Source organism: Budorcas taxicolor, chromosome 11 (genome assembly GCF_023091745.1).
Source record: "Budorcas taxicolor isolate Tak-1 chromosome 11, Takin1.1, whole genome shotgun sequence".
NCBI classification, from domain to species: domain Eukaryota; kingdom Metazoa; phylum Chordata; class Mammalia; order Artiodactyla; family Bovidae; genus Budorcas; species Budorcas taxicolor.
This window is the reverse complement of record NC_068920.1, coordinates 41,920,201-42,060,779: the sequence shown is the minus strand read 5'-3', so window position 1 is coordinate 42,060,779 and position 140,579 is coordinate 41,920,201. Positions and strand designations below refer to the sequence as shown.

The 140,579-nt window shown below is 53.0% G+C and overlaps 3 protein-coding genes across 8 annotated transcripts; 2 read left to right on the top strand and 1 right to left on the bottom strand.

Annotated features, from left to right (window-relative positions):
- Positions 1-61,105: 61,105 nt before the first annotated feature.
- On the bottom strand, positions 61,106-73,659 carry MRPL14 (mitochondrial ribosomal protein L14). Of its 4 annotated transcripts, none has more exons than XM_052649384.1 (3): positions 73,527-73,659; positions 63,685-63,776; positions 61,106-61,588 (listed from the first exon to the last, which is right to left on the bottom strand). In XM_052649384.1, the coding sequence occupies exons 2-3, from the start codon at positions 63,753-63,755 to the stop codon at positions 61,222-61,224; spliced, it is 438 nt and encodes a 145-aa protein (XP_052505344.1). In that variant the 5' UTR covers positions 63,756-63,776; positions 73,527-73,659; the 3' UTR covers positions 61,106-61,221. The 4 variants fall into 4 exon arrangements, with proteins under 4 accessions (XP_052505344.1, XP_052505345.1, XP_052505347.1 ...); XM_052649385.1 differs by having other exon boundaries at positions 73,429-73,565; XM_052649387.1 differs by lacking the exon at positions 73,527-73,659 and adding an exon at positions 67,829-67,911.
- TMEM63B (transmembrane protein 63B) lies at positions 73,007-98,175 on the top strand. 3 transcript variants are annotated; one of them, XM_052649383.1, is made up of 25 exons: positions 73,007-73,265; positions 76,789-76,944; positions 79,366-79,548; positions 79,827-79,906; positions 80,197-80,235; positions 81,162-81,252; positions 82,916-82,953; positions 83,881-84,023; positions 84,122-84,173; positions 84,881-84,989; positions 85,568-85,638; positions 89,533-89,613; positions 90,079-90,202; positions 90,786-90,919; positions 91,000-91,137; positions 91,278-91,431; positions 92,702-92,808; positions 93,036-93,122; positions 93,296-93,361; positions 94,549-94,711; positions 95,323-95,428; positions 96,410-96,577; positions 96,792-96,907; positions 97,005-97,085; positions 97,362-98,175. In XM_052649383.1, the coding sequence occupies exons 3-25, from the start codon at positions 79,390-79,392 to the stop codon at positions 97,545-97,547; spliced, it is 2,493 nt and encodes an 830-aa protein (XP_052505343.1). In that variant the 5' UTR covers positions 73,007-73,265; positions 76,789-76,944; positions 79,366-79,389; the 3' UTR covers positions 97,548-98,175. The 3 variants fall into 3 exon arrangements, with proteins under 3 accessions (XP_052505343.1, XP_052505342.1, XP_052505340.1); XM_052649382.1 differs by lacking the exon at positions 76,789-76,944 and adding an exon at positions 73,816-73,869; XM_052649380.1 differs by lacking the exon at positions 76,789-76,944.
- Positions 98,176-107,263: 9,088 nt separating this feature from the next.
- Positions 107,264-119,407, top strand: CAPN11 (calpain 11). The gene is made up of 22 exons (XM_052648203.1): positions 107,264-107,340; positions 107,576-107,807; positions 108,171-108,240; positions 109,362-109,480; positions 110,255-110,388; positions 110,589-110,757; positions 113,176-113,259; positions 113,353-113,438; positions 113,618-113,692; positions 113,820-113,980; positions 114,188-114,357; positions 116,118-116,129; positions 116,415-116,626; positions 116,936-116,975; positions 117,078-117,146; positions 117,235-117,292; positions 117,409-117,473; positions 117,763-117,831; positions 118,377-118,455; positions 118,653-118,769; positions 119,211-119,269; positions 119,381-119,407. Exons 1-22 carry the CDS (start codon positions 107,264-107,266, stop codon positions 119,405-119,407), a joined length of 2,184 nt encoding a protein of 727 aa, XP_052504163.1.
- Positions 119,408-140,579: the final 21,172 nt, after the last annotated feature.

Below are 140,579 nucleotides of genomic sequence, written 5' to 3'. Positions count from 1 at the left end.
ATACACACTCATGCTTTGGGTGGTTGGGACCCAGCTGGGTAGGGAAGAGCCCTCTGGGAGGATGGTTTGGCTGGGAGCTGCCAAGGGGTGGGTGAGCAGGTGCCCGGGGCTGAGTGAGGAGCCCAGGATTGGGCTGGTGCTGGGGGCCGCTGTGCAGCTCCCAGGCCAGAACTGAGAGCGAAGTGGGCACAGCTCCTCCCCCTCCCAGGCTAGCCTCTGGCCAGGCCGGCCTCCATTCCCAGCATTGTCTTGGGCACCCCGGGCAGGGTTCCCAGGCTCAGCTGAACTGGGGGCCTGGCCAAATAGCCCTCCTCTCCCCTCCCATTCCCTTTTCTCTTGAGAGGAAGGGCTGTGTGGGGAAGTGGGGGAGACGGAGGCTTCCTGAACCACTGGTCTCCCATCCCCTAGCCCACACAGGCGGCCTGCAGATGAGCTCAGGTATGGCCCCAAAGGCCCAGACTCTACAAGGTTCCCATCCATCCCAGGGCAGCAGACTTGGAAGTCCAGCCCACCCCACCTGTCCCCTTGACCATGATATTCGTCTCCGCCCCCACCTCGGGTCCCATCTGCCTTCACAGGCTGGGCTTAGAATCCTACCCAACGCTGCCCTCCCCAAGCAAAGGGAACCACATGTGTTTAACTCCTAGAGACCCAAGGATTCACCTGGAGGGAGGGGAGGAGATGCAGGTATTAATGAGTTAACCTGAAGGGGCTCTTCCCTGCCCCTCTAGGAGGCTTCCCCACCCCTTCCAAGAAGCGTTCACCCAAGTGATAAAGCCTTCACTTTGTCTCTCCCTGATGGTTCTGGAGAGCAGGGCCACCATCACGGTAGATGCACCTGAGCCCCGGGAAGAGACCCAATGAGCCAGAAATCCCGCCACCGCCCAGGACCTCCGTGGCCTCCCTTAATAAAACTTGAGCAACAGTCCCCACTGGGCCCCGTGGAGTCACAGCAAGAAGACCACCATCCTGCCTGCACATGGCTGGTGTGCAGGAGGCTCCCTTCCCTGTCTTAGAGCTGAATCTGGTACAGGACAGCCCTCAGGCACCCTCCAACCAGATCTCCACCTGAGCCAAAGCCATTTTTCCAAAACACAAATTAGATTCCACCCAGCCCTTGCTGAAAGCCTTTCAGAGGTTTCCCAGTGGCCTCCAGATGACTCCTTCATGTAGCTCAACATGTGGGGTCTGGCCCCTGCCACTAGCGGCCCTCCCTCCACTGCCCCCTCAGGCCAGGATCTTCACCTGCTGAAAGGACCGCCCACCCCCAGCCCCGGCCCTGGCTCCAGAGCCAGGGTGCTCTCCTTTCCTCCAGCTCACTCATCACTCTACCCGTCTCTCCACCCTCCCCAGGTCTAGAGCTGAAGCCCTCCTCCCTGCTCTTGTAGCCCTGCAGCCCTCCTCCCCTGCAACGGATCAGTGCTGGGCTGTGCTGTTTGCTCCCCAGGCTGCCCGGCTAAACCAGGAGCTCCAAGAGGAGAGGGACAGAGTCTGTGCTACTCACCACTAAGTCCTCAACTCAGAGCATAGCCCTCGGCACAGAGGAGGTACTGCATACATGCAAATGACTGAAAGAGTAGGTGAATGAATGAATGAGAAGTCTTTAGGGCCTTTAACCTACCAGCCTTCAGGGCAGTGATGATGCACGCCTCTTCTGTTCTCCCCCCTCAAACCCAGCCCCCCACCCTCTGGGAGGGATCTCCTGCCTAGCCCCCTCCTCTACCCCAAGCCCCACACCCTTCGAGGTTCAGGTCCCAGCAGGAGCCCCACTCCAGGAAGTCCCCTGACTGCCTCCTCTCCTGCTCCAAGACCTCACCTGCTCCGAACTCCGAACTCCGTAAAGCCCTCTGCTTGGAGTGCTCTCGCATTTCCGACATGCCCTTTTCAGGAGGTTCACTATCACCCCCAGGGCTGCTGGGTTCTCCTGGAGAGGCAGGCCCTGGCAGACAGTACCAACAGGTGGCACGTGGGCTACGCTGAGAGGCAGGCCCTGGGCTGTGTCCCCTACAAAGGTGGGTGAGCCTGGCCAGAGCTGGGGACAGGGAGCAGGGCTCAGGGGGTCAGGGGCTTGATCTTTTCCTTCATCACTCCCAAACCCTACTCCAGGACCTAGAAAACAAACATCAGAGAAGGAAGCTCCCACACTCGGAGGGTATCAGCCACTTGGGGGCATCAGCCAAGCAGGTGGGATTCCGAAAGAGGAAAGAGCTAAGATTGGGGCATCAGAAACCAGACTCCCAGGCCTGGGGCAGAAACCCAGAGGAGCCAGAGAGGAGCCTGGCAGGAGAGTAAATGCAAATGGAGGCTTCCCCCCTGCTCCTTGGCTGTTGCTCAGCTCGGGGGGCTTCTAGGAAGACGAAGGGCATATTGTAAGGGCAGAGCCTGGTATGCACTCACCCCATGCCCCCAGCACTCTGCCTGCCCTCCCATGCCCCCATTCAAGTCACCAGTGTTCTCAGGAGGTGAGATGCTCACCTCCCACAGGCTAGGTGGGTGGAAGCAGGCCGGAAGTGCTGCAGGCCCAGTGCTGGTCTGGTCAGGGAGTGGCATGAGGGATCCTTGCACCAACACCTTCATCTGTTACGCACACACACTTACAGACCTGCCAAGCCCTGAAGACAAGGCAGAGGCCACCTGACAAGAGAGGACTTGAGGATGAGGCTCAAGAAGGCGGTTTGGTTCCCACGCACAGGCGCCCACGGGATGGGGACTTAGACTCCCCATGGTTCTGCCATCACCCCCTGGATAACTTTGGCTGAGCTTCCTCTTTCTACGTTTGTTTATTTATTTTAATGCGGGCCATTTTTAAAGCTTTCATTGAATTTGTTACTATATTGCTTCTGTTCTTTTAATAATATTTATTGTTTTTATTTATTTGACTGTGCCAGGCCTCAGTTGCAGCATGTGGGACCTAGTTCCCTGACCCAAGGATCGAACCCGGGTACCCTGCATTGAGAGCACAGAGTCTTAACCGCTGGACCACCAGGCAAGTCCCCTATTGCTTTTGTTTTATGTTTTGGGTTTTTTGACTCCAAGGTACGTGGGATCCTAGCTTCCCTACCAGGGATGGACTCCTCACCCCCTACACTGAAAGGTGAAGTTGTAACCCCTGGACCATCAGTCCCTCCTTTGTCTTTAAAGTTGAGGTGATCATCTCTGCTCAAACCGCCTCTCAGGGCAGCCATGATGATCAGACAAGGTAGACACACGAAGATGCTCAGCAGACTTCACAATCCACTAAAGGGTTCTCATTAACATTCTTATCAGTCTCATTGTTATCATCATCTGGAGAAGCTGACCCTACTGTATGGTTTAAGTACAGCAACTTCATCTCCCTGCAGGATGCCCTCCCTCAACAACCCTCTGTGACTCCCCATTGCCTAGAGGAGAAAGGCCACATTCTATGGTCTGGTCATTCATCTGGCTTAAGCCAACTTTCTATTATAAGTGAGTCCCTCTGGTCCTTTCAGAGTTCCACCGACGCAGTTTTTTGCTTTCCCACCTCCATACTTTGTGATGTCATTCCTCCCTCCTGGAATGCCCTTCCCTGTTGCTCCCTATCACATTTAGCTCCACCTTTTTTTTTTTTTTTTTGGCTGCACTGGGTCTTAGTTGTGGCACAAGGGATCTTTAGTTGCAGCATGTGGGATCTAGTTCTCTGACCAGGGATCAAACCCAGGGCCCCTGCATTGGGAGCTTGGAGTCTCAGCCATCAGACACCAAGGAAGTCCCTAGCTCCATCCTTCTAGACCAAACTGTGACACCAACTCTCTCATGAAGACTCTTCCTCAGCGAAGCCGGAAGTGATCTTTCTCCCTCCCTAGAAGGGCTCTGGTTTACACCAAATGCCACAGACAGTTCCTGGCGCAGAGCTGGTGCTCATGACATGAAAGCTGTAATGACTGCACCCTGAGTGGTAAACACTCTACATTCATTCATTTACTCCTCACTGCAGCTCATGGGTGTGGTACTGTCAGCACCCCCATTTTACAGAGGGAGAAATCAAGGTGTAAGGTGCTAAGTGCCTCGCCCAAGTGAGCATCAGACCAGGGTTTAAACTTGGCAGATCGACGTCAGGGCCCAGGCCTCTCAGCACCATGAGAGGAGAGCCACATCTGCCCGCTCATCTCTGTCACCCGCCTCTCCGACCCAGGACCTGGCTCAGAGCAGGTACTTAGTAAAAGTGTGATGGTTGCCATGCTCAAGCCTCCTGGACATGCTCACCTCCCCGTGCTGGGGGCCCCTCTAGTGTGAGGCCCACAGGCCGACTCAGAGGAGTTTCAGGGATTGTGGCCCAAAAGTCCCATTGGTCTATAGGTTGACTCTGTCCTTGGGGGTCACAGAGCTGGACCAGGATTAAAAGAGATGGGCTGTAGCCCTTCACCCAGTATCATGAGACTGACCAGTGGCATGTTTGCTGATCACTCTGGCTTCCGGTGGAGGTCGTGATGAATCTCCCCACTGTGGTACTGACAGGGTGTGGGGAGGTCGCAGAGCAGGGTAAGGAGGGAAGCAGGCAAAAACAGCGAAGTCCAAGTGTAACGGACTCTAGGGACCACCGAGCCCCACTGTTCACACCCATTTAACAGATGAGGACATCAAGGCTCAGGAGTCAGAATGAGGCCGGAAAGTGAGGAGCGTGGCAAAGGCTGGCAAAGGCATCAGCCTTCCTGGGCCTTTCCTCCTCAGCCTGTGTGTGGCCTGGCCCCCTCCCTCCCCGTGAAGAGCATGATGATTAATGCCCGGCACTCCAATCACCAAGAGGCCTGACCTTTCCGGTGATCCCAACAGGGGCAGCAGTGCCCGCGGTCCACCCTGCCGGTCCCTGTGCCCGGCCAGCGGCTGCCCCAACAAAAACCCTGGGAGAGTCACTGGGAGGAGGCCAGCCGCTAATTGTGGAAAATAAATCAGGGAAGTCTAAACCCCACAGCTGAAGAGGGGCCAGCTGCACGTAGCCTTGTCTCCTTCTGTGCTCTTGCTCACCAGCTCTAATTGTTAATCGGAAGCTGTGAGTTACATAAGTTCCGTGGATACCAAAGAAGGAGTTGAACAAGCTCTTGAAAAGAACCCATGGGCTGAGTGGTTTTCAAGATGAGAAGGGGGTCTGTCTCAGCAGAGCAGGAGGCCCGTGGGGGACAGCTGACCTTGAGGGTGTGACCAAGACAAAACTGTCCACTGGTGACAGCCCTCTGGACCTGCAGGCTCATCAGGGTTTTATAGCAGACGGGTGCTCAGGTTGCTAGTGCTTCACAATGTCACGCAGAAAGTCATACGGTGGAGGTCGTGATGAATCCCCTCACTGTGGTACTGACGGGGTGCCATTACATTGGTTTCTCGGTTTAATATCAAGACAGAACTTCCCTCTCCCATCTCTGATCCTGAACTAAAGGAGGGTAGGGCTGTGTCTCCCCTCAGACTGGGCTCCCTGAGGCAGGGCTGTGTCCCCTCAGACTGGGGCTCCCTGAGGGCAGGGCTGTGTCTCCCCTCAGACTGGGCTCCCTGAGGCAGGGCTGTGTCTCTCCTCAGACTGGGGCTCCCTGAGGCTGGGCTGTGTCCCCTCAGACTGGAGCTCCCTGAGGCAGGGCTGTGTCCCCTCAGACTGGGGCTCCCTGAGGGCAGGGTTGTGTCTCCCCTCAGGCTGGGGCTCCCTGAGGCAGGGCTGTGTCCCCTCAGACTGGGGCTCCCTGAGGGCAGGGCTGTGTCTTCCCTCAGACTGGGGCTCCCTGAGGCAGGGCTGTGTCCCCTCAGACTGGGGCTCCCTGAGGCAGGGCTGTGTCTCCCCTCAGACTGGGGCTCCCTGAGGCAGGGCTGTGTCTCCCCTCAGACTGGGGCTCCCTGAGGCAGGGCTGTGTCCCCTCAGACTAGAGCTCCCTGAGGCAGGGCTGTGTCCCCTCAGACTAGAGCTCCCTGAGGCAGGGCTGTGTCCCCTCAGACTGGGGCTCCCTGAGGCAGGGCTGTGTCTCCCCTCAGACTGGGGCTCCCTGGGGCAGGGCTGTGTCTCCCCTCAGACTGGGGCTCCCTGAGGCTGGGCTGTGTCCCCTCAGACTGGGGCTCCCTGAGGGCAGGGCTGTGTCTTCCCTCAGACTGGGGCTCCCTGAGGCTGGGTTGTGTCCCCTCAGACTGGAGCTCCCTGAGGCAGGGCTGTGTCTCTCCTCAGACTGGGGCTCCCTGAGGCAGGGCTGTGTCCCCTCAGACTGGGGCTCCCTGAGGCAGGGCTGTGTCTCCCCTCAGACTGGGGCTCCCTGAGGCAGGGCTGTGTCCCCTCAGACTGGGGCTCCCTGAGGCAGGGCTGTGTCTCCCCTCAGACTGGGGCTCCCTGAGGGCAGGGCTGTGTCCCCTCAGACTGGGGCTCCCTGAGGCTGGGCTGTGTCCCCTCAGACTGGGGCTCCCTGAGGCAGGGCTGTGTCTCCCCTCAGACTGGGGCTCCCTGAGGCAGGGCTGTGTCTCCCCTCAGACTGGGGCTCCCTGAGGCTGGGCTGTGTCCCCTCAGACTGGGGCTCCCTGAGGGCAGGGCTGTGTCTTCCCTCAGCCTGGGGCTCCCTGAGGCGGGGCTGTGAGCTGGGGCTGAGCTGCATCTTCCCCGTGTGACTAAGGTCTCCCTGCAAACAGGGACTCTGTTGTTTCTTTCTCTTTCTTGTTCTTTCTCTAAGGGCTCCTGAGGCCAGGACAGGGTCTCTCCCCTACTCCTACCAACCTGGGTTGAAGAACCAGAGACCTGGAGCCACCTGTCATGGTGGGACAATCTCAGGACACACCCTGGTGATGGGGTGGGGAAGGGTTAAGAAAGTTCGCAGGGCCACCTTTCTCATGGGCCGCCCTCCCCCTCCTGCCGGCTGCCAGGGCTTGCCTTGGCCTCTGATGGGTTCCAGCTGACTGCTGGGCCTCCTCCATCCTGCCCCTCAGGCTGCTGTGTCCTGTAATGACCCCACCATGGGTACCCTTAGCTACCCAGGCCGGGCGGACTGGCATCAAGATGGAGCGGCGTGGTGGGAGGGAGGAGCCCCCTGCCTTGAGGAGAAAGGAGAGTGCAGGAGGGCTGCAGGAGGGGGCTGGGGGGTGCGTGACTCCCTCTGTTGCCGGGAGACCCAGAGCAGGGTGATGGGGACCGCCCTGCCCACATAGGCCAGTTCTGCTGCTGCTAGCTCCCCGGGAGGAGAGGCCACCACAGTGCCTACAGCCTGGGCAGCACGCCCGTGACCCCCCAGGCCTGCCTCATCCATGAGTCATTCCCCGGAGCCTGTGTGAGCAGAGGCAGTCACCCTTCGCCACGGCCAGAGGACAGCAGGGAACACCCTGTGGGACTGGCCAGGTGCAGGTGTCCAGCGCAGGAATGGAAGCCTGGTCTAGATGAGGCTGAGTCTTGGGTCTTGAAGAAACCCAGTTCCCATCTCCTGCCCCACCCACGTTCCTTTCTGCGTTTCTCACTCATACCTTTGTCTCTTGCCCAGACCGCCTCTCAGCATCTTTGAGCCTTTGGGGGCTCATCTCAAATGTCACCTCTCCTAGGAAGACCTGCGCTCCTGGGTCTGTTCTTTGTATACCCTTGAGGCACCACACGCATCCTTTTATCTGCTGTCCATGTCTCTTCTTTGTCTAGACAAGTTACCATGAAGGATTCCATGCCTGTCCATATTCCCAGCACCCAGCAGAGTGCCTGGCACATAGTAGGTGCTCACAGAAGTGTTTCCAAAGATGGATCCAGCCAGGAGTTAAATAAATCACCTAAACCCTAACAACCAGTATCTGCTGATCCCTGCTGCTTCCAAAGTCCCACCAACCATCCCCAGGCTGATCTTCGGGAGTTCTCACCAGGTGCAATGACCTGGCGCCAAAACTGACCCTGCCCTGTATCACCCGTAAATGGTACATTGATGTGCCTAAGCGCTTTAGGTGCCCAAGCTAAACAGTGGTCTGTGGTAAAGAGGAGAGAAGGTATCTCCCCCTCCCGTTCCCCTAGAAGAGAATCTCCAAACAGCCCTGCTTGTGCCTAGCACCTCACAGAAGTTTAGGATTCCGTGTGCAGTGGAAATGGTGAACAGGCTCTCAATGTCCACTCCACCTTCTGCTAGGCACCTTCTGAGACAGAAAGAGTTGAAAACAACAGCAACAACAACAGTGGGGAAAAAAACTACATTTCTCAGTGCTTCCTGTTAGGATTCAGGATATAATCGTGACTCAGACAATCAGTCTCACTTGCGTGAAATTTGCAAGTCTGTGTTTCTGCAGCTCCTGATGCATTCTGGGATTCAGGGGCGGGGTGCAGTTTGTGTTGTTGGTGGTGCTGTTTTGCTTCTGTGCTGGCAGAGGGGGTCAAGAGCTCTAGTAGCTCTAGGGCATCCATCTCCTGTGTGGATCACAGCAGGTGCAGTGTGAAGCCGGCAACAGCAGCTGTTTCTGGACCATGGTACTGTCTGTGGTTCTGGATTTGGTGCTCTCATGATTACCAAAGAGGCAACAGCTCCCTTGGTGGCCCAGCTCTGCAATGTGGCTTTGAGAATTGCTCCTGAAGGCTCAACTCTGAATCTATGTCTTTGCCCTCCCAATAGTTCTATAGCTGTTTCGTTAACCCCTTCCATTTTGAGTTCACCAGAGTGGATTCTGTTCTCTGCAATGGAATCCTGATGGATAGCGCTTTGTATTCTGCTGCCAGCTCTCACTCCTGCTCTGTCTCTCAGACCCAGATATGCGTTTACCAGAGAGCTGGACCAGAGCATATCCAGTGACGATCACCCACACGGCTTAGAACTGCCCTTACTTGCCTCTCAACAGTGAAGCATTGTCACTTGGCCAAGATTGTCTCCCAACTGTCTCTTCCCTTCTATGAGTTTTTCTTCTTGGAGTTTCATTAGACCCTTGTGCATGTCTGCATCCCAGTCCAGGATGGTAAATCGATTTTCATTTCATCCATCAACTCTGCTCATTTAGTAGTGATTACCTGGACCCAGTGCATGAGGCTGCTTCTGGACTTAGAAGGAAAGAGCATTGTGATCAACTAGTGATGCCTGCTGTAGTACAGAAATAGACACTGGCAATGTGCGTGCTGTATAATTGCCACATATTTGGGAGAGAAGTGAATGACGGTGCCTTCCATTTAAGCCAGAGTGAGATCCGTCCAGTCACGAACTCCCCAGGAGGCTCTCTGGCTCCAAGACCACTTCACAGGTTCCTGATACTACCCACAAATTACCCCAACTCAGACTTTGATCACAGACGCATTTTACCATTTATTCCTAATGCTTCTGATTCCTATCTCAACTCGATCCCTCTCCAACTTACATCCCCAACTCTGCCCTCCAACATCCACATGAACCCTCATGCTTATCAGAGTTCTGACCTCAGGAAAGAGCTGGAGCTGAAATGGGCTTACTCCTTGAACTACAGTAAAGTCCACACCCTCCAGGAAGATCCTTGACCTCTAAGCTCCCCAAAAGCCCTCCCTCACTCGTCTCTGTGTCCAGTCAGTGCCAGGCCCTCAGGAAGTGTTCCATAAACCCATGGATCAATGAAAGAATATGAGGATTGCCCAGAATGACCTCACCAACCACTGGCTTCCCTCTTACCATCCTCCTCCTGCCCATTTCTGTACTCAGAAACTTTTGCTGATGTTGACCTATGGCCTCCCCAATCTCCAGGAAGTTCCTACACAACGGGGTGCCCCGCATCCCCTCTGAGTCACTGCTGAACCCACATCCAGTCTGCTGCAGAAGCCAGCTACTATGGGACAGAAAATTGTGCCCTTCAGAGGGCTCCCAGGTTCCCCTGTGAGGGAGGGGAGACACCCTGGGCACAGCAGAGGTCCAGGTGGGTAGTAAGTCATTTTCCAGGGAAGAAAACCAGCCCAGAGCCCACCCCACAGCATCCCCACTCTGGGCTCTTGCTCACCACTGAAGGGAACAGACGGTGTGGTTAATTGGGGTGTCATCGTGGGCTCCAGCCCTCTTTAAGGTCCGGGTGGGGGTAACAGAGTGATTTACTGGGTCATAAATGGCAGCTCACAGGGAGCCAGTGATGTCATACCCACAGCCCCTGGGGACTGAGGGAGCCATGGACACAGGCCACAGTCTGGAGCCTGACGGGAGACTCTTGCCTTTCCCTGATCACTGGGCTCTGATCCGAGGCAGCCAAGGGTAGGCAGAGCCCAGGACAGCTCCTGGTGGGGTTCCCATGCTCACAGCTAGAGAAAGTGAACACGACCTGGGAGCAGGGGAAGGAAAAGCAGGATGCAGGCAGAGGAGCAGAGACACCCAGAGGAGAGTGGGCAGGGCCTGCTGGAGTCTAAGAGACTCCCAGAGGTGCAGCTGAGGCCTGCCTCACCCAAACAGAGCACCAGAACCCCAGGCAGACAGTCCAGCTCCGGAACTCCCCAAGAGGAACATGAATGAAAAAACAAGTCCATCCCTTTCCCTAGAAAGCCCTGTGCCAGAGAGGCAGTGCTTAAAAGCCAGGCTGCCTGGTCAGCCCTGCCAATGTGACTCTGGGCAGCTTCCTTAAAAATTCCTCTGTGCCTCAACTTCCCCATCTGGAAGATGGGATAATATTTTTTCAGAACTCCACTAGTTAATAGACTCAGAACAGAGCTGACATGCAGTGCTGTGTGCTTGACCTGCTGCTGCGGCTGCTGCTAAGTCGCTTCCATCATGTCTGACTCTGTGCGACCCCATAGATGGCAGCCCACCAGGCTCCCCCGTCCCTGGGATTCTCCAGGCAAGAACACTGGAATGGGTTGCCATTTCCTTCTCCAATGCATGAAAGTGAAAAGTGAAAGGGAAGTCGCTCAGTCGTATCTGACTCTTTGCGACCCCATGGGGTGCAGCCTACCAGGCTCCTCCGTCCATGGGGTTTTCCAGGCAAGAGTACTGGAGTGGGGTGCCATCGCCTTCTCCGCTTGACCTAGGTTATTGTTTTTAATAACTCTTTGAGTGGGACCCAAGAGTCTATATTTATTCATTTATTTAGAGGATACTTTTTAATTTATTATCTATGTTTGGCTGTGCTGGGTCTTCACCGCTGTGCACGGACTTTCTCCAGTTGCACCGAGCGAGGGCTGCTCTCTCGTTGGAGTCCTCAGGCTTCTTGCTGCAGAGGCTTCTCTTGTTGTGGAGCATGGTCTCTAGGCATGCAGGCTCAGTAGGTGTGTGCCTGCTTAGTCACTCAGTTGTGTCCAACTCTTTACAACCCCATGGACTGTAGCCCGCCAGGCTCTTCTATCCATGGGATTCTCCAGGCAAGAATACTGGAGTGGGTTGCCATTTCCCACTTCAGGGGATCTTCCCGACCCAGGGAGTGAACCCACGTCTCTTGCATCTCCTGCACTGGCAGGTGGATTCTTATCCACTGCACCACCACGGAGTCCAGTCTGTATTTTTAAATACAATAGCTGCCCTTGACTTTGGACCTCCTACCACCCAGTGCAGCCCCCATCTCAGACAACAGGGACCCTTGCAGGAGGGAAATCAAGACAGAGCCGTGTCAGTGTGCACTGGTTATTTCCGGAGGCATGGAAAGAGCCTCTCTGTCTCTGAGCCCCCTTTTATACATTGGATCCTTCACTCTTTGTCTCCTGAAACCAGGGCCCAAACAGGCAGAGTCAGGCAACAGAGGGCAAGAAAACATCTCCAACAATGTCTTAGAGGGAGGATCCAAAGCATGGGGCAAGAGGAGCAGCAGGGTCCACAGGGCCAGCCCCTCTGTCCACTGCAGGGGGCAAGTGGAACACAGAGGGACTGACACCCTGGGCAGCGCCAGGGACCCCATCAGCTGGGGTGAAGGACCAGATTCCCTGAGACCAGCCCCTCTGTCTCCTGACTCTGACATCTCCCCCAAACACCCCCAGACCTGATGGGAGCGCCGCCCCAGGCTCCCTGTGCTGCGGGGGCAGCAGACACTGGTCCTCAGTAAGGAGTGGAGACAGATCAGCACACATCACATCACGCTTGGCACAACCCCCATTGGTGGGCACTGTGCCACCGTGTCAGCCAGCCATCTCCTTGCAGAACCCTCTTCGGTGGGGGCGGGCTCCCAGGGGGGATCTGCGTCCGCCGGGAATGGCCCAGGCCCCCAGAAGCTCCCTAATCCCCACCGCCTCACCCCCAGACCCTGCCCTTCCTGGGTCCAGTTTGTAATTCTTTTTTATTTGTGTGACTGTGTGCTTTCAGTCTCTCCTCCAGGCTCTGGGAGAGCAGGACTGAGTCTGTAGGGTTCACCTACAGAGCGCCTGGCACATTTGTCAAAAGAATGAATGAATGAATGATTTGAATGAAAGCTCTACCTTCCTGGCCACACCCTTGCTCCTAGCACAGAACCTATAGGGGTGCCCAGACTTGGCGGGATGGAGCCAACCTTGCCAGAGCTGGGAGCCCATAGTCCACCCCAGAGCGATCCCAGGGCCGTTAACCAAGGAAGACTTCCTAGTGGAGGTGAGAGGGAAGTCGGAGGGGAGCGGGGGGGCGGGGTTCTGGCTCACATCTGCTCTTCCTGTTCATCACCTATTTCCGGTGGGAAGTCCCAGAGGCCGGAGGTCATGTCTGGGTCTCAGGGCCATCCCCAGCACACCCCCCTGAAGCCGCACGTGGCCTGCCCTACAGTCGGCTGCCAGCTGTGACTCACAGCTCAGAAGCCTTCCTCTCGGTCAGAGATTGGGGAGCAGAGATTACAGTAACGTTACTAACTTCATGTCGTGGCTGTGACTGCAGTGCTTACGCTCAGAATGCCTCCCCCGACCCCGAGGGCAGAGCAGTGACCTCACCCTCCTGGGTCAACAGCAAGTGAAGACAATCCTTCCCAGAGGCAGGGGGATGACCTGGATGACCCTGGTCTGCCTGAGAAGTCCAGAGTCTTGTCCGTTCTCCTCAGAGTTGGTTACACACCCTCCCTCTCCCTGCTCCCCACAGCAGTCTGTTGGGGCCGGGGCTCGGCCGAGGTGGGCAGGAGCAGGAGAGGGGAAGTGCCAGAGGGTGCCCTGTGTTTGCCCTTCCTCACCCTCCAGGTCTAGGACACACACGCTGGAGAAAGTGGCGTCTGAGGATGTGGCTGCAGTGGCCAGCTCCTGGCGCCAGCAGAAATCCCCAAGCCCATCAGCAGACCCTGTTCAGACACGCCCTCTGACCATGGCACTGAGTAAATGCTGAGGAGACACCTGCGGACTGATGTCACAGCCTGCCTGCCCTCTCCTCCCAGACAAGCCCTCTTGGAGCCCAGACCATTCCAGTTCCTCCTGGCAGACCGTGAGAGGGCCCAGAGCAGGCACTCCTCTGGGGCAGGTTCTGTGGGAAAGGAATGCAGAGGAACTGAGCTCAGAACCCAGATGGGTGCTCTTAGGAAAGTTACCCAGCCTCTCTGGGCCTCAATTTCTCCAACTGTAAAATGGGACTAAGACGAGTTGCCTCCCGGATGGCATTGAGAGTGAGTGCCCCAGCCTGGCAATGGATGGACATAGGTCCATGGCAGCCAGTCTTGCTGCCCTTACCTACTCTGGGCAGGAAATGCCAGGCCTTAGAAAGAACCGAGGCTTCAGGGAAGGGAGCGAAGCAGAGCTGTTTGAGAAAGAGAGTTAGGAAGGCCTCAACCCACCCTCTGCCAGCTGCAGACTAAAGGTACCAAGGGCCTGGTGGCAGACTGTCTCCCAACCTCCATTCATCCCTCCTTCCCAGTTGTCAGCAAGACCCCCGTGGGAATGACTGTATGGTCCAGCTTCCCTTGGGCCACAGGGGGCCTGGAGGACTGACCTGTGGCCAGCGGGATAGAAGCCGTGTGTGTGATTTCCAGGAAGTTTCCCTTAAAGGGAAGGGGCAGGCCCTTCTTCACTCTTTTCTTCCTCCTTCCCTCTGGCTGGAGCTCCAGTGACTGGAGTGACCTTGGAAAAGGAAATGACACCCAGCAGATCAATAAGCTAGAAGCAGCCTGGATGCATGATAGCACATAGTTGGCAAGACCACCTTCAAGTACAGGAGCGCAAAAAAAAAAATGCACATCTCTCTTCTCAAACTTAACTTTGATAGGCCCCTCCACGGTGGAATCACCTCAGACTCATGTGTGCCGGAGGGAGGGGGGACAGATGGGGTGCCTGAGGAGAGAGGAGTCACCCGATGGTGTGACATCCCCTCAAGGAGCACTTCCTTCTGTGTGAGCAGCAAGGCCAGGAGGAGCCTTGATGGGAGGATTTATCTCCAAGAGGAGGTGAGGATGGATGGATGGATGGATGGATGGATGGATGGATGGATGGATAAAAACAGAAGGAAGGAAAGATCAGATAAGTGGGTACACTGAAGAGAGATATCCAGAAAGAGGGAAATACTCTGGGAAGATAAGATGCTTTGGGTTTCAGCCAGCCAGGCTAGGGTGGAGGGAGGCAGGATGGCCAGCCTGACCCACTGTTCATGTCTAACTCTATTTTTCCATCTGTGCTTCGGGAATGTCTCTTACTTCCTCACTACTCAAGGGCAACGAGCAATGACTTTTTAATTTTTTTTTAAGATGGCTGTGTCAGTGTGGCACTGCGCCAACACAGCCCAGAGCCTGTCGATGTCCTAGGATTCCCCACCTGGAAAGCGGGGATCACACTGGAGCCCACACATCTGGGTGTTGTAGGGATTCAAGGAGCCGACTCCGCGACGTGCCTCCCCAGCACCTGGCACAGTTCAGCTCACAGGAAATCCTAGGAGCTCATTTCAGCTGCTCATGAAACCCTACCCTGGGATGTGAGGGACAGAGCTGCCACTGGGTGACCTGTGGTGTGAGTCTAGAGAGAGACCTGGCTGGTCCCACAGCAACAGCCCCAGCCCTCAGGGACCTAAAAATCAAGGAACATTAATGCCCTGGGAGAGCCACCCTCCCACCGCATCAGGGCCCTGTGGACACAGGTGGGGATGGAGGTAGCAGGGAGACTCAGATGCCTGGGGACAGCCAGGGCATAGCCCGCGGTCCCACCGCAGTGAGATCAGACCCTCAGCAGGTCCACGTGTGGTCACAAGAAGCTGGTGAAACACCACACAGGGCACAGAGGCCACACGGAGGGTGAACACAGGCCTGAGGGAGGGGAAAGGCATTGGCCTGTCCTGCCTGGAGAGGAGTAAGCCGGGGGTCCACCTTGATGCCAGCCTCAGTGGGTCCACGAGCCGATTTCACAGGGATGCCTTTCCTTAAACTCCCCAGGAAAACCCCAGGGCTTACAATCTGAGTGAGACTGCTGTTCAGGGTAAGAAGGTACTATTTACCAGGGGAACTGGGGGCTATCATATCTCCTTGGAGCAGCAAACAAGAAAAAACGATCTTACAAAATAGTCACCGGGATTCCAGGTGGCCTAAGGGAGAACTCTGACTGTCCATGAGACAAGCCCTGATGTGGAGGGAGCTGCGGACAGTCAGGAATGAAAGGGTCCTGCAACTTAAGCAGAACCTCCAGCCAGCATCTGAGTCCCCAGGTCTCTGCTCCCACCTCTACAAAATCACACAAGGTGATGATTTGGGAATCACTGGGTTTAGGAATCATACAGGTGAGTTTAAAGCTCTGATGGCTCAGACAGTAAAGAATCTGCTTGCAATGCAGGAGACGCAGGTTCAATCCCTCGGTTGGGAAGATCCACTGGAAAATGGCATGCAACATACTCCAGTATTCTCGCCTGGAGAATTCCACGGACAGAGGAGACTAGTGGGCTACTGTCCATGGGGTTGAAAAGAGTTGGACATGATTGAGCTACTAACACTTTGGATAAAGTTACTTAATTGCTCCGTGCCTTTGTTTCTTCTTCAATTTAAAAATAAATAAATAAATAACCCAGAGCTGGATTCAGAGGGCCACTGGGAAGATTAATTCAGTGGGTGGCAGCTGAAACCAGGCACCCAGGACAAGCTCCATAATTATTCTCTGTGGGCCGCTGCTATTCTCCTGTCTGGGCAGAGATCAGACTGCAAGGGTCCCTTGGAGTTCTTTTCCAGTTTAGAATTCCTTGATTTCCACCACCCTGTGGTTCCTGATTTCTGACTCTGAGATCTGACGACCAAGAAAGACACGTCTGCACAGCTCTGCTCTAAGCAGCACCTAACAGTCCAGCCTGCAACCCACATCATTTTCCTGCCAGAAGTGGGCTTCACCCTGCCCATCATGTGTCCCCCAGCCCCGTGGCAGCCCCATGGCAGCCCTGTGGCCCTAGGTGGCCCTGCCAGCTGTCTTTGAGCCCTGCACCATGCCCTCACCTGGAGTCGGGGCAGCACGAGCCCCTCTGGCTGACTTCCTCACACCTATAGTCCCCTGACAATGTCACATGCTGTGGAAGTTGGCAGGCCCAGAGGGGCCACAGATGCCAACACAAACACCATTCCTATGGAGGCAGAAGAGCCCGTGGGGGTTATTTTTAACCTGTTGATCAGAGGCCACAGCTCTGGCCCTGGGAGGCCTGGAGCTGCCGGTTCTCAGGGGGAAGTAAATTGTCAGGCCTCCCCTCAATGACCCTCAAGGGCACTGGGTGGTGGAAACCCCAGCCCTCATCCCACTTGGACGGAGACAGGGAAAGGCAGACGCAGCTCAGGACATGCCCCATCTTGTGCACTGGTTTCAACTGGGGCTGAGCTGAGCCAGGAAGAGCAAAGGTACACTGCAAATCACAGGATGTGACCTGGAGACGGGCCTCTCCTTGTCCCCATCCTGCAGGTAACTGTGACCTGAGAAAGGAGGCCCAAGGTCACACTACTGGCCAGCACCAGCTCCCCGCCCCCGGTCCTCCCGAAATCTGACGTGGACATCTCAGTAACTCTCCATGGCTGCGTCTGGGGATCACCTTATCCTGCCCCCCGCCTGGTCTGTTCCACCTTGGTGGACCCAGGCCCTGACTCACCCTGCAAGGACTTCCCAGGTGCCCAAGCAGTGCCCCCTGGAGGACAGCCGCAGCAGTGGCCAGTGCAATGGGCAGCACCATGGTGGCTGGAGGCCCAGGAGAGGACGTGCGGGCCAGGGCGTGCCTGCGTGGGGGGAGCAGGACCAGAGCTTCTGCCAAGAGCCTGCTGCCGGCTGCTGCTGAGTCTGTGCTCGCCAGACAATGGACCCCACAGCCCAGCCTCCCGGCCTTGGCCCCTTGAGCTGGGCAGGCAGCTGCCGGCCGAAGCAGCCGCCTCCGCTGGCCCCTCACGTAGCCCACGTCCTGCCTGCTGGGTGGCCCTTATCACCGGGTACGTGCCAGGAGCCCACATGCCCACACTCTGCGGTGGGGAGAGGACTGGGAGCCCGGGACGGATGGAATCGGTAGGGAATAAGGCTTTCAGCTTTCTCCTGCCTCTGGAAACTCCCAAGGAGGGCCCCGAGCAGGCCTGGAGTTCCCCTTGGGGAATGTCCCACCCTCAGAGAGACCTTAGCCCCATCTTGCCAGGTCCCAGCTCTCAACCACTCTTCTTTTGGACTGAGGGCATTGGGGTGGAGAGGGAAAAGGGTGACCTCTTCCTATGATTACTCTGGGTCAGCTCACAAAAACCAGTAATACCTCAATATAATAAGTACTTTTATAGCATACCCATTGAGTAATGGGGCAACAGAAGCACAGAGAGATTGAGCAACTTATCCACAGCCACACAGCTAGCAGGTACAGAATCAGGATTCAAACCACGCAGGCTGAGGCAAGAACCGAACCCCATCCAGCAGAATACAATGGGAACAGGGACGAGACTGGGCAATGCTCAGCTTCCTACCCAGGGGAATGAAAGTTTGGGGACCTGACAGATACGGGCTCAAGGCCAGGAACTGCATGCTCTAAGCCAAGTGAAGATCCCCTCTAGGCCAATGTTTCCTCACCCATAAAATGGGCACAGTGATGAAGTACAGCGGCCTCACACAGAGAAGGAGTTCGCCCTCACCTAGCAGAGCTCAGAGTATCCTTCCACCAAGTGGTTAGAATGTCCTCTAGAACATCTGGCTGGCTGAAGTCTGCCATCCCAGCCTCCCTCGGGCAAAACCCACGTTCCCTGGCACTTGGATTCTGCTGCAAGCCACCAGCATGTCCAGCCAGGCAGCCCCAGTGGCATGGCTGGCTCAGCCCCAGCATCATCATTTAAACCACCATGGCCACGGGGTGCTCCGTCTTCCTTCTCCCCAGGAAGACTATGAGTACCTGCCGGCGGCCTGAGGGTAGAGGCCATGCCACCCCCATCAGATCAGAGGATCTGAAGGAAAAGTGCTTCCTCATCACAGACACCCCAGATTGGGACTCCCTGAGAGCAGAGGCTGAGCAAACCATGCCATCCCGCTACCAAGCTGGGGAACATGCATATTTGGGCCCTGTTCCATTTCCACCACCCACCCAAGAGATGTGTGACCCTGAGCAGCTTCTCTGGGCCCATGGTCAAGTGGAGATGACATTTCCTATCTGCATCCCAGGCAGGGATTCCCCGGTGGCTCAGCGGTAAGGAGTCTGCCTGCAAAGCAGGAGAGACAGGTTCCATCCCTGAGTCCGGAAGATCCCCTGAAGGAGAGCATGGCAACCCACCCCAGTATTCTTGCCTGGAGAATTCCATGGCCAGAGGAACCTGGTGGGCTACAGTCCATAGGATGGCAAAGAGTTGGACACGACTGAAGCAACTGAGCACACACACACACGCACTGCGTCCCGGGCTAGTGAAGATGAGATAAAGCCACGTGTGTCTGTGTGTGCGACAAGTTCCCTCCTCGTGATCTCTGCTGGTGGATTAGGATGACAGTGTGTGTGTGAGGCACGGAGGAGGCTGTCCTGACTGGGAGGACCTGGGGGACAGGCACAGACGTCAGAGGAGGGAATCAGAGGGATTTCCCCACGTAATGTGGGGCCTGAGGCTGCTCAGGCAGGGGAAGAAGGGCTGAGTCACCGGCCATGCCAGAGATGCTGGGAATCTGCTGCCTTCCCAGCCACTGAGAGTGAAATGACCACAGGAGACACCCAGAAGCCTCAAGGAATGAGGTGGTGGCCGGACAGGACAGGAAGGGAACAGCGGCTGACCCGAGTCCCCCAGGGAAACGGGAGGAAGCAGCCTGAGCAGGAGACGCAGCAGTCCTGACCTCACAGGCACCCCGGGGTGATGAGGACAGACAGGCCTGTCCTAGCGGAAGCTGAAGTCTGATGGGGAGAGAGAGGAAGTCTGCCTTCAGGGAACTCCTGATCTGATGGGGAAGCGGTAAGGACGTCTGCCTCCAGGAGTTACAGTGTGACGGGAGACTCAGCCTCTGCTCCCGGGGACCCGCAGCTCTGGGCATCTATAGGGAGCACCCTCTCCGTCCTCCTTCAGATCCTCTAATCTGAGCAACAAACATGGACCCTGCCCTCAGGGCGCTTTCTGCCTTAAGCACTCAGTCTTAAGCAAAGGTGTGCAGGCATAGGTGAATACCCGTGTGTGGAACGCCCTCAGAGACCACCAGCCTGATGCGGGGAGATAACTCCTCACAGTAGAGACAGAATCCTCCATCAGCCCAGGGCAGGGGACCTTCCCCAGAAGTCCTCCTGAGCGCCTGGACCGTAGAGAGTGGAGAGAAACAGAAGTACCACCACATCTGGTCTTGGGGTGGCTGGGCTCGCTGCCCTGAACAGCTGGGCCACATCTGGCTTCCAGACATCCACCTCTTGCTCAGTGATTCACTCCCGGCCCTCGTGTCTGCGGAGATGGGAGGACGTGGGCTTGGGGTGATACAAGCGCTCCAGCTCTCCCATGCGCATGCGCACGCCCAGTGCGCACAGAGGACCGCGGAGGCGGGGGAGGCGCGGGGGGCGCCCTTCGTTTCCCACCTCTGACTCTCTGGTCCCCTCGCACAGCCACTGCTGTCGGCGCGAAGGGGGTCTAGTCCACCCTTGAGTCACCGTGACTCAGGCTCCCCGCCTAGAACCCTCACACTCGGCCTCACCGGTTTCACGCACGCCCGGTGAGCCGGCTTGGAGTCAGCAGACAAGAGGCGCCCGGAGTTCCCGATGCCCCCCCTCCCCCAGGCCCTGACCCATCCTTCCTGGAGAAGAAAAGCTCCAGGAAAGCAGAGGATCGGCCTGGGGAGGAAAAGGAACACGCCAGGGAGGGAGTAAGTCGAGAGCAGACAGCCTTTCCCCGTCAAGTGGGACACTGATGATAGAGCTGATCCATCCCCCACCGCAGACCGAGGTTCCCAAAGGGCAGGGCTGTGTCTCCCCCTCAGACTTGGGTCTCTGAGGCAAGACGGTGTCTTTCCCATCAAAGTGGATCTGAACTGGATCTCATTTAACTCTATAACAGGTGACTCATGCACCATCTACATCATTGGGATTTTCAGACTTAGTTGGAGGATTGGAGGTGGGAGGGAGCAACTTCCCAACAAAGCTGGCTCCTGAGGGAGGCCAGTTATGCTCACTGGCAGGGGCTGCCGCAGAGAGCAGCGTGCTCTCCGCACACTTACTCTCTGGGTGGTCCCTCCCACTGTCTAGTCCCAGTCTCACGTGCTAAATCACCTGCTGGGCAGGGTGGACCTACAGGACAGGTGTGGGACCTGGAGTGGGAGAGAGCAGGCATTCTTTGACATCATACCCGGCCGTCCTCAGCCGGAGGAGAGATCTGCAGCTGAGCCTGGGGCAGGGCAGATGAGCCTGTAGGCATCTGTGTGAGGCATCTGGGGAGGCTGGACCAGGCAGGCTTTTGCTCCATGAGTCCAAATCAGCAAAGGAAGTGGGTCTCAACTCCTATGAGCTCGTCCTTATTCTGCAGACATCTCCCATATAGATTAGAGGGGAGGCCTGCTACCCCCATGGTCACTGCAGCCCTGCCCTGCAGCAGAGACTTTGGGGAGTGAAGGAAGCAGGAAACAGGCTGGACAGGCCCTGGGAATCCCACCTCACTCTCTTAATCACCATTCCACACCAAGAGCAGGGCTCTCCCCAGCCTTCTTCCATTTCCCCTTGTCACCTCTTCACCTCCCACACCTCTTTCAGGGAAATGAACCGTGAAACCATGCATCACTGGGGCTGGTGAGGCGACAGTGGAAGCAAAGACTTCCAGGTGCTATTGGAAAGTCTCTACTCCCCGTCTAGCACTGAGAATTGAGTCTCGCCATGGCTGAGAGCACCCTGAGCCAGCAACCCACTGTACAGAAGGGGAGACTGAGGCCTGTGGCTTTGCAGGGCAGAGTAGATCCAGCCCTAGAGTGAGCTGGCCATACCTGAGACTGCCAGTGTCAGGGCGCCCCCCAACCCCCACCCCTCAGTGGGACTGTGAGCTCTGTGAAGTCAGAGACTGTCACCAGCTTCCTGAAAGTGAGTGAGTGAGTATTGCTCAGTCATGCCAACTCTGTGACCCTTTGGACGATAGCCTGCCAGATAGCTCTGTCTGTGGGATTTTTCAGACAAGAATACAGGAGTACGTTGCCATTTCCTCCTCCAGGGGATCTGCCTGACCCAGGGATCAAACCCACATTCCCTGTGTCTCCTGCATTGCAGATGGTTTCTTTACCTGCTGAGCCACCAGGGAAGCCCCTAGCTTCCTGAAAGGAGCATGGTAAATGAGGGCAGGATGAATGCAGACCCTAGGCTGGTCCTGGGTGGTGGGGGATTCTTGCAGGAAGTCTCCAATCAGAGTTCCCCTCATCGTGTCTCCTATCCTAGTCCTAGAGAACGCATGGAAGCTCAGAAGAGTCTCCAGATCCTCTCCCCTCCACTTCGCTTTGCACTACCCCCTCAGTCTGATCAGGCTGACTACAGGGCCTCCCCAACTCTAGTCCCCTCCTGGGCCACAGGTCCCCCTGCTTGGTTCCTGGCAGCCCCAGACTCCTGGCACCTAGGGAAGGGAGGGTCTAGGATGCACAGGCAGGCCTGCATCTAGGCCAGATTGGGCCACCTGCAGAAGCCGCCAGAGCCTGGACCTGGAGCCCTGTCCCCCAAGCTGGCAGAAGGACAGACAGCAGCCTACGTGATGTCCTTTGCCTCTGGGTTCCAGCCAGTTGACTGGAGCCTGGTCCAGCTTGGCCAGTGTCCCCACCCCTCCCATCCTACCACCCCTCCCCATCATCCCTCTTTCAAATATAGTCCTTGCACCAGCCAGATGCCTGAGCACAGACTTGTCACCAAGAAATTCATGCTCTATCCTAGCAGTTTCTGCTCATCCTGCCCTCCCTCTCGCCTCTCCCCACAGAAGCCATCTCCTTCGGCCAGTGGGCTCACCACCCTCTCTGCAGAGCTCTGACCGACATGGAGAGTCAGCCCCTCCCCAGCCCAGGGAAGGGTCTCAGCAGAGGTAACAGGGAAGGGGGCCACCACGCAGCTTCCCCATAACCTCGCAGGTCTCTGTACTGCACCCACTCTCTGTCCCCATTGCCATCTCTCAAGGGAGCAAGTTCGTTAGGTCTGTTTCCCATTGTGTGGGTGAGGATGTGGTCTCTCTATCTGATGCCAAGACTTGCTGCAACCCGACCCTACAGCAGAAAGAGTTGTCATCAAGCCCAACCCTCAAGTTCATACTCTTGTAATCTAGAGAAAGGCTCTCCCAGAACCTGCCAGCTTCAAACCCTAGCCCTACACACCTTTTTGGTCAAGTAGCTTTGTCTCAAACATTTTTTTAATCATGGCAAAATACACTGAAGGTAAAGTTTACTGTCTTAGCCGCTTTTTAAGTGCACAGTTCACTGGCGTGAAGTAATTCACATTATTGTGTAACCACCACCGTCCTTCTCCAGAAGTCTTTTCATCTTCCCTCAAACTCTGTACCAATAAACAATAACTCCTCATTGTACCCTCCCCCCAGCCCCTGGCAATCCCCATTCCACTTTCTGTTTCTATGAATGTGGTACCTCATTAAAGCGGAGTCATGCAGTATTTATCCCTTTGTGACTGGCTGACTTCACTTAGCATAATGTCCTCAAGGTTTGTCTGCCTTGTAGCGTGTGTCAGAATTTCCTTCCGTTTTGAGACTGAATAGTATTCCGTGGTGTGTATAGACCACATTTTGTTTCTCCGTTTGGCTATCTTGTTGATGAACTCTTTTAGAAAATCAAAGTAACATATTCTCAGGGTAAACATCTGAGGAGTTCAGAAGCAGATAAAATGAAAAGTGAAAGTTCACCTTAGCCCTGCCTTGTTCTGCTTAGAATAAATCCTGAAATTTCCAAAACAGAGGGCAGATAGATTTATGTCTATCTTATTTTTACACAAAAAGTGACATACTCCTCACCGTATTTCTTAAATATGAAGTCGGAATTCTCTAGAGTCTGTTAAAACAGACTGCTCTACCTCAGCCCCAGGTTTCCAGCCCACATGTTCTGCGCTCCATCTCACCTTCCCTATTCCCCACCCTGAGATTCTGGGTCTCCAGCAGGCTTCTCAAGATTCAGTACTGCCCAAAGGTCTGCCCTTTGTGGACTAATACCGCCAGAGCTGTCCTGCCACTTACTTTTTCATTAGGGAATATCAGCCTATAACACTGTCAAAGTGAAAGTGAAAGTCGCTTAGTGGTGTCTGACTCTTTGTGACCTCATGGACTATACAGTCCATGGGATTCTCCAGGCCAAAATACTAGAGTGGGTAGTCCTTCCCTTCTCCAGAGGATCTTCCCAACCCAGGAATCAAACCCAGGTCTCCCACATTGTAGGCAGATTCTTTACCAGCTGAGCCACCAGGGAAGCTCAAGAATGCTAGAATGGGGAGCCTATCCCTTCTCCAGAGAATCTTCCCAACCCAGGAATCGAATTGGGGTCTCCTGCACTGCAGGCAGATTCTTTACCAGCTGAGTACCTCATTCTTTTTAGTCCCAGCACACACCTCTGGCATTTTGGATGCTCCAGAACATAGCTAATCAGTGCCTTACTGATGCACTTGACGTTGCTTCCAGTTTTTAAGATTCAGAAATAAAACTGTCATGAATACAGTTGTATGGATACTTTAAACACACTCAACATTTGTGACAGCATGGCTAATAAATCTGTAGATGTGGAGCCCCTGAGCAAGTGGTTTGTGAATTAATTCTTACCATGTAATTGCCAACCCCCTTCCCGGGTGCAGTTGCCCTCCCACCAGTTCTGAGGATGCCTGTGTCCACAAAGTAAGGGGTCTCCTGTTTCAGTGGTTGTCCCTCATAAGGAGGAAAAGAGACTCTTATCATCTGTTACTTTTGATTTCTTGTATTTTGACTGAGGGTAGGAATTTCCACCTGTTCATTAGCCTTTAGTATTCCCTTTCCCGTTCATGAACTTTGCCCATTTTTCTATTTGCTTCTCTTTTCCTTATTGATTAGTATGAACTTATCTGTCATATATATTGAAAATATTTTTTTTCTGGTTGGTTATTTGCCTGTAAGCTTTAAGCTGTTACTTGTTTATGTAACCAGTTTTTAAAGGTCTTGCCTTTTGTGAGCCTTCCTCGTGGCTCAGTGGTTAAGAATTCGCCTGCCAATCCAGGAGACTCAGGTTCGATCCCTTGCCAGGAGGATCCCACATGCCGTGGAGCCACTAAGCGTGTGCACTGCGACTACAGAACCTGTGCTCCAGAGTCCGGGAGCCACAACTACTGAGGCTGTGAGCGCAAGTACTAAAGCCTGAATGCCCTGGAGCCTGTGCTCCTCAATGAGAAGCTGCTGCGATGAGAAGCCAGTGCACCCCAGGGAGGAGTAGCCCCCACTCACTGCATCTAGAGAAAGCCTGCTCAGCAAGGAAGGCCCAGCACAGCCAAATAAACGAATAAAATAAGTAAAATTATTTTAAAAATCTTTCCTTTTGTGACTCCTATATTTTGTCCTCCTTTCCCCAGTTTAAGAATATATCAATACGCTTAGAAATTTTTGTTGATGTTTTCTTCTAGTAATTTTATGGTCTTCTTTTTACATTTAAATAATTGATTCATCTGAGGCTGATTTCAGAATAAGGAATGACGTGGAGAACTGGTTTTTTGTGTTTTTTTGGTGTTTTTTTTTCCCCTTAAACAGCTAGCCAGTTGTTCAAGTTGATTGAATCTTTTCTCCTCTGACCTAAAAAGTCACTTTATCATATATTCAATTTCCATTTGTCCACATTGTGTGTCTGGGTTCTGTTCTGTTCCTTTGATGTGACGCTCTGTGTGCCAGTACCCAGCTGTTTTATTACTGAAGACTTATACAACATTTCAGTAGCTCTATTTGCCCCCTTATAATGCCTCTCCTCCAGGATTTTCCAAGCTCTTTTTGCATGTTTATTTTTCCAGACGAATTTTAGTATAATTTGTCAAGTGCAGAAGATTTGTTATTTTTCACATCTTCTAACAGATGTGATTTTCTGATATCTCAGCCCACAGCAGAATAGAAACAAGTTGAGAAAAAAGAGATGGGATGGTGGTCGACCTGAGGCAGTGACGGTGGTGGAAGTGACAGCTAATAGGGAGCTGATGAAGTGCTGAAGAACTATGAAAAGACATAAGAACTATGAAAATAAAGACATCACGGAATGGCTCTTTAGTGTGGAGTCCAAGACCTTGGATTTTCACTGTGTTACAACCAGGACCATGATGGACACTTACTTGTAACCACAACTGTGAGTCATAAGGACTCACATGTTCTCTAACCTCTGATTAAGAAGGCAGGAAAGTGTGTAATATCCATCCAAAATATCTCTTTTTAAGGTCTCGGATATTAACGTCTGGAAAACTAATGTGAAACGGTTCATTCTTGGATGATGACAAAAGTATGACATATTACTGGTTTCTCTATAGTTTTCACAAAACCCAACCTCCAAATTCCAAGGAGTTCTGGAATTTGAATTCACTCTACCCGTTGGAAACACAGCTGAAGAAAATGTCCCCAGCCTTTCAGCCAGTCCGCACACAGTAATTTAAAAAAAAAAAGATTTAGCTCTACTGGGCACCTGCCTCCAACACGTGAGGCATGTTATATGCAACTACATTGCAGACCTCATCAGCCCCATTAGATAAGGCTGTGTTCCCATTAGACAGGAAATTTAGACTTAGAGAGATCAAATTTGGGCAAGGTCAAGTTATCATGTGACAAAGAACTCTCAGTCACCTTCAGCCCTTCAACTCACCCCCCACCCCCCAACAGGAGGTCCAGCAGGTGACCAGTGCAATTCAAGTTCCTCTTTGCAAGACCCTGCACCTGCCCGGCCCAGGGCCCACACAGCCCAAAGAGGCCCTATCCCATGCCTCTGAGTGGTGCGGAGGGTAGAATGAGGTGCCAACCTGGGCCATCTAGGGAAGGAAGGTGCAGCCTCCAGACCCACCAGGATCAGGGGCTCAGAAAGTGGGGAGGGTGCCCTGCAGACTCAGAAGACACCTCCAAGATGAGTACTGCCTGCCCTGGGCTGACACGGCCTCTCTGCACTTCCTGGCCATCCAGGACATCTGTGTTTACCACACCACACCTTCGCCGGTGGTGTGAACAGAGCTCAGTCCTGTCCTGGATGCCCCAGGGAGTGGGGGTTGTGCAGGGGACACATGGGGAGGAGGTGACAGGCACTCCCTTGGGAGTTCCCCGTCCCAGCAGAGATAAAGGTCAAAGAGCTCATTTGTGTTTCCTTGACAGTCATTTGTCTAGGGTCTCTACCAGCCTTATGGGGCCTGCCCTGGATTCAGGTACAGAGAGGTCTCAGGGTGAGAGTCTCCAAGAGGCTGAGCGCTCTCCCCGGGCACAGGTGGGACTATGTGTGCTTAGTGGTCCAGTCGTGTCGGCCTCATTGCAACCCCATGGACTGTAGCCCACCAGGCTCCTCTGTCCATGGGGATTCTCCAGGGAAGAATACTGGAGTGGCTTGCCATGCCCTCCTCCAGGGCATTTTCCCCACCCAGGGATCGAATCCAGGCCTCCCACACTGCAGGTCTGAGCCACCAGGGAAGCCCCGTGGGTCTATAGGGTTGTGAATCGAGTGCCCAAGGGACCAGAGTTTTCAGCCCTCTCTTGCCTCTCAGCCCAGGGCCCAGCGGACTGTAGAGCAGTGACCCAGAGGATGAGGAGGGCCAGAGCATCAACTCATTTCAGCACCCAGTCACCATGAAGCGCTACTGCGCGTGAAGGACGGTGCTATTGGGGTGCATGATGAAAAAGGGGCTGGGTAGAGGTGAGATTCGCTGGAAGGCAAACAGAGTGCATTGGAGGACCCGGAGCAGCGGGAACCCCACCCCAGAGCATCCCCAACCTAGGCGCGCAGAGGAGCGGCTTGCTCCGGAGCCCGGCGCGCGCGCTCGGGGCCGGCGCCGCACGCGCACGCGTACCCGCAGCCGCTCCCCCGCCCGCGCGGCGCCGGCTCCCGCGCGCGCGCACTTGAGGCCTCCCTTGTGCGTCTCCTCCATTCGCTACGTGCAGAATGGTCCGTCGGCAGCAGCTGCAGCGCCGAGTGGGAGGGGGAGGAGGAGGGGAGGGGGAGGCGGTGCCCAGGTCTGGAGGAGGGGCCGCGGCGGGCCGGGCGGGGGGAAGCTGGGGAGAGGGGCTGGCGGGGGGACCCTGGGTGGGCGCAGCCTTCCTTCCCTTCCCCCTTCCCCTCCCCCCGGTCTCCGTCGCTCCCTACTTCAAGGCCATTCCGGCCAGCCCTCTGTTTCCTGCTCAGACGTCCAGGAACCCAGCCGACCAAGAAGGGTTTTCTCCGTGTTGTCCCCTCCCCAAAACCCAGGACCCAAACCCAAGAAAGAATCAGTTTTGCTGTCCTCTCTCCCCTCTTCCCGTCCTGACCACATTCCCAGGCTTTTGTGTGAAATGACCCGACAGCAGACCCTTTCCCACTCCGCTTTGCATGATGCTGGAGTCCCTAAGAGGTGCTGTAACCTCAGTCTCCTCTCTCTTACCCCCCACCTGGAGGAAGGAGAAGGGACAGGATGGACGCTAGAGTCTAGTTCCCAGCATTTCCAGAAGGGGAAGCCCAGAATCTCACACGCGAACATAGGATGGCGGAAAAGTCTGGTGGCCCAGAACAGGCTGCTGCCCAGGAGCCTAACTAAGTCCATGTCAAAAGGAGCTAGTGTCTGGAGGGTCCCCCCTAGACTGGCATGAATTCACCCGCATTACGGATCTGTGTCCCATACACCTGTGTGTAAAGGGCTCCCCAGGAATGTAATGGTGAGAAGCCACCAAGGGGTGGATCGTGTTTCCCTGGAGGATCCCAAACAGACCAGCTCCCTTTGCTGCCAAGAACCCAGATGTGGCCCAGACGTGCACAGCAGCCCCTCCCACGGGGTGGGACACCAGCTATTCTGTGCAGCCCCTCCCAACTCTTCTCCCAGGGTCAAGGGAGGAAAGCCGGCGACCTCCGGTGCCCCTTCCCCATTCGGGCTGCTGGCAGGGTGGGGGTGGGGGGGGGGCAATTCCATTATCCTCTCTGTCCATTGAGGGGGCCACCTGGTTTCACGTCGGAGACAGCCACTTGGGTTTAATGTGTGGTCTAATCTCTAGCCCTCTGCCGGCAGGTTAAGTCTAGATCGCCAGGAAGGAAGGTGTTCTGGGTCAGTTTCAGTTTACACAAACCGACCCATGAGCCTGGGCTTTACACAGTGCCTGGATCCGGGGAAGCGGATCCGCTCCTTTTGGTCCGGCAGTCTTTTAGGAGGCGCCCTCTGCTGGCCACTGGGAAATGCAGGGAAGAACAAGAGTCGTGCAGAGGCGCTCTCGGATGGTCTGGAGAAGGGGGACACAAGTCAGAGAAACAAACGAAAACCAGGAGCCAGTGAACAGTAGTGACTGGGCTGGCCACAAATAAGGGAGGCATGCTGAAACCTTGCTGGAGGTGGGGAGTTTTGAGCCAGCTTTCGTTGAGCAGGGAAGGGCAACCAAGCTGGCAGATGGCTCAGGACACCCCAGGGGCACCCCTGCCTGTGTGCAGAGTCCTGTCCCTGCCCTGGGTGGCTCACACCCCTGCAGAGTCTGATGACTGCCGTGCCCTGCAAGGGGGCCTACCCTCACCGTCAGCCTCTCCTGGGGTTGTGGGCTGGGAGAAACAGCCAGAGCTGGAAGGCCCAGAGCTGGAAGGCCCGAACCTTCTAGTCACCACCTGGCTCCTCAGGGCTGGGAGAGAAAGTGACCCAAGAGAGGAGTCTACAGCTGACAGATCCACCCCACATACCCAGGTCCTTGGCATGGCAGGGCTCAAGGTAGGGTACGGGCCTGAGTCACAGCCTGTCTCAGGAAGGCCAGCTTGCCAAGAGGTGAGACCTGGGTCAACAGCCCATCACCCTGCCTCTGGCCACTGGGCATCCTCCCCAACACGTCTCACACGTGGGGCCAGGGAGGTGCTAGGGCGGTGCAGGCCATGGAAGCCGCTGGGGCCTGCGCCTCAGGGCCATGGAGGGCAGGAAGAGAGGCACGAAGGGGTTCTCACTGCACAGGAAGAGATGGGTTAGAGAGAGGATGGACCCCCCTGCCGCCCCCCAGGCATCCAGAGTCTCTCCCGGTGTGGTGGGTAAGCGAGCAGCAGGTGCCACCCAGAACTGGGAGCTTCTAGAACTGCCCCTCCAGCCCTCCAGGGAGGGTCGCCCCCAAGGCCTCAGCATCCTCACAGGACTTTACACAGGTCTGACCTCCGAAGGCAGCCCAGGGCTCCCAGCCTTCCAAGGCCCCACAAAGGCCCAATTCCCAGACCACTCCCCAGAAGTCAATGGCACTGTGACTTCCTCCCCGCCACACCCCGCCCAGCTCTACTCACTGATTCACTGGCTTCCACCTTATTGGCGAGGCTCCCTTCCTGAGCAGCCAGGGTAAGAGGACTCCCAGGGTGGGGACTGAGGCCCAGGAGGGACCAGAAAGCATGGCGCTTTAATTAGAGGTAATTGGTTAATTTACTCTGAAAGCTTGGGGGAGGGGAGGGGATAGAGTCTGTGGCCTAATAGGGCTCAGACTCAAACTGGTGAGTCTCTTTCCGGACCAGAGCTGACCAAAGCGAACCCACCCACCCAGGACATCCACTCTTCGCCCAGGTCAGAGCAAGGCCCATAGCAGACTGGGGTGGCCCTGCAGGAGAAAAAAAATAATAAAGCAGGTGCCCTGGGGTAGTGGGCAAGGCCTGCTGAAGTTAGGGAGATAGGAACTGAGGACTGGGGAGGTGCAGCGGGTTCTGGGATGGGAATCGATCCCTTTCTTCTCCTCTCCTTGTACATCCATCCCTCCCAAGATCATTGCCCCAACCCCGGCCAGGTTAGGGGCCTACCCTCCTCCTGTGGTCAGTGACCTCTCAGGCCTGCCCATCCTCAGGGGCCTGAAGGCTCACTTCACTCCCTCCAGCTTCAGAAAACCGTTCCAGTCACCAAGGAATGGGACGACAGAGGGAAGACCCCTGCCAGGCCCCAGGGGGCGTGCCGAGGCCCGACACTTCGCCTCCGGCGGCGCGGCGAGGACTCTGGCCGGCAGCCTCCCGCGTTCGGTCCGAAGCAGCTGACCTGCTGGCGGCGGGCCAGGTCGCGGCGGGGCCGGGAGGCAGCAACGTGCGGCGCGGCATGTCGCGGGCTCAGCGGCAGGGAAACGTGGGGGCGGGCCGGCGCGCCGCCCCCTACCCCCGCCCCACGCGGGCCCATTCATAAAACCCGCAGGCGCTGCCCAGACCTGGCAGCCTCCGTTCCTAATTGCAAATTCATTAAGGAGTTTGCATCTTATTTGCATGGAAATCATTTCCTGGCCCGAAACAGAGAAATTCCCCATTCCTTCGGCCCCCCCCCCTTCTGCCCTGCTGTAGGCATCCACTGTCTGGGAGAGGAAGGGGGCCCTAGCTCTGCCCCGCGCCCCCTCCCTGGCCGCAGCAACCCCGCCCCGCCTCCGCCATCTCCCTGGTGAGGAGTGGGGGAGGGGTGAGCAGAGCACCCACCTATCTGGGACCCATGCCTGTGCCCAGGTGAGCCGGCCCTGCCCCAGTGGGTCCAAGTGAGGGGAGGTGCCCGCCAAGTCATTTGCCCCCCGGCCTGGCCAGGCCCAGGGAAGGGAGGAGGCGGATGGCGGGCAGCCGCAGTAGCTGGTTGTACCTGGCAGGAGTAGGACTGGTAGGTGAGGCTGTTCGTGCCCAGCCTCACGTACTTGCCCAGCCACAGGCCATGCCCCCACCCCCACACTCCTCACCCCGCAGAACAAGCACCCAGTGACTGCAGAAACAGACACACAGTCAGGGAACACAAAGGCACCCACACTGGGCCAGCCACCATGGCTGCCACCCTGGGGGGCAGCCAAATGCCTTTGTAAGCCATTTGGTCCTTTCTGGCCCCAAGCCTGGGTTGGGGGACAGGTGGCTCTCTCAGTCAGGGGGGGCTCACTTCTGTACCCCAGATACAGCCTCTTGCCCCTCCTCGCCTCCATCTCCTATTCACACAGGTCCCCAGGTGCTGACCCTGCAGGAAGACCTGTCCAGGCAAGGATGACACAGGAGCCTCCAACCCAGGAGGGGCAGTGGAGGATGAAGCCCCTGAGGAAGGGGCACCTAAGCTGTGTATATCCTTCCTGTCCCAAGTGTGTGTGTGTGTGTGTGTGTGTGTGTTGGAAGGAGTGCTCCCAACTCCAGGAGTGGGGGGCGGGGGTGGACTTTTGAACTGTTGGAAACAGAATAGAACTACCTGAAGGACACGTATCAGATAACTACCTGGACACAATGTCCTGGTTCTATATGTTCTGGGACAGTATAAAAAGTAATCACAAAATTTTGTCAGCATCAGGGCATAAAATAAAAACCTGCTTCCTGTCCAGGTCATCAAAACTCCTCCCTGACATGGCCCTGCTCACGCTTCCCGTCTGCCCACACTCCCACCTGCTGTCACTGAAGTGTCCCTCTTCTGGTGCTGGGGCATGAAGGGGTGGGCAAGGATGTTCCGGAACACTGACCACACTTCCCTCCTGAGCTGGGTTGGACTGACTACCCTCCATTTCCTGGAGCCGTTGGATCTAAAGTGCCCTTGGAGTGTGGGGAGTGTGGGTAACAGAGGTATAGCAGGAAAATATTGGAACATTTATTTTTTCATCTCACCTTTTTCCATTTAGTATGAGTGTGTTGTACAAAGTGAAAAATATGAAAATATGCTTCTTATTACAGATGCATGCTCAGCAATTGTTTCATTGGTAGGTGGCATGATCAAAGAAACTTTAAAACTGATCTAAGCTTAAAGTGGAGGGTTGGAGGTGAGGGATGGTTGAGATCATGTCCATCTTAGTACCTGACCTGAGGTGCAGTCAGCTCAGAGTCCAGGAGGGTGCAGGGACAAGGTATTGGATGAACAAAGTTGGCCCCTAGAATTGACAGATGAGGAAACTGAAATAACTCTGAGGTGGGAAGTTTGCTCCAAGGAGTATGTGTGCAGGTGGTGAGAGCCTCGCATTGCTGCTGTGTCTGCAGCCTGCCCTTGCCCGATACCCAGCCTGCACCCAAACCCCACTTCCACCCACCCCAGTGAGCACAGGTTCCCTGCCCCCACCCCACCCACCCCACCAACCCGCACCCGGCACGCTGGCAGCAGGCCTCTCTGAGCTCCTCGCTGGTTCTTGATTAGCAGAGCAAGGCAGGGTTGGGTCGTCACCCACCACATCCTCTTCCAGCCTGGTGGGAAAACCGTTGCAGGTTTCCTGTCCCCTGACTAACTGGCTAAAGGAGAAAGAATTTAGGCTCCAGACAGGCCTCAAACTTTGTCCAGCTGGGTGACCTTGGGCCCAAGACATAATCAGTATAAGCCTCAGTTGCCCTGTAACATGGGACTAATCATGGTACTTACTATACCAGGTTGCTGTAAATATTGAGTGGCCTCCTGTGTGTATAGGATCTGGTACAGAGTAGGTGTTCAGTAAGATTCTTAAGCCTCCCCCCCCCCCCCGCCTTCCCCCTCCACCTCTGTCCCCCAACCCTTCCACCCCACCCCCACCCCTATGTGCAACAGGTGCCCTATAAAGAACCTGTTGAACTGTGATTTGCCATCAGCATGGGAAGGAGAATTCTGAAGGTAGACAAATGAATCTTTGCAGAGCACCTTCCTGCAGAAATTAACAGCGCCCCCGCCCCCATCAAAAGCATCAGGCACTCGCCAAGTTCACCCACTCCCAGAGAGGTCCCTGACTCTCCACCCAGCCCCTTTCCCTCTTTCTGCACTGCCTTCACTTCAAGCCTGAGCTGAGGGTGACACCTGGTGGCCATTCCTATATCTGCAGGACACAGTGACCCCCAACAAGAAAGGTGTTGAGGTTCGAGGGTGAGGGAGCCATTCTTTCCAGCACCTCCTCTGTAACCCCCAGCTCCCTCTCAGGGCCCAGGGAACCTCAAGGATATCCACTACCCTACTCTACCTGAGAGTAGCTGGAGTTCTGAGGGCCGCGCCTGCTTGATGGATAAGATGATGGAGGCCTTTGCCCAGACCCTGGCCCCAGGCAGGACAGTGGCTACCCTTCCCCCAAGTGCTGCTGGGGCCTTATAGGCATCATCTCCTTCTATTCTTATCACTGGGGCCTAGTATCACCAGGTACAGCAAGGTTAAGCCACTTGTTCTCAGTCACACAGCTCCTAAGGACCCGAATAATTAAGTGAGTGGGACACCCGGCAAGCCTCGGGCGGATGGAGGACAAGAGGAAGTGGCCCGCCCCGAGTTCCAACCCAGTCTTGCCCAACTGGTGAAGTTACCTCGCTCAAGGGCCTTTTGATGGCTCATCAGTCTCCTTGACAGTACCATGGGGCGTCAGGTAGAGTGGTGATTTTCAAACTGGCTGAATATGAGAGTCACCCTAGGAGGATTTTTTAAATACCAACGCTTGCTCCAGTCCTGGCTGATGAAATAAAAATCAGGAGGCGTGGGGCTGAGTATTTTTAAAAATCTTTCTAGATGATTCTACACTTGTGAATGCAGCCCCTGGGATTTCGCATCTCTCAACTTCACTGCCCTCTAAAGGTCATCAGCTCCCTCTTCCCTGAAGGACCAGCCCCTCCTCCCTGAGCATTCCCTGCACATCTTCCCTTCTCCACCCAGACCCCCAGGGCAAGCTGCCTCTCCATCCTTGGGGCCCCGGGGAGAAGACAGGCCACCAGCCCTTCCCAGAGGGGGCCCAGCAGGCTTGAGCCTCCTGAATCTCTGACCCCCGGCCTGGCCTCTGGGGTGGGGGGCAGGGAAGGCCACTGGGAGCTTAACCCCAACAGGATGAAGGCGCCATAATGAGGGTCAGGCGGTTGGCTCAGCCTGCGGAAATCCCCAGCTTAGTAGGGGTGGAGGGGCTTCAGCCTAGGAGGGGCATCAGGGCAGAAGTAAGGGGGCAGGGGAGCCCAGACACATGGAGACCCCAGGGCCCCTGACCCCAGCCACCTCCTGAGAGGGCCTACTAGAAGCTCAGCACAGTTTGCCCCCCTTTCAGGGCTGCTGACCCTCAGGGAGGGAGGGAAGGGCTGACCAGCCCCCAGCCACAGCCAGGATCATTCCCCCGAACCCAGCCTTTGGCAGAAGAAGGAGGGCACTGATGGGAAAACGGAAAAAGGCTACGTGAGCGTTCCCAGGGCAACGCCGACTTCTCTCCAGCCTGTAATCCTCAGGCCTTGAGTGAGGGATCACTTTCCTCTGCGGAATGTAACACCGAGGGGACAAAACAGGGCAGAGGGACCTGGGGTGGGCATGGGGGCGCCAGAGCCAGGGAGTCGACTCTGCTGGAGGTCATTTCCAGCCCCCAGAAGGCCCTCCAGGAGGTGGCAGCAGGAAGAGAGGAGGGACCGTCCCACCCCCAACTCAGCCCAGGGCACGGGCTCCTAGCAGACCCCCACCCAGAGCGCTCACACTGCTGGCCCCTTTGCTGACCACTCATTTGTAGGGGCGATAACAGGTTCTACGAGGTTAGAACCAGCTAAGGGCAGGACTTAGCAACTGAACAACAACAAAGACCACGTAGCATCAGAATCACACCTAAGAGCCCCAGCTTCCCTAGAGGTGGCCCAGATGGGCCGGCAAGGACTGACAACCTGACGGCTCCAGAGTCCCCACGCCCGCCACAGCCAGCACCCTCCTGCCCTGCAGGGTCATAGGCGGGGCAAGGCAAGCAGAGGGGAGGGGCATGCTAGTTACCATAAAGCTGTGATGGCTGGGACCAGGCGTGCTCACACTGAGATTCAACACAGATTCCTCCAGAAAGCCTTCCAGGCTGATCCACAGAGGACCGAAAGTCCCCCTCCCCACACCCAGCCATGACCTCCCAAAGGGTGTTCCACTCCCTAGCCTCACCCCTGGCCCAGCACGTAGGTCCTGCATCAGCCTTGGCTTTGCTCACTGGGAATTCTCCGTGACCCAGGAAACCCTGAGGGCAGGATCCTGTAGACAGAGTACTGTGCCCAGCACAGCACTAGGTGCTCAGAGGGTCTGGAGTGAGAGGCTCTTGGAAAGATGGGACAAGTCAGCTCAGGTCACAGAATCTGGAAAGAACCAACAATGGGAAGTGACCTCAAAACCCATCTGGTCCAGCCACTCCCCTACCCACCCACATAACCTCCCATCTGGGGGGTGACCTCCTGCCTCAACCCCTGCAGAATCAGGTATCTTCACTCATTCTTTCGTTCATTCATTCACCCAGTGGATTCGCCCCACCAGCTTCTACATCTCAGGGGCTGAGGCAACCCAATTCATTTTCAAGGGCACGAGCTAAATCCTTAACAAGAGGAGCCAGGAATCCATCAGCCATTCTTGCCGGCCCTGGCACAGCGCTAAGTAGAAATAGAAGATGCTGACCAGCTAACCCCAACACACACATCTCTGTTGCATGGCAGTGTTTACACCCAGCACATCCTGGGTTTCATTTCACACTCAACAACCATCCCAGGAGCTGCGGGCCTTCTTGATGAGTGGAAGCTGAGTCTGAGTGGAAGAATGACTTTGCCAGTGTGAATGAAGTGAGCCAGGATGCAGCCTGGACAGCCGTACTCCTGGTCCAGTGCACGCACACACACACAGACACACACACACACTGATCAGCTGGGGTTTCATGTGAAAGATGGGTTTAGCCTCAGGGGGAAAGAAAATGTGATTTAAGCTCCTAACTGTAAAATAATAACAGCGAAAGCAGGCCACAGGCCTGCTGGGTCCCAGACACTGCACTGTTTGTTAAAGGCAAGAGAAGCCAGTGGTGAATCAAGAGCTCCCACCACCCCTCCTCCGGGGCCCAGCTGGGCTGCCCTGGGCGGGCACATGCACGCACGCACACATGCACACCCCCGGGTGGCGTGAGTCCCTGCACGTCCCAGGAGACGGGCTGTCCCAGCCCCTTCACTCCCCTCTGATAAGCCAGCGGCTTCCAGAGAGACAGGCACGTCCCCTTCAGGCTGGCCATGTAGGGCACATGCCAAGCCAGCTGCCAAGGCCCTGGTCCCCAGCCCCTCTGGGCCCTAGAGCCACCTCCTCCATGGCTGACCTGCTCGACCTCAGGAACGGGGTGGGGTGGCGACACCCTGGCACGTGAGACCCGGAGCCCCCACCCAAGCCCTTCCTCAGCCTGTGCTGCAGGCCTGGGGACATCATGAGGGGCCTCAGGCACCCTTTGTGGGCACCCGGCCCCTGGACACACTCTAGGCGGTACAGAGAAGTGAGGAGAGGCTGGGAAGAGGGGGGCAGATGAGGGTCCACCAGGAAAGCAGGCGCCCAAGGGGAAAGTAGGAGTAGGCCTGGGAGAGGCAGAAATGTCTGCGTGAGATCTAGGCTGGGAATCAAGGAGACAGGGAGAGCTTGGCGGGGCGTGCTCACCGGGTAGGTGGAACTTAGGAGGGAGTCACCATGGGAATGTGGGAGGAGGCAATTAGCGAAAGGACTCTGGAGCAGGTGGAGCCGGGCTGGGACCTTTGTCTTGCCACTCAAAAGCTGGCTGACCTTAGGTGTGTGGCCCAGTCTCTCTAAGCCCCACCATATCACGTGCAGAAAGGGGACAGGCGTCGTACCCACCTTGCAGATTTGTGGGAAGTAAATGAGGCCTTGGGTGTGAAGCGCCAGCACAGCACCTGGCCCACAGGACCTCCTCTGTTCACAGGAGCTGTTGTGAGGAAAGTGCAGGAAGGGGTCTGAGAACAAACCTGGGGCTGTTAGCAAGGTGGTGTGCAGGGCAGAGACGCAGTGGAGGGCCTGGGGCCATGGACTCCGAGTGACCTCCAGGTCCCTGGAGGCAGGTCTGCTAACCCCCAAGCTGCCTCCCTTCCCTGTGAGCCATGCTGACCCCTGTTTAGAAGGAGTCAAAGGCCCCCCTCCCCCCAACTCCATGAAAGGGAAAGACCTGGAAGCATGTTTCCTGGAAAGGAAGATGAAAGGCTGGGCTCCCGTTCCCGCCCGGGCTTGAATGAAGACCTTGCCGAGGCCTGTAGAATGTGTGGGCTTCCTGCAAAGCCCAGACCAAAGGCACCTCCTCTGGGAAGCCCTCCCTGCCCACACTGGCAGTGGTCCAAGTCTGCGTCCTGCAGTGTCCTCTCTCTGTGGCTTCAGCCCAGCCACCACCCTGGGCAGCGGCCAGGCTGTTTGCTGCACTGAGCGGGCGTTTTTGAGGCCAAGGGCAGGGTCTTGATCAAGCTGGAGGCCCCAGGCCCAACATGGTGATCAGCCGAGCGCTGGTGTGTATGGAAGGAAGGAACCCTGACCAGTTGGGCCCAGAGGCCCTGACCAGGGGGCCCCGGGGTCGGGTCCTGGGGCAGCTGCCGTCCGGCCCTGGCCTGCCCCTCCCTGCCCTGTGCCCCATCCCTGGGCTAAGAGCAAGTTTCTGGCGCAGACCCTACCCTGTCCTGGATGCTTGGCATTTACCAAAAGGGCAGAGACAGTGAGAAGGGCCTCACCTGTGCCTTCCGCTCAGAGAGGAGCCGGGCAGCAGGCTGGAGGGAGAGGAGTTAGGTTTCAAAGTGCCCAAAGATGACAGAATGAGAGCGGATCCTCGCCCTGTCCAAACAGACGAGGATTAATAGCTAGACTAGAGGATATGAGGAACACCTGCAGACGAAAAGAGGCCAGCAGCCAGACCCCAACAGGAACAAAGGCCACGAACAGGCAGGTAGAGGAGATGTAGGCCCCTGAAGCTAACAAGCAAGAGAAGAGACACTGACAGGGGCTTCCCTGGAGGTCTAGTGGCTAAGACTCCACACTCCCAATGCAGGGGGCCCTGGGTTCAATCCCTGGTCAGGGAACTAGATCCTACATGCCTCAATTAACAGTTGAAGATCTCTCATGCTGCAGCAAAGACCCGGTGCAACTGAATAAGTGAAAAGTAACTTTTAAAAAAGAAGAGGCACTGACAATCACAGGCATCACCTCTGGAGGATGGACAAAAATGAAGAGAAGGCCAGTCCTGCAGGGAGGTGGGGACTCAGCAACCCTGAGCTCTGTGCAGCACAGACGGGGGTGGGCTGTGCTTAATTGAACCCAGTAACTCCACTCATGATTACATTCCAGGAATCTCAGCCCCGACCTTACGCTGTCTCCACTGGCCCAGCCCCTCCCTGACCCAGTCTGTCTGGTCTTATTGTGGTTATTCACTTTCTGGTTACCTCTGCTTCTACATCTGGATAATGAGGACCAGAATCATTGGCAGGGGGATGGGGATGAAGATTAAATGAGGAAGTGCTTCATAAATGCTCATTCATCACCAGGACCAGGGGAGGAAGCCAGCCGGGGTCACACAGCCAGGTAGTGGCAGAGCTGGCTTATTCACAGGTGCAGGACACAGAGCCAGCTGCCATCCCCTCCTCTTCCCCAGAAGGCTTGGGGGCTGGTAGACAGATTGTCTGCATTCAGAGTCCAGGATGATGTCCCTGGGACCATCCCCGTTCCAGCCCCCAGTCCTACTCCTGGAGCCTCCAACTCTGGGGAGCCCCAGAAACCCTGTGGGGCAAGATGCAAGCCAGTGGGGGAGGGCTAGGCAAGAAGGAGGCAGAAGCCTTTATCCTTCCCCCAGGAGCACACAGGGGTCACGGGATATCTGTGGGAGAATGCGTCCAGACTCAGGGCCTCTATCAGGGGCTGCTGGGTGAGACCTAAGCCAAGTGTCTTAGCTGGGCCCAGACTCTCTTTTCACAACAATAGTTAATAAAAGTAATAATCAGCCAACAAGTGTATAGCTCCTACTATATCCAAGGCAGCATTCTGTCTACCTTGTGTATATTATCTCATTTAATTCTCACAACACTCCTAAGAGGCCAGTGTTGTTATTGTTCCCATTTTAGAGATGAAACTAAGGCTCTGAGAACAAGTTACTTAACTTGTAAACAGCAGAGCTAGGATTTGACCGCAGGCTGTCTGCCTTGGGTCTGTGTCTTTAATCACCCCAATACACGCTCAGGGAGTGATAGCCCTCCCCAGATGGTGCTTCTCATTTCCCAGGGGTCTGGTGGTTGTCGATATTGGGGGCTCAATCACAAAGGGGCACAGCCCATGCCTCTTTCCCCACTAGGCCTGCTGGGAGACCTAGGCAAGGCAGCAGCTGGTACCCCATTTGCACCCACATGCGTGGGGCAGGGTCTTCAGCTAGGGCATCCAGCACTGTCCTGCGAGCAGGACCTCCACCCATCTCTTGCTCAGGAAAGCAGAGTAGGAGAAAGTAAGCTGAGAGAGACAGTATTAGAGGGATGGACTTGAATTCTTTCTTTTTTTCCTTCTTAATTTGAATCATTCCTACAAAGTTGACCAAAGTCAGTAACAAATTAAAATTCTGAAACACCCTCACAACCAGTCATAGTGTGGCCCTGGAGAATCTCTATCCTCTGTTATATGGCAGCAGCTGGGCATCACCTTCTCTCTCCCCTCCAGAGCTTATCCCTCTGCAATAAGTGGCTACATATTCATTAACCTCTCTGGGCCTCAGTTTTCTCATCTGTAAAGTGGGGATGATAATAGCGTCCCGTAACAATTGTTACAGGTTTAAATGAAGTAGGTCCATATGTAACATGTGTACAACAATCAGCCCAGTGCCTGGCATGTAGTAGGCACACAACACTGGCTACTGGCATGATACTGCTATCAGCACCAGCCCCAATCAAGCTGTGGGCTCCACTGGGGAAGAAAACTTTGTTGATCTTTGTCTACCTCAGCATTTTCCAAAGGGCTTAGCACACACATGCTCTGTATCTTTTTTTTTTTGGCTGCACTGGGTCTTCGTTACTGCATGAAGGCTTTCTCTAGTTGCGGTGAGTGAGGGCTACTCTTCCTTGCTGTGCGTGGGCTTCTCATTGCGGCGGCTTCTCTCATTGTGGAGCACGGGCTCTAGAGCTCAGGTTCAGTAGTTGCTGCATGTGGGCTTAGTAGCCACTCAGTGGCCCCAGGGCACGTGGAATCTTCCCAGACCAGGGATCAAACTCATATCCCCTGCACTGGCAGGCGAATTCCCAACCACCGGACCACCAGGGAAGTCCCAGCATTCCATGTCTTAAGCTGAGTTTTCCAGAAGCAGATCCGGAGAGAGGTTCCCGGCTAGGTAAGTTCCTAAGGGAGTGCTCCCAGGGGACGTGAAAGGGACTGGGGAAGCAAGAGGGGAGAGCAAGAGGCTAGGAAGGGGACGGAGGATGCCTGCAGTCCATGCTGTATGGGGGGCTCGGGACTGAAAGCTGTTCCCATGCCAGGCCAGGGAGCTGGGTCTTGCCCACCCCCGTGTCACAGTCATTGGCTCAGGGCCACCTGGGGCATGAACTTCTGGGCACTTCTGCTGCTCCAGTAGCGGAAGGCAGTCTGCAGAGAGCTCGCATAGAAGGGAAAACGCTCGAAGGGCAGCTGGTCCTCAGAAATGGAGAAGAGGTCCCAGGGGATCTGCTACACTCAGAAACTGTCTTCTGGGTTGAGCAGAAATCAGCCCCAGCCCAGCCTTAAGGGTTGTGGTTCCCTGTGAAGTCCAGGGTGGTGGAGACAGAGGGGAGCAGCTTTAACTTACCCAGAGTCCCAGCTGGTCAGAGCCAGGAGGGTCCTCTGAGTAGCCAGCTGCCCCACCAACTGAGCAAGGGCAGGCCTGGGGCTGCCTGAGATGGTCTAGGAGCCCCAACTCCGTGCCTGACACAAACGCTAAGTTCTTCACCCCGGTTCACTCATTCCATCCTCGTATCTTCCTTAGGTGTATCCTAATTTGGACATGAGGAAACTGAGGCATGGAGAGGGTGAGGGACCTGCTTCAGGCCTCCCAAGGAGTAAAGATGATTAATGTCATTAGTCATTAGGAAAATGCAAACAAAACCCACAATGAGATACCATTTCACACCCACTAGGATGGCTATAAAAAGGAAAATGACAAGTGTTGGCAAGGAGGTGGGGAAATCGGAGCCCTCATACACTGCTGGTAAGAATGTATAATGCTACAGCTGCTGTGGAAAACAGTTTGACTGCTCCTCAAGAAGTTAAACATAGAATTACCATTATGACCCAACAATTCCACTCCTAATAGGGACCCCCCAAAAAAAAAATTGAGAACAGGTGTCCAGACAAAAACTTGGACGAAAATGTTTACAGCAGCACTATTCACAGTAGCTAAACGGTAGGAACAACCTAAGTGTCCATCCGGTGATAAAAAGATAAACAAAATGTGGCCTATCTGTGCAATGGAATTTGATTCAGTCCCAAAAAGGAATGCCATGCTGGTTCCTGCTACAACATGGATGAACCTTGAAAACCTCATGCTAAGCCACGGGCTAAGCCAGTCACAAAAGGCCACATACCGTGTGATCCCGTTTCTATGAAATGTCCAGAATGGGCAGATTCATAGGGACAGAAAGCAGATCTGCGGTTGACAGGGGCTGGGGGAGGAGAACGGGGGTGAGCACCTGATGGGTGCGGAACTAGAGACGGGAGGGTTGCAGAGCCCTTGAACGCACCAAGTGCTGCTGAATTCAGCAAATCAAATTGTACACTTTTAAATGGTTAAAATGGTAAGTTTTATGTTACATGCATTTCACCACCATTTTAAATTTTTTAAGAAATTTTAGCTTATTTATTTATTTTTGGCTGTTTTGGGTCTTAATGGCTGCATGGGCTTTCTTCTAGTGGTGGCAAGCAGGAGCCACTCTCTAGTTGCAGCGAGAGCTTCTCATTGCAGCGGCTTCTCTAATTGCAGAGCACGTGCTCTAGGATGCCTGGGCGTCAGTAGTCACAGCACGTGGGCTCAGTAGTTGTGGCCCACGGGCTTAGTTGCCCCGAGGCATGTGGGATCTTCCCAGATTAGGGATCAAACCTGTGTCTCCTGCATCAGCAGGTGGATTCTTTATCACTGAGCCACCAGGAAAGCCCTCACCAATTTTTTTAAGTTTAAAAAAAAATAATGATTGAAGGACAGAGTCTGGGCCAGACCAGGACAGTTTGTGACCCTTCCCTCCAGTGGCCTGGAAGCAGGCAACAAGGTCAGCCACGGTGTTTGGGGATGAACAGTACAAATAAAACACAAGTCTGCTGGACACGGTGCTAACACAGACATGGGATGCAAGTGGGGTGGCTTTTGCCTTTTCTTTTTTTCTTAGCCTCATCACTTGGGATGCAGGATCTTAGTTCCCTAACCAGGGATCAAACCGGTACCCCCTGCAGTGGAAGCTCTAGGTCTTAACCATGTACCACCAGGGAATTCCCCTCAAGTGGTTTTAAACATTTCTGAGACTTGGCCAGCTGGAGAAATAAAAGCTTTGGGCTTGAGTTCAGGCAGATGTGGACATAAACACTGGTTCCAGCACAGACTGTGTAAGGACACACACTGCGTCCTTTCTGGACCTCAATTTTCTCATCTAGGAAATGGACAGAAGAAGAAGACACTGGCTGTGTTGCTAAGAGAATTCAGAGAGTTGACCCACGTGGGGCAGCCTGAGGGACAGCACCCGACGTGCACTCGCTGAGGGCTCAGCGAGGCCACCCTTTTCTCCCCTGCTGTCCCTACATGAGCCCTTGATGTTTTATCCCGACCAGACGGCCCTTGGACAAACACGGTCCCAGAGGCTGGCTACACACCCAACCCCTGTCCAGCTTGCCCAGTGGACCCTGCCCATGGGATATTTGCACTTTCAAAAAGAAAACCAGTTAATCCACAGGAAGTCTAAGTGATACAGAGAAAGGGAGACAATGTGGGTTCGTCCAAATACTCTTTAGGTTGTGGGAAGCGCTTCCTTTTCCCCCTAATCACACCGCTTAGGCAGCTACCAGCTTCCACAACTCTTTCCTACGCATGCACACACACACACACACACACACACACACACACACACACCTTCAAACCGCTAAGCCCACATTCTCGAGAGCTGATCCCCAACCGTGTTCTCACCTGCCCACAGCTCAAAATGTCAGTGTAAGAATGCCTATCAATCTTGCTGGGGAAAGACTATTTCTTTCTTTTTTTTTTTTAACGTGGACCATTTTTAAAGTCTTTACTGAATTTGTTACAATATTGCTTCTGTTGTTTATGTTCTGGCTTTTTGGCCATGAGGCATATGGGATCTTAGTCCCCCAACCAGGGCTCGAACCTGCACCCCCTTTATTGGAAGGGAGAGTCTTAACCTCTGGACCACCAGAGAAGTCCCTCTGGGGAACGACTATTTCTTATTTCTCTTTTTTTGGTATGACAATGTTCAGTTTTTAGGATATGATAATAGAAAATTAACTTTGAATTATTCTTTTCATTATTTTTCTTAATTAGAGGATAATTATTTTATAAATCTGCGATAATTTTTGCCATACATAGACGTGAATCGGCCGCAGGTATACCCATGTCCTCTCCATCCCGATTCCCCCTCCCACCCCTCCAGGTTGTCATGGAGCCCTGGCTTTGGGTGCCCTGAGTCATACGTCAAAATCAAACTGGTTATCTATTTTACATACGGTAATGTATGTTTCATAAATTATCCTTATGTCTTCACTTAACAAAATAAGGTGACAGTGGTCCCCACATCAGTTCCCAAAATGACTTTTTGAAATTTTACTGTAAATCTTCAAATTCAAGGAGAATGACTTTCTCTACCCTCCCACCCCCCACCCCCACAAGTACGCCTCATCTGTGAGGGGAGGGTATGAATCCTGCCTCACTTGCTCGCTGGGTTGGTAGATGGCAGGACCCTGGGGGGCTCTCTCCATGCCCCCCAAGGCAGCAGACTGACTCCAGGCCGGCCTCTGGATACCAACAGATTGCGTCCTGCTTCCTGGTGCCAGGGGCCATCCTCCAGCTGCCACATGGGTGACACACAGCCATGGCACTGCCGCCTTTACCAGGCCTCTGGTTCGGCATCAGGAAGGGCAAGCCGTGTTCAGGGACCAATTTGCCTCTGGGCCAAGTGATGCTTCATTAGACTGTGTGGACCCCACTCAGCCTGGACAACTCACAGCCTAAGCCCCTCGACCTGAGAGGGGCCAGTGGGCGTCACTGGGACCTCCTGGCCTCTCTAAGTCCCTCGGGTTAGACCAGACCATTCTAGGTCACTGTCCTACCACCCAAGACCTCTAAAACTCCAGTCAGGAATGGAACCCAAACTCCCCACTTGAAATCCTATGTTTGAGTTGGAAACAAAGTAAGATACTCCTGTTCTGGGAGATGCCAGGCTCAAACCTGACCCGCATTAGAAACCGTCAGGGACCATGAGGAGCCGAAAAGGGAAAAGGGGCGAGAACAGGACAGACGGGAGGCAAAGCATGACTAAGGGTCCACGCCAGGCGGGGCAAGGGCTAGGTGCCGACAAAGGAAAGCTTAGTGAGGCAGTGAGATGCACCCCTGCCCTGAGGGGCTCCCTGTGAGCAGGTGGACCCAGGGAAGAGCCAAGGTCGGGAGTGACACCTTGTAAGTGTGTTTATTTCCCAGACTCACGACCCCTATCCACCCAGAGCCAACGACCAAGTCAAAAAGTCAGAAAATGGGACTTCCCCGGGGGTCCAGGGGTTAAGAATCTGCCTGCCAATGCAGGGGACACAGCTTTGATCCCTGATCCAGGAAGATCCCACATGGCATGGGGCAACTACTGAGCCTACGTACCCTACAGAGAAGTCCTTATTGCTCCATGACAGGAGAACCCTGCACACCGCAGCTAGAGAGTAGCCCCCACATGCTGTAACTAGAGAAAGCCTCTGCAGCAACGAAGACCCAGTGCAGCCACACACACAAAAAATAATCGGGAAGTTACAGGTTGCGGTAAACCCTAGAGGAAAATACACAGAAGGTGAGACAAAGCCAAGCGGGGGCGGGGATTTCGAGGGGGGTGGCTGAGGGCTTCTCTGAGGAGGTGACACTGGGAATGAAGTGGAGGAGGATGAGAAGGGAGAATGTTCTAGGCAGAGAGCAGCAGGTGTTAAGGTCGGGGGCAGGAAAGGACTTGGTGAGTTCAAGGAAGAGCAGGGTGGGGCAGTGTGGCTGGAGTGTGGGCAGCCATGGGGAGAGAGGAAGGAGACAGGTCAGGCAAGGCCTCACAGGCTGCAGTCCATGGGGTCACAAAGAGTCGGACAGGGCTTAGCGTCTGAACAACAACAAGGTAAGGGCTTTATTTCCATTTACCAAATACTTAACTACCTTGCTCAAGGTCTCACAGCTGATGAGTGGCCAAGCTGAGGTTTCAGCACCTAATCTGACATCAAAGCCCCCTGTTTTCTTTCCTCTACCCATTAACAGCACTGAGCTGGCTGTTCCGTGGGTAACTGGCAACTGTTAATGACCATGGGTTTAACGGCAGGGGCTTTGGGGTGGCCGGTTTGCCAGGGGTGTCTTTGTGGAGTAATTGACCACTGGATAAGGACTTTAAGAGTGAGGAGCACTCTGGGGAGTTCCCTGGTGGTCTAGTGGTTAGGATTCAGGGCTTTCACTGCTGCAGCCCGGGTTCAATCCCCAGTGTGGGACCGAGAGCCCACAAACCATGCGGTGCAGCCAAAATTAAAAAAAAAAATTTTTAAGTGTGAGGAGGACTTTACCAGGTGGAGAAATGGGGGGAAGAGCATTCAAAGCAAGAAGTCTGTGGCCTGTTTGAGGGCCATAGGGTTATGGAGCATAGACGTCACAACGCGAGAATGTAGAGTGGGGTCTGGATTATAAGGATGTGCAAACTGACTCACAGGCAATGAGAACCCAAGGAAGGTTCTGGAACAGTTTAAGCTGTGTGGAGGAGCTCACGTGATGTGAGAAGGCCCCCTGGGAGTAGGGCAAGCCTGTCTGAACCCTTCCCACCCCAGACCTGAAAGCCAGGCCCGCAACCAACCCCAGCCAGCCCTCCTCCACGCCTCTGCTCCAGGACCCCGCCAGGCAACGCCCCGGCCCAGGATGTCCTGAGTTCCTGTGCCCACTAGGTGGCGTGGTGCACATAGAAATGCGGTTTGATGGCCGGGCTGCCCCCTCACCCGCAGAGGGGCTGAATTTTCCCAGCAGTCGGTGTTTCTCTCACTTTTATCCCCACTCTTCACCACCTCCTGCCCCTCATAGCCAACCATTTGCATGTGTTCTTGGGAAAACCTCAGCCTGTATTTTCTAGTTTCATATTTAATACACCACATATTCTCACTGTTACTCAGCACCGTGTTTTTTTAAAACCCACTCATGTTGCAATGGTGGGTGCCCTCCACATGTATTTACCCACTCTGATGGTGATAGGCACCCACATCCCCTTCAACACCCCTCAACAATCCTGTAGGAGCTCCCTTGCCCGTGTCCCCTGTGGCCCTGCCAGAGAACCTAGGGAGCAGAATTGCTGGGTCACAGGGCATGCGTTGACAATTAAATGCACACCTCCAGCCAGCTTTCAACTCACCCAGTTCTTGGAAGGTTCCTGGGGAAAGTCTGCAGCCTCATGGGACCACGTGGCCTGGCATCCTCCCTGTGGGCAGCCCCAAATTCTTTCCTCTTGGGCCTCAGGGCAGTTGGAGGGCTGCTGGAGGGTGGCCTCTGTCAGGAGTACCTTACAGAATTTCCTGTCGGTCCAATGGTTAGGACTCTGCTTTCACTGCCAAGGCGAGGGTTCAACCCCTGGTTAGGGAACCAAAACCCCACAAGCCGTATGGTACGGCCAAAAACCAGAACAAAACACGCAAATGAAAGAGCACCTTGTGATTATAAGACCTTAGGTCCTACTGTCTCTCGCATGGCCTGCTCTGCTTATCTCTACCCAGCCTCACCAAGGCCAGGCTGGTCCATGACATGTCCCTGTCCCTGTCTTCAGGAGTCTCTCTGGTGCTAAGAGCCATTCTTTCCTACTCCACCCTGCCACTGAACTACCCCAGTTTTCTGCATTTTCCCCAAGGTCTCTGCATCAGCCTGTCCCTCCCGTGTGATCAGTTCTGTGCTATATGTCCATGGGCAACTTACTTAGATTCTCTGTATTCTCTTATGTAGATTCTCATATTGTCTGTAATATGGAGATAGTAATATCACTACTCATAATCGGCACATAGATATGATCCCTCCTGGCTGCTGCACTCAGCTCTCTCTGTGACTCACTGATGCCCTGCTTCTCACACATTCAAGTAGCTATAACTCCTCCTCCTGCAGGAAGTCACCTCTGATTGAACCAGATATGCTCCTGAAGCCCTTAACCCAACTATCACCTAGTAAGCACTCAAATATTTGGGGAGCTAAAATTTAAAATAACGATAATGGCTGTGATTCATTGTGCACCTACTATGTGCTAAGAGTTATTTATCCTACTTCATCTTCACCAGAGCCCTGGAAGGCAGATTTTATCATCCACATTTCACAGAAGAAATTGGAGACTTAAAGTGACTTGCCCAAGGTCACAGGCAGGTAATTGTCAAGGTCAGGGCTGGAATACAGGATTGTCTGACACAAATGTTTTCCCCCTACCCTACCCCACCTCCTTCAGAATCCCTTCCCCCCATCATCCTTCCCCCATATACCCTGTGGGTGTGCTGCATCTGAAAACTAGTTTTCAGTATACACATAATTTAGGGATAGAGTCTCCCTATAAAAATGTTAAAGCAGTTCAGACAGAGCTGTGTCACCTGGAAGCAAGATCTTCCACTTTGCCCAAAGAATCCCACTACAAATAGCATCCTGTGTATCATTCAAGCCCATTTTCCATGCATTTTCAGGCATTCTTCTGCATGTGTAGGGCATAAATAATATGGCTGAGTGTTTTTGTTTGATTTTCCATAAATGATGTGAGTGCACTGTGTCTCACTCTTCAACATGCTTTTCCCCACCCAGTGATATGTCTTGGGGAGCTGCGCCTGCTTAGAGCCTTGCCATCTTTCCTTGGAACTGCCATGTGCTATTCCAGAACAAAGATAGACTTTGCTTCCATAACTGCCCTCTACATGTTGTTAACAGTTCTCATGTTTAAGTAGAAGACTGAGGGGCTTCCCTGGTGGTCCAGTGGCGAAGACTGCGAACTCCCAAGACAGGGGCGCGGATTCAATCTCTGGTCAGGGAACTAGATCTCACATGCCGCAACCAAGAGTTCACCTGTCATTCAAGATTCCACATGCCGCAAGGAAGATCAAAGATGCTGCATGCCACAGCGAAGACCTGGGCAGCCAGATAAAATGAAAATTAAAAAATTAAAGTGAGGCTGAAATGCCCACCGACATACAGCCGTCCCTGTGTGCTATGATGTGTCCTGTGAAGGGTGTGGACAGTCGCGGCTTCTAACAACACGTGTCACAGTTCTCAACTGGGAGCCACTGAAGGCTTTGGGGAGCCTCAAATCCCTGAAATCTCACCTAGAGTTATCTATGTGTGTGGACTATTCTGGGGAGAGGGTCCCCAGAAAACCTCACCAGTTTTCACATTTCCAAAGGGCCTTATAAAAGCTGAAATGCTGTCCCACACTACCTTCTGTGCCTTCGCATAATACCGCATGACGAGCTCACAAGGACAGGGCGGGCGGCATGAAGCATATTCCTTCCCAGAGGTTGTGCCAACAAGGATTCCATCTAGTGCTGAGATGACCTTTCAAGTCAGATCTAGGTCAAAAGTCTGGCTCCAACTCTCATTGTGGGCAACTAAGTAATATCTGAGCCTCAGTTTCCACTTTACAAAGTTAGATGACTAATACCTGCTTGGTGGGGTTGTTGTGAAAACAGAATAAAACCAGCTGTGCCAGGCATCCTGCCCCACCCTTCCTGCCTGCCCTGGGGCCTCGGCCATCCGTTCCCCCACCCTCCTTCTAGCAGCATCATGGAGACTGAACACCCCAGTTCCTGGCCCTGGCACCTTAGACAGGTAACAGTTACTCCTCCAATTGGAGCTTCAGTTCCTGCACCTGTAGCACAGGGTGAAACCCAGTAAGACTATTGGAGCCTGACTCCTAGGGTGCTGGGAAGTCAAGTTGTCAGTGCACGAACTGATTGGAAGTGGGCTGCTGGCCAGAGAGTGGTCCTCAAAGTGCTCACTGTCGCTCTGGCCCCTGGGCACACCCCCAACATCTGAAGGGCACGAAGGCACCACTGAACCATCACTGGGTGATCAGGGATGCAGAGACCAAGGGATGGCACCAAGTGATGGCTTGCTCTCCTCGAGGCATCTTTCAGTCTAAGTCAGATGAACCCCTAAATCCTTCCCTCCTGGGGTCTTCCCCCAGAGCCCCACCTTCCCCCCAGGCAGTTTTGTGCCGCTCTGCTATGAGGGGTGGGAGTCAACTTCCTGAAGCCTGGGCATCCCTGGAGGCCCACACACGTGAGTCTTCTCCTGCTGCGAAGGTGACCTCCTGGTACTCACCTTGCTAACATCTTCTTACCAAAGACCCGGCACAGCAAGGGGAGAACCCATATGTCTGTGAAGAGGTGCTCAGGTCTCTCCAACCTAAAGAACTCCTTGAGAAGCAGCTGTGACACAGGGAACTCAGCTTAGTGCTCTCTGATGACCTAGACAGGTAGGATGGGGGCAGGGGTGGGTGTGGGAGAGAGGGCATATAACATACTTAAGGCTGATTCATCTTGTTCAACAATATTGTCGAGCAATTATCCTCCAAATAAAAACAAATAAATAAACAAAAAGCTCCTTAGGGGCGCCCCCTAGCTATAGCCCACCTCTCCTCTTGAAGAAGTTCCCTTGCCACGTTCCTCACCTCCCACCCCACTGGCTTTGCCTGGGTGTTCCAACTGAGGGATGGATTTGGAGAGGCAGAGACAGCCTTTCCTCGGGTGTAGGAGGGGGCTGGTGGGGGGTGGGGAAGGACCCACATTCTCTGTCTGGGAACCCATTCAGGACTGGGTGCCAAGGACTGCACCGTGAGACAGGGCACTGCCAAGGAGCCCGCAGGCAGCTGGGCAAATGCAATGAAAGGCAGAGACCCGTTTCCTCCTTTCCTCGGCCAGCGTAGCCCCCGGGGGCCGCAGCGGACAGGAAACTGCAGATAGCTGGCCTCCAGCGGGAAGAGCTGCCCTTGGCCGGGTGGAGGGAGCTGGCCTAGGAGGTGACTGGAAGTGACTGCCAGTGTCCGCAGAGCTCATGCAGCTGGCGCTTCCGGAAGACAATTTTAATAGCTGAGTGAGGGCACGTAACCAAAAAATATTTCCACCAGAGTCAGTGCCGCAGAAAGAGCAGGAGCTATGAGGTCAGATGCATTGACTTCAAACCCTAGCCCACACCTGACCCCCTGTCCCCTGACCCTTCTCAGCTAGGCTTTCTCTGCCATATCTCAGGCACCCGTGACTGCAGTGTCACTGTGAGGACTGCTTGGGATAGAATCTGTCAAGTGCCTGGTACAAACTGGCACCAAGTAAGCCCCTAATACATTGCTTTCTTAATACATTGGGGTCTCTGCTCCTGCTACCATGTGCTAGAGACCCCAGGCCTCTAGATAGGGTGATGGATGAAGAGATGGAGTGTGTACACCAAGAGCTCCCTCTGCAGGGGGAGTGGCTGGACATTGACAGTAACTGGGTAGCAGTGTGCCTCGCCTGGGTTGGGGAATTGGGATGGGGCCCTGGGATGGGACGGGGATGAAAGGCCACTGTACCATAACAGAATAGGCAGCACTTTGTGAAAACTGTCAATAAAACTGGACAGGGAACAGCAAGACAAACCCCAAAGTGACCCCAAAGTTGTGAGTTTGTAAGATAGGAAAGTTACTGCTAGAACAGTCATGGAGAATGAGCAGGGTTTCAAAGCTCCGGGAAAAGTGACTCACCAAGGTAACCCATGGAGAAGGAAATGGCAACCCACTCCATTATTCTTGCCTGGAGAATCCCATGGACAGAGGAGCCTGGCACAGCCTACATGTAGTCCATGGGGTCACAAAGAGTCAGACATGACTTGGTGACTAAACAAAAGCGACCCAACCCTCCGGCAACCCCACAAGCAGCTGAACTTGACCCCCAGCCCAGAGTGTCTCGTGTGGACCGAGTCCCTCCATCTGCACTCTGTGAGCCAAAGGACCCAGTGCTCTGATGACCTCGACTTGCTGCTCTATCATCTCAACTGTTTAACAAGCTGCAGCCTTCTAGATTCTCCATCACCTGCTCTACTGCTGGGGCTCAAGTCAGGGCAATGGGCCAATAAACAGAAATCAAGTGCAGAGATGCATGAGTTCTATGTGGGTTTCATTCCTACAAATCTACACTGCTATTTAGGAACCAATGTTTCACGATAATTCCCATTCACCTGCCTGAAGTGATGGCTGCCCTCTGAACCCTGTAGAAACCACAGCCTCATAAACTGCTTCGTAAATATCTTTACTGTTTTCTAAATGTTTGAAGATATTAAAAATATTTTTGTGTGTGATTGAAAGCAAATTTAGGAATATTCTATATTCGGAAAAGAAAGAAAACAAATTCCAGTTAAGGGTTCCTTGTTCATGCCTGGCTAATCCTGGTACAATATATCCAAGTTACGACCAAAAGTCACGTTTCATTATGGGTTTTCTCCAGAAAAGCACACATAAGATTCTTTGGACGCAAACATGAACTCCAGCTTAACAGGTTTATCAGTCCAGACTTGGCATGGGAAGATAGCCTATGAGCAGGAACCGCTGGGCATCCAGCCAGTGTGTGCGAAGTCCACTGGGGAAGGATCTCCATGCAGCTATGTGAGGCTGTGGGCTTCCCAGGTGGCGCTAGTAGTAAAGAACCTGTTTGATCCTTGGGTCAGGAAGAAACCCTGGAGGAGGGCATGGCAACCCACTCCAGTGTTCTTGCCTGGGAAACTCCATGGACAGAGGAGCCTGGTGGGCCACAGTCCACAGGGTCACAAACTGTCAGACACAATGAAGCAACTTAGCATGCATGCATGCAACCCTGTCCAGCACCAGTCCCTGGAAATATATCATAAATGTCAATGTCTGCCGACTCCTATACTAGACACCTGTACTGACTCCTAAATTGAGAATCCAAATTTTAACCTTTGAGCTCTCAATATTTTTTGTGTGCATTTACGGAGCACCAGAGAGACAGCCATGAACAAGACAGATGCTGTTTCTGAGCCCCGGTGGGGGGCGAGGGTTATCAGTTACAAACAGGTGTGGCAGCACTGTGCTAGGGTGGGAGGGATTGGTACCAGGCATAGCAGAGGCCCCATAGAGTAATAAGGAGGGATGCTGGACTCAACTCCACTGTGCACTTACTCCATGTATAAAATAGGGACCTCAGCCCTGCCTACCACCCAGCGTCATCATCGAGGCTGCAGGAAGCCTTCGCAGTAGGCACGAGGTGAGATCACAAAGGTAGAGACATCTGTCCAGCAAAAGGACTGCAGAAGTAGAGGTTTGCACTCAGTGAAGTTCAAAGACCACACTGACCCCAGTGAGGAAGCTCCTGGCTATCCAGGAGGAGGAGAGGGCTGTGAGGGGGCCTCTAGAGCCCTGGGGCCCAGTGAGTATATGAAGAGTCGGAGGGGAGGTTTCAGAGCACAGCAACACAAACCTGCTTCCTCCTGATCCCATCACCATTGCACATCATGCCTCAGGAAATATCACAGTCACGGGGGAGCCCCAGTCCTCCAAGCTTCTCAGAAGCAATGCGGCTTCCTACCCCTGCGGGCTGGGTACTGTAAGGCCCCAGGCAAATGTATTTTTCAGAAAGTTCATCACGTCTCTAAACTCCGTGGTGAAAGAAAGTATTCAGTGATGCTGTGAGGTGAAAAGAACTGGACTGGGCCCCAGAAAACCCAAGCTCTGATTGAATCTGCTGCTTTCCTCTGTGAAATGCAGGGGGCTCCTTAGCCCCCAGATTGACACAGTCATAGTGAAATGCTCAAACCTACATGGGTGGGAGTTTCTCCACTTCTGTTTGGAAATGAACTCAGGCCACAGCTGGGTTAGCTGTGACGTGTCCTTGGTGAGAGAGGTACCCTGCGCCTTCCCCAAGACAAACTACATATCAACCAGCAGTGACGCTTAGGAAACACAAAGCTCTCCTCTCCTTTAAATATTCACCACCAACTTGAATACAGGGAATCTATTCGTTTGACATTCACTGCACATCTACTACGTGCCAGGTGTTGGAAATACAGAGTTAAGAGAAATACTATAGCAGGACTTTCCTGGTGGTCCAGTCCACCTGCAATGCAGGGGATGTGAGTTCAATTCCTGGTCAGGAAACTAAGATCCCACATGCCAAGGCAAGATCTTATCTATGACACAACTAACACCCAATGCAGCCAAATAAATATTTTTTAAAAAGAGGAAGAACAAAATCAGAATTGAAAGAGACAAGTGTACCTCAGTGTTCATCTCAGCACTGTTTACAATAGGTAGGACATGGAAGGAACCTAGATGTCCATTGGCAGACAAATGGATAAGAAAGTTGTGGTACTATACACAATGGAATATTACTCAGCCATTAAAAAGAATGCATTTGAATCAGTTCTAATGAAGTGGATGAAACCAGAGCCTATTATACAGAGTGAAGTAAGTCAGAAAGAAAAACACCAATACAGTATAATAATGCATATATATGGAATTTAGAAAGATGTTAACAATGACCCTATACACAAGACAGCAAAAGAGACAGATATAAAGAACAGACTTTTGAACTCTGTGGGAGAAGGTGAGGGTGGGATGATTTGAGAGAATAGCATTGAAACATGAATATTACCATATATGAAATAGATGACCGGTCCAAGTTCAATGCATGAAACAGGGCATTCAAAGTTGGCGCACTGGGACAGCCCAGAGGGATGGGATGGGGAGAGAGGTGGGAGGGGGTTTCAGGATGAGGGACACATGTACACCCATGGCTGATTCATGTGAATATATGACAAAACCCACCACAATACTGTAAAGTAATTATCCTCCAATTAAGATTATTAAAAAAATTTTTTTATGAGGAAGAACAAAAGAAATACTATAGCCGTATTCATATAGAATACAACCTGAGCCCTGGCCCAAGGGCAGGGAGGGAGGTGGGACTGGCCAGGCTAGCAGCTGGCATGTTGGCAGCTGTGCGTGGACTTGGTGGCCACAGCTCCTGCTGCCAGGACCATCCCATCCCCATGGGCCAGCAGAGAGCCACAGCTTGGGGCCAGCCTGGGTCCCAGCCAACGCGAACACATTTGGAACACGGGTTTGGTGTTCATTAGAATTTTTTGTGTGTGGGAGAGGGTGGTCTCCACGTCATTCTGTTCTGCCATCTTGATTCCTCTTCCCAAAATTTTTTCAAAGTATTTATTTATTTTTGGCTGGGTTGCATCATGGTTTCAGCATACGGGCTCTCTGTCATGGCACAAAGGCTTCTCTCTAGTTGTGGCGCCAGGGTTCCAGAGCACGTGGGCTCAGCAGCCATAGCGAGAGAGCTTAGTTACCCAAAGCCTGTGGGATCTTAGTTCCCCAAGCAGGGATCAAACCTGTGTCCCACTGCACTGGAAGGCCGATTCTTAACCACTGGACCACCAGGAAAGTCCCTAGACGTCAGGTTTTGTTATTTTTTTAAGTCATTCTTTTATCCCTAGCATTTTTGAAAAGTTGAAAAAATAGTACAATCGACATATACTCCTCATTTAGATACGACGATTGGTAATTTCTTTCAGATATCATGACACTGATATCAGATGTCATGATTCAGATATCTTGAAGCACTGACATTGCTTCAGTATCAGACTTTTTAAAACCATAAATACATCTTATAAATAAAGGGAATGGGTAAGACTAAAATCAATTTTTATGTGTAACAAAAGAAAAAATATACGTAAGTGGGGTATCACTCTGCAAGCAGTTACCTACTAAAAAGCAATTTAATTCATTACAAAGGGAAGCCTATGGGACAGCAGATTTGCAGCACTGTTCAAATAAATGGATAACCGTGTAATTTTTTAAAATGTTTATTGGAGTATAGTTGCTTTACAATGTTATGCTATACAGAAAAGTGAATCAGTATATATATATATACACACACACACACACACACACACACACACACACACACACACTGTGTTGTGCTTAATCACTCAGTTGTGTCCAACTCTCTGTGACCCCGTGGACTGTAGCCCAAGAGGCTCCTCTGTCCATGGGGATTCTCTAGGCAAGAATACCACAGTGAGTTGCCATGCCCTCCTCCAGAGGATCTTCCTGACCCAGGGATCAAACTGAGGTCTCCCACATTACAGGTGGATTCTTTACCATCTGAGCCACCAGAGAAGCCTAAGAATACTGGAGTGGGTAGCCTGTCCCTTCTCCAGGGGATCTTCCTGACCCAGGAATCAAACCGAGGTCTCCTGCTTTGCAGGCAGATTCTTTACCAGCTGAGCTATATATATGCTTCCCTGGTGTGTATATATATATATGTGTGTGTGTGTGTGTGTGTGTGTGTGTATATCCCCCCTCTTTTTTAGATTTCCTTCCCATTTAGGTCACCATAGCGCACTGAGCAGAGTTCCCTGTGCTGTAAAGTAGGTTCTCAACAGTTAACTATTTTATACACAGTAGGTGGGCTGCGGTCCATGGCGTCGCGAAGAGTCGGATATGACTGAGCGACTTCCCTTTCACTTTTCACTTTCATGCATTGGAGAAGGAAATGGCAACCCACTCCAGTGTTCTTGCCTGGAGAATCCCAGGGACGGGGGAGTCTGGTGGGCTGCCGTCTATGGGGTCACACAGAGTCAGACACAACTGAAGTGACTTAGCAGCAGCAGCAGCAGCAGTGTGCACATGTCAGTCTTAAATCTCCCCATTCATCCCACTTCCCCCCTCTCCCCTTAGCATCCATTTGTGTCTGTGTACCACAACTCTATCCTCAAAACATCTGTGTCTTGTTCCAATTTTAGTATATGTGCTGCAAAGCGAGCACCCATGCAAGGATTCTTAATCATTTGTCTATTGTGGGGACCCTGCCTGGAGAAACAAAATTCGCAGAGAACTCTAAAATCTCATTTCAAGCAAGGGTTTCATTCTTCTTCATGAGCAAACCTTTAACCAGAACCGGCAGCAAACCGATGGGTCAATGTAAGTGGGTAAGGACAGTGCCAGTACAGTACATGAACACGTGCCAGCTGGGCAGGGCATTGGGTGAGTCTGTGGGGCTGGGGCACCACCGCCCACTCCCAGCCTGGGAAATCCTGGCAGGCCCGGCACAGCATCCCCAGGAAAGGCCAGCACTGGGAGAGAAGGTCTCTCTCTTTCCTCTTTCTCAGGAGAGACAAATCAACAAGGAGCCCAAAGCAGGGAGCCGGGAGGGTGGCTCTGATCGCCCGCCCACCAGATCATCAGTCTCAACTGACCGAGAGTTGCCTCTATTTGTCATGTAAATATTTGCCCTAAAATCACTGCCAATCACAGTTTCATAATACACAGGGGTATCCCAATTATCCAAGGGCTCTGATGAAATTCTCAACATAAGTTTAAATTCACTTCCTTTAAAAAAAAAAAAAAGGGACTTCCCTGGCTGTCCAGGGGTTGAGACTCCACGTTTCCAAGACAGGGGACACAAGTTCAATCCCTGGTCAGGGAGCTTAAGATTCCACATGCTGCACAGTGTGGCCAACAAAATAAAAATAAAATTTTAAAAAGCTAGTGGTATGTCTTACGAGATAGCCTGTCATAATATTAAGCAAGTGACAGCTGGTTATCACTGAATCTGACTGGAAACCACTGGCTTTAAGAAATCATAAAGAAACTGGCTTGATGGTAAAAATGGAGAAGCGAACTCATTTTCACTTTGAGCCTAGAAGTCCAACTAATTCGGGAAATTACAAGCATTTGGCAAAAACAATTCAGCAAATGTCCAAAATACTGAGGGGAACTAACCTGCAGGTGGGAAACAATAAAATGAAATCCTGAAATTTTTTTTGTTGTTGTTGAAAGACTGAATTACAAAATTAGGGGAAGGAAAGAAAACCAGCTGTTGGGACAGATTTGAATTTCAGTTAATCATCTGATTCCAGTATCATGCAATTTTCATCAAAAACAAGAATTCTCAGCAGCTGAGAGAGGACATGAGGCCAAGAAAGGCAATAGGAGGATGGAGCAGAGAGGCCAAGGAGGCTGAGATAGCTGAGGCCCGGCCACGCCCTGGCCCCAACCCTGCAGAGAGGAGGAGGCTGGCCTCTGGCAGATCCTCCCCACCAGTGCCCCCCCAATCCCCCCACTTCACTAAAGCAAGGCTGGGCTTGAGGGTGTGAGGGACTGCCTGCCATCCAGACAGTGATGCGGCCTCACCATCCCTGCTAGAGGTGGTTGGCTTTGGGTTATTTTTCCAGGAGTGTTTATGGCCACAGGCTGATCCCTGCATTCTTTGCCTAGGTCCCCATCTGCCACCAAGGGCACACCCTTCCAGGTGGCTGGGGTGAGGGCCATGCCTGGTGACCCCGGAGGCACGCCCACCAGTGGAGGAGCCAGCTCTCTGAGGCGGTGACTCGCCCAGGCACTTGGCTAGTTCGCCGCACAGGCCTGACGGGAAGCCAGTCTCCAAACCACAGGCCCCAATGTTCAAGGTCTGTCTGGCGGTGGGGCAGCAGAGGGAGTCAACCCGAGGGTGGAGCCGGAGGCTGCGATGCTGCAGCAGACTCGTGGATGAGGTCTATGAACCCAGAGAGATGAGGCTCTTTGACTTGTCAGAGGCAGCTTCTTAAGGGCGGAGGAGGAAAAACAACAAAAGCAAGTTTATACTCATAGGGAAACATAATCTGTGATTATAAATATTTCATGAGCAAAGAAAGCAGTACTGACTGAGAGACTGGGGTGGGGAGGGTGGACAGCAAATTAGATTCCAGTTTGCAAAGTGATAGGGCAGCTGGGATAGAGCACAGCCTAGGCTATTCTGGGCTGTGCGCCGGAGGCCCTGCGTCATGGTCACTGTCAGGGAGCAGGCTCTGGCCCCCAGCCCCTGGAAACCACAGCCTTCCCACGGTCAGCACAGAACACCTTGGGAGGCAGTCATGGGGGGAGGAGGGGGCGGGGAGTGGGTGGCAGGACAGTCATTTGAATGACTTGGGCAAACTTCAACAGCAGGGAGGTGGGCCAGTGCCCTGCAGACCCATGAAAGGATGAACATGCATTCTGCTGACTAAGGGCGGGGGGAGAAGTGAGCCCGACCCCAGAAAGCAAGTGCCCTTCCAAGCTAGAGGGCAGCTCTGGTCAAGCTGCCCTGGTCAGAGCAAAGGCGATGCCCGGAGCAGGTGGTGCCAGGCTGAGGACAAGCCCGCCCTTCCTTTCCCTCAGGACAGGGGTCTCTCCTGCAGCCCTTGAGAAGCAGCCCAGAAAGCAGAGGCCTTAAGGGATTGCTGAGTAGCAGCTGTTGCAGCAGAGACTCTCCCCACTGGGCAAGCAGGTCCCAGTGTGGGACAGAGACCTCAGCCAGTCTAACAGCCCTTCCAGAGGGCCGGAGGAAGAGGGCGGTTACTCCTAAAATACCCGGAGGCCCTTGAATCAGGCTAGGTCAGAGGAGCCCTGGCGACCGGTGCACACCTCAACCAGAAAGATGGAAACAATCTCCGCTTCCAAGCAGTCAAGGCGGAGCTGGTGAGGCTCCAAGTGAAGCCACTGAATCTGGGAAAACCAGTCATCACCTAGACTCACAGCCGGTGAGACTCTGCTCAAGACGGCGAGGACTCCACAGCCATGAAAGACCCCAAGACGTCATGGGAGGACCCCCTGAGCTGAAGTCACTGATTGGATATGCCCTTGAGACCAGCTACTAGTTGCAAGAATCACCCTGAGGAATCACGTTACCTCTGAAAGGCAAGTCCTTGTGGAAAATACAGGATCAGGGGCTGCCAAACCTAAGGACCATGAGGAACTCCAAAACTGCACATCCACATAAATGCTTTCAGGACACACCCTAAGCGCTATTCCAACTGAAGAGACTGTTTACATCCAGCTACCTGCGGGACACCTCTCAGAGGTGCCTCCGTGCGGATCCCCCAAAGCGCCTCCTCCCCCACCCTTGGGCCTCTCCCCGAGCACCCAGTTCAGCGTTCTGCAGGAGCAATCACACAGCAAAGGGAGCCGGACACCAGGGACCCACTGGCCCTTCCCCAGCGTCTGAGCACACCACCAAGCCCAGTCAACTGCACCTACTAAAGGCTTCTGCTCCCCTCCTCCACCCTAGGCCGACAGCACATCATGGTGCACTCTGGCCTCCCCAAGTGCCCCTCCACGATCAGTCTCCTTCAGGAGATCAGCAGGGAGGCGGGCCAGTGCCCTGCAGACCCATGAAAGGATGAACATGCATTCTGCTGACTAAGGGCAGGGGGAGAAGTGAGCCCGACCCCAGAAAGCAAGTGCCCTTCCAAGCTAAATACAGGAAGATATAGGAAGTCTCCTGTATCTTCCTTCCCACCACCCCAACCCTGCTTGCTAAATACCCTACACCAGTATCCCAGCACCCCCAGGATGCGGCAGACTTCCCAGGCCCAGCCAGCGCTGCCTCTTCCAGCCCCATCCTTCCCCACATTCCCTCCTGCTCACCTGCTGCAGCCACACTGGCTTTTCCTTTGAGTCCCTGGGACTTACCCAGTCCCTTCTACCACAGGGTTTTTGCACATCCTCTTCCCTCTGTCTGGACCACTTTCCCCTCCTCTCACTAAGCTAATGCCTGTCCATGTATTCTTCCTAAGGTATAAAGTACATACAGTGCACCGAAATACACAGCTCAGTAATTATTTACAGATGTGTACATTCACGTGACTCCCACTCAGATCTAGATTTAGAACGTCCCCAATATTGTAAGGTTCCCTTGTGACCTCGGCAGTCTACGCTCCTCCCCCACCGCCCAGGTGACCGCTGTTCTGACTTCTATCACAACGCCCCTTCGTTCAGAAGGCAGCCAATGGAACCACTCCACGGGGAAGCTGCCTCCGGTCCCACTGAAAAAGTCTCACCCCGCCCTCACAGGCACTTGTTACACCTGGGGACCTGCGCGTGTCGGAGTCGTTAGGTGACCGGGGTCGATCTGCCCAAGGGATCAGGGATCTCTGCTCACCCTCACCTTGTTCCCAGCACTGGCAGCTGCAGAGCAGCGATGATGGAAAACAGCTGATGCCTATCACGTGCTTACGATCACCAAGCACTCAGAGGTGCTAACTCACTGAAGTCTGACATCAACCCAACCAAGCAAATACCATTATCGTATCCCCACTTGACAGGCAAGGAAACTGAGGGACTGAGAAGTGAAATAACCTACCCAAAGCCATTAAGTGCAAGAGGTGGAGTCAGGAACAGAGCGTTGTGTTCTTAATCATCAGGCTATTCTGCCTCTAGAGGCCGCTGGAATGTTTAATAACGAGAAGTGGCCAGGACATTTTGAATGAATAAAGGAGTGACTTTATTTTTTATTTCTGAGCCACGTTGTGGGGGTGAGGCATCTTCGCTCCCCTGCAATGGGAGTGCAGAGTGACTGTAGAAATGAATGGAAGAGATTCCATCTGAAGGGATGGAAGGAGCCCCGCCCAAACCTCCACAAGGAGACCAGCAAAAAAAATTGGAGATAAACTATCACTGAATCCCCTGCACAGCCCCACCATTAGGTGCTCTGCAAACACCAGGGCTAGCGCACTTCCTGCGGTCAGGGCGGGCAGCTGTCATCTCTGGGCCCCGAGCAGCAGTGGGGGCCTAGCAGAGGGCAACCCGTGGTGGAGGAAGGCAGGCTGGGCGGGTTCTCTCGGAGCTGGGAGCCCACAGTCTGCTGGAGGAATCAGTCCCCTGCTTCACTCATACTCACCCAGTAATCCAGTCACCTTTACTGAGCACCTCCAGCCCTCTGACGCAGGGAGATGACATTCTGGAAGGCAAGTAAGTAGTCTGCCTGGCTAGAAAGTGAGGTTCTACTGTTTATCTACAAATTGGCATTCAGCTTGTACTTCAATTTTCCAGCACCTGATAATCCCAGGTGAGCTCACAGGCTACTGAGGGCAAAGACCAACCGTCTCGAGTGGCACCTTTTAGCCGTTCCAGTGCCATTTACCGCACGGCCACACCCAGAAAGCTTAGGAAGAGACGTACATGGAAGCGTTTATTTTCCCACAGGACACCGTTCCCGGGCTCCCTCTCAGCAGAGGCACAGTTCTCAGAACGGCTCCATCCACGAGCCCCCGAGGCCGGTGCCTGGGCTCCGCTCACACGAAGTTCTGCGCGATGGCCAGCACCTTGGAAAACTCGCCTTCCCTCTGCCGGAGGCTGGTGGGGATGGGTGTCTTGATTCGGGTCCCCACAGGGTTCCCGTTGTCCTCAATGAGGACCACGTTGTTGGAGTCAAACCTGGGGGTCATCGTGGGGCCAGGCATGCGATGCCCCACGATAAGCGCCTTTTTCTTCTGCCCCTTGATGGCCAGCAGGATCCGGTCGCCCACCTTGCCCACCCCGTTCTTGTTATAGACGTGGATGCAGCGAGGAGGGCGATGGTAAGGGGTGTTCCCCAGGGCGCTGTTGTCTACCACACGCACCCGCGTCAGCTTCTGAATTGCGCCAAGGCTGCTGGTGGTGCTGGTGGAAGAGGAAGAAAGTCTGAGGCCTGCAGCTCTGCCGGCCAGGGCGCAGCGGCCTCAGCCAGGCCCGGCTTGCAGCGCGCACATCAGCAGGGCCCTGACACCGCGGGCGCCCTCACTGTAAGAAGTTTGTTACAGCTTCTGGTGCCAGGTCAGGACCTTGATCTGGGTGGGTTTTAAAGGGGACCCAATATTCTGTTACAGTGAACGGCATGGCAGCCCTAATTTAAAGCCTCTGGTTTCCAACAGGCCTCGAAGGATTAAGGCCAGGCCTTGTCCCTGCCAAGCCTGCAAAACTTGTTCCCCCTGAAAACACTGACTCCCAGATGTCCCATCTGCATGGTGCTGGGAACCATTAGATCCGAGTGGGTATGTCTGCCTAGGGAGTCCCTTGACACAGCACAGCAGAAATTGAAAATAAGCTAACAATCTTTTAACGTCCCCCCACTAGAAAGAGCACTATTAAAGGCAAATGGGCTACTGTTGAGCCACCTGATGACAGCAGGAATTCTAGTTTCCTCTGCCACTAGGACCCCAGTGCTGGTTCTCTGGGGTGACCCACGGTTCTCTTCTCTCCTTCCACATGCCTGCCCTGGGCGATGTCATCTATTCCTATTGTTTCTGACTAGTGAACTCCATCTCCAGCCCTAGCCCCTGCCTATCTTCCAGTCCTGCAGTTCCACTCCAAGCTCCTCAAGTGTCCTACCGAGGCTGCAAATTCAGTCAGTTCCACAGTGACCTCATTGCCTCCCCTGCAAGCCTCCTCCAGCTGCTGGGCTTTCTACCTAGACAGTGGCTTCTCCAGAAACTCTAGCTCGCGAGCCATAAACCTCTCGCCATCCAGCCTCTACTGGCACCACCTCCTGAACACCTCTGACCCTCCCCTCCACCCCATCAACAAATTCCTTCATCCAGCAGCTCACACTCTTACACCAAACCATTATGTTCGTGTCCTAAGCAGCTCCCTGCATACCTCACTCTGCCAACCAAGACCTCTTTTTAGAATATAAAACGGAGGCCACTCCCTTGCTTGGGACTGTTCAGTGGTTCCCCTTGTCTATACTGTCAACAACCTGGCCCTAACGTACCTGTCTTCTCAGGTCCTCCACCTCCTGCCGCTCACACATCTGCTCTGAGCCCCAGGGCCGGGAACCCCTGGAGCTCTCCAAGCCTGCCCAGCCTCACAGCCCTCTCTGGGGGCCAGGACAGGGCCTTCCCCCACTTCCCTTCCAGGAAGGCGGCCTCTGTCCGCCTCCTCCCCCTTCCCCCCTCTTCCTCCTCTATTAGCAGCCCCTGTCTTGAGCCTTCCAAAGAACTGTACAAGCCTCTATTATTATACTGGTCACATTTTTCTTAGAGTTATTTGTTTCCAACTTTGCTCCCATGGCCAACTGTGAGAACTCTGCCAGGGCAGGAAGCAAGTCTTATTCATCTCTCTATGACCAAACCCAGGCACAGGGCTCAGTAAACGCTTGCGGAATGAGTGCATGAACAGGGCCAAAAGGCATGTTTGCCAACAGGAATGCAACCTGCACTCTCCGCCCTGGCTTAGCATCTAAACGGGAAGGGGGAGGCTGCCACGCTTTCATCATGCTTGAGTGGTCATAAGCCTGTGATGTAAAAATACATATATTCCATTTTTAAAACAGAAGAGTTTTGCTCTCTACTTTTATTCACTTATATATATGTTTTAAACTGAAGTGCAATGTGTTAATTTCACATGCACAGCAAAGTTTTTCAGTTATACACATAAATATTTAGATACTTATTCTTAAAAGAGAAGGCTTTAATGCACTTAGGGAAGAACAGAATCAAGAGACAGCATTTTCACTGGAAGAGCCTGGTAGGCGTGGAGGTTTCATCTTCCTCTGGGTCCATTCCCAGTCCCATCCCCAACAGCACCATCGGCCCTTTACCTTCCCCCATCCCCCGACCCGGGCTGCCCAAACCCCGGCTCCATCTATTCCTTTAGTCTGCCCGGACCCCAAGCCCACCTCCCTGAGTATCCACTGCCACTCTAGTCACCACAATACTCAGCCCTGATGGGAGGCTTACTCAAACACACAGCTGGAAGAACTCATTAGGAAAAGTTACCTGAAACAGCGCTGGCTGAATGCTCTGCTCATGTGGACGCAGGGGCCCCAGAGCCCGCTAGGGAAAGCCATGGGATTCCAAGATGGCAACTCCTGCAGGGAAAGAGAGGGGCAAAGATTTATTTCTAAGTCAGTGTCCTCACTCAGAGCCAGAGTTTGGTGTATTTGGCTTTCATTTTGTTTGGTTTGAAAGACTATTGGGGACTTGTGTGGGAGATGGCACTTTGGGCACAAGATCATTAGTCACTAAATATAAATCGTGGTGGTTAAAAGATAGGCAGATGATTAGATGAACTCCAACAACAGTTTTGCTGATTCATATTCTAACTGGGGTCAGAGGGCTGGAATGGCCCGCAGCAGTTCTCACTGTGGGTAACACAAGAGCACAGTGAGTGTCTTCACCATTACATCACTTCCGCAGGCAGGAGGGAGAAAGGAATCCCATGGGACACAGCCAGGCAGGGATCACTTCCCACATCCTCCACAGAGGACACTGGTCCCCTGTTGACACTCAAGTGCCTCTTGAAATCAGAACTTCCACTCCTTGGAGGAGAGCAGATTACCCGGAGGAACCACCCAGGTTGTCCACCACCACATCACCTTTCCCTCAAATGTAAAAGCCAGACACCTGGACAGCTCAGGGTTAGCAAAGCAGTGCAAAGGACGCCCTCGCCAAGTCAGTGACCTCGGTCTCTATTTGGATCAGGGAAACTTCCTGCCCCACACAGCAGCTGAAAGTGGGGTTTGGGAGAACAAGGTGGAGATGAAAGAGTAAACAGCAGCCCAACACTGGTGACGCCAGCTTGCAGAGCCTCAACCCCATGGCTCCACAGCACCAAAAACTATGGCCCATCCCCAGGTTTCCGCAATACCTGGGTGTCAGTGAGGGGAATATTTAAGAAAAACCTACAACCAATTGGTAATTCCAGCTGCAAAACAGGCCTGTTTTCCACCCAAATGTTTGGCCACAGAGGGCCTCATTCAAGAGCTCTGCTGAGAAAGCCTCTACCACTGTAGTATTTACACACAGCTCTGCCTTGCCTAAGTTCAAAGCACCTTAGATAAGATTTTATTTAATAAAGGTGGGGAAAACTCACTATTTACTTTCACAGAAATACCTAAACACTCCAGAAATGCTTATTAACTATGATTTAACCTCAAACCTCAAGCTTATTCTCCAGTGTTTCCTTAAGACAACCCAAGGAGGAGTGGCCCAAGTGATCAGAAAATTACATGCAAAAGAAGATGGTCAACTTATAGAACAACTGACACATAGAATCAAAGACTATCAAGATGACGCCAGCTTTACCTTCACAGCTCCATGGCCCTGGACAAGGAACTATCAGCTTCGGCTTCCCCAACTGTAACTCGGGGTTTCCCCACCAGTAACACCTACTCACCCAAGGCGGTCGCGAGGTAAACCATGCAAAGCACGGAGCCCAGTGTGCACACCCAATACCTATCAGCCCTCTCCATCATCATCGTCATCATATCACATCCGTTTTGAAGATGAGGAAACTGAGATAACAGAGAGAGACGGGGACTTGCATTAAGCCTCATAACTAGCCAAGGGCACAAGCAGAACCAGAAGTGGACCCAGCTTTGGCCCAGGGGTCTGCCCTCCACACTGTGTGGCCTCACTCTCCGTACAAAGCCCACTTCACACGGGGGCTCGGGGCGAGAAGCAGCTTTGGGGGTCACCTGGTCTTTTTCTGCTTGCTTCCTTTATGAAAATGGATTCGGTAGAGTAGTTACACTGTGTCTCAGCGCTTTCCATTATCATCTCATTTAAGTTTCCCCAAAACTATGAAATGGGCACTATTATTCACCCTACTTTATACTTGAGAAAATGAGGTCCAGAGAGGTTAGATAATCTGCCCAAGTTGCACAGCCGGGAGCAACAAAAGCTGAAATCTGAACGGCAGTAGTTGGCTTCCCGAAGCCACACTCTCTTATTCAGTGGAGTTAACGTGCTAACTTCAATTTAAATGTTAATACTTTTCCGATCATTAGATCATCTTTGTTCCATCGGGAATACTGCTATCACAGGCATGTTTTACTCAGCCCCAACCAACTCAGTGCTTGCTGAGTCAACTGAAACGTAGACAAACAGCAGGTGAAACTTATTCACTTTTATCCAATTTAGGTTTTGAAGACAATTTGTAGTGTAGGTGGCAAGAAGAGCTCCTCACACTGAACAATAATGGAAAATTGGCGTGTGTTTTTTTTTTAAAAAGAGCTCTGAAAAGCAGTCTTTCTGGTCCAGGTTGATGCTATGTCCAGTCTCTGCCAAGCCTCCCCATCTCACTCTGGGGCCCCTGCTCGCTCTCCTGGGAGAAAAGAGGCTCCTCAGAACCCCCAAGCGAGCCCAGCTGCACCCACATTCCCTCTCCTGAGGACTGCAACACCCAGCCTCTCCACTCAGCACCATTTCCTCCACCGTACTCAAGGGAGTCCAACAAGTGCAGAGGAGCCTACGGGCTTCCCAGAATTTTCCCTGCCTTGGGAATAACAAACTCTCCCATTCAAGGCACCTCCCGGAAGCCTGCAGGGCGGTCTGTACACAAATCACAACCAGCCTGTCTCTGCGCCTTGCTCAAAGCCACCCCCACTCTCTGGGCTCACCTCTGCCCAACTCAGCAGCCCTGGCTCCAAACACACCTCCTCCGAGCAGCTCTGTATGAGGCTGCAGCATCCGCTGCCGCCCCTACTGCACACCGAGGACATCTGGGCGTCTGTGCCAAGGAACTCCGTGGCTCCAACTTTCATCACCAAACTCAGACGTGGAATAAATTTGGATTTTTTTTTTTAAGATAAGGCTGATATCCCTTAACATTCCAGTTCTTGCTACTCACTATCCAAAACTCAGAGACCACAGAGATCTTGACAACGTGGTATCTGAACTCTCTACAGGAATTCAGGACTCACACACACACAGAGAGGATCATTTGTACTGCCCTCGAACACAAGAGTAACACATTCCCATCTCCAGGGAGCACCTCCATTTTCACAAGAAAAGGCCCAATTCAGAGACTTTTCACTAGGTCTTTGGCGGAGCTTATAGTGACCTCCAGACCCAAAGGACTTAAAGACATCCAGTGGACAGCAGTAAGCATTCCTCTGAACTTGAAAGCATAAAATAACCAAATATATTTGTATATTAAAAAAAAAAAGCTGTGGTCCCCTCCACAGCACCCCAGCAAAGAATCCCAGCAAGTCCTCACAGAGTGGGAACGCAATAAATATTTAATGAATAAAATAAATGAGGTAGCTAATAGGCAGATTCCCCCACCCATGGCTCCACACAGGGAAATCTTATCTGTTTACCAGGAACCCACACATCACATGCAAACAGGCTTTAGGAGACCCATGGTGCTAGTCGTGGGAGGATGAGCCCATGCTACGTCTAAAGGCCCCTGGAATCATCTCCTGGGCCTGGCGCCATCACTGCCCACTGTGGAAAAACACCTCATCCCATCACTGAACAACTGGTTCAGATCAGGGAGGAGTGATGGAGGCAGTAATTTACTTCACAGCAACTTTGACTGACCTTGATGTTATTTCTTAGGACAAATCCATCCTGTAGACACAGGCCCTGATCCACTTCGGATCAGACTATATATACTGCTCTGTTTCACAAACAACATTATTCTGAGTCCTGTGTTTGCACAGCAAGCTAACTCCAATGGTATTTCCTCCTCTACACTCTCACTCAGAGGAGACAAAGTATTCGGAAGACTATGGTGCCAGAGATGGCTTTTCAGGCCACTTCCTGATCAGCGTGGAGTACTGTCCTCCAGGTTGAGCACATGAATCACAACCTCTGGTGGTGGGGGAACAGGGAGGGCAAGAGCAAGAAGATGAGAGAGACAGAAATTACTTAATATAACCCAAGAGTCATGCTTATTTTCCATCCTGGTTTAAGCTCTCCCTTCAGTTGTGAAGGTCCGGGTTGACTGCAGATTTCACAGGGACACATAGGTGAGTTTTTCACTTGGCATCACTTCGGGTTAGGGTGGGTCCCACTGGACTCTGTGATGGCAGAACGGTGCCTGCCCTGTCCAGAGCTGCCTGCTCAGGACCTACAACAGTGCTGGGTACCCAAATGGAGCTCAGGGAGCATCTGTTAAATGAATACTATTTACCTGCAATTGCAATTCACCATCCAGGTCTAGAGAGACTCAATATTGGAGGGTTGGTGGTCTTTCCTGTGCCCTTCATTCAGCCTTCCACTGGCTTGGGGGAGCTTCCTAGAAACTGACAGCTCATTTTTAGCTAATTTTAATACAGACAGACTGAACTAAAAAAGCTGAGGGATGCTTTGTAGAAAGCTAGAAAGTACCATTACTTGAGCTTTGCATGCGTGCCTGCTAAGTCTCTTAAGTCACGTCCAACTCTTTGCAACCCCATGGACTGTAGCCCACCAGGCTCCTCTGTCCATGGGATTCTCCAGGCAAGAATATTGGAGTGGGTTGCCATGCCCCCCTCCAGGAGATCTTCCTGACCCAGGGATCGAACCAGTGTCTCTTACGTCTCCTTTAATGACAGGTAGGTTCTTTACCACTAGTGCCACCTGGGAAACCTACTTGAGCTTTAAGATCAGCAAAATATTGTACTTAGTATCACAGATCCATGTACATTTATACATTGTTTCTACCCAAACAATTTCCCTCTTTAGGTCTGGGTTCTAAAGAAGAGAGAGAAAACAAAGAGCTCAACACAATCACAAAGGACAGTTTAAAGGGGATTCTGTTAGTAAGTGGAAGAAGGAAAAACACTAAGAGAAATTAAATCCAAGGTCCAGCCACAAAACAGACAAACTCTGCCTAGTATAAAGATATAAATGTTCTTCATTAAAGCAGAAAAACACTGAGGCCTGGCAGCTTCAACAAATTAAAAAAAAAAGAGAGAGAGAGAGAGACCTCCTTGGACCCGTCACCCTGTCATGCAGACAGCTCCTCCCATCTCCTGCAGGTTTCGCCCCAATCATTCTAGACCAAAACTACTCTTAATAAGTTGCTTAAATACTCATTATTGTTTTGCTGGGGAAGGAGTCTCTTTCAGTAGTTTTGTGTTTATACACTATCTCACAATTCTCAAAGTATTTTCACACAGATCACTTTCTTGGCTGACTTCATTCCCGAGCACCCAACAGAAACACAAAGACAGATGACAAAGAGCAACCGTTTGGGGAGGGTTGATTCCACTAAGGATTTCTGAACAGTTCTGAAGGTTCAGCAGAGTGCCAAAATTAAGTCAGAATTGCTAAGCGACTTGTCCTAGGAATGGAAGAAGGGTAGAAAGCTGTTTCTACTACACCAGCATAATACCTGAGCAGGTAAAGTGCTGCTTTAACCACTAATAAACTTCACAGAAATGAACATACCCCACACCGTCCCAAGTACTCTTTCTCCTTTCTCAGAGCTGCCACATCATCTATTAAAAATCAAAACAGCCATCTTTTCAATAGATATCTGCTCTACACACAGCACAGCCTAGGACCAGCTCTCAAGCTGATTCTGATACACCTGCAAAGGTGTGAGTTTTCAGTGTCTACTATCAAGAAGCAAACATCCAGGATTTCCCTGGTGGTCCAGTGGTTAGGACTCTGCGCTTGCACTGCAGGGGGGCTCGACCCCCGGCTGGGGAACTGAGATCCCACACGCCCGTGCAGCAGAGCCAACAACTGTTTTCAAAAGAAGCAAACATCCCTCAACAGCTCGATGTGCTGTTTCTACCATGACTACCAATAAGGACCCCAATTCTCCATTTTTTCTTCTTTTGGGAAAGTCCTGGATGTTTGCTTCTTCATAGTAGCAACTGTGAAAACTCACACCTTTGCAGGTGTATCAGAATCAGCTTCAGAGTTGGCCCTAGGCTGTGCTGTGTGTAGAGGAGATATCTATTGAAAATAAAGATAACTGTTTTGAATTGTAAAAGATTATGTGGCAGCTTTGAGAGAGGAGACAGAGTACTTGGGCTGTGTGGGGTATGTTCTTGTCCGCGAGGTTGCACAGCCTGTGGGATCTTAGTTCCCCGACCAGGGACTGAGCCCAGGCCCTCAGCAGTGAGAGCCTGACATCCTAACTGCTGAACCACCAGGGAATTCCATCCAGTTCTCAAGCTGACTCACAAAGAAAAAAACATTTCCAGGGTTCTTGTCTCTGTTTATTTACCTTTATGTGTTTATTAACATCTGTATTTGTTTGTTCCACTTTGTTACAGGAGTATTTAAAATCATGGTTCTTAAAAATATCTGACAGTTCTTGATTATTCAAGTTGGTTTTGCAATATGTAGGTTTTAATCTATTCTAGCTTTGATCCCCTGCCATCTCCACCTCACAGGTGTGCAAACACCTATATTTCCAGAAGTTTGCAACATTCCTGGTACGGTCAAACTGGGAAAAACTGTACAAGGCAAAGTTAAATTCTACTTAATCACCTCTACCAAGCCAGTGGCAAGGAGCTAGGTTTATGGAGATGTCAGATGGGCAGGCAATGGCAGGGGGGTGGTTGGGGTGGGATGAAAAGCCCAAAGAAAAGGTATCTCCTCCATCCCCGCCTCCCCTCTTCTCCTGCCAAGTCTATGACCTTGGAATCCACTTCTCCAGGCCTCAGTGACTCTGTCAAGCAGGGGTCATTGGGAAGAGCAAGGAGGCATGGAAATGAAAGTGTTTTAGCTTCACTCGCAGAAGGGGCTGTTTTCAAGTCGGGGAATCCCTGTCTGGATTCTGACCAGTGAAAACAGCCTCACTTCCCGATTCTCAGGGCAACACTATGGGTGTCAAAGATCACTCAGTCCTGAAAGTGTGTTTCAGCTTAAGGTACACATAGAAGGGCTTCACTGGTGGAGCAGTGGATAAGAATCCACCTGTCAATGCAGGAGATACAGGTTCCATCCCTGGTTTGGGAAGATCCCACGTGCCTTGGAGAACTAAGCCCATGCACCATGCCACAACTACTGAACCCACATGCCCCAACTACGGAAGCCTTTGCGCCCTAGAACCTGTGCGCCATGAGAGAAGCCACCACCTCGAGAAGGTCGCTCAACACAACGAGAGAAAGCCCGTGCAGCAACCAAGACCCAACACAGCCAAATACATTAATATTTTTCTTTTAAGGTAGATATGGAAAAGTGGTCCCTCTTTTCTAATGACATAGATGGTTTTTTTTAAGCTTTTGACAAGGAAACTTTCCCATTCTGAGCTGTGTTTCATTGGGGAATAATAGGCTACCTGGCACCTTTTTTGTTTTAATTATTCATCTGGCTGCACAGTTACCATACACGGGCTTCGTTGTTACACATCACACATGATCCTAGTTCCCAGACCAGGGATAAAATCAGTGTCTCATGCACTGCATGGCAGATTCTCAACCACTGGACCACCAGGGAAGTCCCCTGGCACCTTTCATAAGAGAGCATATTACTTGACCCAGATCAATGTTTCTGGGATCTGAATCATAGCCTTCTCACACAAGCTGGTTGTCATTGTTAACACACGTGTAAAATTGCACCAGGGTGAGCCACAACCCAGAACAAACCGTCAGCTTCTAAAAAAGAAGATCAATTGTAACCTGATTTCTGAAACCCTCCCAAGCCCCTCCATGGCCATAAAAACTATTCCAGTAACAAAAACAACAGGAAAATCCATCTTATGTGGGTCCAGGTGTCAGAACACCAAGCCAAGAGTGGGGTGAGACAGGCTTCAAAGGACTCTTGCATCATGTAAGATGCTAAAAGCTGAGGAGAGTATAAATAATTATGTTCAGTGCCCAACAGGCTCCCTTCTGAAATATGAATTCCAGGGAAGGTTTGTACCATTCATATTCAGGAGCAATAATAAAACATTTTGGCCGTTGCCCCTTCATGTATTCCACAGTGTACTCAATTCAATTCTCACTTTGGGCTTTCTGAAATGTTTCCTCTGTTAATATGTGGTGACTCTTAACTAGGCACAGGCAAAAATCGATCGGGAATCCACCACGTGTTAACATACCTAACTGCATTATTAAAAAGATAATAATACATGAGAAATACCTTCTAGTGATCCTCAGGGGTCCCCAAACCAGGTAACAGGGGCTCCACTTCCACTTTCCAGATACCTATTACAAGTGCTACTCGGCAAGGGATCGCACCAGCTCTACAACCATAAAATCAACACAATATGTAAAAAGTTCCATAGGAAATACACATCCAAGAAGCTCTAAGGGTAAAATGGACAGTTCTACAAAAGGGAAAAACAACAACACAAAGAGAAGATTCCTTGTCATCCAAACTGCTTGCTCCTACCCAAAACAGCTCCCAGAATCCAAGCCTACAAGGACTCCTCCCACCAGGCAGTCTGCCAAACATGGCTTAACCCCATCTCCCTTTCTGTCCTTCCTAAGTAACATTTCCTACTCCAACAAAATCCTCTTTCTTCCATTGTACATAATTCCATGAGTGAAGAGTGAATTTTCCTCTAGCACAGCCTCCCTGAAAAAACCAACCTACCCTACTCCTTACTACATATCCCTGGTGTCCTGACTGCATCCTCACAGACAATTTTAAATGACTGAAAACTCAGGTTGATGAAGGCAAGACCACAAACAGGAGAACACAGGAAATCAACACGCTTCAAACTTTAGTGACACACAGAAAAACACTGTATAACACCTCCTAATATACTTACACACACTTCCACGTGTGTATACTTGAAGCAGGTGTCCAGAAACAATACTTACCCTTCCTAAGTACAATGCACTGATATTTTCTATTCTACTTCACTTTTTATTAAATGATGGCCATGATCCACTAAATTGATTTCCAGCTAACCAATGGCACAGTTGGAATGGGAATTCAGTTTGAACTGCATGTAAACCTTACCAGTGCCTTCCACAAGCTACTAATGAGCCCTTGAAAAACCCAGCAGAGAGCAGACACACTAACCAACCACAACCAAATAGGCAGTGCCCATTTTCTGTCCAGCAACCCCACAAGTATCTGCCAACCTTCCAGCTTTCCCCCAGTAACCCAAAGTGACTCCATCATACGCTATTTTATTAATCTCTTTATAAATTCAGCCCATCAATCTCTTAGGGTGGCAAAGTTCATTTACTGCCCACCACGTAAAGCAGTATTTCCCTTCTGTCCGCAAGCTTGTTCTCTAGCTTGAAGGGAAGAAAGCCTTCCATGAGCCCACAATTAAACAAACAAGTTGGTATTTCCTATGCCTTTGTCATCTATTTTATGGGTAACATACAGGAGTTATGCACACGCGCAGACACACACACACACACCCTCTCTCTCTCATCTTTCCAGTCTTAATCCCTGGCAGATGCAGCCTCGGGTGAAATGAGAAACCAGGGAACCCCCTGGAGCCGGGGGAGCCACTCATCGGCATGACTGTGAAAGCGGTGGACTCACTCTCCACACCAGAGAAGCGCCTGGCAAAAGAGTCACAAAGTCATCTCAAGACCCAAGTCGGGAAAGGAAAGGGAGAAAGAGAGAAATAAGACAAACCGGAGGAGCCGTGCCAAACTGATCGGCCTAGGCCACCTTGTGAAGCCTGGCGGCAGCCCGCCCCAACCCCCAAAAAGCAGGTGAGAGCGGGCCGGGGGCGCGGGGTCTCAGAGGCCCCAGAGAGCGGGGCCGCCCTCGGACACTGGGAGGGAGCAGGGTCCGGGTCAGAGACCTCCCTCTCCGTCGGGACCCTCTGCCCCTAGAAGGCCCACGATCTCCGCACTCCGGCCCTTCCTCACCCACCCCGGGGGAGCGCGCCACGGCTCCAGCCGGGAAGAAAGGAAGACGGGAAGCAGAAAGTCAGGAGCGTGACGTCCCTTCCCCCCAGACACACTCCATACCGCCTTCGCCGCCCAGGAATATCCTGCCGCGGGCCCCACTGGCCGGGCGCGGCCTTCCCCCCCACGCGGCCTCACACTCTGCGCTTGCGCGGCGGACCCAGCCGCGAGGGCGGTGATCTGAGGGTGCGCGCGCCTGGCGTGTCCTGGCGTGGGGGTGTGGCCTGTGCGGCCCCGCCCCTCCTCCCGCTCCCCCTCCCTCCTCCCGCTCCCCCTCCCCCAGACACTGCCGCGGCCGCCGCAGGAGCCCGGAGCTCCAGCCGCCCAGCGACTCCCCCTTCCCCTCCCCCAGCCCCGCCCCGCCCCAACCCGGGGCTCGGAGCCGGAGCCGAGTCTGCGCCTGGGGGTGAGTACGCGACCCTTCCCCAGCCCCGTCTCTTTTCTTTGAGGATCCCACCACCACCCTAAAGAAAAACCCCGATCTCAGCTGCGCGTCCCCTCCCTTTCAACCTCCTGCGGGACCCAGAGGTGCCTGGGGCCCGCGGGACCCAGGGGTGCCTCGCTCTGCCCCCAACCCCTGCACCATCCAGAGCCTATCGTGTGAGTCCTCCGACCCCTGCCTGGGGTCCAGAGGTACTCCGCCCTCTGTCCCCACCCCTCGAGAGATCCAACGGGTGGGACCTCCGCCCCCGGTCCCCTAGCACCACTCTCCTCCCCACCTGCCCCGTCCAGGTGCGCGTCCCCTCCGCGCCCCTCCGGGGTTCCAGCTGCGCGCGATCAGCCCGCCGCCGCGGTAGGGAATCTGCCGCCCCCGCCCCCGAGTTCTGGATTCCAGGGTCGCCAAGTCCAATGCCCTCGGCGTCTTTTTTATCTTTTCCCCGACTCCAGGGGCCGAGTACCCCCGAAGCCGGCCCGGGGCAGGGGGTTCGGGCTCGGGCAAGGGCAGGGTTCGCGAGAGCTGGCGCGAGGCCGGCCGCTGCCCTCGGCCGGTCTGGGGACTGGTCGGAGGACTGGGGAGGCTACTGGCCCCGGGAGCGTGTCCTCTCCTTGCGCCCCACACAGTGCAGTTCATTCATGAGCCGCCCGGGCCTGCGTTGGAGGGTGCGGTGGGGAAAGGATTGGTTCGCGGAACCGGAGTGGGGCAAAGGCCCTGTTGGGGGGAGGGGGTGTGCTTTGTCCCTAACCCTCCCTAACCTCCTAGGGTGGACAGTCCCAAAGCTTTGGCGCCTTCTTCCCCAAAAAGATAAGGACCCTTGGGAAGTGGAGAGGAGAGGTCAGAGGGGCCGGCTGCCCTTGGGGCTCTGTGCTGCCACCTGCCTGGGTCCCTTGGGTGGAGGACTGGCCGCTCAGCACTCCACTTTCCTAGAAGGAGCTGAGGGGGTTGGGGGGCGCACAATTGGGAGGACCAGGACTTCGGTACCCAAGACCGCTCTCCAGCCTCTCCCTGAGTCTGCATCCCCAGCCCCTCCCGAGGAGGAGCCCCCAGTCCTGCCTCCCAGGCACCTGTGAGGAGGGGAGTGGCCCTGCCAGCTGGGGGCTACCAGAAGGCATGTACTGGCAGTGTGACCATCTTCCAGGGTACCAGAGGGTCCAGGCCCTGGCATGCCCCAGGTGGCACATGCTGGGACCTGCTGTTGGCTCACCCTGTTGGATCTTGGCCTCTGGTTGGGAGGGGAGGGATGTAGCAAGGCAGAAGGCAGGTGGTGAGTAGCCAAGAAGCCCCTTTTAGACATCTTACAAATTCCCTCCAATTATAACAGTCTTGGAGACCTGGGTTCAAATTCCAGCTCTGCCATTCTTTAGCTGTGTGACCTTGACAAGTTACTTAACTTCTCTGAACCTTAGTGTCAATTTAAAAAGTATGCTTACTACCACCTCCTTACAAGATTAATTATGGAGATCAATCTAGATAGTACAGGTAAAGAGCCTGGCATCCTGCCTGGTAGTTGATCAATAAGAGCTCTTCCTCTCTGAACTTCTGACCCATCCTGGTGTATCACCACCCTCCCGTGCTCCCCCAACCCCTAGCCCCACCCAGCCTGCTGGGGATGGATCAGTTTGTTTGAAGAGTTTAGAAACATTCCCCTGTCACTCACTGGCTGAGTCCTGAAAGCAGTCTAAGCCCTTAAGTCTGGACAAGAAGCCCATCTAGACTGAGGAGTTCTGGCATGCTAAGTTCTGTTTTATTTTGATTTGCACCAGTTCTCCACTAAACCAATCCCTTTCATTCCACACTTTATTGATAACAATAGCTAATTTTTTTTTAAGAATCCATTTATGCCTTTCACTGTACTAAGAGCTTCACCTAAATCATCTTGTGTAATTTGCGAAACAACCACGTGACTGAATTATTATCCCCATTTATAGATGAGGGAACCAAGGCCCAGGGTGGTGAGGTAATGTGCTCAGGTCAGAAGCCATTATCTGTCTCATCCTAGAGCCCATCCTCTTAGCCACCAAGCTCTGTTGCCTGTCCCCTCCATCTGCTTCAGAACCCGAAATCACAAACCCAGGGAGCTAGAAGCAAGAGGGAAGGCAAACAGGTAGAAATAGGGTGTGGCATTTCTCCAGAGCTGTAACTGGCAATCCCCAGCCCCCAGCCTCCTGATGGAAGTGACTCCTCTGTTAGCTGAGGCCGCAAAGTGCTGTAGTTAAAAGCATAGGCTTGAGCCAGGTTGCCTAAGTCCATATCCAGATCTATCACAGACTAGCTGTGTGTCATTGGGAAAGTGATATACCCTCTCTGAACCTCATCGTCCTCCTAATGATGAGGAGTAAATGAGATGATATTTGTAAAGCACTTGCAACAGTGCTGGCATAAAATAAGAATTAAATAGATATTTGATAAATGCATTCTTTTCCTACTACTTTTATCCTCACTTGTGGATACATTTTTGCCCATCTCTCAGAAGTTGGTAGGGATGGAGTGAGGATACTAATATCTGTTACAGAGTGAAAGACTGAGGCACAGGTTACATAGTAACAGAGCTAGTCTCCATCTTTATCTCCTCCCAACAGACCACACTGCCTTCCTATGATCCCAAGTCCTAAATTAAATCTTCCCTAGTAACGCTTTAAGAAAAAAAAATTTTAATTTATAGCTTCCTGCCCCCCCCCCAACATGCACACACTTCTTGATGATAAAATAACCTTCAGTAAGCTAGAAATAAAATCCTCCATCACTCTCCCTACACCTTTCCAGCTAAAGCCTCAATGTCAGACCAGAGAAATTCTGGGATACCACTGACTCAGACAACCCTGTAGAGTGGATGAAATGCCCCTCTCTCCCCCAAATATTCTGCCTCAGTCTCTTCCCTTCTCTCAGCTGCTCTCTGTGAAGGCTTTGAGAGCAGCTGCCCAGGGTGAAATTCAGCCCAGCAACCCCGCCTCCACAATTAAGAGCTTGGAGTAACCCAGTCGGCAAGCTGGCAAGCTGAGCCACCAGCCCTGGCTCCACCCTTTCCTGCCCTGTGACCTCCCTGTGAGTGGCTTGTCCTCCCCGGTCCCTGCTTCCTCCCCTGCCGATGGGGAGTGTGCCCTGCTTACTTCTGGGTGCAGGTGGGAAGAGCAGTACAGCTGAGGAGGGAGTGCTTTGTGCCTGAAAAGAGGGAAGTGGACATGGTGACTTCAGTTACTAAAGCACAGACCTTGACCCTCACTGCTCTCCTGGGTTCCCTTATGTAGGAGCTTCCAGAATGTTCCACCTTCTTCCGAGTGGAGAAGATAGAATGGGGGGCAGGGGGGCATGTAACTCCAGGGGTAAGTGTGGGCTGGATCGATTTCTGAAATGTGTTTGAGTTGGGAGTTAGAGGTGGGGGGACTAGTATAAAGGCTCCCCAATTATTACAGCCCTAAGATACCTATACCTACCTTTAACCTTTCCTGGGTCTTTTTATATGTACATACCCAGGCTCCCAGACACACCCACATACACACCTCCACTTAGACACTAATAACTCTCTTCATTTCCAAGGACAGCTGTGTAGTCACCCAGCTCCCCACCTCCACACACACAGATACACATATCAACACAAGTTTACACACCTAAACACACACATTCTCTCAGTGCTCTGGTGTTCCCTAGCCAGAGAACACATAATGAGTGTTCACAAAGCTTCTGCAGCATCCTGTTCTAGCCATGTCGGAAAAGCATCAAGGTGCCCTGAAGTGTTCAGGCTTTAAAAAAGAAGGTGACCTAGGTTTGATGCCCAGGTCCATTATTTTATGAACAGTGTGACTTTGTTGAAACAGTGGGCACTCTATACATGGCACCTGCTATAGTTACTGAATTAAAAAAAAAAATTAAGGCAACATGGGCTGGAAAGGAAGAGGGAAGGCATAGAACACAGGCAGTTATTCCCTTAGCCTTCTTAACCCAGGCTTTTCAGAGACTCCCTGGAACCAAGTGAGACACACAGACAACCCCAGCTTCTCTGGTGCCTCTTGCCCTGCAGTTGAAATGTTAGGAAGAGGCAGCGGAAAATCTGGGATTGGTGGGTGGGCAGGGGAAACTTTCTGAGCCACGCAGGGGGCTGGGGGATGCTTGCTCCCAGAGTTGTTGACACCCATCCTAGGTTTGTTGTTCTTTCTTTGGTTTCCTTTCTTCCCTGGGGACACCCCCCGTCCCCCCGCTCCCCAACAAAGCAGAGCTTCAGTGTTGTCAGCAGAAGGGGCCCCCAGGGGCCCTCCTGTAGGATGGGGGGTGGGGCCATGAAACCACACCCACACATCTCCTCCACCCCAGGAGCCTCCCCAGAGCCCTGCCCAGCTGGTCCCCAGGCACTTCCAGAACCCAGGCATCAGGGCTAGCTGCCCCTTCCCTCCCCCTCCCCACACGTCCACTGGGACCGTTGAAGGCTTGAAAGCCTGGCAGTGTCAGGGAAGCAGGCCAGAAGGCACTTCCCTGGCTACAGGGAGCTTGGGCTGGTTAGGAGGCCCCCGGCTCATTCTTCCTTCCTTTGCCAATCAATGGAAAAGCTCGCTGCAGGGCACGGCATTCCCAGCCTGCCCTGCTTGGGGGCAGGAGCAGGGCACGCTGGGAATTGTAGTCCTTACAACTCAGATGCAAAGAAAATTGGAAAGAGATGAGGAAACCAGAGAGAGAAAGGTGTAGCTCCTGCCATGGCCCAGGAAAAAGAATGAGGGTAAACAGGTGTGGCTGGGCTGAGTGAGACAGGTAGCACAAATGCAGAAGTCCTGCTTTTTAACGGACTTCCCACTGACCCCATCCTCAGACCCCTACTCTGAGGACAGAGTTGAACATCTCACTCTGAAGCCAGCTATACTGGGAAGGTGGTCAACTGAGTTGAAAACTGAGCAGATGAAACCATGCCATGGTTCTAACAGGGGTAGGAAGAGACAGTCAGGGTCAGGTAACTGGCTCCTGACCCGTCTTCCCCTGGCCTAGAGACCCTTCCACTTAGTCTTGGATCTTCAGACCTAAGACCTCTCCCCATCCTCCCTCAGATTCAGCTCTGCCCGCTGCCTGAGACAGACAGAGATACAGAGACAGAGAGAGCCAGTTTGTGTTTGAAGAGAATGGATGTGTGTCTCTGTGTGTCTGTGTGTGTCTGTGTGTGTCTGTGTGTATGTATGGAGGTGGTGGAAGGTGAATTGCTAGAGACTCAGAGACATCTTCCAGCTTAGAAAAACCGGTCGCCCCAGTCCAGACCCAGGCTGAGTTCCCTGGACCCAGAGCCCAAGAGCCAGGGAAAGTAAGTCCGTGTGACTCAACCCTCCCTTCCTGGGCCCTTATCTCCAGAGGCCAGAGCTCCCACCCACCCAGGCAGCCCGGTGACCTGTCCTCGCTGTGCCCTCCCTACGCCGCCCCTGCCGAAGCCCCGAGCAGAACCGTGAGGGGGGCAGGGGCCAAGCCCGGCTGACCGCTCCACCCTCTGCCCAGGAGGACCATGAGGCAGTAGCAGCCATGCTGCCCTTCCTGCTGGCCACACTGGGCACCATGGCCCTCAACAGCAGCAACCCCAAGGACTACTGCTACAGCGCCCGCATCCGCAGCACCGTCCTGCAGGGCCTGCCGTTCGGGGGCGTCCCCACTGTGCTGGCTCTGGACTTCATGTGCTTCCTTGTGAGTGCCCACATGCCCCCCTCCACCCTCGGCACCACACCCTGTATCACAGCTGGCCTACACCCACCACTCTAACCACTCCCCCACCTGCCCCTGACTCCCCATGTGTGACTGCAGGTGGGAAGCCCCATCACCCAGCCCAAGTTCAGCCTTGGACCTTCATCCCACCCGGAGTCCTCCTTTTCTCAGACAAAACTCCTGCCCCTCTACCCTGCCCTCCTAGCTGGTCCAGGGGGTGAATGGCCTCCCATCCTGCCAACCACCCCCTTCTTCCTCAGGCACTGCTGTTCTTGTTCTCCATCCTCCGGAAGGTGGCCTGGGACTACGGGCGGCTGGCCTTGGTGACAGATGCAGACAGGTAAGGCTCTGGGACCCTCCCCTACCCCTACACACCGGCTGATGTGCACACTCGCATGCCCACACACACACGTACATACACCTTGTCCGTGCTCCTCAGGGATAGAAGGAGAGTCAGCCCGCTCTCATCCTCTTTGGTGGGGGGGTGGGGGAGGGTGGGGGCAGGGGATGAAGAGGGACCTGTCCCAGAGCAGGCATGGGGACACAGGGGCCCACAGCGGGCCTTGGTCCCTTGCCAGTGCCTGGAGACCCATCCCGGCCCCGCTCACCCTGTCTGTTCTCTGTCCCCAGGCGCCGGCGGCAGGAGCGAGACCGAGTGGAGCAGGAATAGTATGTGGGGCAGCAGCCCCCTCGCCCCCACTAAACCAGCTTTCCTTTTTCTTCTCTCTCATGCTTCTCTTCCTACCACGTTGCCGGTGTCTTTTTTCCGTTTTCTCCTCTGCAGGCTCATGTTGGGATTAACGCAGGTGGTGTGCTTCGCAGAGCAGGGGGCTCCCCAGCTTGTCTCTGCCATATTCCCCCATCTCTCCCTCCGGCTCCTGGCCTGGGAGAAGCGGCTCCCTGTGCGCCCCGTGCGCAGGCGTCCGCCACCCTGGTTGGCCCGGGTGGAGGAGCCGTCTTCCTTGGGAACCCACAGGACAGTCACCCTGTTGGTTGCAGAGACAAGATTGGGCGTCTCCAGTGGCTTCTCACCCCCTAACAGCTAGTTCTTCCTATTCCAGGGTTCCCCGCTCACCCGCTCTGGAGGCCTGGGAGGGGGGCGGCCAGAGAAGCTCTGAGCTCGGCCCTCTGTGTCCGTCACCGTCTCTGTCTATAGGCCTGGCATTGGAGTTGCGGCAGCTGCTGGGGCCGGGAAAGGGGAGGGTGGGGGACACCTCTCAGCCCCCCAGCCCCCAGCCCTTCTGGGGCTCTCTTTGTCCAGCCTGTCCTTCCCCATCACCATGCGCCCCCTACCACTGCCCTGTGCCCAGCGTGGGCTCTGCTCCCCCGGCCCCCACTGGTCAGCTCCGGAACTGCAGGGCCCCCGCTGACTTCAACAGTCATCCTTCCCCCATCCCTGCATCAGGGCCCCCGGGGCCCCTGAGGGGAAGGTGCGGGTTCAAGGGAGGCAGGGAGAGGGCAGTCACTCTTGCGCGCTTCTGCCTCTGCGCTTTCTGTGCCTTGTCTGGAGCTCTGGAGTGGGAGCCCACCCACTCCACCCGACTCCCCAGGGACTCAGACTCACCCACTCTCTGATCTCTCGTCTCCACCCCCAGTGTGGCCTCAGCTATGCACGGGGACAGTCACGACCGGTATGAGCGTCTCACATCTGTCTCCAGCTCCGTCGACTTTGACCAAAGGGACAATGTGAGTGTCCTCCCCCCAGCTTCTCAGCACCCCCTCTTCCGGGGCACGTGGGTTCAGCAGCCTTGGCTTTAGGTGATATGGAGTCAGGGGTCTACGCAGTGGGGCCTTCTGCCCAGCAAGGGTGATGCTCGTCCGAGAGCCACAGGTAGCACCCAGACCCAGAACTCCGGGCTCTGTCTTCCATGACAGCCTCCAAACCAGCACAGGTTGAACATCTGCGGTTCCTAAGTATCATTTTCCCCAGTAGAGTTCTGTGCCCCTCTCCAGTGAGCAATCCTAAGGACCTCTTTTTCCTTAGACATTTTCCTGGAAGTAATCATGAGCCTTCCAGGCCTGCTTAGCAAAACATGCAGAATCCACTGTGCTGCTCAGAGGTTGCAGGCTGGTGGCCCCTGGCAATCCGGGGCCAGCTGACCTGCTTGTAGATTGGAGCTGAGGGGCAGGGCTCCTGTAGACAAAGCATGTACTTGCGGAGGCATAGCAGACCCCAGACCCCTTTAGATCAGACCCAACACTCTGGCATTACCTGTCTGGCCACCTGTCATTCTGCCAGGCTGAGAACTCTCACCCTGGTCAGAACTCTAATCCTCAGGCTGTAAGGTGGCCCTGGTCAGTCCAGCTTAGGCTGGGGCCCCTGGGAGCAGGAGCTCCTGTGGCCCCCGTAGCAGAAGAAGCCTGTCAGCTTCCTGAGTTGGACTCATACTGGTAAGTGACAAAGCAGAGGTGTCACCCCTCCCAGCCAGAGCTGTCCAGATGGTCCCCAGACTTACTGTCCTGTATCTTGGCTGGAGGGCACCTCTCTCCCCCATCCCATGTTATGCCTGGAAGTCTCCCAGTAGGAAGTTGGGTCAGGGTCTCTCTGCCCAGCTCTTCTCCACATAGCCCCACCCTGCCCTGAGCAGGGTCTCTGTCTGAAAACAAGCCTGGGGGCTTGAGAGCAGATCACAGCTCACAGTGACCCTGGGCTGGTCCCTCTGGGGTGTTCTTGGGGCTTCCCAGGTGCTGCTAGGGGTAAAGGACCCGCCTGCCAATGCAGGATTCGCAAAGGATTCAGGTTCGATCCCTGGGTAGGGAAGATCCTCTGGAGAAGGAAATGGCAACCCACTCCAGTATCCTTGCCTGGAAAATTCCATGGACAGATGAGCCCAATGGGCTACAGTCCATGGGGTCACAGAGAGTCAGACACAACTGAGCACGTAGAAGGTAGGTGGCAGGACCTTGGGCACCATGGCCCACTCCTCTGCTCTTGGCAGCCACGTTTCAGACTCTCCACATTGCAGAAGCTGCAGGTCTGAGGTCCCTTCCCCGGACCCTGGACCCCACCCATCCCCACCCTGGCCCACACAACTGCAGGACTTTTTCTCTGGTTCCGCTGCCCTTGGGTGTTTGCGAGGACCTGCACTCTGAGCCCAGGAGTCTACAGGTGACCCCGTGTGGGCTTGGTCCTTCTTCCTCCCTGAGGGCGGGCACCCCCGTTGCCCCTCTCTGGGATGAGCTGGTTTCTCTGGGGGCTGTGGGAGCTGTGACAAGGTGAGCCACAGCCTGGAAGTGGTCATGAGGTTGGGGTCAGGTGGGAGGGAGGCTGGCCGGGGGGAAGGGAGTCTCAGGGGCGGCGGAGGGTGGTGGAATGGGGGCACCAGCTGACAGCCCTCTGTACCCCCAGGGTTTCTGTTCCTGGCTGACAGCCATCTTCAGGATAAAGTAAGTGAACGATCTTCAAGTTCTAAAGAAAAAGAGAAACAGCAGACCTGTCATCTCCCTACCAAGTCCAGAGGCCAGCATCTCTGAGGGCCTTAGCGCTCCTAGCCAAGCCAGCACCCACCTCCCTGCTCCGGGGGCCCAGGCCCCTGCTGTTCCTCTGAGCTGGCCTCACTTTACCCCGCAACAGTCTCCTGTGCCCCTCCCCCGCCTGGGGGGCCTGCTCTGCCCTCAGCTCTCCTCGCCCCTGCCGCCCTGTGCAAGCAGGCGCGGGCGCTGCCACCTCAGAGCCATGTGCAGCCAGCGGGTAGGGGCAACAGGCAGGCTGGGGGCAGCCAGCCAGCTGCAGGCAGGAGCCAGTCTCCAGCAGGCAGAAGTCAGGAGACGGAGCCAGAGTGCGGCAGGCAGGCAGTGAGCCTTGAGAGAGGCAGGAAGCCGGGACAGGTCAGCACCGCCACCGTCCTGGCCCGTGGGCGCCCAGGGCTCCCCACGCCTAAGGGCGAGCACCGCTGCTTGCCAGACCTCCCTCCGCCCTCCCGCCTCTGTCTCCTCCTGCCACCATCTTTGTCCCCCCTCCTCGGGTTGTCCTCTCACCTCCGTTTCTCCCCATCCCCTGCTGCTCTTCCTCTCTGCAGTGTGCCTTGTTTTTCTTCTCTCTCTCTGTCTCTCTCCTCCTCCTCTCTTTTCTCTTTCCCTCCCCTTCTCCCTGAATCCTTCCTTCTTCTCCCTCCCCTTCCCTCTCACTTCCCTCTCCCTCCCCTCTCAGGACACAGGGGACCCAGAGCCCCACCTCCCCTCTTTCAACCCCATCCTGCTGCCGGATCAGCCAGGGCTAGGGTGGACGTGGGCTGGGGTGGGCCAGGGCAGTTGAGCCATGGCCCCTCCGGCACACTGGTCCTTACCACATCCGCCTGTCCCCGGTGCCCACAGGGATGACGAGATCCGGGACAAATGTGGAGGCGACGCCGTGCACTACCTGTCCTTCCAGCGGCACATCATCGGGCTGCTGGTGGCCGTGGGTGTCCTCTCTGTAGGCATCGTGCTGCCCGTCAACTTCTCAGGGGACCTGCTGGGTCAGTAAGGGCCAGGACCACTGTGGTGGGAAGAGGAGGGGACAAAAGGGGACGTGCCCTGACCCCTCCGTCATCCTCTCCCTCGTCCCACCCCCCAGAGAACAATGCCTACAGCTTCGGGAGAACCACCATTGCCAACTTGAAATCAGGGTAAGAGTGGGAAGCTGGTCAAGCGAGGCCTAGGTCTGTGGGCAGAGTCTGGGCGGGAATGGGGAGTGGAGGAAAAAGGGGGGTGTTTGGGGGAGAGGTACTGAGGCTGCAGAGATGACGGTGGGGCCTTGAGGGCTTGGGATGGAGCCAGAAGGAGAGGCTCCCAGGGAGGCTGGCTGGCGGTGGCTAGAGGGCAGTGTACCCAGCAGGGAGGGCGTGAAGAGATGACCTCTGGGGACAGTGTGGTTGGAATGGGACAGTCTTGGGGTCAGGATGTGGGGTGTGGGGCCTGCCTTGGGAGGGTGTCAGAGGACCCGAGTCTCTAAAGGGGCCCTGTACCAGGGTTGTTGTTTTTAATGCTTATTTATTTTTGACTGTGCTGGGTCTCCGTCGCAGTGTGTGGGCTTTCTCTAGTGGCGAGCAAGGGCTCCTCCAGTTGCGCTGCGGTGGCGTCTCGTTGCGGAGTGTGGGCTCTAGAATGTGGGCTCAGTAGGTGTGGCGCATGGGCTCAGTTGCCCTGCAGCACCCGTGGCATGTGAAATCTTCCCAGAGCGGGGATCAAACCGTGTCCCCTGCACTGGCAGATGGATTCTTCACCACTGGACCACCAGGGAAGTCCCCCAGGGTTTCATGAACACTGGCAGGTTTGGGGGTGTTTGCGAGTGTTCCCAGCCCTGGTGGCCCCACTCACCCCTCTGTCCCGCCAGGAACAACCTGCTATGGCTGCACACCTCCTTTGCCTTCTTGTACCTGCTGCTCACCGTCTACAGCATGCGCAGACACACCTCGAAAATGCGCTACAAGGAGGATGACCTGGTGAGTGCAGCGGAGCCAGGCCCGCCCCCAGCCCACCCTCCGGGGATTCTCCTGCTGAGTCTTAAGGTGTGGTCAGCACCCAGGTGAGGCCAGCTGGTTTTGAATCCTGGCTCAGCAGCCCAGGAGCCCCCATCCTGCCAGTTAAGTTACCTCCCCCAGGCTCAGTCCCATCCTCTGTAGGAGGTGAGAATGGTCCCTCTCCCAAGGTGGGTGGGGGATGAGGCAAGGCCTTGCCTGAAGGCCCTGGGGCAGGAAATGGCTGTGGGAGTGATTGTCCCTCTTCTCCTATATTTATTCCCCAAACCAGCACTGAACACCCACTCCATGCACCCACCCTGCTGGGGCCTCAGGGTCTGAGGATCTGCAAGTAGTACCCGCTCTGCACCCCCATAAGCCCTCAGGGGGCAAGAGGCCAGGGGGCTTTCACTCTGCTCACTGTCTGATTTCTATTAGAAACACTGCCCCTGGCTTATCCTGAGGTCTGCTTATCCCACCTGCCCCTCTCTACTCTCCCATTCCCCACCCCCTCTCTGAGGGTCAAGCCTCAGGAAGGCAAACTGGCCCCCTTCACTCCTCAGGTGAAGCGGACTCTCTTCATCAATGGAATCTCCAAATATGCAGAGTCAGAGAAGATCAAGAAGCATTTTGAGTGAGTAGCTCCTCCCCCTGTCCCCAACCCGAGGACCCGTGGACCCTTCTTTGCCTTCTTTCAGCTCCAAGAGCATCATCGCAGGCCTCTCTCCTGGGGGGCTCAGGGGCTGTGGTACAGGGTAGGGGGTTATGCTAAGAAAGAATTCTCTGACTCCAAGGTGTTGGGCTGGACTTCAGGTCCCTCAAAGAGCTGGAGAAATACTTGAAAAGTGAGTCCCTGGGCCTTTCCTCCTCCTGGCTTGAACCAGGTCATGGTTTGTTGACCCCGGGTCCACGGGCCCTTGAGGATGTGGCCTTCTCAGAATTGTGCATGGTGTTCTGGAGGCTGTGTGCACGCGGACTGGCAGGGAGAAGGTTCTCAGTTTTCAGTGCATCCTCAGGGAGCCCAGAAGAGCTGGGCTGCATGTTCTCTGAGATGCTTTTTAGCCAGAAGTCTGTCTTAGTAAAGTGAAGGAAATTCACTTCCAGTGGCCAGAACAGTCTGTATACAGCATCTGTTCATCTGTCCACTCAGCGGTTGTTCTCAGGTGCTGCTGAGGTCCATGTGGTGGCCTGGGGACTACAGAAATGAGTGCAAGACCATCGAGTTCTCAGGGCTTCACAGTGCGGAGGCCAGCTTTAGAGGCCAGTCTCTGGGGACAGTATTAGGAGTTGGCCGGAGGTCCTGACTAGGGCCATTGGTGGTCTGGATCAGGGCTCGGTCTCTGGTGAGGATCAGGATTTAGTGAGGTCGGTTGACCTGGATGAGCAGTCAGTTGTTGTCCTGGATAAGGATGGGATTGGAGTCGGATCCCAGGCCCCTGTGTTACCGAATGACTGGTTTGTGACCAGGGTTTTCGAGTGAATCCTCTTTTTTATTCAACATGCATTTATTGGTCACCTCCTGTGTGCCAGGCATAAATCAATTAGAAACAAGTCCTGCCCTCCCACAGTTTACAGAACAACAGCTATAATTAGCTCATCAATCACTGGTCAGTATGAGAGAACAATTTGGGGTCCCATCTGGAGTTCAAGCGGCACTCAGCATTAGGGAGCAGGCTGGGTCAAGATTAAGGACAGTGTGTGCTGAGAATTAAGTGATCTAATGTTACCGTCCAAATGGAGTCAGCTGTCAACTTGTATAGACAAGTCCTTTAGTAACTTGTCTATACAAGTATCTTTTTTTTTTAATTGACCCTTTCTTTTATTTATGTATTTATTTGGTTGCACGGGTTCTTAGTTGTGGTATGTGGAATCTAGTTCCCTGACCAGGGATTGAACCCAGGCCCCATGCATTGGGAGCGCAGTCTTAGCCACTGGACCACCGGGGAAGTCCCAGAAACAGGTGTCTTTTGAGCAACTTGTGTCACACTAGAGCAGGAACCTGGGGGTATGGCAGGAAACCTGCCCTCATCTGCTTATATTCTAATAGGGAGAACCAGATGGCAAAGAAATGACCTTGGCAAGTGGGAGTGGGTGCTTGGAAGAAAACCGGAGCAGGGAGAGGGGCAGAGGGCGGGGTCATGGAGGGAGAGGGGCAGGGGGCGGGGTCGTGGAGGGAGAGGGGCAGGGGGCGGGGTCGTGGAGGGAGAGGGGCAGGGGGCGGGGTCGTGGAGGGAGAGGGGCAGGGGGCGGGGTCGTGGAGGGAGAGGGGCAGGGGGCGGGGTCGTGGAGGGAGAGGGGCAGGGGGCGGGGTCGTGGAGGGAGAGGGGCAGAGGGCGGGGTCGTGGAGGGAGAGGGGCAGAGGGCCGGGTCATGGAGGGTGCTGTTTCTGATGGGGTGGGCACCAGGGGCTCTGACAGGGTGGCCTTAGAGCAGAGCCCTCTGTGCACTGAGGGAATGAACCCTGTGAGTCGAGCATCCATGGATCCAGCACTCGTTTGTTGTATACCTACTATGTGCTTCGTCCCGGGGGACAAAGAAGAGCCAGACGAGTCATGGCGGTGAGGAGCTCACAGTCCAAGGTGGCTGTTTCAGGGGTCAGTCTGTGGTATTGCTTAGGAAACAGCCTGATTGGCAAAAACCATCCCAATATTGTAAAGTTAATTACGCTCCCATTAAAATAAATAAATTTATTTTTAAACATAAAATAAAACTAACAGTCAGGAGGACTCCCTGGTGGTCCAGAGGTTAAGAACCTACCTTCCAGTTCAGGGGACGGAGGTTCAGTCCCTCACTGGGGAATTAAGATTGCACATGCTATGCGGCAACTAGGCCCATGCACCATAATTGGAGAGCCCTCCCACTACACTGCAACAAAGACTCGATGCAGCCAAATAAATTAATTAAATGAAAATAATGGAGAAATAAAAAATGAAAATAATGTACAAAAATTATTGATCAGCCTATAAGCAGGGGGTTTGGGGAGACTGCAGTCCTCACTGGAGTTTTTAGCATCATGGTGAGCATTATTTCATTGACTCATCCATTCAGCACAGCACAGTGGGTGTTTATTGAGCACCTACTATGTGAAGGCTGTTGACCATGTGAGGGCTGTTGACCCAGCACCTGGGTATATGGTGCTGAGCAGGAGGCAGCCTTCATCCATGTGGAGGCCCTGCTAGTTGTCAGTATCCGCCAGGGTCTGGGTTCCAGGCCTGGGGTCTATCTGGATTGGAAGACTAACCCAGAAGAATCAGGGGATAACCTGTGTGCAAAATCAGGGAACCTGCGTGGGAGGGATTAGGGGATTAGAGATTAGCTGGGTGAAAATGAGGATTTAGCCTGCCACAGGGCTGACAGCCCTTCTAAAGATGAACCTAAAATGGTTTGAGCCACAGCAGTATCAGGGGGCTTCCCAGGTGGCGCAGTGGTAAAGAATCTACCTGCCAGTGCAGGAGATGCAAGAGACCTGGGTTTGATCCCTGGGTGGGGAAGATCCCCTGGAGAAGGGAATGGCAGCTCACTCCAGTATTCTTGCCTGGGAAATCCCATGGACAGAGCAGCCTGACACACTGTAGTCCATGGGGTCGCAATGTGTCGGACACAACTGAGCATGCACCCACAATTCTAATCCTATATCCAGTGTCAGGGGAAGAGTCCGGAGGCTCCTAGGAAGTGCCTTTCAAGGACACCATCCCAGATTTAAGTTCCCAAATTCTCATGGGTTTGTGAGGTCCATCTTGTTACTTTAGAATCATGTCTCCACATCTTTAATACTTGGTATTTCCTTCTTTAAATATTAAACAAACCAAAAAAAGGCAGGACCTCTATCTAGATTAGGGATTAGGCTCAGGGAGAGCAGTGTGTGATCAGGATGAAAACAGAAGTATTCCTCCACGCAGGCTGTAAGCCTCCCTCAAGCCCTACTGGGTACCAGCTTCTGAGAGTCTGGTCAGTCTCAACTCAAGGTGGAGTCAACCTGGGCTCACGGTTAGAGGGTCAGTCTTGGGTCTGGGTTATCCGTCAGTGGGTCAGGATAAAGGAGCAGTCTCTGGTCAGTGTTAAGAGGTCAATCTCAGGTTTCAGGATCAACCTCTGGTCATTTTTGCACCAGAGACCATTCTGCCGCCCGGGGCTGTGGGCTGGTTAGGATCAGCTGATGGTCAAGGCTGTGTTGAACTGTCGCCAGCCCTCCTGGGAACAGGGTTAAGAGAACAACCAAGACTAAAGGCAGTTTCTCTCCACGTAAAGTCCCCAGCCCCAGACAGGCATCAGACCACAGTTGTGGTGTCCCCAGCGCCCTGTGAGTACGCACTCTCATCTGAGTCCGTGCACACTCCCCCCGCACAGATGAACAGGAGGAGCAATTTCATGAAGTTTTATTCTTGGGAACTGTCATCTTTGCAGACTCAGAAAGAGGGCGCTTAAACTGGGCCTGTGTGTCTTGAAGGGGATGGGGTCATGGAGGAAAGCTGGGGACAAGTGGGGGGCCGGGTCCTTGCTGAAGGTGATGGTGTGGACTATGTTTCAGGGAGGCCTACCCCAACTGCACGGTTCTGGAAGCCCGCCCGTGTTACAACGTGGCTCGTCTGATGTTCCTCGATGCAGAGAGGTAGTGGGGCTGGGGGTGGGAGGGCAACATCGGAGGGCCCTCTGCCCACTGCGGGGGTCATCTTGGCTGCCACTCAGGAGTCTGGTTCCCCTTCCAGTTGTTTCTCAGGGCTTCTGATTTTAATTTACCTCTGGAGCGCTTGTCAGTTCAGCTTTGGAAAGAGCAAGTCCTGGAGGTTGGAGGAAGGGGTTCCATTGTCCCCCCACCCCCACCCCATTTGAGGATGTACCCTTCCTCTGCTACAGTGTGAGAAATTTAGGCTATGGGAAGAACTTCTGGCCCTCAGGGGATGGTGGGGAGACCCTGGACTGGGGATATGTCTGAACCATGCACCCTAAGCAAACCCAAGAGCACAGTGGCTCTTGTGCTTGGGGAGTGGACTCCATGACCCCCGAGCTGGGCCACCTACCCATCCTCCAGCAGACCCAGCTGGGCGGTGGGTGACCGGGCACCTGGGTCCCACAGAAAGAAGGCCGAGCGGGGAAAACTCTACTTCACAAACCTCCAGAGCAAGGACAACGTCCCCACCATGATCAACCCCAAGCCCTGTGGCCATCTGTGCTGCTGTGTGGTGCGCGGCTGCGAGCAGGTACGGGGCATCCTGGGCTCGGCTCAGGCCTCAGGGCCCCCCGGCCAGGGTGGGTGGGAGGCCCTGGGGAGGCAGGTCACAGCAGAGACGGATGCATCTCCCAGTCAGGCCTGTCCTACAACCTTAGGAACACCCAAACACACAAGCAGGCCTTGCACATAAATACCCCAAGGTCGAGAGGTCCCAGGGGAAGCAGAGCTGGGGTGAGGACCGCGGGCAGGGGCAGCCCCTCCCATCTGTTCTACATCCTGGACGCCCTAGTCCCACAGTTGGGCCTGTTCCCTGTACCTACAGCAACCAAGGTTTCAAAACCCAAATCAGGAGAGGTCAGCTAAGAGGCCAACTTGCTGAATTTACTAGCTCTGGCTTTCGGCAAGTTTCTGGATTGCTCCGTGCCTCAGTTTCCTCATCTGTAATACAGGGCTGCTTGTACCCACCTCTCGGGGTGCTTGTGAGGAGAAGCGAGTGAACGGAGAGCTTAAGGCCGTGCCCAGGCTGCAGTCGGCTCCGGGCACGGCCTCTGGGTGAAGGGAGGGGACCGGCGGCTTGACCGAGGCCCCACCTCGCCCGTCCGTCCTGGCAGGTGGAGGCCATCGAGTACTACACGAAGCTGGAGCAGAAGCTGAAGGAGGATTACAAGCGGGAGAAGGAGAAAGTGAACGAGAAGCCGCTCGGCATGGCCTTCGTCACCTTCCACAACGAGACCATCACGGCCATGTGAGACCCGCCCGCCCGCCCCAGCCCCGAGGGGCCGGCTGGGGCTCTGGGTCCCCGGTAACCGTGCCCCCCTCCCCTAGCATCCTGAAGGACTTCAACGTGTGTAAGTGCCAGGGCTGCACGTGCCGCGGGGAGCCCCGCTCCTCATCCTGCAGCGAGTCCCTGCACATCTCCAACTGGACCGTGTCCTATGCCCCCGACCCCCAGAACATCTACTGGTGAGCAGAGGGGGATGCGCCGGCGTGGTTCCGTGGGGCCAGTAGGGCCCACAGTGGGGCACGGGAGGAGACGGAGGTCCTAGGTGTCTCTGGGGTCGGGTCAGGCGTCCGGCCCCAAAGTGACGCCTCCACCCTCCCAGGGAGCACCTCTCCATCCGCGGCTTCATCTGGTGGCTCCGCTGCCTGGTCATCAATGTCGTCCTCTTCATCCTGCTCTTCTTCCTCACCACCCCAGCCATCATCATCACCACCATGGACAAGTTCAACGTCACCAAGCCTGTGGAGTACCTCAACGTAAGGCCCACACCCCAACCCTCCACACTGTGTGCCAAGACACAGACCCCAGGCCCCCAATCCCCCTGGCCAAGGGCATGTGAGGGGCGTGGAGCCAGTCTTCCTCCTGCCCAGTCTAGCTCTTGCCCTGCTTTTCCACCCAGCCCCGCTAAGAAGGTCCCACATGACCATGGGTTGCAGACCCCTCTGTGCTTTTCCCTCGGGCTCCGTGCCACCTTTCGCCAGGAGAGGCCTCCCTCGGTTCACACTCACCTAGAGGGGCTCTCCAGGAAGAGAGAGCCTGGGTCCATCCCTAACTAATCATGTGACCTCAAACCAAGTCCTTCTCCGCTCAATCTCTCCAACCAAAGCGTCAAAGGCCAGACCAGATCCTTGGCCTCCAAACTTGGATTCTGATGCCTTTTATCCAAAGAAATTGTACATGAAACTCAGTGTGGAAAAGCGAGGTCGCTCAGATGGCAGTGGTGGCGGTAGGGGGGAGCTTCTGCTACTCCATCCACACTCCTCCTACAAGCCTCCTGGGAACCTCAAAGTTCATGAGAAGGCACTTTGACCATCACTGGGTGATAACAGCATGATAGATAAGACCCAGGCTGCCTGCGTTCAAATCCACCCCCCACTCGTACTTCTTACTATCTCATTTATTGAATTTCATTTTGCCTCAGTTTACTCATTTTTAAAATGGGGTAATATCATTATTGTAAGAATTAATACATGAAAAGTACATGATCAAAAAAAAAAACCATCATCAGTGCTTGGCACATAGTGGGTGTTCAGAAATGCTAACTGCTAATACAGTTCATGCAGGGATTGTACAGATGGCCCTGGCCCCCAGAGGTTCTGGGCTTATCTATTCATTTGGCTGCGTCGGGTCTTAGTTGTGGCACGCTGGAGCTTCATTGTGTCACGCGGGGTCTTCCGTTGCGGTGCGCAGATTCTCTGGTTGTGGTGCACAAGACTCGGTAGTTGCAGGATGTGGACTCTCTGGTTGTGGCACTTGCTCTCCAGAGCATGCAGGCTTTCAGTTCCTCTGAGGCATGTGGGATCTTAGTTCGCCAGTCAGGGACTGAACTTGCTACTGCACTGCAAGGCGTGGTAGGACTTCCCACCAGGGAAGTCACAATGTTCTGGACTTGCAATGAGGCCCTGGGAGCTGGGGGCAGGGGGAGGGGGGCCCGGGGCTCAGTGGAGGAGGGGGGCAGGTAAGCCACGCCAGCTGGGCTTACTAGACCGCCCCTACCTGACACATCCTCCCCGCTGCCCTCTGCAGAACCCCATCATCACCCAGTTCTTCCCCACCCTGCTGCTGTGGTGCTTCTCGGCCCTGCTCCCCACTATCGTCTACTACTCTGCCTTCTTTGAAGCCCACTGGACACGGTGAGACAACACCCCTCTCCACCCACATAGTGGCACTCCTGGGTGCACGCCCCCCACCTTCAGACCCCCCCACGCCCCGGGCAGTCCCAGAGCTGGCAGGGGAGGGATGCTGACTGGGATCCTCACCTTGGGAAGGCCCCCTCCTTCCCAGGGGACCCTCCTGGGACTGCAGGAGCTTGGGGGAGCAGGCACGGGGCTGGCTCGCCTGACCTCTGCCCCCACCCCAGCTCCGGTGAGAACAGGACCACCATGCACAAGTGCTACACCTTCCTCATCTTCATGGTGCTGCTCCTGCCCTCGCTGGGACTGAGCAGGTGGGTTTTGGAGGAAGGGGTGGGAGCTGGGGTGGGGGACAGCGAGAGGGGGAGCAGCCAGGGGCCCCAGGTCTGGGGCACGTCCTCAGAGCTCGTGGATGGGATGCTCCCTCCTCTGGTGTTCTGGCTACTCCAGCCCCCAACACCTCCATCTCCTCTCCTCCCCTCCCCAGCCTGGACCTCTTCTTCCGCTGGCTCTTTGACAAGAAATTCTTGGCTGAGGCAGCCATCCGGTTTGAGTGAGTGACCAGGGTCCCCAGGGAGGAGACCAGATTGGGGGGTGGGTATTTCCCCTATCGGAGGGTGCAGCAAAGCTCCCACCCCTGCAGTGGGGAGGAAGAGGAGCTTATATCATGGTCAGGCATCCCAAAGGTCGTCCCCAGAGGATGTCTTGGGTGCATACATGGGATGTCTGAGGGTCTGTGTTGGGAACCACTCTGGATTCTGAGGTCACCCTTAGGGTATATTTGGGGCTTTGGGGCTTACACTCAGGGGGGTTTCTATGGTGGGCTCTGGGGCTTGTATCCTGGGACTAACCGTGGGAGCTGGAGCTTCACCCAGGGGGTTCGGAAAGGTCTATAGCGGGATCTTGGTTGTGCTGTGGGAATGACGTGAGGGTTCCTAGGGGACTCCATGAAGGTCTCAGGTGCCAACCCTTTGAGCCTCTCTGGAAGGCTCTTGGGCTCACACCTCACTCAGAATGACCACGGAGGACTCTGGGGCTCACATCTTGGGGTGTTTCTGGCACAAGCTCTGGGAACACCACTGAAGTCTCAGGCTGTGTGACTGCAGTTCTCTATGGGGTCCCTTCCCTGGAAATCCCTGCGAGGGGGTCTTGGGGGACATGTGCCATGGCTCTTTATGTGGGAGCAGGTTCTAGGGGTCTTGCTCTAGGCCATCTGTAGTCACCTTGGGCTCACATTTGGGGTGTCATGGGTACTGACAAAGGTCCCTGGGCTCCCCCCCTCTGAAGACTTCTGGGGGAGGGTCTCTGGAGCTGAGTTCTGGGGGTGTCAGAGGCTCATACTCTGGGGGTTACTCTGGGTTGAATTAAGATCTAAGGCAGGGAGCCTTCGGGGTGTTCCTGGGGCTCACAGGGAGGGAGGGGGATGGCGGTGGAGATCTCCAGAATCATACCCTGAACACTGGTCTCTCCAGGGGTCTCTAGCACTCTCTCCAGGGGTCTCTATGTGGCGCAAGTTCTAGGGGTGCCTCTGGGCTCACACACACTGAGGTTATCTTCGGCTTACTTTGGAGGCATCTGGGGGGTTCACATTCAGGGGGCTCAGAGACATGGGTGCTTTGAGGGCTCAGCTGGAGGGTCCACGTGGAAAAAGGCACCTTGGGGGTGCTGGCACGCTGGCAGTGGGTAGAGGGGCCTCTGGGTCCCCCAAGAGTGCAGACCTGGAGCACCTGGTGCCCGCAGGTGCGTGTTCCTGCCGGACAACGGCGCCTTCTTCGTGAACTACGTCATTGCCTCCGCCTTTATCGGCAACGCCATGGACCTGCTGCGCATCCCGGGCTTGCTCATGTACATGATCCGGCTCTGCCTGGCGCGCTCGGCCGCCGAGAGGCGCAACGTGAAGCGGGTAGGGCCGCCCGGGGCTGCCGCGGCGCGCACAGCACCCCCTGGTGGCCCAACCGGAAACTGCAGCAGCCGTGCTAGAGTGTGGGGGCCCCAGGGGGCCGGGACTTGGGGAGCCAAGTTCCGTGGCCCTCAGTCTCCCCTTTCCCGTCTGGGGCCTCAGTTTTCCCTTGCGTACAGTGACAAAGCGTAGCTAACCCTGAAGGCCCCTCCAGTTCTGCCAGTCTAGTGTTCTGTGATGGGAACTGGGGGAGGTCTGGATCTAGACCCAGGGTACCTCTGCCCTAATCCCACACAGAGGGCTCTGGGCATCCAATTCCCAAGCCCACCAACCGGCCAGCCCCTCATCCCTCGAAGGCCCCATCACTGTACCCACCCTGACCTCCGTCTCAGCCACAGCCCCTCTCTCTCCATCAGCTTCGCCCTGCCCTGCCCTGCCCTGCCCTGGACACTGGGTTCCCTTCCCACCCCGGACACTGGGTTCCCTTCCCACCCCCAGCTTCTTTTCTGGCCCCAGAGTTCCTGTCCCTTTCCCTCCTGCCACCTGCCTGAGCCCCTCCAGTCTTCCCCTCCTCTCCCCTCCCTGAGCCACCCTCCTGCCCATCTCCCCCCCAGCATCAGGCCTACGAGTTCCAGTTTGGCGCAGCCTACGCTTGGATGATGTGCGTCTTCACGGTGGTCATGACCTACAGTATCACCTGCCCCATCATCGTGCCCTTCGGTAGGCACCGCCGCGCCGGGACCTGGGCCCTGCTCGGGGGGACCCAGGACCTCTCCCGCTCCACTCTAGCAAGGCAGGCCACCCGAGTGGACAGGGCCCTGGCTGGGAGACCGGCCCCTCGGGCCTCCCGCCTGGTCCCTGGCTCAGTCTGGGGCTCAGCCTGTGGGGGAGGAGGGTAAGGCCATCTCAGCTCAGGCTGGCTTCGGCCAGTGTGCTGCCCCTGGGTGACATCTCCCCAACATGGCCATATTCCCTCATACCAGTGCCTTCGTGCAAGTGGGTATACATGGACAGAGAGCACATGCCCACTGAGAAGTCTACACGCACACACAGTCGTATGCAGGATCCACAGGCACACTTGTACACAGCCCTGTACACTCGGGAAAGACCTTTGGGTTTCAGGGAGGGTTTGGGTCCTTACCACTCATGGAAATACCCTGATGTAGCTGCACCTTGTAACCTTGGCAAGTCCCTCTTCTTTCTGAAAAAATTAGGCAAAGTTTCTCTTCACCCCCATCATTCCCCTCATCTATCCTTTCCCCCCACTAACACCCTAATCCATTCACCACCCTCCCTGGTTATTGAAGGCTCCAGACTCCCAAACTAACCACCTTGTCCCCATTTGAAATGTCCCATTCCCTCAACCTCCAGGAAGAGAGACCTTACCGCCTAACTTACACTCCTCTGTTTAGGGTCAGGGATAGGAAAAAAACAACATGCAGGAAGGTGCTTGCTGACCCAAACCAGTAGCTTCCTACCAGTGAATTCCTGGTGAGGGGCTTCAGACTGGGGGTTGAAGCAGGGGAAGCTGGGGTTCCGTGCTTCTGCAAGGGGCTTGGGGCTGTATTCTCTACTGGGCCTGGGGCAGAAGAAGGGGGCCAGCCCTCCAGTGACCTTGAAAGGCCCAGGACAAGCCGTGACAGCCACACGCAGGCCCGGCAGCGCTGGTTCCGAGGTCAGGGCCGGTGTGGCTTCCCCCAGGGCTCATGTACATGCTGCTGAAGCACCTGGTAGACAGGTACAATCTCTACTACGCCTACCTGCCGGCCAAGCTGGACAAGAAGATCCACTCGGGCGCTGTCAACCAGGTGGTGGCCGCGCCCATCCTCTGCCTCTTCTGGCTGCTGTTCTTCTCCACCATGCGCACGGGTGAGGGCCACCCCCCACCCTTGGAGGCCAGGGAGGGGCAGGGGGCAGAAGACCCTCCCGCCAGAGTGCAGGCAGAGCAGGCCCCCGGGGGTGGGGTGGGGGTGTCGCAGGCTAGGGTCCTGGGAGAAGCCGCAGCATATGGGAGCAGAAGTCCCTGGGAGGGGGCCTGGAGGAGAGGTCGCAGCCCTTTCTCTGTCCTCCCACCCCAACCCAGGGTTTCTAGCCCCGACGTCCATGTTCACATTCGTTGTCCTGGTGATCACCATTGTCGTCTGTCTCTGCCACGTCTGCTTCGGACACTTCAAATACCTCAGTGCCCACAACTACAAGGTAGGGACGAGGGGGCAGGGAGGCGGCCCAGGGCAGAGTCCACCCGCTGGGGCAAGGGCCTCGCCCCTCACCCGCTGACTCTTCCGGGCCCCTCAAGATTGAGCACACGGAGACAGATTCCGTGGACCCCAGAAGCAATGGACGGCCCCCCAATGCTGCCGCTGTCCCCAAATCTGCGGTGAGTGCCCCGCCCCCGCCACGGCCAAGCGCGGGGTGGGGGAAGCATGGCTTCCTCAGGAAGCTGGGTGTCCTGTCAGCCATCCAGGAAAGGGGGAGCCTGTCCCAGAGCCCGGGGATGGGGTGGGGATCTGGTTCCACCAGCTGGGGGCTCTGCTCCATGTCCCCTTGGAAGGAGAGCTGCTGCCCCTCCCCCACCGGCCGGGAGACCCCCGCCCTGTTCCCCCCAGGGGCCCCCCGCTGTCCACGCTCACACCGCCCCCTTCTCCCCCTTCAGAAATACATCGCTCAGGTGCTGCAGGACTCAGAAGTTGACGGGGACGGGGCTCCCGGGAGCTCGGGGGACGAGCCCCCGTCGTCCTCCTCCCAAGACGAGGAGCTGCTCATGCAGCCTGACGGCCTCACGGACACAGACTTCCAGTCTTGTGAGGACAGCCTCATAGAGAACGAGATCCGCCAGTAAGGGAAGGGAGGGCCCTGGCGGCCACGCCCTGCCCCCGCCCGCCCGGCCCCCCACGGACACTAAAAACAAAACGCTAATAATTTATTAGATCTAAAGCCCCTTCCTTCCCCATCCCCTGCTTTCATTAAGGTATTTAAACCTGGGGACTTCACCGCTCTCCCCCACCACGGAGGGAGGGCGGGCGGGAACTCCCCCCCAACCTCAGTGAGGAGAGCCCCGAGCCGGCCCCGGGGCAAAGAGGGGTGTGGACAGGGTTCCCCCAGATCAGTACCCCCCTGGGCTAGTAGTATGATCAGGAAAGGGTTAATGAGAGCCAAGAGGGGTACCTGGTGCCATGGCTGGAGACCTGGTGGGGGCAGATGGACCAGGGGCTGCCCCCTCCAGTTCTCACCTCCCCTCCCCCCAAGTCCCACTGGGATCTAGCACCCCAGGGAAGTGGAACCTCCAGCCCCTAGGGGGTTGCATGAGAGGGGAGAGGGTGCTGAGCGGGAGGAAAGAGTCCAACCCTGAGCCAGGGGGACTGACCTGGGGGTGGGGGGTGGGCATGGCTGACACTGGAAAATGGGATTTTGCACTGGTTTTTTTTTTGTTGTTGTTGTTTTCCTTTAAAATAAAAATGAAAAGCTCTGAGGCTCTGATTTGTGTTGCTGCCCTGTACTCGTGGCTGGGGTCCAACTATCTTCTCTTGGTCTGGAGGCCCTGCAAGATCATCATCTCCACATGACCTGGGCAAGAGACTCCCTGTGTGTGGTCTCGGCATCTCCATCAGGGAGAGGAGAGGGTTCACCATGCCAACCTCCCCAGCACCCTCCCCTTGCACCCATGTCCCCCACCCCGCCCCACCCCTGCCACCTGCCCTGAGGAAACTGTGGGACCTTTCAGACTAGGGAACAGGGACCCGGGCCCACACTCTAAATCACCAAGATGGACACAAATAGGACAGAAATTCAGGGTAGAAAGGCCAGGGAGAGCCACAGATTCCACGCTGGTCCAGGAAGTCTTCCTGGAGGAGGAAGATTCCAGGACAGCTGCTTCCAAAAACAGATTCTTAGCAGGCTGCTCTGGAGGAGGAAAAATAAGAAAATAAGGCCACAGGAAGGGACCAAGTATTGTCATTCTTACTTGTCATTGTTGATGCCATTTACCAAGTGGTTGTTATGTGCCTGAAATTACACTAAGTGACTTCTATCCTTCTTAAAGCATTCATTCAGAGCTTGCTGTGAGGTCAGGCGTGGGTTTGCTGTGAGAATTGTATGAGATAATATATGTCAGGTGCCCACTTGGCCCAGCGCCTGGCACAAGGTAAACACCCCATAAATGTCAACTGTAATTAATACTATGCTCATTAATAGGACCTACAGAGCAGGTGTGGTTTTCCTTGTTTTATGGGAAAGGATGCAGGCTCAGAGAGGGTGTGGGGTTTGCCCAAGGATACCAGCCTGGGAGGGATCTTGGAAATGTTCTCCTGAGCATCTCAGTAAACTGGCCCCCAGCCCATCTGTCCCTTCCCCAGTAGTGCCCCCAGACAGACCCTCCAGTTCAAAACTGATCCATCCTCTAAGATCCAACTCAAATTCATCTTCTCTAGCAAATTTCCCATGAGCATTCTGCTCCACATCCCCTCCAGAGGCCCACAATGGGCACAGTGTGTACAACAAGAGCCAGGACCTGGACCTGGACTCCAGTCCTGGTTCCGTCAGTCAATCGCTGTGTGTCCCCAGGGGACCTGCCTCTCCTCTCTGAATCTGTTTCCTCATCAGTAAACTCAGGGAGCATGACCAGGTGACTCCTAAGGCCCTGAAGCATCCTCCTACACACCTGCCACCCACTGCCCACCAAGAGGACCCAGAAAGCAAGAAAGCAAGTCAAACAACTCCCAGAGGGGAGAGGAGACCTCAGAGGAGGCAGAGAAGGAGGAAGAAATGAGTATCCCAAGGGCCTGCAGACTGTTACCAAGAAATGGCCAACAGTGAGGACAGCAGACAGTGGAAAGCCTGATAAAGACTGCCTGTGTGTCCTGTATGTCAGACCTGCAAATGTGAGAAATGTGTACCCCAGGGGTAACCCAAAGTCCTGAGGGGCTAGAGCTGCTGCTGGGCCAAGGGTTTGGGGAAACCAACCTGTCAGCTGCTGGGTGAGCAGAAATTGTCTGAGTTTCCAGCAGGGGCGCAGTTTCCAGTGGTCCCCTGAGGCTGCAAAGGGCGTCTCACCCTTGATCCTTCCATCAAACCATCCTGAGGACCTACTATGCACCAGTGACACAGTGAGGGGCAAGGCTGCCTCCTGGGCATCCACAACCCAGAGGACAAGACAGACAGAGATGGAAGTGCTCACTAGGTCTAGCACTGTTCTAGCACTTTCTATGAGTAACCTCAGAGATAACTGAGTTTCGTGCCAGGCCACCACAATAAAGCAAATATCACAGTAAATCAAGTCACAAATTTGGGTTCCCAGTGCACAGGCTGTATATTGCCACCCTGCTTACTTAACTTCTATGCAGAGTACATCATGAGAAATTCCAGGCTGGATGAAGCCCAAGCTGGAATCAAGATTGCTGTGAGAAATATCAGTAACCTCAGATACTCAGATGACACCACCCTTGTGCCAGAAAGCGAAGAGGAACTGAAGAGCCTCTTGATGAAAGTGAAAGAGGAGGGTGAAAAAGCTGGCTTAAAACTCAGCATTCAAAAAACTAAGATCATGGCATCCAGTCCCATCACTTCATGGCAAATAGATGGGGAAACAACAGAAACAGTGACAGACTTTCTTTTCTTGGGCTCCAAAATCACTGCAGCCATGAAATTAAAAGACACTTGCTCCTTGGAAGAAAAGCTATGACCAATCTAGACAGCATATTAAAAAGCAGAGACATTACTTTGCCAACAAAGGTCCATCTAGTCAAAGCTATGATTTTACCAGTCGTCATGTATAGATGTGAGAGTTGGACCATAAAAAAAGCTGAGCTCCGAAGAATTGATGCTTTGGAACTGTGGTGTTGGAGAAGACTCTTCAGAGTCCCTTGGACTGCAAGGAGATCAGTCAATCCTAAAGGAAATAAGGCTTGAATATTTATTGGAAGGACTGATCCTGAAGCTGAAACTCCAATATTTTGGCCACCTGATGCGAAGAACTGACTCATTGGGAAAGAACCTGATGCTGGGAAAGATTGAAGGTAGGAGGAGAAGGGGATGACAGAGGATGAGATGGTTGGATGGCATCACCGACTCAGTGGACATGAGTTTGAGTAAGCTACGGGAGTTGATATTGGACAGGGAAGCCTGGCGTGCTGCAGTCCATGGGGTCTGTGTTGCAGTCCATGGGGTCGCAAAGAGTCAGCCACGACTGAGCGACTGAACTGAGTGCACAGAAAACTTATGTTTACACTGTAGTTTATTGAGTATGCAATAGTACTATTTCTAAAAAAATAAAAATAAATCTACATACCTTAATTTTAAAATACTTTTTTGCTAAAAAATGTTAGGCGTCATGTGAGCCTTCAACAAGTAGTAATGTTTTTGCTAGTGGAAAGTTCAAAATACCAAAATGTGACAGAGTCACAAAAGGCGTAAATGCTGTTGGAAAAATGGCCCCAGTAGACTTGTTTGACCAGAGCAAGGTTGCCACAAACCTTCAATTTGTAAAAAATGCAGTATCTTCAAAGTTCAGTGAAATGAGATGGACCTGTCATGGAGTCCTCAGAGGAGCCCTATTCCAATTGATAGATGAGAAGTGTGAGGCCCACGGCCAGGATGTCCCTTGCCCCAGCTAACACAACCTGGACACAGTGGAGCTAAGGCAGGATGAAAAAAACCTTAGGATGCTATGGGAGCTTAAAGACAGGATATCTTGCCTCATTCAAACTTTTTACAGTTCAGCTGAGAAAACTGACATGGAAAGGAGAGTAATTAGTCAAGGACCCCAAAATAAACCAAAATGACTGGTGTGGTACCAGACCCTTTCCCCAGGGGTCATGGAATTAAGCCAGGAACACCCCCTCGCCTGCTCTGAGGCATGCCAGTGGCCTAACCATGCCAAGAAGAATGTTATGGATTGAATGTCACCCCCCAAAAAGATATATTGAAGTCCTAATCCCCAGTACCTCAGTCTGTGGCTTTATGTGGAAATAGGGTCATTGCAGAAACAATTAGATAAGATGGGGTCGTGCTGGAAAAGGATGGGTCCCTAATTCAGTACAACTGGTGTCTTTATAAGAACAAGAGAGAGGCAGAGAGAAGACCATGTGAAGTCAGAGATGCACAGGGTGAGTGCCACGTCAGTGGCTTCAGGAATCAAGGAGGCTTTCAAAATAAAAGAGATCCCGTTGGGGTGTCAGGGACAGCCCCTACCTGTCAGTCTTGGACGGAAAAAGAGGGAGGGACTCAGACTTATCCTGAGATGATGGCATGAGGACAGCCAGCCTGGTGGTGGCCCCCAGGGTGGGAGTCCTGGGTCTCCTGTCCCCACAGGGAGATGGCCCTTGGACTGGTGGGTGGGGACCAGGCAGATAGAAAGGGGCCATTAGTACCAGCACCAGCCTGTGGGGGACAAGTGGGAAGGAGGCAGCTGTTAAAAACGTGCCACTGACTTAGGAATCCCAGGGGATTCTGGGAGAGTTCTGGGGGGGAGGGGTCCTCTGCAAACCCCCCATCCCCAGAACCTTCAACTGTCAAGCACCATGCAAGCTACCAGTATGCTGTACTCTCCAGGTAGGCGCTGATGGGGTTTGTCCCACTCATGTACCTGGCAGACGAGGACCTCCCCCAAACCCAGGAAGGGGCTGTGTGTCCTTGGGGGTGACTACTCCATCAGACTGGATGCTCCCGAGGCTCAGGAGTTGGGCCTCTTCCTCAGCCAATCTGGGAAAGAACAGACCATGGATGGTCAGACCCTCAGGAGAATGACTTCCTTGTCTCCGCTGAGTTGGGGAAAGGAGAGGGACCAGCCACTCTGCTGTCACAGCCGCCTGGGGAACGGTCTCCAGGCTTCTTGGGAAGTGTAGGCCAAGGGGAGACCCAAGCCCAGTCTAGACAACATCTTCATTTACTTAATTTACTCTCTGCTCTGAGAATTAAGGTGGTGTCCCTAAGTCTTCAGTCTTTGCCAGCATCAGGGTCCCTTCCCGAAATTGAAGGCAAAGGGAGAAGGGGGCGGCAAAGGATAAGATGGTTAGACAGCATCGCTGACTCAATGGACATGAATCTGAGCAAACTTGGGGAGACAGTGGAGGTCAGAGGAGCCTGGACATGACCTAGCCCCTAAATCTACAGGTCCCCGATCTGATGGGAGAGACAAGACATGCACCCAGGACAAAAATCATCCTATCTATTCACGCCTTGCTTTCACATATTGCTCTGGCCATCTGCCTCGCCTTCCCCCAGCCAGCCTTGTCTGTCTGTCTGTCTGTCTGAGCTTGCCCATGCCTGGGCCTGAGACATTTGGGGGGTAACTGTGGTGGAGTGTGCTTGTGCGTGTGTGTGTGTGTGTGAGGCCTCCCTGCAAGCCCAGCTGCTGCGTCAGGAGCGCAGACCAGGACAGTGAGCAATGACCTCTCAGCTGGGTGATGAGCTTGAGGGAAGGCTCCAGGGAGATTAAGGAGACTTATCACCTTGTTTTCTTCTCTGATGTTCTCCAGTTTTCTGGGACACCAGCACCTTCTGTGGTCCTCCCAGACCCCCTCCCCCACCCCAAGAGCTCAGCACAGCCACTCTTGGGGGCAGCCGGGCAGAGGCCTCGGGGCAGCCCCGTTGGAGGAAGGGCAAAGAGGCTTCCCTCCCTATGTGGGGCTCTAGGCCTTGGGTTTCTCACCCTCCACCCTCTTGACGTTTGGGGACAGGGTAACTTTTGTCGTAAGACCTGTCCTGCGCTCTGTAGCACGTTTAGCAGTATCCCTGGCCTCTACCCGCTGGACGCCAGCAGCCCCTGCGCCCTGCTCCCCAGTTAAGGCAGCCAAAGCATCTCCTGACAGCACCCCCCGGGAAGAAGAGCTGACTTACCTTCTTTGGGGGGCCCTGGGTTCCACCCACCCAAGTCAGGAACAGCCTCTCCTGCCTGCGATGGCAACACTGGGTGAGGACCAGCCTGGCGGTGAAAGGAGCACGAATTCTGGGTTCATCCTTCCTCTCAGGACCCTCTTCACCTCTGAGCAAAAGAAAAAACACATCCTCCTCCCACACATATACTCCACAGATACACTCATAACTCTTTACACACAGAGACACACACACACTACACAGACACACAGACACACTCGACACAGACATATACACATACGTTCTCCATGGAGACAGACACACACAGACACACATGTACTCCACAGATACACACATACTCCACATACACAGACATGCTACACAGACACCACGTAAACACAAACACACATTCTCCACACATACACACAATACTCCACAGATGCGCGTGCGCACACACACACACCCCTTTCTTCGCTTTCCCCTAGTCTGAGGGAGGGAGAGGGAGCTTCCCGATCATTCCTAAGAGAAGCCCAGAGGGCTTAGGTTGGAAGAGAAAAGGCTGGAGGGAAAAGGGGTGAAGGGAATAAGTCCCAGATTCCCACCCACCTACTCTCTCCCCTGCCCCCAACTCTGGTCTTCCACAACCGGAAACCCCCCAACCTTGGTGTCGGACACCAGGGCAATCCCAACTTGGCACAGGCCTGTCTGGGGGCGGCCTCACCGAGCGGGTGGCATTGAGCCAGAACTCTTCCCAGTGGACAGATGTGAGCATGGGGTCAGGAATGATTCCAAGCAGAGGCACCAAAGCAGCCTGTGCTCCGAGGTGCTGGGCTGGTCAGGGGCAGCCTGGGTGGGTTTGTCAGGCTAATAAGTCGAGAGAACAGGGGTCATTCCTGGACCCAGGAAAGTCCCAGGAGACACTGATGAGGGACTGAAGAATGGGTTTGCTTGCTTGGGGTGATGGGAAGAGTAAGGGGGCATCAGGTAAGTTCAGCCACAAATGGCCTGTGGCCTCCCTAGTTGACGAGCAAGGGGAGGTGGTGCTGGGTCCCCTGGCCTCCCTCCAGGGCAGTGTGGCGAGAAGGTCACGAGCCTAGCCTGGGCTCTGCGGTCAGACTGAATCCACCTCAACCCTGACTCTGTGACCTTGGGCCAACCCCTGACCTTGGCGCTGCGGCTTCCTGTTCTGGTAACTGTGGGTAAAGCACAGCCCTCTCTTGGGCCTGGTGTGCCCGGCAGAGCAGGCGCTCAGGCCTGTCAGCTCAGCTGCTCTGATTCTTCTTGACCAGTTCGAGGGAGGAAGCACAGCTGAGCCCCCAGCTCCTGCCTCTGAGGAGCGCGGTGCCCCTTCGGGGGCCCAATCTGGTCTCCCCTCTAGACAGCCCAGGACCCCTGCACCTCTCTGCAGCTGCCCTCTTCTTTTCCTCACCCTGGGTTCCTCCCTCACCCCGGGCCCCACTGGGCTCTGTTTAACTTAGACCACATCCTTCCAGCCTTCCCGCTAAGTGCTTCCTTATTTCAGAAACAGCAGAGAATATGGGGAGATGGGAGGACCGTCCCTGGGCGCCCGGGGGGTAGGACTGGAGATTCAGAGTGGGTCTTGCACTGTGGTCTCAGCTCCTCTTGCCCCTCCTCCGTGCTCTGCCCTGGGGTTCACTGATGGTGGCAGAGGGCAATCAGTCCACAGTTAGGAAAGCCTCAGGAAGTGGGTGAGAGCCTGCAGTCCCTGTGCAGGAGGACGGATCCTGGGTCCCCCCACTGCTGCTGACCCAGGGTCTGTCAGCCGGCCTGACTTTTCCTCTCAGAGACTCAGCCGTGGGGCCATTCCCTAACTGGCTCTCGCCCCTGAGACGCTCCTTTCCTTCTGCCCTCCTGCCCTCGACTCTCTGTTATTTCCCCTCTCCCCAAAAGGCAGTGTCTGTTTGCACAGTCTGGAGATCATTTAAAAAAAAAAAAAAAAAGGCAGCTCTATTGAACTGTGATTCACACACACACCGTATAATTCACCCATTTAAAGTGTAGGAGTCAATGGCTTTCAGTACACTCACAGAGTTGTGCAACCATTGCCACAATCAATTTTAGAACCTTTTCATTCTCCCCCCCAAAGAAATCCCATACCCTGTAGCCATCAATTTCCAACCCTGCAACCCCCTAAGCCCTAGGCAACCATGATTATATTTCCTGTCTCTATATGAATTGGCCCATTTGGAGCACTTGGCATAATTGGAATCATATCATATGTAGTCCTTTGTGACCGCTGTCTTCACTTAGCCAAGTGTTTTGAAGGTTCATCTCAGTGCTTCATTTCTTTTCATCGTCTATGTATTCCTCATTTTGCTTGTCCATTCATCAGCTGATGAACATTTGGGTTTTTCCCCCCACGTTTTGACTATTGTGACTAATTCTGCTGCTATAAACATTTGTGCACAGGTGTTTGTATGGACAGTTTTTTTTATTTTATTTACATATTTATGTTTGGCTGTGCTGAGTCTTTGTTGCTGCATGCAGGCTTTCCCTGGTTTTGATGAGTGGGGCACGTCTCTAGTTTCAGTACACAGCCTTCTCACCGCAGTGGATTCTCTTGCCGCGGAGCACGGGCTCGCTAGTTGTGCCGCACAGTCTTAGTTGCTCCGACTCATGTGGAGTCTTCCAGAACCAGGGACTGAACTCATGTCCTCTGCGTTGGCAGGTGATTCATAACCTCTGGACCACCAGGGAAGTCCTGGACATATTAACATACTTTCATCTCTCTTGGGTATATATATCTAGAGGTGAAATTTCTGGATCATGTGGTAATTCTGTGTTTAACTGAGGAGCTGCCAGACTATTTTCTGAAGTAGCTGCACCTTTTCACATCCCCACCAGGAGTGTCTGAGAACGCCAATTTCCCCACATCCTCACCAACACGTCTCATTACCAATCTTTTGGATTAGAGCTGTCCTAGCAGGCTTCCCTGGAGAAGGCAATGGCAACCCACTCCAGTACTCTTGCCTGGAAAATCCCATGGATGGAGGAGCCTGGTGGGCTGCAGTCCATGGGGTCGCTAAGAGTCGGACACGACTGAGCAACTTCACTTTCACTTTTCACTTTCATGCATTGGAGAAGGAAATGGCAACCCACTCCAGTATTCTTGCCTGGAGAATCTCAGGGACAGGGGAGCCTGCTGGGCTGCCATCTATGGGGTTGCACAGAATCAGACACGACTGAAGTGACTTAGCAGCAGTAGCGGCAGCAGCAGGCTTCCCTGATAGCTGAGACGGTAAAGAATCTGCCTGCAACCTGGGAAACCCAGGTTCGATCCCTGGGTTGGAGAGATCCCCTGGAGAAAGGAATGGGAACCCACTCCAGTATTTTTACCTACAGAATTCCATGGACAGAGGAGCCTGGCAGGTTATAGTCCATGGGGTTCCAAAGAGTCAGACATGACTGAGCAACTAACACTTAACTTTCAGTGGGTGTGAACTGACCTTGACCTGCATTTGTCTAGTGACGAATGATACTGAGCATTTTTCACGTGATTATTGGTCATTTGTATATCTTCTTCAGAGAGACCCCGATTCAGATCCTTTGTCCATTTTTTTTTCTCTCAAGGGTCCAGGTTTATTGAGGGCATGGGGGTCAACAGAGAAGCCCAGTACCTGTGGGGAAGGCCTGCTGTCAGTCTGTAGGGCAGCGGCCTGGCAGGCAGCTGGAGAGAGGGGTCTCCAAAACCTGGGTTTACTTGAAAGTGTGGCTTTCAGCTCCACCATGCCCAAAACCTTTGGGTCTGAGCATGGCTGCATAGCAGGGCCTGCCTTCATGTTCCACCTGATCCCCGCCCCAGGGTAGGCGTCTTTCCACAATTCTCATGCTTCAGGCCAGGCCAATGCCAGTCCTTCCCCACGGATGTCACCCGTTCAGCAAAGTACACCTCCTTGTTGCACACGGGGCACCTGGGTGTGGTGGTGCCAGATCCGGGACAGGCAACTGGGCTGGAGCAGATTGGAGCGTTGGACTCCTTTGTCCATTTTTAATGGGTTATTTGTCCTTTGATTATTAAGCAGAGACCGTTTTTGACAGAGGGATTGCGGCCCACATAAGCCAGAACCGACTCAAGGCCAAGGGCGTGGGCCAGCACCACAATGCCCAGAACTACAACAACCAGAGCTTTGAGGAACTGCGAGCACTCTGTCTACGGAGGGGAGAGCTGTTCGAGGACCCCTTTTTCCCTGCAGAACCCACTTCACTAGGCTTCAAGGAACTGGCACCCAACTCCAAGCACGTGCAGAACATCAGCTGGCAACGGCCCAGTGTGGGCACCGGGAGAGGAGGCGTGGACTCCTGGGGGATGGGACGTGTAGTGACGCCCCAGTTGCTTGCACAGTTTCCAATCCCCCATCGCCCTCTCTTGGCTCTGCCCTGGATTCCACCTCCATTCGGGTTAAGGACAGTTCTGGAAGTGCTTAAGTAAAATCTCTCAGATGACCCTGGGAAGGTCACTCACTGACTTTTGCTGTCACAGCTTACACCTATGCCAGCTTCTCCCCTCCACCCCATCTCCCCCATCCATGTTTCCCCTAGAATCCAAGAAGCAGGCAGCATTCCCCAAGGAGGTAGGAGGGAGGTTAAGAGGGGATGGCTTGGGCTCTCTGAAACCTTTCTTCCTTCTCTGCAGCAAATCACAAGCAATCCTCAATTCATCGTGAATGGGGTCAGCCCAACTGACATCTGCCAGGGGGTGCTTGGTGAGTGCGGAGCAGGAAAGCCTGGGGTGTCTTCTAAGGCTGGGGAACTGGGACCCCAAGGCTCAGACAGCTCTTCTGTTTCCCTGCTCCTCCCCTAAGCCAGATTCCGCCCCCACCTGCTGCCATCTGGGTCTGGGAATAAGCAGGGTGCTATATTATTTATTGGGCTTTCCAGGTGGTTCAGCAGTAAAGAACCTGCCTGCAGAAGACACAAGTTCAATCCCAGGTTGGGAAAAATCCCCTGGAGAAGGAAATGGCAACCCACTCCAGTTTTCTTGCCTGGGAAATCCCATGGACAGAGGAGCCTGGTAGGCTACAGACCATGGGGTCACAGAGTCCAACATGATTTAACGACTGAACAGCAACATATTAGTTATCAATTGCTCCAAGACTCAATGACTTAAAGCAACAACAAACATCTATCATCTCACAGTTTCTCCGGGGCAGAAATTAGGAAGCAATAGAGCTGAGTGGGTCTGGCTCAGGGTCTCTCATGAGGTTTCACGGGAGCTGGAGAGTCCCCTTCCAAGATGGCATGCTCACGGGCAGGAGGCCTTGGGTCCTTGCCACGTAGCTTCTCCGTAGGACACTCGAGCATCCCCACATGGTAGCTGGCATCCCCCAGAGTGCGTGGCCTGAGACAGAACAAGGGGGAGGCTAGATTGACTTCCCCAGCTGGTCTCAGGAGAAACAGACGGTGACCTCCCCCAGGTTCTGCTGTTAAAAGCAAACGAACCTGCAGGGACTTCCCTGGTGGTCCAGTGGTTAAGACTCTGTGCTTCTCCTGCAGAGAGGCATGGGTTCAATCCCTGGTCCAGAAACTAAGATCCCACGTGCCACTCGGCCAGGAAAAAAAAAAAAAAAAGGCATGTGTGCGTGCAATCCAACTCCCATGGAAGGGAAGGGGAGCTAGCCTTCTGCTCTTGGGGGGAGGGTTGTAGAAGGACTTGTGGACACATTTTTTAAAGTCCCTGCAGGTGCTCCGACTTCCTCAGTCTAAGGTATTAGGTGAAGGAGAGCCTCTCTCGTGTGGGCTCCCACCGCCGGTTCCCATCCTCAGCTTGGGCTCCGGGGCCACACACACGGAAATGCGCAGCTGGGCAGTCCTGCTGTCTTTTCAGGAGATTGCTGGCTGCTGGCCGCCATTGGCTCCCTCACCGCATACCCCAAACTGCTGTTCCGCGTGGTGCCCAAGGGGCAGAGCTTCAAGAAGAACTACGCTGGCATCTTCCACTTTCAGGTGAAGGATGATTTGAAAGCCAGAGTTGATTTGTGTTTGAGGCATGTGCACGTGTGTGTGGAGGTTGCGTGAGAATTAGTACATGCTTTGAAGCTTACATTTTCTCTTTCCTTTTGAAAAAAAAAAAAGATATTTATTAGGGTAGATTTTTGCCTAATTATTAGAGAAATATCCTCTCACTAAAGAAATTGTGTAAGCTAAGCTTTTAAAGCCCCAAAAGAAAATGGTTTGTGATTCTCCTCCTCTTATCTCTGTCTCCTGCTTCTCGCTGTGTCTCTGTCTCTCCTTCTCTTAGTAGAAACACACATATACGTATCAATATATGCATGTATATGTGTGTGTTTGTCTGTCAACATCTATGACATGGGAGTTTTGCACAATTTTTGTAATCTTCTCTTTAAATTATGCATCATGTGGACAAATTCCTCGGTCATAAAAACATTTCTGAAAGTCACAAGAGTTTTTCTGAATCACAAGACCTCAGATATAAAAGACAAGCCAAAGTCCAAAGGCGGGTGGATCCCTCTGGAGGCCATGGCAGAACCTGACTAGAGGCTGGAGGGCCTTTCAGATCTTTCATTGCTTTTCTGGAGGTGGGTGGGCTCTCTGTCACTGGTGTGTCACTGAATTGGCCACCAGGGGGCACGTGTGTAACAGTCCTCTTGCAAGGAGAGGGGAGTGTGTGTGCCCGCGCATGCGCGCGCTCACGTTTGGAAAGGGGCCTGGGGCAGACAGATGCCCACACCTCACTGACACCCACCTTGCTACCACCAGATCTGGCAGTTTGGGGAGTGGATGGACGTAGTGGTGGATGACCGGCTGCCCACAAAGAATGGCAAGCTGGTATTTGTGCACTCAGCGGAGCGCACTGAGTTCTGGAGTGCCCTGCTGGAGAAGGCATACGCCAAGTGAGTGCCTAGCCAAGCGACTGGCCTGTCCTCCAAGCCTGCCCTGACCGTTGGCAGCAACGGAAGCACCTGGAACCAGGGGAAGAGGCAGGGGGACCGCGGGGCATCCCTCACTTCCCTCCCTGCCCCCTCTGAGGTCGAAGCTCACAACCAGCTGCCTCCCAGGCAGAGCCCAGACAGTGCCTTCTCTGTGCCCGCAGGCTGAACGGATCGTATGAAGCTCTGTCGGGGGGCAACACGGTGGAGGGCTTTGAGGACTTCACGGGGGGCATGACACAGAGCTTCCAACTCCAGAATCCCCCTAGGAACCTGCAGAGGATGCTTAGGAAGGCCGTAGAGCGATCTTCCCTCATGGGCTGCTCCATCGAGGTAAACCATGCTGGGTTTTGCTTCAGGGCATTTGCGTCTGTTGTTGCTTTCACCTAGAAAGTTCTTTCTCCAGATACCTGCATAACTAGCCCCTTCTCATTCACATTTCCACTTCAGTGCTCCTCCCTCAGGCTAGTCTTCCCTGCCTCTCAATCTCAGTTAGCTGTTCCTACCCCTGATTTCCTCTCTACTTTGTTTTGATTTTTTTCCCCCAACATTTATCACAGTCACAAACTGTCATACTTGTTAATGTGTATATTCATGACCAAACTTCTCCAGTTTCCATATTCCACGAAGGTGTGTCCAACTCTTTGCAACCCCATGCACTGTAACCCGCCAGGCTCCTCTGTCCATGGGATTTCCCAGGCACGAACACTGGAGTGGATACTGGAGTGGGGGATCAAACCCAGGTCTTCTGCCCTGCAGGGAGATTCTTTCCCATCTGAGCCGCTAGGGAATCCCTTCCATGAAGGCAGCGACCTCATTTGTCTCTTTGACAGCTGTTCCTGGGACTTAAGGTGGTACTTGGCATATAATAGATTCCCAACACCTATTTGTTCAAATAAACAAATAAACCCAGAGTGCCACTGTGAGGCTTCCCCATGGCTCAGTGGTAAAGAATCTGCGTGCAAGGCAGGAGACGCAAAAGACTCGGTTCAATCCCTGGGTGGGGAAGATCCCCTGGAAGAGGAAATGACAAGCCATTCCAGTATCCTTGCCTGGAAAACCCCACGGACAGAGGAGCCTGGCAGGCTACAGTCCAAAGTGTCACAAAAAGTCAGACATGACTGAGTGACTGAACACAAGAGTGTCACTGTGAGACCCAGCAGTGGCATTCTTGGGCATTTATCCCAGAGAAATGAAAACTTAGGTCCACACAAAAGTCTGTGCCCAAATGTTCAAAGCAGGTCTATTTGTAATAACCAGAACCTGGAAACGACTTAGATGTCTTTCAACGGGTGAACAGTTGAACAGACTGCAGTGAACTCATTTCAGGGGATGCTACTCAGCAATAGAAAGACGTGAACTATTGACACACACAACAACTTGGATGAGTCTCAAGGAAATTCTGCTGAATGAAAAAAGCCAATCCCCAAAGGTTCCATACTGTATGATTGCTTATATGACAGTGTTGAAATGACGAAAAAAATTTTTTAATCTATTTATTTTTGGCTGCGCTGGGTCTCCATTGCTGTGCAAGTTACTCTCTGGTTGCAGCAAGCAGGGGCTACACTCTAGTCCTCACTGAGGCTTCTCTTTGTTGCAGAGCATGAGCTCAGGGCTCCCAGGCTTCAGTAGCTGCAGCGCTAGAGCACAGGCTTCATAGTTGTGGCTGCGGGCTTAGTCGCCCCAAGGCATTTGGGATCTTCCCAGATCAGGGATGGAACCGTGTCTCCTGCTTTGGCAGATGGATTCTTTACCACTGAGCCACCTAGGGAAGGCCATGAAATGGCAAAATTCTTGAAAAATGGAGAACAGATTAGGAGTTGTCAGAGTTTAGGCAAGACGGTCATAAGAGGTGATTGTTGGCTATAATAGGGCAGCATGTGGGATGTTAGCGGTGATGGAAATATTCTGTATTGCGACGATGGTGGTAGATACAGAACACTATACATATGATAACAATACATAAAACATACACAAATGAATACTAGTAAAAGTGGAGGCATCTGTGTTAGATCAACAGATTGTGTCAACATATTCATTCTGGTTTTTATATTGTGCTATAGGGACTTCCACGCTTCCACTGCAGGGGACACAGGTTCAATCCCTGCTGGGGAACTAAGATCCTGTATGCTGTATGGCATAGCTAAAAAAATAAAACAGAACAAAAAACCTTGATATCATGCTATAGCTTTTTTTTTTTTAGCAGTTTTTAAAAACTAATTACTTATTTTTATCTGGACAGCACTGGGTCTTCATTGCGGTGTGTGGGCTTAGTTGCCCCACAGTGTGTGGGGTCTCAGATCCACAACCAGGGTTTGAACCTTGGTCCCGGGCTGTGGAAGGCGGGTTTTTAACCACCTGACCACCAGGGATGCCCCTGCGCTATAGTTTTGGAAGATGTTACCGCTGTAGGATGTTGGACATGGGGCACACAGGATCTCTCTGTATCATTTCTTAAAATTGCTTGTGAGTCTGCAAGCACTTGAAAAGGCAAAGTTTAATTAAAAAAAGAAAAGTGAACCCAGATCTAAATAAGAACAAAGTCCTAAAAAGAGGGGATAATATGTACACATCTAGCCAATTCACTTTGCCGTACCTCTGAAATGAACATGACATTTATTGTAAAGCAACTCTTCTCCAATAAAAATAAGTTTTAAAACAGGGAGTTCAGAGAGTTGTCACCTGTCTTCAGGTGCCCCCCGTCCCGCTGACCAGCTCCTGAGTTCCTCTCGAGCCCTCTGTGTTCTGCAGGTCACCAATGAACATGAACTGGAGTCCTTGACCCAGGGTATGCTGGTGAGAGGACATGCTTACTCAGTGACTGGCCTCCAGGATGTGAGTCTGACCCCTGTCACCCCACCCAGAGAGGCTCGAGAAGGAGAGCTTCTGTGACCCTACGCCCCTGACCTCTGCCCACAACCCACCCAGGTCTCCTACCAAGGCAGGACAGAAACGCTGATCCGAGTCCGGAATCCCTGGGGCCGGATTGAGTGGAATGGAGCCTGGAGTGACAAGTAGGTGGCCCGCCAGCACTCTGGGGGGAGGGGCAGAGCACACTGCAGGCCCCACCCCCACGGAGCAAGGCCATGCCACCGAGAGATTCTCCATCTAACCAGGACTCTCAAGTAGCTGAGGGGTGAGGGGAGCCCTGGGGGAGGAACTAGCTCTGCTCCCCAACCTATCTCTGCTCCAGCGCCAAGGAGTGGGAGGAGGTGGCCCCAGATGTCCAGAGGCAGCTGCTGCACAGGAAGGAGGACGGGGAGTTCTGGTCAGTCCCATGCCCGCCCCCGTCATCCTCCTTCCGCCCATCGCACCCGAGCCTTGGACGGGGAGGTTCTGGGGGGGTCCGTGGGTGTGGGTGTGCCACTGATGGCTCTGCGCACCCCCCACCACAGGATGTCCTACCAAGATTTCCTTGGCAACTTCACCCTCCTGGAAATCTGCAACGTGATACCCGACACGGTCTCAGGGGACTCCAAGAGCTGTTGGCACACCACCTTCTACGAGGGCAGCTGGCGGAGGGGCAGCACTGCAGGGGGCTGCCGGAGCTACCTGGGTGGGCTGTGCGAGGGTGAGGGTGGAACTCGGGGCAGGGAATGGGTGATGGGCCACTGACCCACTGCACAACTGGGCTCAGGGGCCCAGGGGCCCAGGGGCAAGGTCCATCAGATGCCACTGGGCCCTGTTGAGGAGGCGGGCATGTGGCCTGGAAGCCCATCCACCCCGGGAAGGGCAGGGCCATCCTGACCTGCTTCCTCCACAGACACATTCTGGACCAACCCCCAGTTTAAGATCTGTCTCCCGGAGGAGGATGACGACATAGAGGACGATGAAGCCGTCTGCACATGCCTGGTGGCCCTGATGCAGAAGAACTGGAGGCGGACAAGGCCCCACGGAGCCCAGTTGGAGACCATCGGCTTCGTCATCTACTCGGTGGGCGCCCAGCTGGTCCCCTGGCCACTCTTGCTCCTGCAGTGGCCTCACCCCCCGGACCACTGCCCACCCCACAGCCCCAGGACTAGGACATCCTCCCTTCAACCACCCCCACACCCCTAGCTCGCTCTTTCTTTGCTCCCCACAACGTTGTTAGTTTCAGGTATACAAAAAAGTGGATCAGTGGTATATAGACACACACCTACTCTTTTCCCACATAGGTCATTACATAGTATTGAGTAGAGTTCCCTGTGCTGAGCAGGAGATCATTATTGGTGGTGGTGTTTAGTTGCTAAGTCCTGTCTGACTCTTCTGCGACCCTGTGGACAGTCCATGGGATTTCCTAGGCAAGAGTACTGGCATGGGTTGCCATTTCCTTCTCCAGGGAATCTTCCCTGAACCAGGAATCCAACCCGTTACTCCTGCCTTCTCTCCTGCATTACTGGCAGGTTCTTTAAGGCTGAGGCACTGGGGAAGCCAGGTCCTTATTAGTTACCTATTGTATTTACAGTAGTGTGTGTATATCAATCCCAATCTCCCAGTTTATCCCTCCCCCCTCAACCCCCTGCCCTGGCTTTTTCTTGAGTGGTGTGTTGAGCTTTTAAGGCAGGGCTGACAGTTTTCTTTCCAAATTTTTTAAATAGAAAACTCTTAAGGAGGAACTTCCCTAGTGGTCCAGCCCAGGGGGCACCGGTTCTATTCCCGTTCTATTCCCGGTTGGGAACAAAGATCCCACATGCCTCGAGGTGTAAACAAAAAGGAAAAAAAAAAAAAACACTTAAGGAGCACTTCCTCTGTGCCAGGCATTGTTCAAAGGGCCTTTCAAATAGTAACGCCTTTAATAAAAAGGAAGGAGACTGGGAGCCAGAGGCAAGGTCATGTCCAAACTCATCCCGGTTTCAACACGCTCAGAGATTTCCCCACAGCCCCCAAACCTCCGCAGAGCCACCCCACCAAGGGCATGGAGTCTGGCCAGGAAAAACCCTTGACGAGTGTTTCCCAAACTGTGCCTTGCAAAATCCTAGAAACGCCCAGTTGTCCTTTCACTTACATAGTCAACAGCATCCATGGAGCACCTTCTATATGCTCAATCATGAACAAAAGCAGACCTGAGCCCTGCCCTCCTCCTAGGCTGTGTGTCCCTCAGGTTAACAGACACACCCGAAACCACTTGTAAGGTTAGATGCTACCCCTCCCGGAAAGGCTGCCTTTTCTACACCCACCCAGAGCTCCCCTGGGCCATTAGTATATTAAAGGTTCTGCGGGAACCTATATTTCTGCAGGAGAGCAATGTATTTATCTTGGTTTAAGTCACATTTTTATAGAGCACCTTTTTAATGAGCACCTTTGCGCTCATTCCTGGGTTTCTATGAATTTCCTGGGAAAAATTAGCACTCCATGGAAAATGCTCTCCCCATGTTTTTTCCCAGTTCTCCAGCTGCTCAGCAGCGTGAGACTGGGTGAGTTAGTTCACCACCTCTGGGGGATTTCCTTTCCATCCTTAACCCGAAGTGATAAAATATCCTTTTCGCAAAACTTGGTGTAAACCATACTTTGCTGTCCAAAGCAAAAGGAAAGGTTATTAAAGCTGGGACTTAACAGCTCTTAGATCCCACGCGCCTCCCCACACTGGTGTCCCAGGGCCCTTATTAGCAGTACCCCCCCTCCGCCAACACCAACACACACACAGCCTGACTTCCATGGACCTGAGCCCCTTAGCCATCCTGGGGATCTGACCTTCCTCTTTCTTCCCTTCCCAGATCCCAAAGGAGGTACCGAAGACAAGGGGCTTGACGCCCGGCAGACACCCACCCCATCCGTGGCTGCGTGTAGATGGGCCAGGGGTGGAATACGGTGAAGGGTCTAGGGGCCACTGGGTCAGGGTTCCAGCCCCCTTGGGCCCTGGGTGGGAGTCAGGGAAGGAAACAACCACACTGGAGTTACCTGCCAGCTGGGACAGCGTCCCCCTAACCTTGCCAGCTGGGCCTCACTGTGGGGGTCCCTCTCTCCCTGCCCTCCCCCGGAGGACCCTGGACCCACTTGCAGGGCACGTACAGTTTCAGAACCTCCAGGATGTCCACTTGAAAAAGGACTTCTTCGTCAAATATCAGGACCTGGGTTTCTCAGAGATCTTCACCAATTCACGGGAGGTGAGCAGCCAGTTCCAGCTGCCCCCGGGGGAATACATCATCATCCCCTCCACCTTCGAGCCGCACAAGGACGCCGACTTCCTGCTGCGGGTCTTCACCGAGAAGCACAGCGAGTCCTGGTGAGGGGCCCCACCTCACTGCTCCAAGGCCACCTGCCCCCCACCCTGAGCTGTAGGATGTCATGCTCAGGGATCAGTCATCCGGTAGCCCCCACCGACACCAACACTCTGTCCCTAATTTTACAGTCAAGGAAACTGAGGCACGAGGCAGGGAAGTCCAAAGTAGTAGCAAAGTCAGAATTGGAACCCCAATCCCATGGCACCCATTCCCTATTGCTTCAGATACACATGACCTCTCCACCCTTCCCACTGGAGTCCCTGTCTCCCTGAACCCCTGCTAACTCCACGCCTTCATCCACTTCTGCCCAGGGAACTGGATGAAGCCAACTACGCTGAGCTTCTCCAAGAGGTGAGGGGAGGCTATGGGGTTGGGGGTTCGGGGCAGTATGTGTGGGTTGGAGTGTGAAGGAGCGCTCTGGACCGTGTCCCTCTCCCACCCCTCTCCCTCCAGGAGAGCATCTCTGAGAGTGACATAGACCAGGACTTCGTACGCTTGTTTCACATAGTGGCAGGTGGAGAGGTGAGAGGCAGAGGTCTGGGGGGTGCTGAAAGGAGGTACCTGGGGGCTGAAGGGGCCAGAGCGAGAGCTTACAGTCCCCCTTTCCTAGGGCAAGGAGATAGGCATGTATGAGCTACAGAAGCTGCTCAACAAGGTGGTCTCCAGATGTGAGTCTTCCACCCGCTGCAAGCCTTCCCTTAATCACCCTTAATCACTTGCCCCTCCCCCCACCCCAGCAACACTCAGCTCACCCCTCCCCTTCTTTCTGCCCCCTCCCTCCCAGTCAAAACCTTCAAAACTGAGGGCTTCAGCCTGGACGTCTGCCGCCGCATGATCAACCTCTTGGATGTATCTTCCCGTCCAGTGGGCCATCCTGCCCAGGGTTATCCTGCCCCAGCCCCTACCCTTGAGCCTGCCCTGAGGTGGCCCCCTCTCTGGCCAGCTATGCCCTCCTTCTGGATGGGGATTAGGCTCTGGGGTGACAAAAGATGCCAGTTCTCCTGGCTGTCACCCCAGTTACCTACAGGGCCCTTCAGTCTTGGGGTAGTGAGCCCCTCAGTGAGCAGCTCTGCTTCCCAGCCCCCGGGATGTCCTTCCCACCCCCTCCTCTGATATCCTTGACTGCCTTTCCTCTCAGAAAGATGGCTCTGGCAAACTGGGGCTTCAGGAGTTTCAGGTCCTGTGGAGAAAAATCAAGAAATGGACGGTAAAGGGCATTGAGGGGGCAGTTTATGGGGGTGAGAGAGGTCCTTGTGAGGAATGAGGACTAGGAGGTCTAACAAAGATGAACCTGTAACAGGAGCCCCTGACTAGACATGTGCGTGTACACCAATACACACACACACACAGATATCCCGGGATGGAGTTGTTGACATGCTACCATATGAAATAGTCAAAATGTTCCCGGGACTTTCCTGACAGTCTCAGTGGGTGGGACATTTTCCAATGTGGGGGCCGTGGATTGGATCCTTGGTCAGGAAATTAAGGTCTCTGCCTTGCAATGTGGCTAAAAACAAAAAAAATTCAATAACCAGCAGAGTCTAGGTAGCAACTAACATAAAGAATACAGGCAGAGAGTCCTGAGCAAGGTGCCAGGAGCCAGCTCTGTGGTCACCAGGCGATAGGAATATGGGAGCTCAGGTGTAGGCCAGCGGCGGACGGGGCACGGGGGGTCCTGGTTGTGAAGCATTTTACCCCTTGTGAAGCACTGTGCCCTGCACACGGCCCTACCACAACTGCCTGTCCCTTCAGGACATCTTCCGAGAGTGTGACCAGGACCAGTCAGGCACCTTGAACTCTTATGAGATGCGCTTGGCAATTGAGAAAGCAGGTGGGCTAGGGGCAGGACAGGGTTTGGGGGCTGGGCCAATATCCTTGCGTGGAAAATCTCATGGACAGAGGAACCTGGTGGATTGCAGTCCATGGGGTCGCAAAGAGTCGGGCACGACTGAGTGACTAACACATAACATAGGGGAGGCAGCGGCCAAATGGCTGGACTCTCTCCTTCCGCACCCCTCTCTCTCCCAGGCATCAGACTGAACAACAAGGTGACGCAGGTGCTGGTGGCCAGGTACGCGAATGACAGCTTGATCATGGAGTTTGACAGCTTCATCAGCTGTTTCCTGAGGCTGAAGGCCATGTTCAGTGAGTCAGGCGGGCACCTGCCCACGCCCCACCCCGGGCCATTGGCCCACCAGCCTTCTCCCGCATACCTGCACGAGAAGCCCTGCTCCAGAACACTCCCCTCCACAGGGCAGACAGTCTGGGTTCAAATCCCAGCCCGCCACTTGCGGGCTCTGTGGCCTTGACCAAGTCACTGTATCTCTCTGTGCCTGTAAGTGTAGATAATAGTGCTGCCCGCATAGGACCACGGTAGAGGTTAAATGAGATAGTATTTGGAGAGCACTCAGAACTGGCCGTCGTTCAGAGCAAGGCTTTAGGAAGGAGTCCTTATCATTAACTCCCTACGGGACTGGGGATGTAGCTGGAGAGAGGGATACCCTTTCTGACCTCTGCCCTAGTTGAGAATGGGTGACCACTGACTCACCTCCCAACTCTCCTCCCTTTGCCCCCTCCCCGAAACAGCGTACTTTCTAACCATGGACCCTAAGAACACTGGCCAGATTTCCCTGGACCTAAACCAGGTACACGGAAGGGATCTCAGGCACCCCCACCCGTGGCTCCGCTGACCCTTCCCTCTCCACAGACATCGTACCCCACCTCTCCCATCTTCTGACGTTCTTCTCACCCCACAGTGGCTGCAGATAACTATGTGGGGTTAGAGTCACTGCAGGAACCCGACTTCCTTCCACCACCAGCCCCCCAGGGCTTCTGGCCTGGGGTCGGTGTACTCCCCGTTGCACTCAGCTCTGCGGACTCTGCTGATGGAATGGACCCTGGATGCCAGGCTCACTCCATCAGCAGGCCTCCGGGCCCACCCTCCCCACTCCAAGTGTTTTTCTTTTACCCCAACCAGACTTCGGTGGCTGGATTTACTCCAGTTTCCTCCCTCTCCAAGTATATTTCACTACAGGTTAAGTGACACTTTCCCCAGGGTCCCCAGCTGGGGAGGTGGTCCACGCTTTCCACCCTGCTCAGGCTCCCCTGTTTCACGGCCCCTCCCTCCTCCCCCTCACTGGGTGTGGGGGGCATTAATACAATGAACAACACGTGCCACTGGCTTCTGTGTCTCTGTGTTTCTATGTCAGGAAGAGGCTGACAGGGGTGTAAGTCGTTTCCTCAGCACCAAAAAGGGGGAACCCAGTAGTTCTCTGTTGGGGTGGTACCACACCCCTCTCCAGGGAGCATTTGGAAATGCAAATATTGTCACAGAGCTAGAGGGCGCTGTTGGCATTTATGGGCAGTGCTGGGGATGCTAAAGGCAAGGAATGCCCCATCACAGCGTGGTACCTGGAGCAACATCCTAGGGGAGAGCTGAGCAGCCGGACACTGAGCCTCCCCTCCCATCTCCTCCCTCAGACTGGAATCTCCAAAGGTGGCACTGCTGCTGTCTCACCAGAGTTCAAAAATCCTACTGGAGCCAGCCAGTCATAGAAATGCACTGAGCCTCTAGGACGTGTGGCTGGGGAGGAGTGGGGGACTGTGGCCACAGATTAGTTCATTCCTGCCTTGAAAGGTATTCATATTCAAATCATTCTTATTGTTTAAAAACTGCTGCCTGGCTATTGTCCTTAGTCCACCTGTCCTTGACCTTGGAGTCTCTGCCTCAGATGCCTCCAGCTTTCAGCCCCTAGACCCCAGCCTCCTGCTGCAGCGGGCAGACTGAGACCACCAGCAGTGCCCCCAGCTGCACTTCTCTCAACCTTCCAGATCTCCCTGTGGCTCTCTGTCCCTACTCCTGCCCCGGGCAACTGTGCTTGGGAGCTTTGCAGCCTCTTGCATGGAGACAGCCTCTAAATTCCTTTAGAATAGGGTCTAACGAATCTAAACCTCCAATGAATTGGAATCCTTCCCGGCTCTGTGTACTTTGAGCTTCCCAGGGTAGCAGGCTTCATTTCCTCCTGCACTAAGAGCTCAGAGGCTTCCTTCTATTTGCATTAAATCCACCCATTCCTCTTAGGCTTGGGGGTGGGGGGTGGGGGTGGGATTCAAGTCTTCCTGGATCTGGTGACCAATTTCCAGCACCAGCCCTGCCCTTTGTCGCCTTTGTGAAAACCACCCATTGCTCCATTGCCTCCCCCACCACCTCGGAGCAATCATTTCCGGCCCTGCCACCCTCCTCTCCCACCCTCTGCGGTCTTGTCTGAGAAAGAGATCACAGTCTGTTAACAAGGGTCTTAAAGACTGATTCCTCAACCCTGTCTTCCACCACCACCTTTTCTTTTCAGAGCAGCTAAGGAGCGAAGGTCCCCAGGTGGGGGCAGGGATCCTTTGGGAGAGGCTGGAAAACTTGAGTTTTTGAGAGGACCAGGCAATCCCAGTTGGTTCTGGGGAGTCCAGCCAGATGCTGACCCTACCCCTTCTTTGTCCCTTGCCCCAGCGGGAGATGTCACCATCTTCTATCGGATCCCAGGCTTTCATCGCCGTGGCTGGGGTTCAATCCCTGCTCTGGGAACCGAGATCCTGCAAACTATGTGGCATAACACCCCCCAAAATGGGGGTGACAGTGCCTGTCTCAGAGCGGTGCTGTATGGATGACTAAGATGAAGAGGGTGAAGCTCTCATTGTCACCTGAAAACTGGGTTCCCCTCTTAGTGGATGCTAAGCCAAAAGACAATAAACTCAAAGAGCAGAAGGAAGGATTTATTACTTGCAGCAAATAAGGAGAACACCGGAGATCTTCCCCAAAGCTGTGTCTCTCCGAACAGCAAAATTGGGCAAGTTTTTTGTTTGTTTTGTTTTCGTGTTTAAGTTAAAAAAGAGTAATTTTTGAATTTTTTATTGGAAGTTTTAAGCTGAGGGTATATGCATATGCATGAAGGGGGCTTGAGGGGAGGAGAATTCTGCCTGGAATTACGGCAAAGGTTAACAGAGGACAGGCTTCAGTTGATTGAAGTCACCAGGGGTCAGAAAAGGTCAACCTTGTCATCCCATACGTTTCTTTTGAGCTGGTGGTTGAGCACCTCTGGCTAATCTTCACCAGTGAAACAGAACTGGAAGTCATAATTTATAACTGATTTGCCATTCTGACTTCTCTTGCCTTGTGAGTCATTTGTTCTTCTGTTCCCTTAAGCCATCATTACTGAGACCTACTCAAGTGCAAGCCTTGTGGCCAGGCCTGGGTCACAAAATAGGTTTCGGCTCAAAATGATTTCTCTCATGTTAAAAAACAGTATCTGGTTCTTTTCCTCTGGGGACCCCCTACCCTCTCTGCTTCCGTTGTCACCATGCTGAGCAGAGCCCCATATATAGTCTGTGCTCTGAACAACCCAAGGGGGCACCATTCACCCCAATTAGGATGTGAGAGGCACCCTCAGCGTTTGACCACATGACTGCGCTGTACTGGAGAAGTGAGACGAACCAGCATACACTGAATAAATATATCTAATTCAGGCATGCATTCAACACGTTTGCAAACATGCCTTCATCACATTCCTCCACACCCAAACTCTAAAACAGAAGTTGTCCCCCAACCCCCACCCCCTAGCTACGGCCAGGCCTGGCTGCTCCCTCCTCTTGGTGGTCAAATTTGCTCTCTGCATGCACACCCTGACCACTCTTTCTGACTCAATCCATTCAAATACCCACTCCGCCAATGCCTGGGAGGCCATTCCCATGACATCTCTGCTATCTCCAGAGATGGTCTGTGATCACACTTTCTGCTCTTCTCCTCTGGTCCTCAGTGTGGGGAGCTTCCTCTGCTCACGGCAGTGTTTTGCTGGGAAAGGGCATGAGACCGTGCTGCCAGCACCCTGCTCAGCACGTGCTGGGTGCCTGTGACTGAGGTCACGTGGTACAGCTTGCCTCGGGATGACTCACCGCTGCTCTCCATAGCTGCTGCCCCCATTCCCTTCAGACCCCCTCTTCAGCCTCCATCTGTATTGGAAAGACAAGCTCACGTCGGGGAACATAGGTCCCCCAGAATAGCTCTGGAGTTTTTTCCTCTGCTCTCTGAGAAAGTGGGGTCAAAATAGACCAGAAATCCTGCCATTTGCAATGAAAGGAATGGCCCTTGAGGGCACCGTGCTAAATGGAACAACTCAGAGAAAGACAAACACAGGATGATCTCATGTGTGTAATCTACAAAAATGTTTTAAATAACTTAAAAACAGCTCAGATACAGAGGACAGATTGGTGGTTGCCAGAGGTGGGGATGAGGACAGAGTGGAATATGTTAAAGTGGTCAAAAGGAAGAGACTTCAGTGACAAACACGTGCTGGAAGGAATTCCCTGATGATCTAGAGGTTAGAATTTCAGACTTCCACTGTCAGGGGCCAGGGTTCAATCCTTACTCAAAGCACTAAGATCCTGCAAGCTGCACAGGTTGGCCAAAGAAATAAAAAGAACAAAAAGTCACGGGGAGGTAACATATGGCACAGTGACTATGGTTAATAATACTGTGTTGTTTATTTGAAAACAGCTAAGACTATAGATCTTAAAAGTTCTCATCACAAGAAAAGTGAGAAAGGAATGTCTAAATCTAGGAATAGGGTGGAGGGTGTGACAAGAAATATACAGAATGAGCCCAGAGCATCCTGAGTGCCAAAAAGTACGGAAACGCTTAAGAAAAAAAAAAAAAAAGTAGCAAAAACAAAAAACACAATGATGGGAATATGTCAAAGATGACGTGTAATTCCCCACATCTTAAGTGTGGGCAGCTCATAGTGACTTCCTTCCAAAGAGGGGCAGGGTGGAAACTGAGAGAAAAGAGTACCTTCAAGATAGAGAAACGTGGGACTTCCCTGGCGATTCAGTGGTTAGAACTCTATGCTTTCACTACCGGGGGCCTCTTAGGGGAACTAGGAACGCACAAGGGGTGCACAGGCAGGTAATCAAGGTTAATATCAAGAGAGAAAAACCGTGTGGATAGAATATTTCTTTGATATGATGTGATGAGAATGACATTTTATGGTTTCATCCCCCCAAACCGCAAACTCCAGGACTTCCCTGGTGGCTTACTGGTTAAGAATCTACCCGCCAAGGTAGGCGACACAGATTCAATCCCTGGTCCCGGAGAATTCTATATGCCGAGGATGCAACTGAGCTCATGGGCCACAACTACGGGGCCCGTGCTCTAGAGCCCACGTTCCGCAACAAGAGAAGCCACTGCAATGAGAAGCCTGTGCACTGCAACGAAGAGTAGCCCCTGCCGGTCGCAACTAGAGAAAATCTGCATGCAGGGATGAAGACTCAGTGCAACGAAAAATGAATAGTAAAGTAATAAATACTTATTTTGAAGATTAGGCTCCAGTCTAATCATAAGAAAAATAGCAGACAAATCCCACTTGCGGGACATTATGCAGAACTCCTGACCGATACTCCTCCAAACTGTCAACATCATCAAAAACAAGGCAAGCATGAGAAATTGTCACAGTCAAGAGACTATATACATACAATGGAGTATTACGTGGCCACAAAACAGAGAATGAAATCTGGCCGTTTGTGACAACATGGATGGACTTCGTATTGCGCCAAATGCAATAAGTCAGACAGAGAAAGACAAACACTGGATGAGTTCACTTACGTGTGGAACCTAAAAAAATAAAACAAATGAACAAACATAACAAAAACAGAAGCAGAGTTATAGACACAGAGAAAAAGCAGATAGTTGCTTGCGGGGAGAAGGGTGGTGGGAGGAGATACAAATCTTGGAGGTATTTTTCTATCAGTATACAGAGAGCTTCCTTATGATTTTTTTTGTTGTCGACTATGCTGTGTCTTAATCGTGACATGCAGGATCTAGTTCCTAGACCAAGGATCAAACCTGGGCTCCCTGCATTGGGAGTGCAGAGTCTTAACCACTGGACCAGCAGGGAAGTCTCTCCTTTTGATTTATTATAGCTGCATAGTATTCCACTGCAGCAAAGTCTCATCATTTATTTATCTGCTAGCTATTAAGTTGTTTGCAACCTTTCCCTACTATAAACAATGCTACAGTTAACATGTCCATATGTCATCTTATATAGTGGAAATATTTCTATAGGATAAATTTCTAAAAGGGGGTTACTGAGTTCAAGAATATATAGATCAGTAACTCAGATACGTATTAAATTCTCCTCCATAAAGGTAATACCAATCTAAGTTCCTACCAGCAATATGAGAGTGTCTGTTTCCCCACCAGTATTCTTGCCTGGACAATTCAATGGACAGAGGAGCCTGGCAGGCTACAGTCCGTAGGGTCGCAAAGAGTCGGGCATGACTGAGCCACTGAGCACACGTTTCCCCATTCACGGCAGTATGTGGTCAAACTTTTGCATATTTATAATGTGATAGAAGAAAAACGATTTCTGACCTTGTAATTTGCATTTCTCTTTTTGCAAATTGAAGCTGAGCAAATATTCACATTTTCCTTGCATTTCATTTTCTGTGAGCATAGTCTTTGCTCATTTTTATACTGGGCTTTTGTGTTTTTCCTTATAAAATTCTAGGAGCAATTTACATTTTAGGAAGATTTGACCTTTGCGTAGGGGCTGCAAATATTTTCCTTTGTCATGTGTCTCTCCACTGGGTTTTTTAAGCTTGCCCCATAGACTCCACCCCTTCACTCCCTCAGAAATTCCCTCTCCAGGCCATGGGGCCCCTCTCACAGACACATCCAGGAGACCCTCTAGTTCTTCACTCTTCCTGGTGGCATTTTTTTTTTGGATGTATTTATTTATTTGTTTTTGGCTGCTCTGTGTCTTTGTTGAAACACAGACTTTCTCTAGTTACTGTGAGCAGGGGCTACTCTTCGTTGCGGTGCCTGAGCTGCACATTGAGGTGGCTTCCCTCGTTGCAGAGCACAGGACGTAGGGCGCTCAGGCTTCAGTAGTTGTGCTGCACTGGCTTAGCTGGCCAGAGGCACGTGGGGTCTTCTCGGACCAGGGAGTGAACGCATGTCTTCTCCATTGGCAGCCAGACTCTTATCCGCTGGACCACAAAAGGAATGCTTCCCGGTGGCCTTTGATCTCTTGGTGACATCTGACTCTAGACTGAAGACGCCTCTTCTGAGCAAATAACCTTTATTCTGTCGTTTATCGACTTCAGCGGTCGCACATTCTCATTAGGACACTGAAAACAAGGAAAAGTACACGGATGAGAAGCAAAACTCCCGTATATTCCACCTCCCAGGGTAACTGCTTCCAGTTTACCAGTGCCTATGCACATTTTTAATTGTGTGTAGGTTTTTCTATTTACAAAGTAAATTTCTTAAATTTATCCAGTCCCTTTGGGAGTGGATAGCTGCACTCTCCCACCTCTTGGGTTTCTCTTTGTCCCTATTCTGTCTCACAAGGAGGTGATCCCGAGGTGCTGACATGGGGGAACGTCTCCCTCCTGCCCACCCCCAAACAGCCTCACTCTCTCCTGGACTTGTTTCTCCCGCTCCACCCGACCCGCTCCAAGCTTAACTGCGGCTCACCCTCCTGCCAGAGACGTCAAACTCTTGGTCTCCTTTGTTCTTCAGAACCACCCAGGTGGAAACCTGAGTATATCAACTCATCCTCCCAAACAATGCTGGTTCCCCTCCTTCTGCTAGTAAAACCAGCCAGAAGTAACCTCCAAGACTCACTAAGCATGGTTTCCGGCCATGTCTTGTCTTGCGCGCCAAACATTTCCTTAATTAGCCCTACTCTAGTCTCTGGGCTTTCCTCATGCTCTTCCTCGCCTGGACACAGTCCCCTTCCTGCAGCAGATCTCTCCAGGACCCTTTGTCACATTCTGCCCATCCTCTGCCCCAGTGCAGCCCTGGCTTCCCTTCCCTCCTGACCCCCGCTGCCTCATAGCCCCCCCCACTTCCCTGGCTCTGCTCTCCAGGGGGGCCCCCTGTGAGGAGCCGCACTGCACGCACACTCCCAGGCCCCTTGCTGGCAGGCTGCCCCATTCTCCCAAGGTGCCAGGCACTTCCCCTGGCAGAACATTTATCTCTCTGTATTGTAATTCCCTATTTACTCCTCTGTCTCCCTACTGACCATACACTGGGGGCAGGACTGTTTTTTACATTGATGTATTTCGAGTGCACATTAAATAAGTTTGATGACGTGGAGGAAAGGAACGACTCTCCAGCTAATGTGGCTGCTCCCACATTGAACCCTCAAAGCTCTCCATCCAGCATGATTCCTGGAGGGCTAACTTGGCCTGGCTGGACTTGGTATGCTCTTAGGTCTGCTATGCAAGCCCCTCCGCCTGGACTGACTGCCTTCCTCTGACTGTCACCGCGGTCCTCTCCGAACCTCAATTCACTCATCTGTCTACAGAAGAGAACATTCTGGAAAATTGTGAGGACAAGTGAACGATGTACCTTGTAGATGGCAATGTGATGAATGAATATCAGGAGTGGGTACCTTATAAAAAAAAAAAGCGCTACTGTTCATCAAACACGTTTTCTATACCAGGCATTGTTCTAACACCCAACTGTTGATATTAATGCCTTTCATCCCAACAAATTAGTTCCTTTTCATAGAAAAGTATATCAAGGCACAGAGCAGTTCTTGACTGATTTGCCTTGATTCCACACCGGCAGTAGAGGAGCTAAGATTTGAACCCAGGTCATATAGCTCCTCAGGCTTCCCTAGCAACTCAGCTGGTAAGGAATCTGCCTGTAATGCAGGAGACCCCAGTTCGATTCCTGGGTTGGGAAGATCCCCTGGAGAAAGGATAGGCTACCCAGCCCAGTATTCTTGGGCTTCCCTGGTGGCTCAGATGGTAAAGAATCCACAGGAGACCTGGGTTCAATCCCTGCATTGGGAAGATCCCCTGGAGAAGGGAACAGCTACCCACTCCAGTATTCTTGCCTGGAGAATCCCTGGACAGAGAAGCCTGGCAGGCTACAGTCCATGGGGTCACAAAGAGTCAGACACAACTGAGCGACTTTCATTTCATATAACTCCACTGTATTGCCCATCTATTAAATAATACACTTAGCATTATTTGGTCTGAGAGCTGCCTTCTTCAATTAATTAATTAACTGAGTTTTGTGACCCAGTCATACAGCTATGTTCTCCTGGCCTGATTCTAATTCCAGTGGTAAATCTGTAGGTAGATTTTTGTGTAGATAACCACTTACCTCTCAAGGATGGAGACATGTTCAAAATGTAGCTCTTAAAAAAAATTAAAATGTCGAATTTCCCTGGTGGTCCAGTGGTTAAGAATCCCTTGTCTACCAATTCAGGGGACACTGGTTCCATCCCTGGCCCAGGAAGAGCCCACATACTGTGAGACCACAGTAGCCTCTAGGCCCATGCCCCACAACTACTGAGCCCACGCTCTAAAGCCCACCAACTGCAACTACTGAAGTCCACGTGCCCTGGAGTCTGTGCTCTGCAACAAGAGGAGCCACTTCAATGATGAGCCCACACTCTGCAACTAGAGAGTAGCCCCCACTCGCCACAGCTAGAGAAGGCTCACGCACAGCAACAAAGACCCAGTAAAGCCATAAAGAAATAAATAAGAGAACCACACCCATAGTTTTTCTTCTTCGACATTTGTGTTATCAGATTCAACTAGAATAAATACTCATCAGTTGAATTAAACAGAGACATTTAAAGACATCTGTTTTGTCATACTTGACATGGACTTACCTTCAGTGGTACTTACAGACATCTGTCCCCAAATGCACACTTCTAGGTCCTTCAAGCATTCTGAGGATGAGGTTTCCAATCCCTTCCCTCATTTTCAGAATTTTCTCACCAAGAGAGAGATGGGGGAAGGAGGAAAGAGCTTACTTAGCCTGGGTGCAGGAGAAGAGAGTTAGAAGAATTTATGTGGATCCTTCGGTGTCTATAGCTCAGACCATGGAGGGTGGCATGGCGACATCACCTCCAGGTAAGAAGTTTCCCTAGTCTCTCTCCCTGGTCTGTTCTGTTCCCATTCCCTGATGCTAGTCTTGTCCCTGGTGCAAAGTACTATGGGGACCAGAGAAAGGAGAAGGGGCAGAAAGAGGCCAGCGCTGGACACCCAAGGAGAGACTGAGACAGAAGGGAGGAGTCCCCCTCCCCAGGGGACAGCTAGAAGCAAGAGGTCTGCCTCCCAGCACCATGCCCCCTAACTGCTAGGTCACACTGCCTTTACTTCTGGGAGGCCAGAAACTTGTTGGATGCCAGGAGTAAAAGAGAGGGTAAAAGATGGAAGAGCGTTAGAGAGATCCAGAGAGAAGGGGCAGATGTGAAGGGGACCCACGTTCATTATTAAATGGCCGATATGCAGAATTCAGAAAAGATGCAGAGGACAGCAATTAATGTAACAGAATATGTCCATGTATTCAGCATCAAGATTAGACAGTGTCAACATTTTGCCATATTTCCTGTAGTTTTATTCATTTAGATTCATTTATTTGATTTTCGGCTACGTTGGGTCTTTGCTGCTGCACTGGCTCTTCTCTAGTTGTGGTGAGTGGAGGCTACTCTCTCGTGGTGCTGGAGCTTCTCCTTGTGGTGGCTTCTCTTGTTGAGGAGCACGGCTCTAGGGCACTAACTTCAGTAGCTGCATCACGTGGACTCGGTGGTTGCAGTTCCCAGACTCTAGAGCACAGGCTCAATAGTTGTGGCCCATGGGCTCAGTTGCTCCATGGCACGTGGGATCTTTCCAATTCAGGAACTGGACCTGTGTCTCCTGCATTGCCAGGTGGATTGCTTACCACTAAGCCACCAGGGAAGCCCTCTTCATTCTTTTTTTTTTTTTCAAGGGAGTACATTACAGGGGCTTCCCTGGTGCCTCCGCCTGCCAATGCAGGAGATACAGGTTTGATCTGCGGGTCAGGAAGATCCCCTGGAGAAGTAAATGGCACAACCCACTCCAGTATCCTTGCCTAGAAAATCTCATGGGCAGAGGAGCCTGGCAGGCTAAAGTCCACAGGGTGGAAAAAGAGTTGGACCTGACTGAGCAACTAGACAACAACAACACGATACATTATAGACACAGCTACTTAGAGCCTTTCTCCCATCTATGTTTGTTAGGTTACTTTTTTTTATTTACACTTTCTGTATAAACCACATGGTATGTGGGATCTCAGTTCTGAATAGGGATGGAACAAGTACCTCCTACACTGAAAGCTCTGAGTCCTAACCACTGGTCAACCAAGGAAGTCTCTCCCATCTATGTTTCAACTTTTACTACATGGGCATATGTGGGTTAGGTATCTATAAAAATATATATACTGTTGCTTATGTGTTTTACATTTTTAAATACTGGGTATGATTTGGCTTACATTCTTCGGCCATTTGGTTTTATCTTATTCAACATCATTCTTTTGAAACTTATCCCTGTTAATATATGAGAGTGCGTTCATTTAATCTGCTGTATCGTATTCCATTTTGATTGCATTTATATTTCTGTTATCTTGTTGGTGGACAGTGAAGCTGTTTCCAGTTGTTGTTATTATAAAAACCATGAATGGACTTCCTCATACACATCTCCCTGTGTGCATCTGTGAGAATTCCTCTAGAGTCACACCTAGATGTAGAATTGCTGAGTTCCAAAGAAATGTGTGTTTTCAGCTTTACCAGATATTGCCAAATTGCCCTGTAAAATGATTGTGTCCAGTACTCCATGAATTTCTTCTTCTCAAATACTTTGCACGTCTCCTTGAACCAGAGTGGATAAAATAGCATCTCACATTTATGGACCACTCATCTTTCCTTTTCAAGAAATGACCTGCAAATATCCTCCATTCACTTTTCTGTAATGCTTTTTGTATGTGTCCTTTTCTTCCTGATTACAAAAGTACTTTATTTATGACTGATACTAAATCTTTTTCAGTTATATGGGTTTCAAATTTCTTCTCCCGGTCTGTGAGAGACTTTCACTTTGTAGTGTCTTTTATTTTTGTTTGTTTGTTTTTTAAATTTATTTGGCTGTGTTGGGTCTTAGTGGTGGCACAAGGAACCTTTCATTGTGGTGCATGAACTCTAGTTGTGGCGTGTGGGCTCAGTAGTTATGGCATGTGGGCTCAGTAGTTATGGCATGTGGGCTCAGTAGTTGCAGTGTGTGGGCTCAGTAGTTGTGGCGTGAGGACTCAGTAGTCACGGGGTGAGGGCTCAGTAGTTGCCGCGTGAGGGCTCGGTAGTTGCGGCCGGCTCAGTAGTCGCGGTGTGCAGGCTCAGTAGTCGCGGCATGAGGACTCAGTAGTCGTGGCGTGAGGGCTCGGTAGTCGTGGCGTGAGGGCTCGGTAGTCGTGGCGTGAGGGCTCGGTTAGTTACAGCGTGAGGGCTCAGCAGTCGTGGCGTGAGGACTCAGTAGTCGTGGCGTGAGGACTCAGTAGTCGTGGCGTGAGGGCTCGGTAGTCGTGGCATGAGGGCTCGGTTAGTTACAGCGTGAGGGCTCAGCAGTCGTGGCATGAGGGCTCAGTAGTTGTGGTGTGAAGGCTCAGATGCTCTGTGGCAGGAGGGATATAATTTCCCAACCAGGGATCAAATTTGCATCCCTGAATTGCAAAGTGAATTCTTAGCCACTGGGCCACCAGGGGAGTTCCTATAGTGTCTTTTGTTAAATGTTTTTGAATTATTTTTGAAGCTGGGTGATTGATACATGGGGAATCATTATACTGTTATCTCTACTTTTATGTAATTTTGAATATTACCCTAACAAAACGGTTCTTAAAAATCCATAAAACAATTCTCTATCATCCCAAATTCTTAAAGATCAGCTCCTATATTTTATCATTTTACTTTCCACATTCAGGTCTCTAATGCCACTGGAATTTATTTCTGTAGTTGCTGTGGGAGAGGATCAAATATTATATTTCCCTCATAGATGGCCAACTGTGTCCAGTTCTATTTCTGATCCTGTTTATCCCTTCTCCTCAGACCAGAAATTTCCCCTCTGCTCCATATATCCTTAAGTCTGCTTCTAAGCTCTCTATTCTGTTCCTTAGTCACTGTGTGTACTCTCATCTTGCCACAATTTTTTTTTAAATTAATTAATTTATTTGGCTGTGCCTACAAACACAACTAAGTAGAGTCTTAGTTGTGACATGAAGCATTTTTTACTTTAGTTGCAGCATGTGAGATCTAGTTCCCTACAGGCCCCCTGCATTAGGAGTGTGGCAGCTTAGCCACTGGACCACCAGGGAAGTTCCCTCTGCCACAGTTCTAACTCCCATATTACCAGATTGGCCACAGTAGTATCTGTCAGGCCAGACTGGTATCACTTCTTCTTTTTCTTCTTCAGATTGATTTGGCTTTTCTTAGCCTCTTTCCTTCTATACAAATTTTACGATCAGCTTACACAATTCCAAAAAGGAAAAAAAACACACACACACACAAAAAAAAACCCCCAACAGTCCTGGGTTAATTGGAATCCTGTTGAATTCCAGATTCATTTTTGAGAGAAGCAACATCTTTCTAACACGATACCTTCCTGACCATCGCCTTGTCATATCCGTGCATATACAAGGGCTTCTATTTTGATCCTTATGTAAAAATTTGTGTTTGGGGACTTCGAGTCAGACACGACTGAGCGACTGAACTGAACTGAACTGAACTGGTAGCCCAGTGGTTAAGGCTCCAAGCTCCCAATGCAGGGGACCTGTGTTCGATCCCTGGTCGCAAAACTGGATCCCACATCCTGCAGTGAAGATCAAAGATCCTATCTGTTGCAACTAAGACTCAGCACAGTCAAATAAGTAAATAAATATATATATATTTAAACGTGCTTGTTTTCTCCATGAGGGTCTTGTTCCATCTTTGGTAGATTTGTTCCCAGGGCCTGCGGGGTTTATGGCTGGCTTTACCCCCTCCCCCAGGCCCACATCAACTATGCCAGGTGCATCCTTCCTTACCCGTTTGGTCCACACCCTCCCCCCCAGGTCCAGGGAGCAGCTGTCTACTCCAACAGCTGACTGTGTCTGTGAGACCTTGTGGAGTGCACGGGACTCCCACCTCCCACCTCAGGGCCTGTCAGCTGAGTCTGGGGAGACGCACAGCTGTTTCAGTGGGGACAATGAGGTGCATTCTATACAGGCCCCTCTCTGAGCCTCCCTCCCCCAGTCCAGAGCAACTGTTCTTGTGGTTAGGGAAGGGCCCCACCTGTCAGCTCTAGCTACTCTTTCGGGCAACGTCCCCTGATCCCTTTTCTTCATGTCTTCCACCCACCCTATCTAGCTCCCTGATTAGGGATCAAAACTGTGCTCCCTACATTGGGAGCAAAGAGTCTTAACCTCCAGGGAAAGTCCCTTCTGAATGGCCTCTGAGCCTATCTCTCATGTGTGTCTTATGGGCTGATTGCCTGTTCACAGCTCTGTCATTGCCTGGAACTGGTGGGCAGAGAAAAGATGGTCTTAGAAATGGATCATCCCTCTCTAACCTTGGAGGACTGACTGTTTCCACAGCGTTCTCTCAGTTGTCACCATGTTCAGGTCTCAAATCCTCACAGTGGCCCCAATTAGGTAGATTAGTGACTACTGTCGCAGGCAGAGAGGTGCCGTGATGAATGATAAGGCTGGGACTCTACCCCTTCCCAGAGACACACCCCATACCTGGCTGGCCTCTGCACCTGCTCCTGGCACCTGCTCCCCTCAGCACTCCCTGCCCTCGATGAGGCCTCTCTGGCCTCTTTTCAGCATCCTTGTTCGGGGGTTGACATCGCTCTCGATGGCCCACCAGCTAGAGCCCAGTGCTGACTCCCCCCAGGGATGATGACCCTGGAACACAGCAGAACCAGAATCCAGGCCTCCATGGCTTCTTCAAGTGATAACTGAGCCCCACCACCCACTGTCAGTGGCTGCTCATGGGTGTCAGGGGGCCTTGTACCAGGCCTTCAAGGAGCAACCTGTTGGGCTGGCCTTAGACACAGGATGTCCTGGGACATTTGGACAACCCAAAATGATGGAAGAAAGGTCGTTCTTTTTTTTTTTTTTACTTCAGTATAGTTGATTTACAGTGTGTGTGTGTTGATTTCTGCTGTACAGCAAAGTGATTCAGTTATACACATATATATTCTTTTTCTTATTCTTTTCCATTATGGTTTATCACAGGCTGTTGAATACAGCTCCTTGTGCTATACAGTAGGGCCCTGTTGTTTATTCATCTTATATATAACAGTTTGTATCTGCAAATCCCCAACTCCCAGTCAGGCAGGAAAATGTTATTTATTGAACACCTTCTAAAAGCCAAGCTCTGGACATCTCCCATCTCTTGATCGTGCCTGAGCAGATTATATGATGATTACCACTGTAGGGAGGAGGACCGACACGCAGCACAACTCCAAGACGTCACTCACAACCCCAGTTGGCCTCGTGCATCCAGAGCAGTACTGAGAGGGCCCCCGAGCCGGAGGGTGAATCCAGATTGGAGTGCTTCTCCATCGGAAGCACTCTTCACGGGTCTGTCTGGGTCCTAGCAGAATGACTGGTAGGGTGGTACAAGGCTCTGAAGCCCTAGATGGAGACAGCAGACAGGGGTGGGAGGAGCAGAAGGCCCAGTGCTTCTAGGTCTCGCGAGAACCCGTTAGCTCTATTCCCAGCTCTCACCACTGAACTGGTTTGCCCATGTCCCTGTCGGTCATGCTGTTGACTCTTGATGTGTGTGTCCTGTGTCCTCAGCACCGCATACACGCTTGCTGTTGACATGAACGGCTCAATTAAATGATGTCTACCTGGGCTTCCCTGGTGGCTCAGTGGTAAAGAATCCGCCTGCCAATGCAGGCGATGTGAGTTCGATCTCTGGTCTAGGAAGATCCCACGTGCCTTGGAGCAACTAAGCCTGTGCGCCACGACTATGGAGCCTGTGCTCTAGAACCCGGGAACCTCAACTGCACCCTAAAGAAGCCCATGCACCCTAAAGACTGTGCTCAGCAACAAGAGAAGTTACGGAAATGAGAAGACCGCACACTGCGACTAGAAAGTAGCCCCCGCTCATCATAACAGAGAAAAGCCCATGCAGCAACTAAAACCCAGCACGGCCAATAAATAAAGAAAATTATATGAAAAAAATGATGTCTATGTATGGGGGGAGGGGGTCCCCAGGACATTTCTGGGAAGCCTGTAGATCAGGGAAAACCACTGAAAGGACCTCAGGGGTCATCTATGACTCAGCCTACAGGCCTTAACTTCACAAGTTGGCACCCAAATACATTATTTTTTTAATTGACTTTGAGGAACAGGAGTTTGGGCCAGTTTCCTCCCCTGCCAGCAGAGGACTGGGGGCAGAGGTCAGAGCAGGATCCATTACACAAAGCTAAATCAGGAACCAGAAGGAACTGCTCCCTGGCAGCTCTGCTGCCAGAAGGGATGGTTATCTTTCCAGGAAAGGCTGAGGAAATCCTTTTCTGCCTTGAGGAAGGCCACTTGGTGGGATTAATCCCAGGTGAAAGTGGGAAGGAGATGAAGTGAGCTAATCCCAAAAGGGGATGAGGGGTAGAGAATGAACAAAAACTAGATCCAGGCCCTGGACACAGCTGCGGCCCTTCCCCCACCTCCCTTCCCAACCCCCTCTGGGGTTTCCCACTGTTACTGGAGACAACATCCTGTTTCCTTTACCTGCCTCACTGTCCCAGGACCCTGGAGCCCCTCCTGGTCTGCTGGGGACAGGGAAGGGACAGAGGTCCAGCCCCAGGCCCAGGATCCAAGGATCTCACTGTTGGATGTTTGGTGATTGTTTTATGTGGGAGAATTAGAGTCTAAACTGTTACCAGTTCCTTAGCTCAACAGCTCTTCTTTGTTTCTGCTGCTGCTGCTGCTAAGTCGCTTCAATCGTGTCCGACTCTGTGCAACCCCATAGACGGCAGCCCACCAGGCTCCCCTGTCCCTGGGACTCTCCAGGCAAGAACACTGGAGTGGGTTGCCATTTCCTTCTCCAATGCATGAAAGTGAAAAGTGAAAATGAAGTCTCTCAGTCATGTCCAACTGTTAGCGACCCTATGGACTACATCTTTACATTTCCCAATCATGAACTCTTGAGTCAACATTTTACTTAAAAAGACAAGGACACGGGGGCTTGTCCACAGTTTCAGAGGATCTCACATCTGTGTACACTGAGTTGGGAGGGATGGATTGCGACTTACCCAAGGTCACAGCAATTGTAGATCTGGGTCAGTGGGTGGTGGGACCTCTAAGGTTCCCTGGAGATTACATACCTCGGCAGATCCCAGAGGGAACCTACTTCCCATCCCTTGGGCTCACCGAGGTCACTTCCTCCCCTCTGAGTGGCTCTTTCCAGCTGACTGTGGCCTACAGGGGTTCTGCACACATCCTAGAAATGTGTTCAGATTCACAGAGCTCTGCAGCAAGCAGGCCTGGATTTGGAGCCCTTGACAGAATACATACTTATTTATTCTTATAAGAAATATTTATTGCTGAGCACTGGGGACAGAGCAGCAGGCAAAACAGGTATAAGTCCCTACTCTCATGGAGTTTACATTCTAGTTTACATTCTAGGACACAGACAATCAGCAAGATAAGGAAGGAGGATATACAGTTTGTCAGAAGGATTTGCTGAGGAGGTCAATAAAGCAAAAGAGAGGATGGAGAGAAGGCAGGATGGAGTGGAGTGAATGTCCTGTTAAATTGAGTGGATGCATAACATTTGGACCAAGATTTAAAGGAGGTGAGCGATGGAACCATATGGATGCCTGAAGATAGTGCCTTGTAGGCGGGAGCAACGGTAGGTGCAAAGGCCCTAAGGCAAAAACATGTCTGGCACAGTTAAGGAGCAGCAGGAAGCCAGTGTGGCTGCCACAGCGAGAGAGGCAAGGACTAGAACTTGGAAGCCAGGGCCTCGGAGGTCACAGTTAAAGCCTTTGGCTTTAATTCTTAATGAAAAGGGAGTCATTGGACAGTTTAAGCAGAAAAAGGACAGGATCTGACACGTTTTAGAAAGATCACCCTGGTCACTGTATGGAAAAGAGAAACAAGAACACCAGTTAGAAGGCTATTATAATAATTCACGTGAAAGATGACAAACAGAGCCCTCGAGATTTATTACTGTGGGTAGTGAACTGTGATAAGAAGACAGAGGTCAAGGATAACTTCCAGGATTTTGGTCAGAGTAATTAGAGAGACGTAGTTGCCTCTCATAGATATGGGAGAGCCTGGAGGAGGGGCAGGTCTTGGTGGGGTGACCAGGCCATTTATCCGCTGTGTGATCTGTGGTAAATTGCTTAACCCCTCTAAACCTCAGTTTCCTTATCTGTACAAAGGTCATAATAGTAATTTTCCTGAAGAGCAATGGTAAAAATTGAGTGAGATCATGAACTCCTTGCCTGCTCCTTGGAAGAAAAGCAATGACAAACCTAGACATCATATTAAAAAGCAGAGATATTACTTTGCCTACAAGGGCCCGTATAGTCAAAGCTATGGTTTTTCCAGCAGTCCGAAATGAGAGCAGGATATGAGATGAATGGATATGACAGCAGGACAATAAAAAAGGCTGAGCACCGAAGAATTGATGCCTTCAAACTGTGGTGCTGGAGAAGTCTCTTGAGAGTCCCTTGGACAGTAAGAGCAAACCAATCAATCCTAAAGGAAATCAATCCTGAATATTCATTGGAAGGACTGTTGCTGAAGCTCTAATACCTTGGCCACGTGATGTGAAAAGCCAACTCATTGGAAAAGACCCTGATAATGAGAAAAAATTGAGGGTGGAGGAGAAAGGGGCAACAGAAGATGAGATGGTTGGATGGCATCACCAACTCAATGGACATGAGTTTGAGCAAACTCCAGGAGATGGTAAAGGACAGGGAAGCCTGGCGAGCTGCAGTCCATGGGGTCACAAACAGTCAGACACGACTGAGCGACTGAACAACAAAATGAACTCACAGGCGTGACACACACGTACTCAATACATGTCCCAACCATAGTCCAGGGAAGACACTGACCATCACAACTCCTCTGGAAGGGACAGGAAGGGACAGGGAGGAAAGGAAGACCACACCTATACGTCTGTACTCTAGCTGCCCCCACTCCCTGCTTCCTCTGGGTAGGAGGACAGACCTTTTTGACAAATTGAAAGTTTTATTTCTTCAAGGTTGTTGATGGTGGAGATATGGAGATCATGATGCTGCAAATGGTGGGTTGTGACAGGTTGATGATAAACGATCATATTCCCATGTCCTTATTCTACAAAACACTTTCATGGCCATTATCTCATCTGAGTCCATCAAGGCAGAAATTATACCAATTTTAGGAAGTAGAAGAATGAGGTATTTATCTTATGTACTTTAAAAAAATTTTTAAATTTTATATTGGAGTATAGTTGATTAAGAATATTGTGTTAGTTTTGGTTGTACAGCAAAGCGTATACCTGAATATATATATATATGTATACATATACAAAAAAATTCTTTTTCAATTTTTTTCCCATTTAGGTTATTATGGAGCATTGAGCAGAGTTTCCTGTGCTATACAGCGGGTGGTTGTTGGCTATCTATTTCAAATATAGCGATGTGCACATGTCAGTATGAGGTATTTAAAAACAAAATACAACAAATCTGGACCGTCTCTACCTGGCTGTCTCATGGAACTCCATTTAATCTTCCAGAGAAAAATGTGGAGAGGGTCCTGACATGGGCATGCCTCTTTCCATCCCTGAGTGGGAGTACCACCCAGCTGTGTCCAGCTATAATATGGACTCTGACCCCACTTCTCCACTCCCCAGGAGACAGCCCACAATGCATGCTCCCATCCTATTCTCTGTCTGGGCCACTCTGAGCATGCCTGGTGTGTGGGTTGCAGCCTTACTGCTACTGAGGTTTGGGTCAGTGGGTCTCATACGTTGTCCCATTCCAGTTACTCCTCCCAATTATTGAGGTAACAGATGAGGTGCCTGGAACCTAGAAGAATCAATGTGCCTCAGATCACACCATTAGAAAGTGCAGTCTGGGTTTAGACTCTGAGGTCTGCATCCGGTAGGAGAAATAACTGCATCTCTTCTTCCAGCCCAGCTGCCCCCTCCCTTCACCTATCAGATACCAGAACACAGCTGTCTCTCCCTTGCTCCCCCAACCCAGGCAAGCTGTTCTGGGTGGGGCTGAGCTGGGTGGGGCAGCCCTGTGTAGTGTTCTGTGAGGATGTGGCCCCTACAGGCAAATTCAGCCAGACATTGATGCTGAGCAGCAGTTCTGACTGGTGAGAGCTGCTACCCATGGGTGGGGGTGGAGAACTGGGAGGGTAGGAAGTATCAGGTCTGGTTGGATAGAGATCCCTGAAAAGAGAACTTAGAACTGTCTAGGGAAGAACTCCTGCGGATTGAGGGAGAGGGGTTAGGGAATGCCAGGTGACTGAGGGTGTGCAGAAGGAACGGGTGACTGACGGAAGGGAGGATTCCAGGGACATTGGGAGCCCCAGAGGCTGGGAATGGCGAGCTGGAGGTCCCAGAGCGGGCTTCACTCTTGCCTTGACTCCATCTCCATCCGTGCTGTGATGAGAATCCTCCGGCCCCAGCCACCCTTTCCAGAGGAAGGGCTTCCAGAAAACTAGAATGACCCATGAACTGAGATCTGGGGTTTGGTGGGTGTAAGCTGAAGCGGGAGTCTACTCCTGCCCACCTCCTTGTGTCTTTGCCAGGGGGCAAGGAAGCAGAAAGGAGAGCCTGGAGTCTAGATCGCCTTGCAAATCGCCAGCCATGCCCGCTCCTCTGCTCCCGCTGCTGCTCCGCACGCTGCTGGCCCGTCTGCTGCTGCCCGCTGCCCGCCTGGCCCGCCAGCACCTCCTGCCCCTGCTGCGCCGTCTGGCCCGCCGCCTGGGCTCCCGGGATTTGCGAGAGGCTTTGCTGGGCTGTCTGTTGTTCGTCCTCAGTCAGAGACGCCCGCCGGACGCTGGGGAGGCTTCCAGAGTGGCCCGCCTGGAAAGGAGGGAGAGGCTAGCCTCCCAAAAATGAGGCCATGAATCCCGGTAGCAGCTGTGCCCCCTGAAATGCTTTATTTCGGAGTAAGACAGTCCTGGCCCCATCACTGACTGCAGCCTGCCCAGTGGGCAGAAGACGTGGTGGGCGACTGAGCATGAGAGGGGTCCAGCTAGGACATGCCCCCCACCTCCCAGCAGAAAGGATTGGAAGGATGCTCTGCTTCCAGAAAACAGATCACCGTCCCTCCCTCCCTGCATTCTTCCCAAGACCTTTCCTAATCACCTCTGGCCTCTGGTGGGAGGGGAACTGACACTCCTCCACCACCCCCACCCCCAGGCAAATGGAGACAGGAGGTCCAATGAGGGACAATGCTTAACCCTGGGACAATGGACAATTCGGCTAATCCAGACTGCTTCTGGTTTGAGATTTCCCAAATATTAAGAACTTGGTTCCCTACTAGGGAGTTAGTCCTGCCCCCAAAGCCCAGTATGCAATAGGGGCTCAATAAATATTTGTTGCCTTTAATTCTTAGGATGCCTTTGCCAGTCCTGTCACACTCCTGCACTGCAGGACAATCGAAACTGTCCAGAGCAGACGGGTGGAGGAACACCTCAAGCCTTCCTTTTGCTACCTCTGTCATTGTCCCTCTCAGTCCCAATGCCCTGGAAGCTGTTTCTCTAACTTGAGTGTCTCACACAGGGAGTCAGCAGTTTTGGGTCTTTCTGGGAGCTTAAGGTAAGGAGGTTAATGTCCTCCAGCGAGTGTGGATACTCTTCTCAGCTAGTGGTGTGGGCAGAGGGAGATTTGTTTTTGGAGGGACCCTGTGGGCAGCCTCCCCACCCAGAGAAGCAGCCTAGAGATGCATACCCTGAGGGGTACGTACTCTGCCCAGGATGGGATCTAGGGGGTACAGGGTAGGTGGGGTGTAATCTGAGGAATTCACCTCTTCATTTCTCCTCTCCAGTGGGAGGCCCCTCGGGGATCTCAAACAAGAGTTGTCAGAGGCATTTTGCAAACCTGCCTCCAGATAATTTGCTTACTATTTTCCTGCAACACTCCCCCCTCCTACCCGCCTCCACCC

Bases quoted from the DNA above. Each gene is read 5' to 3' on its own strand.
- TMEM63B (XM_052649380.1), top strand. From the start codon at position 79,390: ATGCTGCCCTTCCTGCTGGCCACACTGGGCACCATGGCCCTCAACAGC. The intron at 79,549-79,826 runs GTGAGTGCCCAC...CTTCTTCCTCAG, and splicing joins TGGACTTCATGTGCTTCCTT to GCACTGCTGTTCTTGTTCTC. The intron at 91,138-91,277 runs GTGAGCAGAGGG...CCACCCTCCCAG, and splicing joins GACCCCCAGAACATCTACTG to GGAGCACCTCTCCATCCGCG.
- MRPL14 (XM_052649384.1), bottom strand. From the start codon at position 63,755: ATGGCTTTCCCTAGCGGGCTCTGGGGCCCCTGCGTCCACATGAGCAGA. The intron at 61,589-63,684 runs GTAACTTTTCCT...CTCTTCCACCAG, and splicing joins TTCAGCCAGCGCTGTTTCAG to CACCACCAGCAGCCTTGGCG.
- CAPN11 (XM_052648203.1), top strand. From the start codon at position 107,264: ATGCCCAAAACCTTTGGGTCTGAGCATGGCTGCATAGCAGGGCCTGCC. The intron at 113,693-113,819 runs GTCAGTCCCATG...CCCCCACCACAG, and splicing joins AAGGAGGACGGGGAGTTCTG to GATGTCCTACCAAGATTTCC. The intron at 119,270-119,380 runs GTACACGGAAGG...CTCACCCCACAG, and splicing joins TTTCCCTGGACCTAAACCAG to TGGCTGCAGATAACTATGTG.